The following is a 144,179-nucleotide window of genomic DNA, read 5'->3' on the forward strand; positions in this document are numbered from 1 at the left end:
CTAACGAGCACTTGAATGCACGAACGAGCATTCCAAAATACGAAGGAAATATGAACCTATGCAAAATAGGAAGAAAAATAATAATAAAAAAATATTATCTAAGGCGCTAGGGGACTGGGCCCACCGGTCGGCCAGTCACGTCGTGGCCAGTCCCACGCCTAATTCCTATTTTATTATATTTTTATTATTTTTCCTTGATCTCATGAGAATCCCTTCATTTGAACAAATATCCTTCATTTTAAGGAAACTCCTCAGTTTCATGGTGTTTCCTCCGTATCAAGGAAATAATAAAAAATTAGGAAAGGTGTCGCGGGACCAAGCTCACTAGCAGGCCGATCATGCCCTAGTTGTGGCCGGTCCCACACCTTGCATTCCTTATTATTTTATTATTATTATTTCCTTCATCCCATGAAATTCATTGGTTTCATGATATTTCCTTCACATCAAGGAAAAGATATAAAATTAGGGAAGACTCACGGGACCGGGCCCTAGCCGGCCGACCATGCCCTAGTCGTGGCCGATCCCACAAGCCCCTTATTTTATTATTATTAATTATCATTGTTTCCTTCATCTCATGGAAACTTCTTCACTTTAAGGTGTAGATGGGGAAAAACGATTTGCTGGTTTTTAAGGAATTAAGGAGACGACCGTACGGAGGAGACTCCTCGAACCAAGCGAAATGTTAAACCTCACACAGATGCACCGCTGCAAAGGGGGTGCTTTAGATTCGAGATATCAATATGTAGTACTCCGGCCTAAATCAAGACAATGACCGTTCCAGTATAAGTTCGGTCACAAGAGAGGATGGGTTGATCTGTAGGAGGGAAGCTGATAAATGTGTGAGATCAATGGTGATCGAGATTGTGGGTGTGTGAATTCTGAATATGATAAGCTCTGAATGATTGAAATTTCTCAATTGAGAGTAGTTGCTCAATTGATGAGTTGATGATCTCGTGTTGTCGATGAGACGTGAGATTGATGATACTGTTGATGATGATTCAATCATGATTCAGAGACTTATTTATATTGCTGGAATTTTAGACACCATGATTCCATGAAGTGTGACAGTTGATGGAATAAAGGAGTGGGGAAGTGGAGATCGTGTTTGAAACCAGTTGCTCAACGTGTGGAGACTTGGTCGATTTTCCACCCACTACCTCGTGAATTCCTTCAACTGATTGCACGACTTGCTCACATTCCATCGTGTGTTTGAACACACGTGCCATAGACCGCCAGACCAAAACCCTAAGTGATATCCCCCCAAGTGACACGATTGAATTCTCGTGGTTTGTTAGTCAATTGATGACTTCGTGGTTTGATGGGACGATGAGTCCATGTAGTTGCTGAGTTGAACATGATGTTCTGAAACTCATGAATTGAACATGTCATGAGACAGAGGTATAGTTCTTACGATGAAGTGAGCAAGTATTGCTCATTCGATGGATCGTTGAATATTGATTGTTGAACCAATATTCCTTGGTTTGAGAAAATATTTATCATCTGAGCAAGTGTTGCTCATGTGATGAATTGTTGAATATTTGATCGTCTAAGCATGTGTTGCTCATCTGATGGGTTATTGGCAGCGTACCAAAAATATTAATTAGAATATTGGTCGTTGAACCGAGCATAATTAATAAAATTAATGACCATGATGTCGTCGTAAAATTATTAAGGTTGGAATCTGGAATGATGATCCTTGGATTCAGAAACCCTAATTTGATCAATTGATGATCAATTCATGGTTCGTCAGAAGTTTAACCATGGGACGAAGGAGGGAGCGACTACATGGGACCGTGGATCAACCATGTAGTGTCCATATTCTCACGTGAGCAAATACAAATAACTCCTGAAGAGTTGATGATTTGTTGATGAAAGAACGATTAAATGCTGGTTTAATCATTTATTCGAAAATGCTCGTCTGAGCCTTAGGTGAGAAAACCTAATTAATTATGATGAGGCGAGGGACCGACCATGGAGTCATGAAACCGGCCCTGGGTTGTCACATGACCGCCTAATGATCACTTCATGAAAATCCAAAGTGTTTGGAAGAGTTTTGACCTAATACGAGCAATTGTGCAAATTAGGTCAAAACTGTGAAAATTGATGGGACCGGCTTCCGTGAGCCAAAGAGCCAATCTTGGTCGGTCTAGATAGAATGCTCGTGTCCCCAAGGCGTCCGCGTCTCAGTCCTGACAATTTTGATATTTTCTGGCGTGCAATTGAGCATCCATTCGAGAAAATATGCCAAAATTAGGGTTTCGACGAAACTAAGGAAAACCCATGAGATGATGAAAAATAATTATAAAATAAGGAATGAGGAGGCGTGGGACCGCCGTGGTCAAGGCATGGTCGGCTGGTCATGACCACGGTCCCGTGGTGCCTTTTCCTTAACTTTATAATATTTTGATGATTTTATGAAAAATTCATGAATTTTGAGAAATTTGATGAATTTAGGGAGTTTCCATGAATTGAAGGAGTTTTCATGAGTTCAGGGAAGCAAAAATAAATATTAAAATAATAAAAACAAGGGCGTGTGGGACCGTGGAGGCATGGATGACCGGTTATGGACCGGTCCCACGAGTTTTTCATAATTTTTTAATATTTTTTAGGTATTTTTGATGATTTTAGGGAATTTTTCCTAATTTGAGAGAAATACCATAAAATCAAGGAATTTGATGAATTCAAGGAAAAATAATAATAAAATAATAAAGCAAAGGGCGTGTGGGTCCTGCTAGGGCATGGTCGTCCAGCTAGTGGCTCGGTCCCACAAGTTTTTCTTAATTTTATTTTATTTATTATTATATGATGATTTGTGCAAAAAATACCATGAAATCAAGGAGTTTTTTCATGAAATTAGAGAAATAATAATAAAATAATAAAATAATAAGGAACCGTGGGGTGTGGGACAGGTTGGTCACGCCCCACACTCCTTTCCTTTATTTTTTATGGATTTATGGAAGTACCATGAAACCGAGGAGTTTCCTCGAGACGAAGGAGATTTGATAAAATGAGAGATTTTTCATCAAATCATGGAAAATAATAAAAATGCATTAAAAATATAACACTGGCGTGGGATTGACCACGACACGGTCGGTCGGTCGTGTGTCCGTGCTCCCAGCACCCTGGTCAATATTTTTAATTATTTATTATTTTCTTCTCTATTTTGCATAGGTTCATCGTTTCATTGTATTTTTGAATTACTCGTTCGTGCGGTGACTGTTAGTGTATCGTCATTGAATACACCTTCACCATTTGAATCGGGCCTTACTTAGAGGTATCTCAGACGCCCGATTGTTGATTATTTATTACTAATTATGGAATTCGGTGGAGAATAATTTACAAAACTGAGCAATAAGATGTTTATTATTAATTCATAAGATCAGCTGAGGATTCGACTATAAATTCAGAATAATAAAGTGAGCATTACCATTCCATGGGATCGTAGATTCGACCATATAATCAGAGTAATTAAGATTTATCTATTACCATTTATGAGACCAGCTGTGGATTCGATCATGAAATCGGAGTAATGAGATAATACAGTTATTGCTATTCTATGAGATCAAGCTGTGGATTCGATCATAGAATCAGAACAATTGTTATTGCCATTCCATGGGACCAGTCGTGGACTCGACCATGGAATAGGAGCAATAATAGATTATTCTGGGAATTCAGTAGTGAATGTCACGACAAAATTAATCTTAATTAGGAATAATTAATTTTGTGGCTCTATACTAGCAGAGCAAGCTGTCTAGGAGCATTAATTATCCTGATACGAGCTTGCCGGTAAGTCATATCCTTTATATAGTCAGGGTAAACTTTTTGTTTGTTCCTGAACACGTTATCGCTCTATACTAGCAGAGCAAGCTGTCTAGGAGCCGTCCATCTCGTGATGCCATATAGAAATAATCACTGAAAGTATTCAGTATTCATGAGATATGTCGTTGTCCAGTCGTGAGACTACATATCTACATGTACTCTGAGAGAAAGTACTCTCCGTTGAGTATTCGATGAGAGAGTCGTGTCTCAATACTCGCGTCCGATTGCTGAATCAGAGCTTCGTATAATTATGAGTTTACAATTTTAGGCTTTGTCGAAAATCCACCATCTACATTAAGTCCCCTGCTTACTGAGGAAGGTTGTGTTCCTCAGTCAACATTAAATGGTGATTTTCCGGCCATAAATAATAATACTAGTAAATGAACTTAGTCGTAAGTTGAGATGTTACCGGATTTAGAGAGCATGAGCAAACCACGACTTGATGAAGGCTTCAATGTCATGATTGGAGCATCGTTTTATGAGCATAAATTGGTGTTGAGCCGCTGGTTTGGATGACGAGTCCGTGGTCGGTTAGGATTCACGGGTCGGGCCCAATAAGGAAATCCTTAGAAAATCATGTTTTGGAAATAAAATTGATATAAAAGGGATTAATCCTTTTTTTTTTTTACCACGAACAGCTCTCCATCATCTCTGCACCTTCACGCCAGCAGGAGAAAATTCCCGCTCCGCTATCGGACCACCACCTGCCCCCGCCGTTGCCGCCTGCCGATTTCCGGCCAAACCGACCAGGTGCGTTTTTTTTTTTTGATGTTTGCTGATGTTGTGACCTTCATGAGTTGTTCATGTTTTGATCATGATGAATTTATATACATGTGTATATATTAGTGTGAGTTTTATGAAAAACCCTCTTTTTTTTGAAAACGTATGTTCGTTCGATCGTTAGTTTTGCAAACTAACTATAATCCCTGATTTAGGAGAGATTTTTTTTTAGTATATGAACCTAGGTTCAGTGATAAAACTTAGTTTATGAGCTTTCATGTGTACCAAGGTTCTATCATAAAAGAAGTGAATTTTCATGAAATCGGAATAGTCCTTCGTTTTAAAGACAAATAACGATGACACGAAGGAAAATATGTATGATGAACTTGTGTCCAGTGATAAAATTTTGCTTATGAGCTTTCATGTAAATACAAAACTTTATCATATGTATGAGATGTGAGCTTTCACAATATTTTTTGAAATAAACCTTCGAAGGAAAAATAGTTATATATATATATATATATATATATGCAGCCGTGACATATTTTGTGCAAAATATGATGATATATTTTATTTGCATGAGTTTGTTTTCGTTAGATAAAATCCTTGAGAATTTATGTATGCAAGTTGCATTAATTGCTGTTTTTTCGAAAAATCAAAACGTGGGTTTTGAGGATTCTTCAAAGATAGACAATATATTTATGATAGAGTATTGTATTGTTATGAACTTCATAGTTTATTTGTGTGAATTCTCACATTATGAAAATTGTGTCCGTGATTTCATGAAAATCAGTTTCGGAAACTAAATAAAGTTTCGTTCGTTTTTTGCAGTTTTCGAAGAGACGAACGATTTTGAGGTGTTAACTCTAGCATTACTATCACTATTGTTAGTGGAAGTATAAAAGGTAAGAGTTAAGAGTTACCACTTTTGCTTGTATTTCCTTGATTTATATCTGGACGGCATACTGAAGTAGAATTTTCAGCTACTTAGCAAAGATGACCAATTCCCAAGCTGACGACGCCTCGAGGGAAGAGATGTGCATTGATGATGGTATCTCCAGATATGAGACATGCATGGATGAAACTTCCGTTGGGGGAGACGAAGACGAAATCCCTGGGATTAAGAATGTCCCGAACATAGATGATGCATTCTTTGAAAAAGATATTCCAGGAGCTGAGCAACATTTGAAATCCCCAGTGTATCGTCTTTTGATAAATCCCAGAACTTTTACTCAGAAGAAATTGGTGACTCCTAAGACAATGATTCAATTTTGTCTTGAACGAGGGATCTTCACCTCATCAATCATAGAGTTTAAGCTTTCTCGACGACCTTTGGAGAAATTTGCTGGCTGGGCGAGGCATATGTTGGGGTTTTCCTCATGTGAGGACTATGCTCGACCAGGCGCAGGTGACGAGAGCTATTCAAGCTTATGGAGAGTTGTTCATTTATCATGACACAATTGGTATTGTGGCTCTGTTTGCTCGCTGGTGCATTCCCACTCACACTTTCATTTGTAGATGGGGAGAGTTTACCATTACCTTGGAAGACGTGGCGGCTCTGATGCATCTCCCGATCACGGGAATATTCCTGGGGATATTTCAGACGAGGAGACCGCCGTTTCTCATGTCTTGACAGCTGCAATGGAGAAAGCGAATAAGGCTGGTAGTAAAGGATGCTATGCTTCCTGGTTGACACACTGGTGGCCTAAAGACGAGGTTTCTGATAAACCCATCGACAATATGTTACCCATTGCTGCTTTCTTATGTTTATAGTTGTCCAAAGATGTTTTTGAAGACAGTGGAAACTTGTTGAAGCCTTTTGTGAATCCCTTTGCTATTAAGATGGCTCAAGGTGAGCAACTTCCGATAGGTAGTTTATTCTTAGGCTCCTTGTATTACAACCTGGACTCCTTGATCATAGACTCCAGTGTGTCGAACGGCTCTATGAAGATTGAGTGTTATGCCAACACGATGTTTCTTCAAGCTTTGATATGGGATCACTTTAAGAATTATGCACCTACTCCACGTAATGTTCAGCAAGGACCGAATACTGATGCGCACCATACTTTCCCTGAGAAAGATAACGCTAGGATCATGCGTTGGTCCACAAAACAACCTCGTTCTAAAATACGCTTCATTGATGTGTTAGATGAAGAATCTGAGTTCAATTTACGCCCTTGGGTGTCAGTCCCTGATTATGTTTCTCAGCCGATGACTTTCAATACTGGAGAAAGTACGAGTTTGACGTCTGGTGCGCATCTGAGTGATGGCGAAAGATCTTTCATGTTGAGTTGCACCCATGGTCATTTGCTATTAGCCACGTTTGGAGAGTTTTCAGTGGAGGAGTATAATATTGATAGAGCAGATCGACAAATGGGTATGGATCAGTGTGTTCCAACCATACGGAGAAGGAAGCCATCAGTTGAGCAACTCAGGACTCACTTGGATCATACTCACGTGGAAGGGAGTAGCTACTGGTTTCCTGGTTCTGATAGATTCGCCTATGTAACTCCAGGTTATGTAGAATTTTTGGGATCAGCAACTTGGGCGTTTGCGTGGCTTTGTAAGATTTCCCAGACCTCCATTCAAGGATCTTGCTTCGGCTGAGATGATTTCCAGTCGACCAAGATTGAAGTATCTTTCTGGTGATAAACGAAAGTTGTCTCCAGGATGCTCTCAGGTATGTTTCTTCATATAATCTTCACGAAATTATAAGAACTGTATTCTGATTATATTACTGGATTTCACCACAGGACGGTCGTAATATACGACCTCGAATCGGTGTAGATTTCTCAGAGACTGAGGCGGTTATTCATGGCGGAGAAGCCAGACATAAAGGTTATAAGCTGTTACCTAATACCGCAAAGTCCCCAGTTGGTGCTTTGGTGAGTTCCCAATATTTCTCACCGTGAATTTCATTGTTATTAGCATTAGAATCATGAAGCCAACGTTGTTAATTTTGTTGCAGAATTTTATTCCATCAAGTCTTGAAGGTCTTCAATTTTCTGCTACTGAACAAGCAATCGCTGATTTGAGTGATGAAGAAACTGTAAGTATTTCTTCACATGTTCAAATGGGGTGCTTCATAGATGAAAATATTGATTGTAAAGGACGTGTACGGTAGGATGTCGTCATGGAGATGGAGAATTCTGGAACTCAATCATCCTCTGGGAATAAGAATGGAGGTAATTCCCATGATTCGGAGCCGGATGGAAGTGATGTTCCTCTTGTCGTTGATGTGGACAATTCCAACCCCTTGGACACTCCTCAAGTAAGTATATATCCTGTACATTCTTCATAGAAGTATAAATGTGCTGACTTGTAAATTAATGAATGAGAACCCATGTGAATATGTAAAAACTTAGTCGAATTTTGTCGTCAGAAAATTCAGAACCCAGCTTTTTAATAGAAACGCTGTAAAATCTTCGTCCGGAGTCGGATTTTGATGATCTTCATGTGAAAATTCAAGACCGGAAAATTTCCAAGCTTCAGTGCAGAAGATTTTTAAGTTTTTAGCACGTTCAGAGCCTGAAAAAGGCGAAATAGTAAACTTCCAGGAGACTTCCAGAACCTTTTCAGATTGAGCGTCACTTGATATTTTGGACACATCTACTCGCTCGTTCATCGGATTGTCATGAAATTTTGACATGTCATAGAGGACATCCATGCGAAGAGAATGGAATATGACCCATCCTCAGATTCCTTGCAGATTTCTCCCAGTTCGTCTCTTAGTACAGGGAAGAGTTCAGTTTCTTCAGACGGACTCATCGTAAAATGTGTTTTCATGACTTTCATGTTATTTGCTCGTGCCTTGAATGTAGTATGATGAACTTTGATGATATTGCCTTGCGGGTATACTATGTTTCATAATCTCCTTTGGCTTCGTGACTCTAACCTCATGTAATCTTCGTATTAGGTGCTAAATACCGAAGTTGAGGATACTGGAGCCAATGATGACAACTCTAACCCTTCCGAAGTTATTGATGAAGATACAACCATCCCTGCACTTAGAGGCCATGAGATGGTCGCTGCTGATGTTATGGAAAACCAGATGGTTGTTGCCTTAGTGATAGAATAAACCGAGATAGCAACGGAGAATACCGAAGGAATTATTGCTTTGGTCGTGGAAGCCGCCCCAACGGCTGAGAACCGTATAATAGTGTATGAATATCCAACTGTAGGGGTTTCTTTCGATCCTCCCTTTAACACTTCACTCCCGTATCATGAACTGGTCGGTGGATTCATCGTTCCCATTGGATATGTACGCTTATACGAGACGATATGGAAGAAGTTTGGCCACATGATCGTTGACAGGAACTCTGGGCGTGCTTATGCTTTAACCATGCAAGTAGGAGTTATCTTGCTTGTCGTGAGTGATATGCATACGAGACCCAGGAATACCGTGACTCCAGATATACTCTTTGATTGGGAGTTTAACTTGGAGAATTCAGAAAGACTTGGCCTCAACGTGAAATGGATTCGTAAGCAAATAAACGTTATCAAGGATTCATGTGAGAAGAACATACCCTTTCCCAATGATGCTATGAAGGAGAAGGAGGACAAGATTTCCAAGCTGACCAAGGAGTTGAACAAGGAGACGGCGGCTTTGCAAATCTTGAAGGATGCTGATGAGCAAAAACCTTTTCTTGCTGATCTCTTGAACTTCTGAACTTCTAAGAGATGTGAGGTTTATACTTGGGTTTTGATATTTAGATGGTTTTGGATTGACTGATGGTTAAGGATTTTCTTGTAGATTTGATAGAGATTTTCTTTTACGAAATATGAACTGAATTTTGATAAGTTGCTGAATTCAAATACTGATTGCAAGTATTGCAAATGTTTTGGAGGAATTGAAATACAAATGAAAGAAAATCCTAAATGTTAAATCCCAACGCCATGAATGCTTCAAACGCCCAATACCTTAAATGTCCAATAATTTCAGATAAACGCCTTGAGCCAATTTTCGTGAATTATTGGTAGGGTTCTGCAATCTGTGTTGATCAATTTGTAGTATCCTCCGGCCACGGACTCAGCGACCATGAATGGTCCTTCCCAATTGGAGTTCCTTGTAGAATGAAGACCGCGCTGAACTGCTTTGAGAACCAGGTCCCCTTCAAGAAACTTTTTAGGCTTGGTCGATCGTGCCTTGAATATCTTCCGCTGACTCGGAATTCCCTGTTTGATGGAATTCCACGATTGTGGCACATATGGACACTCGCGCAGAAGAGAGTATCCAGCATAGTGTTGATCATGCTTAGCCAAGTCTTCAGCAATAAACCTCTCGATGGAGCGACCGATTTGAAGAAGTTCTGAACCCAAACATTGAGTGTAATATTGCTGAGGTGAAGTTACCCACTCGTAGCTTTTGATGACTGCTAAATTGTACATGGGGAGAAGTCCCTGGACCATAGTAGCGTATTTGAACATTGGTAATATTGGAACAAGAGGAGGAATAAGACTTGCCTGAGATCGAAACCTTCTGACAAAGGTGTGCAGATCTTCTCCAAGTTCATGCGTAAGCCCCATCAGAGTTTTTACTTCTTCCAGATGTTCAAACAGTGGTGTGTCCTCTGCTTCGTCTTCCGACTTGGAATCCTTGTCGATGACAGGATGTGTTGAAGGCATCGTTATCCTTCCGGCATGAATCCAAGTTTTTCCAAGGACCATGTCGTTCCCAGGGTCTTCCCGGATTATGAAAAACTTGACCTCAGTGCAGATCAATCTTTCCGTAACTTTGAGAGTGATGAAGCCGTATGCGTCTCTGGAGATTCCTTCGTGGTCCCTAATTGCTATGGGAACGTGGGTGGCTTCCTGTCGAGTAATACCGGAAGCTCTGAGAGTTTTCAAAAGGATGATGTTGACAGCGGTACCAACATCGACGAACACCCTTTTGAACTCATTTCCTTTAAATGTGCACTGTGGTGAGCAATCCCCAATCATACATTTCTTTGTCGGTGGCTGAAGATTCGGTGGTGGTTTCTTGGATCAGCAGACGTTTTCCGTACACGGTGTGGTTCAGTGCAGCAAACATGTCTTTCCATTGAGCTTTCGAAAGATATAACAACTCGCAGACATGTTCGATCAGAGATTGAACCGCTTCCTTGACAGGAGGCTCAGAGATGGTAAAAGTTCTGACTGGGAGGGGGTTTTTGTGCACTCTCTCATTCCCCAGGTTGATCTCTTCTGATTCGACCTTTTCCTTGAATATGCGCTTCAAAATTTTGGAATCACTTGTGGGATGGCTGACGTATCTATGGAAACGGAAATACCTAGGATTTTCCATGGCCTCTTCAGTTGGTTCCTTCTTAACATAAGGTAATTTGATTACACCATCTTGAATCCAGGCATCGAGTAGTTCATTTACTTCTTCCATTGAACAGGGAAAATCAGGTGCATCTGGATCTTCCGTATGCTGATGAGGGATTTTCGAATTCTCCTTCTTGTGTGCCTTTGAAGGGGTCGAGGAAGTCTGCTTGTGCTGTGGTTTTGATTTTCGCTTACTCCCTTCCGCAACAACATTTGTTGAAGGTTGGAGGTTGTACTGCTTGTTGATCAAACACATGCTTCCTCGAGTGTCTTTTGAATCTTCAGTCTTTGTAGACTTTGCTCTTTCCAAAAGAGCGGGTGCAGTGGTTGCCGACCTCTTTGCAGCTTCGTGAAACTCTGAGAAAGTCTGGAATCGAAGGTTCTCTAGCAAGTCCCTATAGACCGGGAGCATGCCATTGATGCACAAGTCCACCAGTTGTTGCTCCGTGACGTTTGGGTCATGACAATCCAGAGCCTGGACTCTGAATATTTTCACATAATCATTGGGATTTTCATTGACCCTCTGAAACATCCTTCCAAGGTCGGAGAGGGTGACTTGTTCTGACACGAAGAAGTATTTCCTGTAGAATGCGTTAACCATTTCTCCTCAATTGTTGATAGTCCCTGGTGCGATGTTGTTATACCAGGTGTATGCTCCGCCTTTCAGAGATTTTGAGAATTCCTTGAGACGGACGACATGATTGTGTTCATGTTCTCCCAGGGATTCGAGAAAACGAGTGACATGTTCCCTAGCATTGCTAGTTCCATCATATAAGGTGAAGGTTGGAGAAACGTAACCTTTGGGGAGTGGAATCCTCTGCGTAGCGGCAGGATAAGGAGGTTGATGACGATGGACATGCGATGTTTTGTCTTTTCCAAGATTCTCCAAAAGGTTCTCCATATCCTCGCGAGTGATGAAATTCGACGATCCCTTCTCTGATGAGTTGTCTGTAGCAGTTTTGTGGACTTCGTCGTCTTCTACTGTATGGATTGGAATTACTTCAGGATCGTCGTCTGAGGATTTCTCCTTCTCCTTTCCCTTATCTTGAGTCTTCTCTGACATCTTGTCAGTAAGAGTTTTGAGATAATTACACAGCTCCTTCTGTGTAGCATCCATGTCAGTCTTATTATTTGCAAGAGTCTCCTGCGCTTTGATAAGATCAACAATGGTAGGTGGTGGATTTCCCCTGACTTCTTCAGGGTGTCGTCCGGACAGTGGATGACCTTCGGTTTGAGGAGGAGTAATGTCACCACCATCAGTGTTGGAGGTCGGAATTGTCTCCGGGATATTCTGATTGTTGTTGTTGCTAGTGCTAGCACGGTTTGTGTTAGTATTCGTAACTGAACCCGACCTGAGATCAACCATCTTATGAAATTGTAAGATTGCAACCGAGAGAATGATCTCCCACTGTGGTCGCCAATCTGTAGATGGGGAAAAACGATTTGCTGGTTTTTAAGGAATTGAGGAGACGACCGTACGGAGGAGACTCCTCGAACCGAGCGAAATGTTAAACCTCACACAGATGCACCACTGCAAAGGGGGTGCTTTAGATTCGAGAGATCAATCTGTAGTATACCGGCCTAAATCAAGACAATGACTGTTCCAGAGTAAATTCGGTCACAAGAGAGGATGGGTTGATCTGTAGGAGGGAAGCTGATAAATGTGTGAGATCAATGGTGATCGAGATTGTGGGTGTGTGAATTCTGAATATGATAAGCTCTGGATGATTGAAATTGCTCAATTGAGAGTAGTTTCTCAATTGATGAGTTGATGATCTCGTGTTGTCGATGAGACGTGAGATTGATGATAATGTTGATGATGATTGAATCATGATTCAGAGACTTATTTATATTGCTGGAATTTTAGACACCATGATTCCATGAAGTGTGACAGTTGATGGAATCAAGGAGTGGGGAAGTGGAGACCGTGTTTGAAACCAGTTGCTCAACGTGTGGAGACTTGGTCGATTTTCCACCCACTACCTCGTGAATTCCTTCAACTGATTGCACGACTTGCTCACATTCCATCGTGTGTTTGAACACACGTGCCGTAGACCACCATACCAAAACCCTAAGTGATATCCCCCAAAGTGACACGATTGACGTCTCGTGGTTTGTTAGTCAATTGATGACTTCGTGGTTTGATGGGACGATGAGTCCATGTAGTTGCTGAGTTGAACATGATGTTCTGAAACTCATGAATTGAACATGTTATGAGACAGAGACATAGTTCTTACGATGAAGTGAGCAAGTATTGCTCATTCGATGGATCGTTGAATATTGATTGTTGAACCAATATTCCTTGGTTTGAGAAAATATTTATCATCTGAGCAAGTGTTGCTCATGTGATGAATTGTTGAATATTTGATCGTCTGAGCATGTATTGCTCATCTGATGGGTTATTGGCAGTGTACCAAAAATATTAATTAGAATACTGGTCGTTGAACCGAGCATAATTAATAAAATTATTGACCATGAGGTCGTCGTAAAATTATTAAGGTTGGAATCTGGAATGATGATCCTTGGATTCGGAAAACCTAATTTGATCAATTGATGATCAATTCATGGTTCGTCAGAAGTTTAACCATGGGACGAAGGAGGGAGCGACTACATGGGACCGTGGATCAACCATGTAGTATCCATATGCTCACGTGAGAAAATACAAAGAACTCCTGAAGAGTTGACGATTTGTTGATGAAAGAATGATTAAATGCTGGTTTAATCATTTATTCGAAAATGCTCGTCTGAGCCTTAGGTGAGAAAACCTAATTAATTATGACGAGGCGAGGGACCGTCTATGGAGTCATGAAACCGGCCTTGGGTTGTCACGTGACCGCCTGACGATCACTTCATGAAAATCCAAAGTGTTTGGAAGAGTTTTGGACCTAATACGAGCAATTGTGCAAATTAAGTCAAAACTGTGAAAATTGATGGGACCGACTTCCGTGAGACAAAGAGCCAATCTTGGTCGGTCAAGATAGCGTGCTCGTGTCCCCAAGGCGTCCGCATCTCAGTCCTGGGAATTTTGATATTTTCTGGCGTGCAATTGAGCATCCATTCGAGAAAATATGTCAAAATTAGGGTTTCGACGAAACTGAGGAAACACCATGAGATTAGGGGTGTCAACGGGTCAGGGTCCTCCCGGGTATCACTTGATCCGGACCCGGACACTACTTATAAAGGTCGGGTCCGGTTTCTAACGGTTCCGGTTCCGGGTCTTAAATTTGTGGATCCAGAACCGGACCCGTTTAAATATCCGGGTACCCGTCAGTTCCGGGTACCCATTGGGTCTAAAGAAAACTATTTAAAAAATCTCAAAAACTTAATATATTTCTCTTTTTAGCTTGGATTTAAGTAATTTTTATAAAAAAATATTATTATTTCTTATAATTGTACTAAATAAAGATTAAATGTAAGCGAAAAAATTTAAATAAGTAAAATATCAAAGCTAAAACTAGAAAAAATACCTATAATTTTGCTAAAAACATGAATAAAAGAATGAATAAACGGGTACCCGATACCCGCGGGTACCCAATGGGTATTACCCGTTTGGACCCGTTTAAATTCGGGTCCAATCGGGTAATTACCCGCCGGGTCCTAAGTAGCTAATGGGTCCAACTTTAGGACCCGGAACCGGACCCTAATATACCGGGTCCGGTTCCGGATCCGGGTAATGGGTACCCATTGACAGCCCTACATGAGATGATGAAAAATAATTATAAAATAAGGAATGAGGAGGCGTGGGACCGCCGTGGTCAAGGCACGGTCGGCCGGTCGTGACCACGGTCTTGTGGTGCCTTTTCCTTAATTTTATAATATTTTGATGATTTTATGAAAAATTCATGAATTTTGAGAAATTTGATGAATTTTGGGAGTTTTCATGAATTGAAGGAGTTTTCATGAGTTCAGGGAAGCAAAAAAAAAATATTAAAATAATAAAAACAAGGGAGTGTGGGACCGTTGAGGCATGGCCGGCCGGCTATGGACCGGTCCCACGAGTTTTTCATAATTTTTTAATATTTTTTAGGTATTTTTGATGATTTGAGGGAATTTTTCCTAATTTGAGAGAAATACCATAAAATCAAGGAATTTGATGAATTCAAGGAAAAATAGGATAAATAATAATAAAATAATAAAGCAAAGGGCGTGTGGGACCGGCTAGGGCATGGCCGGACGGCTAGTGGCCCGGTCCCACAAGTTTTTCTTAATTTTATTTTATTTATTATTATATGATGATTTGTGCAAAAAATACCATGAAATCAAGGAGTTTTTTCATGAAATTAGAGAAATAATAATAATAATAATAATAATAATAATAATAATAACGGGCCCCTAGCTCAGCTGGTCATCCCCGTTCTCCAAAGTTTAATGCGCTCCAGGAGGTCACAGGTTCGAGTCCCCAATGGCGTAATATTGCAGGAATTAACATGGAAGGTAGTGTTAGTTTGCCCCCCTTGTGACACAATCTCAGCCCCCCCTCGCCGTTTCGGCTCTCTTGGCTAGGTTACCCATGAGGTTCGCTGGTAGATTAGCACAACAACCTGTTCAATTAATGTAATAGTATGTCGTTGGAGCTTAGCTTGTTAGGCTTCCAAGTAGTTTCATGTAATAATATCCATCCAATAATATAATAAAATTTTATAATAATAATAATAATAATAATAAGGAACCGTGGGGTGCGGGGCCGGTTGGGACCAAGGCATGGCCGGTTGGTCGATGGTCACGGCCCACACTCCTTTCCTTAATTTTATATTATTTTTATGGATTTATGGAAGTACCATGAAACCGAGGAGTTTCCTCGAGACGAAGGAGATTTGATAAAATGAGAGAATTTTCATCAAATCATGGAAAATAATAAAAATGCATTAAAAACATAAAACTGGCGTGGGATTGACCACGACACGGTCGGTCGGTCGTGTGACCGTGCTCCCAGTTTCGACTATGTGAAACCATCGAAACAAAGTTGATATGTTCTCTTTTAGTCATGAAGTATCTTTTTGAAAAATTTCATTATGATCCCCTATTTTTCGTACCTTTTCCAATTTATATTGACAAAAAGGGGGAGAATTATTTGGTAGTTCACAATGCATACATATGGTTTACGGATCATTTTGTAAGGGGGAGTGGTTTTCATTATAAGATGAAGTATTGACTAAGGTGGAATGATACATATCACCATAGTATTATTTCAAAGTTGTGATACAATTGAACTTTGATTATCTATAGTAACACTGTGATACTGTATAAAAACGATCGAGAACATCTGTTTTCTTATTGTTATGGCTACAGATCTTCAACAACAAGGATGCTGAGTTGAACACGTTCAGAATCACTGAAGTACTTGGAGTAGCGAAGAATTCAAGGAATGTTAAAGAGCCAAGGAAATCAAGCATGATGGATGAGAAGATACAAAGTTTATTTATTTTGTAATCCATATGTATTGATAGTTTTTTCACTAAAATCAACAAAGGGGGAGATTGTTAAAGCACTGCTCGGTCGAACTCGCAAGCGTTGTTATCTCAAGTTTGTTTATCAAGTTTAGTTGATCAAAACTATATACTTGATTTTTAGTCTACTTATATCTATATCTCAGATTAGGATAGAACGTGTAATTGAATTTTAGACTTCACGACGTTCACCAATTGAAGACGAAGATCTACTGAGGAGCTTGGAGGAACTTCATCAACAAAAGGTATGTGGAGACTAAAACTTATATATCACTCAGAAGTCTATTCTATTCTATTTTCTAATGAGACTAAGTCGTATAGTTATATATACTTTCACATTATACACATTTGATATTTCGAGCCGAATTTATCTCGCTTATCTATTTCTCGAAATATTTGTTGGAAGCTTTTTGCTTTAGCTATGTTCATCGTATTCTTGGCGAGTTTAGTTGGAAAAATATATTGTTGGAAACTAAATGTAAGTCAAAAGATGATCATGTGAAAATTAGCTTAAACATCTTATATGATTTGTGTGAGACGGTCATTTGATGTTAACTTGGGAAGTTTCGTATTGATCATTCGATCACTTGAAAATTCCTTGAAGCTAATGGTTTGTGTGAGACAACCATTGTCGCCTTCCAAGGATGTTTCAATGATTGAAATGAGAGTTTGGAACGTTTACCTATATCTGGATACAACACCGTAATCATACCTAGTATACGAACTGTTTTGTAATGATTCAGGTCCGGGAACCTTTTTTGTGTACCTAGTATGGAAACGGTTCTACCTTAGTTGGGTACGGGACGGATGTTTGCGAACGGTTTGACAGGCCAAGGTCCGGAGCTGTTGTTTATGTACCTAGTTGGCGAACACAGCGGTAAAGTTCTAGAATCGGTCATGTATGATTCTCATACTCATGAAATAATACATTTATAATCCAAGGAATGCAATCTTTGCAAACCGTGGCTTAATGTTCATGAATTGGTTCTTGTATAAGTACTTAGTACAATTACGAATCAAACCGATTTCGATTCAATTTGTTCATATATATTTCTATGAGATAGTGAACAATTGAAAAACTCTATTTGAAACACAATTAGATTCATTTATTTATCTTTCATGATTGATTTATCTTCATATTTGATCTAGAAGTGTTAAATGAATAGGGCTAAGACAAAAGTGTTCATATGGCTAACTTCGGTTAACTATTATTGAGCCAACTCAATATACACGTTTGGGTACGGTAATCCATATCTAAATAAAGGTATATTTCATTTTGTGTAACAATCTAAGACTATCTAACGGTGGAGATTGATTGCTTTATTTTAAAGCAGACTTAGCTTGAATCTTAAATCAGGTTTTCATCTAACGGTGAATATTGAATGCTTTGTTACTAAGCTATCTTAGATTTGATTGAAAGCAACCATGATTTGAAATACTATATAAGGGAGAACTATATCAATGGGAAAACCTAATCCCACACTTCTGTGTGTTCATATTTGCGTACTAGAGTCGATTCTCTTTTAACCTAGGTTTTTCCTAAAACCATTATAGGTTAACGACTTGAAGACTTCATTGGGATTCGTGAAGCCAGATCCATCTATTTTCTTTGTAGTTATGTATTCTGATCTTAATTGTTCTATCGCATTGAGTTTTATCGTCTCTAAGATTTACTCGAGATTTATCTCCGATGGGTAAGATATAAAAAGTAATCACAACAGTTCTTCGTCTCAAACTCTTGTGATTCCGCAATAACTTTTCCTGTTAATCAGTTAAGTTATTGTGAAGTGATTGATTATTTTTAGGTTGCTCTTCGGGAGTATAAGACAGGATTATCAATTGGTCCCTGTTCACCTTGATTTATCAAAAGACGGAACAAAAACCGAATAAAGAATAGACATATCTGTGGGAGACAGATTTGTTTATAAGTCTTCTACTGTGGGTCGTAGCAACTCTTAGTTGTGGGTGAGATCAGCTAAAGGAATCAAGTGCGCAGAATCCGACGTGGTTCTAGAGGCGTAAGGAACACGACTGTACCTTAATCGGCGTGAGACTTGGTTAGGGCTCAACTACATTCCAGTCCGAAGTTAACTTGTAGTAGGCTAGTGTCTGTAGCGGCTTAATACAGTGTGGTGTTCAATCTGGACTAGGTCCCGGGGTTTTTCTGCATTTGTGGTTTCCTCGTTAACAAAACTTCTGGTGTCTATGTTATTTATTTTCCGCATTATATTTTTATATAATTGAAATATCACAGGTTGTGCGTAGTTCAATCAGTTGATAAATCCAACCTTGTTTGTTGGATAGAACTTGATTGACACATGGGCATTGGTCTTTGGTACCTTCCAAGTTATTTCACACATTAATCAGTCTTGCAGATTTCTATCTGTTTGATTTGTTGATTGTAGGGCTGTTAATGGGTACCCATTACCCGGAACCGGTAGATTTGGGTCCGGTTCCTAAATTTGGACCAGTTAATAACTTACACCTCGGCGGGTAATTACCCGATTGGACCCGAATCTATGCGGGTCCAAACGGGTAATATCCGACGGGTACCCGGTTATTCACTCTTTTATTCATGTTTTTCGCAAAATTACAAGTATTTTGCTAGTTTTTGCTTTGATTTTTTTTTTCATTTTTCATTTTTCTTACATTTGATCTTTAGTTAGTACATTAATAAGGAAATAATAATAAATCTTTATAAAAATAATTTAGACCCAAGCCAAAAAGAGAAAGATATCAAATTTTTGAGATTTTTTTTTATAGTTTTCTTAATACCCAATGGGTACCCGGAATTCTAAACGGGTCCGGTTCTGGGTTCACAAATTTAGAAACTAGACCCGAACTTTATAAGTAGGGTCCGGGTCCGGGCTTAGTGATACATGGGAGGACCCAGACCCATTGACAGCCCTAGCTGATTGTATTGAGAAAGAGATAAAACTCTTTGATATATCTCTTGATTGAACTCTCTTTTAAGTTGGTGTTCTCGGAATTATATTAGAGTTTTGTCCATATAAATTTTCGAACGAATTATTGGGTGTGGTTGTTATACCCACGCTTTTTCAGGCAGTATCCATGATGTTGGAAGTTCAAAAGTTATTTGGAAAGATACATTTGAATATGAAAGGTTCTAAAAGCGATCTCCTTCATGATAATCCAAAAGTGAAACACAAGAATTTGTAGAAGAAGAAACTGAATAAGCCAATAACTATAGTGAAAAATCCATAGTTGTAGAAAAGTCTGTTGCAGTCACTTGTGGTGAGCAAGACATTGTTCACCTCAACACAACTTGAGTGTGTTTTAAGTGCATCCTCACCAAGGAATGCCTTGTTATGTATACGGTGAGGGAAGCACAAGAATTAGGGCGCACATTTTGAATGCCCTCACCAATCCAGGTTTCGATGGAAAAAAATTTTGAATCTGAAAAACTGGGATCTCGTTTTGAATCTAGTAGTAAGTTTTGTGATGAGATTAAAGGTAATGAACCTGAGATATGTATATCTGATGAAGATATTGATGATTGTATTGATGAATGACGATTTAGCTTAATTGGTAGATTAGATTTCCAAAAAAATTCATTGGAAATTGCGAAAAAATCTCTAAAATCTCAATGGAAATTTAAGGGAGCTTGTCAATTGATTCCTCTGGGTAAGGGTTTTTTTGTGATTAAACTTGAGAATGCTGAAAATAAAACTCATGTGTAGTCTGGATACTGGGAAGTTGAATCTCAAAGTGTTAAGCTGCGCAATTGGGAACCTAATTTCAAGCCTGCGAATCAAAAAACTTCAACAGCTTTTGTTTGGTTTCACTTACCAGGTTTAATAATTATTGAATACTGGAAAGAAAAAGTTTTGCTGGAAATTGGTAGAGCTTTAGGAAGACCTGTTAAAGTGGATGATGTTATTCTGCAAAGGAAGATTGGATATTATGCAGGTGTATTGGTTGAAGTTGATCTCAATAACGCCATTCCTGATAGGGTTTGTTTTAAAACCAAATATGGAGGTTTCTCTCAAAGAATGCAAATGCCTAAAGTCCCAAAGTTCTGCAATCATTGTAAAGTCATTGGCCATTATGTAGCAGAGTGTAGAATTAAAAAGAAGGAAACAACTCAAAAAGAAAAAGAAAAGTTGCAGGAAACTGAGAATAAAGATGGTACAAGGAGTAGAAGAAGAAATAAGAACAAGGAAGATACTTCTATTCCCATTGGTTTTGATATTTGCTTCCCAGATAAACCAAATGCTTATGTTGAGGTCCAAATTCCAGCACCATCAATTGAACAAGTCTTAGAAGAAGGTGAAATACCATCAGGAAGGTTTGGGGTGTTAAAGGAATTACAAAACTCTTTAGACTCACTCAAAAATATCTCAATTCTGGATGTGAGTAAGATGATTGAAGTAGTCTCTTCTTCTTCAAATTCTGTTTTGAAAATCATTCCAGCTGTGAAGGAGGTTATATTGAAAGTTCCAAAGAAATATGAACCTCCAAAAGTCATCACTAGAAAACAGGCAGCAAAAAAAGTTGATAATGGAAGGAAGAGTCCTACTCTTCAAAAACATCTTTCTAAATGAGAGTCTTCTACTGGAATGTCAGAGGCATAAGGAGACTTAATGCCAAAGACAAACTCCAAAGTTTAGTTAAATTTCTTAGTCCTTCTTTGGTTTGGTTAGTGGAACCAAAAGTTAAAGTTTCTTCAAAATACAAAAAAATTCTTAGAGCAGCTGGAATGAAATGTAGTATTATTCATAATAGTTCAGATGAGAGAAAAGGCAACATATGGCTGATATGGAATGCTTCCATTGCTGATCCACAAGTAGTTTCTTCTACAAGACAAGCAATAACAGTCAATGTGGGAGGGGCTTTGATTACTGGTGTTCATGGAGCAAGTCTTACCCTGGATAGAAAATCACTATGGCAAGAATTGTAGGTAATTAGTTCTTATAATCTTCCATGGCTAATACTTGGTGATTTTAATGCAGTTCTATCAATGGATGATAAGAAAGGTGGTAGAACACCATTAAGACAAGCAATGATTGATTTCAACAATTGCATTAATTCTCGTGGTTTAATAAATGCCCCAAAAAGTGGAATAGAATTCTCATGGTGCAATAACAGAGCAGGAGTTAGGAGAATTCTTTGCAACTTATATAGAGATTTTTATAATAATAATTAGCTAGATTTATATCCAAACTGGGAGTATAAAGTTGGTGCTAGAGGTGTATCAAATCATGGCTATTTATGTGGTGCTAATAAGAGTTTTCCTAAACCCTTCAACATTCCATTCAGAGCATTTAAAGCTTGGGCTACTCATTCTTCCTTCAGACAAGTAATTGAAACAGCTTGGAGTCAAGAAGTAGTAGGTACACCTATCTTTGTTTTTATGAAAAACTTAAAAATCCGAAGACAATTCTACAGAAATGGAACTGGGAAGTGTTTGGAGATGTGAATACAAAATTAGTTCAAGCTGATAAAGCTGTAATCGAAGCTACTATTCAATCAGATAGACATCCTGAGGATACTGTTTTGCTTAATAAATTAGTCACAGTAAGAGGGGTTCAAGAATTATTATCAAAACAACAAAGGGAAATTCTTCATCAAAAATCTAGAGTAAAGTGGCTGAAGGAAGGAGCTTCTAATACAAGATTCTTTCACACTAACATGAAGATAAGAAATGCTCAAAACTCAATTACTGAAATTGAAAATGCAAGTGTTACCCTGGTTTATACACAAGAAGAAATATCTGAGGTACTTGTTCAATTCTTCAAAGATAAATTTACTTTCCAAGATACTCAAATGTCTGAAGAACTAATGAATGTGATTCCTGAAAATCTGAGCAATGGAGACAAGTATTTTATAGAATCAATTCCTTGTGCATCAGAGATTCAAGCAGCAGTGCAAGACTTAGATCCTGATAGCTCTCCTGGTCCAGATGGATTTGGAGGCTGGTTCTATAGAAAATTTTGGGATATATTAGGTAATGATGTAGTTCAGGCCATACAATATTGCTGGAGAAGAAATTATATAGACTTAATTCAAGTTTCTTGGTCTTAATCTCTAAGGTGAAGAATGCAAAGCAGCTAAATCAATTCAGACCAATTGGGTTGTTAAACTTCTTTTTTAAGATCTTCACCAAGAGTCTAACAATGAGAATTAGCAGCATCTTTAGTAAAATCATATCTTCACAACAAGGTGCATTTATCAAAGGCAAAACTATTCAAAAGCAAATAGTTCTTGCATCTGAGATGATAAATGAAATGAAATGAAAACAACAAGAATATGAGGTAATGTTTCCATGAAGATAGATATATCTCAAGCTTTTGATTCCTTGAGTTGGGAATTTCTCTTTAAAGTTATGAAAAGAATTGGTTTTTCAGATAAAACTTTGTGCTGGTTGAAGACATTGTTATCATCTTCAAGAATCTCAGTATTGGTCAATGGTGGACCAGAAGGATACTTCCCAGTGAGTAGAGGACTCATACAAGGAGATCCTCTATCACAAATATTGTTTATTATTGCAGAAGATGTTCTAAGAAGAGCAATCTCTAAAATGATGGTGGAAAAGAAGCTAATTCCAATGATAAATAGAAATGGTATATGCCCTACTCATATCTTTTTTTGCAGATGATATGTTCCTATTCTGCAATGGTGATTTGAGGAATATAAGAAGATTGAAGAAGACCTTGGATGCTTATCAACAATCCTCGGGAGAAATAATTAGCTCGGCCAAGAGTAAAGTTTTTGTAAATGGTACTTCACAGAATATAAAAGATCCCATTGCAAGTGAATGTGATATGAGACTTTCTTCTTTCCCTGACAGATATCTAGGAGTAACGCTATTCACAGGCAGAGTCAAAACTTGTCATGTTTGGAGTGTAGTGAAGCAAATCCAAAATTATCTTGCAGGTTGGAAAGGAAAAATGCTAGCTTTTCAAGAAAGAATTGTGTTGATCAAGACAGTATTGTGCAACATTCCAGTTTACAATATGTCAATATATAGATGGCCAAGAAGTGTGTTAAATGCATGTGAAAGAATCATAAGAAACTTTCTTTGGACAGGTGACCCAAATGCAAGGAAATATGTTACTTTAAAATGGGACAAAGTTTGCTCTCCACAAGAAGAGGGAGGATTGAGTATAAGAAGACTTGAAACCATTAACATATCCTTACTAATGAAGCTGCTTTGGAAAGTACAACAAGGTGATGAGGAATGGTCTCTTTCCTTTCAAGCAAAATATAAAAAGAGGAATGGTGAGCGGATATCATATTACAAACAATCATCTATATGGCCTGGTCTGAGGAGTGTACTGTCTGATGTGCAGAACAACACAAGATGGATTGTGGGGAATGGTCAAGACATTGATCTATGGAATGATGTATGGATTAAGGAAAAATCTCTAAGCAGCATTTTCCCTGATAATGCATACATAAATCATCATCAGCATCAAAAAGTCAGTTCAATCTTAATTAATGGAGAGTGGAAAATTCCTGCTGAAATGCTACAATTCTTTGATGTTCAAGATCTGCCTGTAGTGGATGGTAAAGCTGATAGAAGAATTTGGAGATGTACAATAACAAGAAACTTTAGTGTGGCCTCAGCTGCTCATTGCATAAGAAGAAAATTTCCCATCTGTAATGACTTAAAACAGATTTGGCAGGCTTGTATTCACCCCACAATTGCAGGAGCAGTGTGGAAAATAGCAAGAGAAATATGTGCCACTGATGATAAGATGAAGAAGAAGGGAAGAAATATAACTTCTATATGCTACATTTGCCAAAAATGTGAAGAAACTTTAAATCATGTTCTATGGGAATGTAACTTCAGTACCTCACTCTGATCTTGGATTGGTAGTATCTTCAGATTCAGAAATCCCAGTTCAATACATGACATCTTGGGACTTGCAAGACATAAGAGTTCAGTGATAAAGGAATTGTGGTTAGCTGCAGCTTTAATCACATTAAAGGAAATTTGGTTTCATAGAAACAACTTGGTGTGTGAGGAAGAGGTGGAATGTATAGAAGCAATAAAAAGGAAAATTGTCTTTCTCACTGGGGAATGTGAATTTAGGCTGAAGGGGTATATGAAAAATGAAGAATATGATCTCCAAATTTTATGCTTTTTTGGGATCAAGTACATGCAGACATACACTGTAAGGGTGAAAGAGATTTTCTTCACTTTGCCTTCAGCTCCTAACATTCTAATTTGTTGTGATGGAGCATCCAAGGGCAACCCAGGAGCTGTAGGTTATGGATTCATTGCAAGAACTCACTTGGGTGCATTCTTAACAGCTGTATCAGGTGGCATTGGAGTGGCTACAAATTTAATGGCAGAAGTTTTGGCTGTGGTGTGTGCAGGGGAGTGGGCCATACAAAATAATCACTTGCAGGTATGCTTCAAGACTGACTCACATGTTGCAGTCCTAGCAATACAGAGTAATAAATTGCCATGGCATGTTGTCACAAGGTGGAACAGAGTATGTGATAAGCTACAAGGATATGAGATTGTGCACAATTACAGGGAGGTCAACTTTAATGCTGACAAATCGGCAACGAAGGGGAGTGGGCTTGATAAAAAACACTGTCAAAATTTACAATGAAAGTAATACTTTCATTATAGAATCCCCTTTTCAGTCATACTATAGATTCTATTTAGTTAAAATTACATTGATGTAATGCCTATGGGCTCTTGTAATCATCTCAGTTCTGATAATTGATTAATAAAATCATTTTTTATTGAGCAAAAAAAATAATTAGGGCGTACATATTGAGTTAGGTAAAATATTGAATGTTTGGTAAAGTCATAGGATTAACGATTGGATTCTTCTAAAATGTGTGTGTATAAACTTGAGCAAGATTTATGTTTTTATTATTTGCTTAAAGTAATTATAATGATCCATGTACCTTGTGCATCGTTCTTGTCTACCTAACTTGATTTGTGTTTAAGGTTCTTAAATGTTTAGGTTTGAAAATAGTAGTTCGGGATGTCTGGCCTTCATGGTACACATACCAGGTATGCATACTATCATTTAAAATTAAAATCCATGGACTGCAGTTCGCGAACACCGTTTGTGAACAACTTCAGTTCACGAAATTTAGTTACACCCGTTTGTGAATTGGCTTGTAAACGTCAATATTTGACAACTTGTTTTGGCCGTAACTACTTCGTCCGAAATCGGAATAACCTCATACTTTTTGAACTATCTCCCTCTTTGAATTATCCTCAATATTGTGATGAGAAATCCTGAATTTGGATGGGTTAAGATTGGTATTTTCCCTCTCTTGTTTTGAGTGTTTTGCTCCATTTTGTCGCACTTGTTCCACTTCTCTTGGACTTGGGCACTTGGATTCTTGTAGTACTTCTCACAAAGAAGAAAGTTCAAGAATGGGCAGTAGTACGCGTTACTCTGGGATTCTTGAATGTTCACAATCCTCTTATGTGAAATACGGTGCATGGTCGTTAATGACTTTGTATTTTCTTCTTTGTTAAGAAAATATTTTATACGCCTTTGGTAACCATTCTTGGTGTAAATCCGTGCCAAAAAGATTGATTCTACCTTCTAAGGGAAAATCTTCTTGTATGTTCTTTACGAGTTTGTCTCTTCATTTTGTTGTCTAGAAAATTTCTTATGAGAATTTATTATTATTTTTAAGAAGGAAATCTAGGGTTTGGAATATCAATTATTGTGATTACACATAGCTATTTCAACGATTTTCATCTTGCAATGTTGTTAGATTTATTTATTTAAATTCTAATGTTATTTGGAAGATGGTTTTTGTAGCATTTAATCTTTTTGATTTTATATATTGCAATTTGTTATGAGATATATATGTGTTTACATTTGTGAACTGTGCTTATCTCATATATGCTCAAAAGTTAAGTTTATTATGTCTTTATGCAAATATTGATAAAAGATAGAATGAACTTTTGAAAAATTCCGCAGTATTGATCTTTCCCTGATCCATTTTTATGTGAAATTACTGTATGGCTCCGTAAGTTTTCTTATGTTGAGTGTTTCTGATTAAATTAATCAATAAGGCCTCCTTGTGGTTAATTTATTCGAGTTTACTGGATACAAATCCATGTGATTTGTTAAAGTCGAAAGAAATCCTTCTTTTCTTGTAAAAGTAAGATCGCTCATGTTGTTCTCTTGGGAATGACATCAAATGGGGGAGAATTCTTAATTGAACTTGTGCTTAATTGCCATATCTTTGTGGGAAGTACGGCTGTGGAATATTATAGGAGTTATCTTGTATCTTTATAAACTCCTTGATGAATACACTAAGGTTTGACTATTGAAATCATCGAAACAACATTGATATGTTCTCTTTTAATCATGAAGTATCTTTTTGAAAAATTTCATTATGATCCTGTAGTTTTCGTACCTTTACCAATTCATATTGGCAAAAAGGGGGGGGGGAATTATTTGGTAGTTCACACTACATACATATGGTTTACGAATCATTATGTAAAGGGGAGTGTTTTCCATTGTAATATGGAATATTGACTAAGAGAGAGTGATATATATCACCATAGTATTATTTCAAAGTTGTGATACAATTGGACTTTGATTATCTATAATAATACTATGACACCATATAACAATGATTGAGAACATTTGTTTTCTTACTGTTATGACTACAGATCTTCAACAAAAATGATGTTGAGTTGAACATGTTCAGAATCGCTGGAGTACTTGGAGTAACGAAGAATTCAAAGAATGTCGAGGACCAAGGAAATCAAGCATGATGGATGAGAAGTTACAAATTTTATTTATTTTGTAATTCATATTTATTGATAGTTTTATCACTAAAATTGAGAAAGGGGGAGATTGTTAGAGCACTGCTCGGTCGAACTCGCAAGCGTTGCTATCTCAAGCCTGTTTGTCAAGTTTAGTTGATCAAAACAACATACTTGATTTCTAGTCTACTTATATATATGTCTCGGATTAGGATAGAATGTGTAGTTGAGCTTTAAACTTCACGACGTTCACCAATTGAAGACGAAGATCTACTGAGGAGCTTGGAGGAACTTCATCAACAAAAGGTATGTGGAGATATACCTTATATATCACTAAGAAGTCTATTCTATTCTATTTTCTAATGATACTAAGTCGTATAGTTATATAGACTTTTACATTATACACATTTGATATTTCGAGCCGATTATCTCGCTTATCTATTTCTCGAAATATGTGTTGGAAGCTTTTTTCTTTAGCTATGTTCATCATATTCTTGGAGAGTTTAGTTGGAAATAATTTATTGTTGGAAACCAAATTTAAGTTAAAATATGATCATGTGAAAATTACCTTGAAAATCTTATATGATTTGTGTGAGACATTCATTTGATGTTAACTTGGGAAGTTTCGTATTGATCATTCGATCACTTGAAAATTCCTTGAAGCTAATGGTTTGTCTGAGACAACCATTATCGTCTTCCAAGGATGTTTCAACAATTGAAATGAGAGTTTGGAACGTTTACCTATATCTGGATACAACACGGTATGCATACCTAGTATGCGAACTGTTTTGTAAGGATTCAGGTCTGAGAACCTTGATCGCGTACCTAGTATGCAAACGGTTTTACCTGAGAAGGTCCGACACTCTTGTTTGCGTACCTAGTATGTGAACAGGTTTGCCTGAGTTTGGCTCGGAACGATTGTTCGCAAACGGGGTATATGAACGGCTTGACTAGGCCAAGGTCCGGAGCTGTTGTTCGCGTACCTAGTATGCGAATACAGTGGTGAAGTTCTAAAATCGATAATGTATGATTCCCATACTCATGAACTAAAAAATTTATGATTTAAGGATTGCGAATTAACTTTGCAAACCGTGGTATAATGTTCATGAATTGATTCTTGTATGAGTAATTTGTACGATTACGAATCAAACTGATTTCGTTTCAATTTGTTCATATATATTTCTATGAGATAGTGAACAATTGAACAACTCTATTTGAAACACAATTAAATTCATTTGTATCTATCATGATTGATTGATCTTCATATTTGATCTATAAGTGTTAGATGAACACGGTTAAGACAAAAGTGTTTATATGGCTAACTTCGGTTAACTGCTATTGAACCAACTCAAGATACACGTTTAGGTACGGTAACCCATATATCTAAATATAAGTTTATTTCATTTGTGTGTAACAAGCTATGACCATCTAACGGTGAAGATTAATTACCTAGTTTCTAAGCAGACTTAGCTTGAATCTTTAATCAGGAGTTCATCTGACGGTGAATATTGAATGCTTTCTTACTAAGCTATCTTAGCTTTGATTATAAGCAATCCCGATTTGAAGGACTATATAACGGAGAACTCTATCAACTAGAAAACCTAATCCCGACACTTTATGTGTCCTAGTTGCAAAGTAGAGTCGATTCTCCTTCAACCTAGGTTTTCCAAAACCATTATTAGGTTAACCACTTGAAGTCTTCGTTTGGGATTCGTGAAGCCAGATCCAACTATTTTCTCTGTAATTGCGTATTCTGATCTTACTTTTCTATAGTATTGAGTTTTATCTTCTCTAAGATTTATTCGAGATTTATCTCCGGTAGGTAAGATATAAAAACTAATCACAACAGTTCTTCGTCTCAGACTCTTGTGATTCCGCAATAACTTCTTATGTTAATCAGCTAGGTTGTTGTGAGGTGACTAATATTTCTAGGCTGCTCTTCAGGAGTATAAGACTGGATTATTAGTTGGTTCTTGTTCACCTTGATCATTGTATCAAAAGACGGAACAAATAGAATATATAATAGACATATTTGTGGAGACAGATTTGTTTATAAGTCTTCGAATTTGGGTCGTCGCAACTCCTAGTTGTGGGTAAGATCATCTAAGGGAATCAAGTGTGCAGAATTCGGCGTGGTTCTAGAGGCGTAAGTAACGCGACTGTACCTCAATCGGTGTGAGACTTGGTTAGGGTTCAACCACATTCCAGTCCGAAGTTAACTTGTAGTAGGCTAGAGTCTGTAGCGGCTTTATATAGTGTGATGTTCAAATCTGGACTAGGTCCTGGGGGTTTTCTGCATTTGCGGTTTCCTCGTTAACAAAATTTCTGGTGTATGTGTTATTTCTTTTCCGCATTATATTTGTTTATATAATTGAAATATCACAGGTTGTGCGTAGTTCAATCAGTTGATAAATCCGACCTTGTTTGTTGGATAGAACTTGATTGACACTTGCGAATTGGTCTTTGGTACCGTCCAAGTTATTTCTCATATCAATCAGGCTCACAGATTTCTATCTGTTTAGTTTGCTGATTATATTAAGAAAGAGATAAATACTCTTTGATATAATTCTTGATTGAGTCTCGCTTTTAAGTTGGTGCTCTCGGAATTAAATTGGAGTTTACTCCATACAGATTTCCGAACGAATTATTGGGTATGGTTGTTATACCCACGCTTTTTTAGTTGGTGTGACGTCATCTAAGGGAACCAATTGCGCAGCGTCCGCTGGGATTCAAGAGGCGTAAGGAGCGCGACTGTAACTGAATTGTTGGGAGGGTTTAATTCAGTCTCAACTTCATTCCAGTCCGAAGTTAATTGGTAGTAGGCTAGTGTTTGTAGCTGCTAAATACAGTTTGGTGTTCAATCTGGACTAGGTCCCGAGGTTTTTCTACATTTTGTAGTTTCCTCGTTAACAAAACTTCTGGTGTTTGTGTTATTTCTTTTTCCATATTATATTGTTTATCTTTACAATTGAAATATCACAGGTTGTGCATTAATTAATCAAAGTAGATACATCCATTCTTGTTTGTTGGATACGGCTTGATTGATGCTTGGAAATTGATCTTTGAAATCACCAAGTACTCTCACCCTGAAATCAGGTTCACGGACTTGCTTCTGTGAACATTCTGATTGTGAGAGAAAGAGATATAACTCTGAATATTCTTATTGATTGATATTCATTAAGTTGAACTCTCGGAATTATGTTTGAGTTTGTCCATACAGGTTGCGTAAGAAAAAGTTGGTGGTGTATTTTTGTACCCTCACGTTTTTAGGAAATATTGATTAAAGTTAGATCAAAATTTAGTTCGAAACCCTAGAAAAATTTTTGACAAAATTTTTCGAAAATTTCAACCTCAAAAGAGAGATCAAGATGAAATAGCTACATGATCTATATTCTGATTATGTTTTGGATAAGGATTTCTAGATGAAATCAGATCGATTAAGTTTTCAACAATAAACCAAAAATATTTTTTCCTAATATCGATTTGGAAATCAACAAATCAGAAGTTTAAATCGCATGAAAAGAAAAATATATATTAACTTATCTTCCACATTATGATTTGGTGATTAAATCTTCATTTGTTGCTGACGATTTTTATTAAGCTTTTTTCATCGATATGCACTGAAACCTCAAGAACAAGAATTATTGACGATGTTGTTAGGTTGAGAATTTGATTTCAAGAGAGAAATCTTGTTTGAGTTCTGAAAATGAAAAATCCGAAGAGAAACCATTTCTGCAGAAATAAAATCTCGCACAGAGGAGAGACAAATAAAATGTGAAAATGAAAACAATAATAAGCGCCGGCGAAATTCGAACCTAAGCAGGAGCAGAGGGATGCGGGGACAAATGGGGTCCACCAACCTCACTTGATTCTGAAATCACACTAATATAGACTTCGTTCAGAGTCGACAACAGAAAATTTTTGCCATCGCTTTGATGTAATAATAGGTATTTGTACTCGTTGTGACTATGCTCTAGCTTACGATGGCGAGGATGTCACCTCCCCTAAAAAAGATTAGGAACAAGCAGGACAAGGGCGGGCCTTCCCATTGGACCAACCCTAGGGAAGACGGAGGAGAGGCAACAGCCCCAGTGCCTTCTCAAAAGTGGATAATCGTTTAAAGGAGAAATAAATGGACTTAAAGGTAGGTGGCATTTCAGCCTCTATTCCTTTACTTACTATACACTCCGAGCTACTTTCTTCTTCATGGATTGCATGTCTGGATACAAATGTAGTAGACAAAGTGGACCTTTTCTTTTTTTCCATATTCCGAAGGAATGAAGGAACCGGTAGGACGATGCTCTGTTCTGGGAAAGAGGTAGGCGCCCCATTAGGTAGCTGTTGAAGACAAGGGTCAAAGCGAAGCCCACGGGAGCTGTTGCTCCGTCGATCCGAACCATCATGCTGCTAAGGCATTTGTATATAATATTATGTCCGTCCCTACCTACAATGATTTCATAATCCGCGAGCTAAGGCATATGTTTTTCGGAGGAAGCCTTGGGAAGAGGGGAAGCAGCTTCGCCGCACCAAGTGGTTATTCACCCATGGCTTGAACCAGTGGCGGAACCGAACGAAGAGGTTTGCCTGGTTTTATCAACAATGGGTGCGTCCACATCCAACTTGAGTGCTAGCTAATGCAGAAGGATCCATAAAATACGCCTTTCAAACGTTTATTTTATTGGACTAAATGAGAGTTATTAATGCGTTGAAGGGGTCTGTTATACCCCCATGGCACTTGAGAGTTCGATGGAATAACTCTATGAGATTCATTTCGTCCATACAATTCGTCTTTTCTCATGTTTACAGAGAAGGAAATGGTTGTCCTGCTACTCTATCGAAGTTTGGAGACAACTCGAACACAGCTGTTTGGTGTCCTCCTCCTTTTCTGCGTGGTAATATGGGGCTAGACCGTGATGGTCTAACTCAGTTTCGATTCAAGTAGTTATTTTGTACCTAGTTGGAGGTCTAGGTTTATGTCCCCCTCCATTTATTTTTCTGCTTTCTTTTCTTTTGCTTTTAATAAATCGCTCCATTAGTGGGCAAAAGAAAATCAGTTTAGTAAGTTGCAGGAAGTGATGGTCTGTCAAATCGGATATGTAGAAGAACATCTAAGTCAGGGATATGAGTAGTTCGTCTTGGTATGAAGTTTTTCAGAGAAGAGAGCCTAATGAAAGACCAACCAAGCTAAAGACAGAACCGAAGTACTTGATCTTAGGCGCATGCACTGAACCTTACCTTCTCTGGGAAGTCAGAGCATTGGGAAAGAGAGGTATAGAGAAGGAGTCTAAGTAAAGCCAAGATAGGGTTCGTGGGTCTAACATCATACCTTTCTCTTTACCGCATCTTCCACCTAACTGCTTGTGAAAGAACCGGTGTACGAGAAGTGGAAGAGGCGATCCCGATATGAACAACCAAGACCAGGAACATGAAGGAGACCAGAGGAAGTCTTGGGAAGAACATACTTGAATGATGCGCCAGATGCATTTCTTAAGACCAGATAACTTCATCCTCCATTTCCATTAGGCCCTCTATGTCGATCTAGCAAAGAATGGAAGATCCCGGCCATAGACCACCAGTAGATAGCCCAAGAAAGAAAGATCAGTCAAGGCATAAAGGAACAGCACGGCAATCTTCCAATTCACTTAACATAAGATGAAACATAAGCTTAAGAATGAAGAGTCTGCACCTCTTCTCTCCTCTACCAGGAAGAGGCTAATATGATCTTGTAAGAAGGATGTATAGCTAAGGCATAAAGAGAACCAAAGGAAGTAACAAGGCGGACATCAACTTAATCCTCTATACCATGTCTTTAGCTTCTTAGCTAGGTTGGATCATATGAATATGGGAAGTGGTCATCCAAGGCTAAGCTTAGGGGTTCGACTCCATTCTTCTTCCTTTCATTACCGTTATGTTACCTAGCCTTAGTCTTTCTTTGTTAGAGCAGAGGAAGAGAGAAGAACTATGTATGCTCTTTCTTAGGCCTTGGTAAGAGCAAAGGGATAGGAAGATCTCCCAAACGTGAAGAGGAATGCGCCTAATAACTAAGCTTCCTATGTGAGTAGCCAAGCGGGTAGTTCAGAATGTCACAGCGCTATAAAACATTCTCCTAGTCTTACTATCTCTATTCTAAGTAGCGCCCGACACACGGTAAACAGATCTTTACCAAAGCCATATCTCCATAAGCCTCCAAAGATTCCTATTCATTGGTAGTGAAAAAAGCAACAACATATCTATGTTTTTTACGAAGAAAGTATCCAAGAGCTTCTCGCCACAAGACATTCTCACTTTTCAGCATATTGAGAGAAAGAAAGATAGGAGTGGTTTATGCCCTAAAGTAGGGAGAGCAAGCTCAACATGATAGATCAATGTGTTCAACTCTTGCTAGAAAGACTATGATCAATAGTTCGCTTTTTCCCAATTTCCTAACGAAGTGACTGCACCAAAAGAGCACACAAAGCAAAGGAAGGGACTCACCAATGGATTTAGGATTCAATCTTGCGACATATAAGAACCGAGGTTTTTGTTTCCCGTAACGGAAAATGGATGATAAGAATGACTATTATTATTAGGGGCAATCAAATGCCTTAACCAGAGTCCTCCTTCCATTACTACGACTTATCCATCGACGTTATACAGCGGCAACTACAGAATATGAAACTGCAGCGTGCATAGGTCTATCGCAAGAAATCCTATTATAATCCCTCATCTATGATGAAATTTAGTGGCTTCGCTCCTATCCTTGAAGTCGAGCTGCGTCGCTCCTACACGAAGGGCATCTGTTAGCGGAATCAGAGCTCTTGGGTAAGAAGGAAGGAAAAAGTTAACACTGGGCTCAGCGAAAGACGATGAAAAAGGCTACTTGTAGGCGTGTAGGATTGCCATAACGTAATATGAATGGTTGAATGCTTCCAAAATGGATTTTAATAATGTTCTTTCTTTTATCCTTATTCGACGCTTGTTTTTGAGTTGGTGTAAAAGAGGGCTAAGCCTAAGAATTCCAAGAGTTCGCTTTTTCGTTTTAGCTTGGATACTTCAAGCCAAGATCAGGACGATGGGTGAGAGATAGGGGATTGCGCGTCGTTATCAGTACCTGTTTTAGAGCGATATAACCTCGTTGTCCGCCTCTTAATGTCCAGGTCTTTCCCCGTCCCTCTCTCTCGATGTGGTGCCTTTCATTCGGCTTTGTCAACACTTTCTCGCAATGCCGGAAGGTAGGATTTCAGGTCTTTTCCCCAGCTATGAATCTTCATCAATGGCATAGTATTAAGAGATACAAACATTTTTTATTTGATCTTCGATATGATTATAATCCACTATTTTAGGTATCATACGTCCATCATTATAGAACAACGGAGTTACCGTTCGATCCCACCTCTTTCTGTTCAAGATTCCTGACTTAATGCCCTTTTTTCACAAGACATTTGGTTGAGAAGGATTTGGTAAACCTAGAGATCATATTCTTATAAAGGGTAAATCTGTTCTTTCTGCTTCTGTGTATGCTTATCTTTTAGCATTCGCCTATGCGGAAATGATGCTTTGAATTACATATTTATATATAGCTAGGCGAAAGAGAAAAAAAGGGAGTGGTTTCAATAGAAGTTGCAATAAAAACTACTAGAATTCACTACATGAAATTATGCCCGCTTTGGTTATCTTATCTTAGCATTGCTAACTTTCTCGACATGACCGATCTTTAAACGTGAAATCGCTTTTTCATCTCCCCGAAAAGTTTATAGTTGTAGAAAGCCTTTCTCGAGGAAGTCCACCCTTTTAGGGTTCCATCGACTCATCAAGGTTAAGTAATCTTGCTACGATCCTCCTCAACTGAGAGTCCCGAACTTGCAGGATAAACCAATAACCCTGACTTTTGCCTGTCAATGCTCGCTCAAAGCTCTTTGATCACTTCAACGGGGACGTTAAATCAATTAGAAGAGTAAGGCCAGTGGATAGATCATCTAGGTAAGTTAGCTCTTAAAAATAATTTATATCCCCTCAAAGGTCGGCTAGGCAGGAAGTTTACAAGTCAAATCATTTCAATGGAATATCCTCTTTCACTGCTCATCGGCCTACATCTAGAGAAAAGGACTATTGAAAGCAAGACAGATTAGTGGGGGCTTTTAGTGCCAAATGCTTCTAGGAAAAGAATGTGACTGGCATATGCCATCATAAAGGGTACCCGGGTACATCAAGATTACTTAGCACCTAGCCCAAAGTTGCTTTCCCAGATCACTGCACTACGTATCATCCTAAAGTTTTAAAGCATGGGATGGCTCAATCAGCACTTAGACCTCCCTGACTTGACTAGTATACTTTCAAGCATCCCCGCTTTGAGGGAGAGGCCGAAATTAGGATAGCCTTCAGGGACATGATTTGGCTAGGACGTCTGTGTTAGAGCACTAGCATGTACTCCTTTGAGATAGTACTTGGTCTTAGGATTGGTACTGACCAAGTGATCAGAGGAAGAAAGGGTGCAAGCATGACGAGAGGAGGTCTAAGTGCTGATTGTCCTTTCACACTTAAAGGGGTGGGAGGTTCCTGGTAGTTTATTAAAGGGATTAAGAGCATAGTCACAACGGGTACAATTTACCATATTAAGTAACGGTAGCAATGGATCTCTGCTAGTGCTTATAATTGGTATTCCAGAGGTCCAAGCACTCAAAGGAAGTCAAGAGAACTCTCAGTGATGGAGGAATTGTCTTTGCTAATGGGAAAGGTTACTGCTTTTTAAAATAGTCATTAGGCCTCAAAGGTTCAAGTCAGAGGTCATTCCAAGGGAAGGATGAATTCGAAAGCACAGATTTAGTCCACTCAAATTAAGATAAATGAGACGGAACCCTAGGAAGAATCCTCAAGTAAGGGAACCTCACACCGAATTCCTTGACTTTACTCTCAATATGTGTGGGAACGGAACGAAGGCTCTCAACGGAACTTCACTCAATTAGGATGACACAAGGCGAACTAGAATAACTAGAACTAGAATGAAAAAAACGGGAACGTCAACGCATCTGAGAATAAATGATTAATCTCTATCAATAGCCCTGATTGATCCAGGTAGCGACAGGCTCCAATCGAAAGGAACAACGCATAAGCTAGAAAGACGTATAGGCAAGCCTTCCTTCATTACCTTAGCTCGGCTTGGCTTCACTTGAATACAATAAACGAATAAGAGCTCATACCCAGGTTCTCTTTATTGCCATTATTTGTGTACTTTAATTCCATTCATGATCCTCTTAGCTCGGGGTATTGAAACCGGCATTATCTCTTTAATCCCCAATCATTCGCATAAACTACCAGTATGCAATATCGGGACGAGTGTGAGACAAGTAAATCATCTTTCCAACTAACCTTTGATACCTCTCTTTATCAACCGGGATGCCATCAATATCTTTCCCCCAACTTCTGATTTTGGTCAATTGGTGTGTCAATGGGCCTACGACCTATCATTTATGTATCGATATGATTTGCCTTACTTTGATGATATCCATATCTCAACTCTGGGAAAACCTACCAAACCAGATGAATAAGACTGAACAAAGGTCAATTTTACAGTTAGCAAATATATATAAGGATGCTTTAGTCTGTGATTAGTCCCTACCTTGCTTAGAAAGAGGAAAGAGAGGTTGCTAACGCTTGGAGACTCACTCTTTCTATCTCATAGATTGTAAAGTTAACATTTGGATTGACAAAAGGCACGTCCTCATCAATACCCAGCCCATCTTTCCCTATTGAACTCGCTTCTACGTTAACAGTAACAAGGATTCACTGTAGGAGCTCTTAACAAAAGGTTTTAGCTCTTGAAGATGGGCTAAACCTTTCAATGACTTAATCAGAGAAGTGTAAACAACTTTGGGCTATAAACTTACTATAAGTGTCAGGGCTTAAGACTCAAACTTGATCTGACATTGCTATCAGGTGGGTTCCCTGGTTACCAAGATTATGGTATTCCCGCCTATAGAGTAAAGAGAAGATAAGGATGATATACCAACCTATTCAATTGGGATAGGTAATCTAAATATACTAAGAGCTCACCTATTACTTTAACTCAATCGAAGGGATCACCAATCAATCAATTATTTACAATCTCATTTGCTAACTGTAAAATACTGCTTTTTTTTTCTATTATCCCGAGACAGGGAACCTACTTCCACGATCACTCGATCTAGTTTCACTTTCTTAACTAACTGACCCATTTGACATAGTTGCTTCACTAGTAACCGATACAATTTCACGTTCTCTATGGGAATTCCCGTACCCAGTAACTAGCTAAGCCGAGGCTCTTTAGAGACTCGACTGAAAGGAGAGGAACATGAGAACCTAACACCCCAAAGATTCACGCTTTATCCAGCTCCTGCTGTTAGCAAATGAGATTGTAAAAAAACTATCTACTTGCAAGTTAAAATATGGGATAGGTCAAATAAATTTACATCAATGATCTATCCAACTCAGAACTATGAAAGCTACTGAGAGAATTACAAGAGCTACAACAAGAGGAAGTTACTTGCATTTCCTCACTCAAGGTTCGGGGTGATACCTGATTGTAATCTATTCTTGCATGAACGTTGTCACGTTGATCATTCATCATCTTTTATCGTAGAATAAGAATCAGTCTTCTTTCAACAAGTTGCATGAAACTCTCGACTTTGATCACTAACTAACTAAACTCATAAGATAAGATTTCTTCTTTTGTACGCTCGGTTCACTAGGTTCTATACCACTTCAACCTACATAAAAAGCACTTCGGTGCGCCCCGGTTCGGATTGTTCTCTGCCACTCGGTAACATTCAGTCCCCCACCCGTTCAAGTTGCCGAAAGGGATAATAACAAAAATTAATATGAAGGATCAAAAGATTTTATTTGCCGTCATTCTCTTTCTTTATGCATCAAGTTCAAAGAATATCTCAATCTATAATGAAGAAATGATAGTAGTTGGTTGTTTTATAGGTTTCATTCTATTCAGTCGAAAGAGTTTAGGTCAGACTTTTAAAGCGACCTTCGACGCAAGAATGGTGGCTATTCAAGAAGAATTTCAGCAAGTTCTGAATCCTAACGAAGTCGCTCTTCTGGAATCAAAAGAGCAAGAGCGATTACTTAGGATCAGCTTGCAAATTTGTGGCACCGTAGTGGAATCATTACCAACGGCACGCTGCGCGCCTCAGTGTGAAAAGACGGTGCAAGCCTTGTTATGCCGAAACATAACTGTTAAGTCAGCAACGCTTCTCAATGCCATTTTTTCCCATCGCATCAGTATTCAGGATAAAATAGTAACAGGTTTTCATATCTCCGTGAGTGAAAGATTTGTCCCAGGGTCTACGTCGAAAGCTTCTATCGTAGAACTCATTCGAGAGGGCTTGGTAGTCTTAAGAAAGGTTCGAGTGTAATTATCATATCACACTAAGAAGTGACTCCTATAGAAAGCTTCCGAACTAGATGAGAACAAACCTACTTAGATATTGTAAGGGCGAGGTTTTATCCGCCAACGCTTTGTTCCCGTCCCAGACGCCTACTTCCTTGACGGTCCATATCCGACGCCAAACGCCTTAAAATTCTCTCTGCAAGCTTTGTGGCACCGATCCCCGCAAACATTTTTCATCTCTTGATTTCCAGTGAATCATTTTCCCATTCTTTCTTGGTTGGAAAATCCAACCGGTGATTTCCTGATTTTGAGAAGGCAAGTCTCTCTCCCAGAGCAGTAAAAGAATGAAGTTAAACCAATGATTTTGATAGAAAGGATCTTCCTCACATCACTCTTTCTGATGCTGCAGAACTATGGCAATTAGGATCTCAAGATGCAGCTACACCTATGATGCAAGGAATCATGGACTTACATCACGATATCTTTTTCTTTCTTATTCTGATTTTGGTGTTCGTATCATGGATGTTGATTCGCGCTTTATGGAATTTCCACTATCAAACTAATCCAATCCCGCAAAGGATTATGCACGGACAACAATCGAGATTCTTTGGACCATCTTTCTGTCTATCATCCTCATGTTCATTGCTATACCATCGTTTGCTATCCTATACTCAATGGACGAGGTCGTGGTAGATCCAACCATTACTATCAAAGCTATTGGACATTAATGGTATCAGACTTATGAGTATTCGGACTATAACAGTTCGGATGAGCAGTCACTCACTTTTGACAGCTATATGATTCCAGAAGATGATTCAGAATTGGGTTAATCACGTTTATTAGAAGTGGACAATAGATTGGTAGTGCCAGTCAAAATCTATATACGTATTATTATCACATATGCTGATGTACTTCATAGTTGGGATGTTCCTTTGTTAGGTGTGAAATGTGATGTTGTACCTGGTCGTTCAAATCAGACCTCTATTTTAGTCCAACGAGAAGGAGTTTACTACGGTCAGTGCATTGAGATTCGTGGTACTAATCATGCCTTTATGCCTATTATTGTATAATCAGTTCCTAGAAAAGAGTATGGTTCTTGGGTATCCAATCTCGGCGAGGAGAGGGCCCTATGCCTTTCATTCACAGGCTTTTACGGCATTTCGTTACTGTTGCTTATGCCAATGACCATTCAACTGGGTCATCCGGCGTAACAACAGAAAATACGATTTGGCTCGAACCAGCGACCTAAAGGGCTAGACCCGAGATGATAGTTGAGATTCTCCAGCAGGCGTACTGGCTATTTAACGTGGGTCGCCGGAGAGCCGTTAACGAAGACGTTTTTGCTGACCACATATCGCACCTGGGGTTGGAGAATGCTAGCGAGGAAGGTGCGACTAAGATACTAGGTCGCATCAATGCCCTTCTCGCAAAGCATTGGGGTGACAGACATCATATAAAGTGGGAGTTTGATAAACCCGAAGTCAGAGAGCAGTTGTATTCTATGCTATGGGAAGATTAAATTCCTACTTCGTATGATGACGTCATTAGCAAAACAACTCTTTGGATATGCAATCTTGGGTTTTGCTCTGACAGAAACGATTGCGTTATTTGCCTTAATGATGGCATTCCTAAACTTGTTTGTGTTCTGAAGAGGTAGTCTGAGTCTTACACCCCGCATTGACAAGTGTAGAAGCAGTTCCTAGAAAAGAGTATGGTTCTTGGGTATCCAATCACTTAATCGCTTAAGAAGTGAAAATCAGAGTGAGAAGGTAGGACCTTCACTCCCTAGGTTTCCTCGTCTTGCTTGTTTCTGGCGGAACTTCTTGCACTATTTAATGCCAAATGCCTGGATCTTACATAGGAGCGAGAGCGAAGCCAAAAGCCTATTAAAAGTGAACAGTCCTTCTAGCAGTAGCATACTTATAGCCCCTCGATTCAGGAATCAATTTGCGGTAAGAAGTATCCTCTCATTTGACCTTGTGACAATCTTTATACTCCAGGCATAATTCTTAATACTCATTGAATTTAATAGACCCGGTACCAGCTAGCAGTAGCAATAGTTGAACTGCGAGCATCAAAAGAATGATAGGTATGATAGGGACGACCTAACACAAAGTCATACCTACTCAAATTGAGTTTCTAGTATGAGACTCTGGTAAATCGGGATTCATATCAGATACATTCTTCGCTTCGATACAATATAGGTCAAACAGTTGCTTCTTTTAGAATAGATACAAGACATGGGAAGACTCTCAACGATTGAGAGAAGGAATTCAATTGTCCTTGTAAAGTAGAGGGATGTATCTGATGATATGTTTCGTTTGAAGTCCTTCATATCTAAGGTAGACTGTATGAACCGTTGTGCTGTCCTGAGTGACTGAATGGAAGAAGTAGAACTCCGTTGGTGTTGCACAATCGAAAGTAAGAAAGGTGACCGATCATCTCTTTCTCTTTCTCATACTTTATAAAGAACTTCCCCTTTATCGGTTATGTGAGGTGTCGAATATGTTGGAGATGTAAGATAATGTAGTGGAAGAAGTTCAGAAGAATGACATTTGTTAGAGTTCCCGATGGTGGGGGTGTAACTAAAATGGTTATATTGGTGAAACCTTCCCCTTCTCTTTTAGTTACAGTAGGTGTTGAGTCTTCTGTTCTAGGGTTCTTTAAGTGAGTAGGGCAGTTAAAGTGTAAGCATATGATGTCATTAGACGAGTTGTTATTTCTCCTGTAGAGAATCGAGCGATGCCTGATATAGTGATTAGTGTATCTTCTCTCTATTGAAGAAGGTCTCTCTTCCTCTAGTGTAGTCTACGGGCAAGCCTACTAATGCTCATTTTTTTCTAGTTAAGTCTTTGTAGCACTCGTTTCACATGCAGAAACTGCTTTACGCGTTCCAACGTTTCTTAGATTCCATGTTAGGGACTAGACCTAAGATTGGAAGTAACAGATACATAAGCAGACTTCTCAAGCTGACTAAACCCTATTAGTATACCAAGTAATCCCGTACTTTACGACCTAAGAACATCCCACCTTGATTCAGTATCAACACTAAACTTCGGCATTTCACGTTCACTAGCTTTTGCTTCACCACCAAGCCCTGCTGATGCACCTAGCGCTGAACCCATTCCACTAATATAGTCCAAATCCAGTTATCCTTGACCTATGACCACTTCCACCAGATGCTCATGAACCTGACCGATCTGACGTTGTTGCTCCACTAGCACCCGATAAAGTACCATATACACCTGACGTAACTGACTGACCAGATGTTGTCCACTTTTCCCTAGCATAAGCAGATCCTCTAGCTGGCCCAATAATGGTAGTCGCTTCACTAACACCCGACCCACCTGATTGACCATAGGTTACCCCAGTAGCACCTGCCATTTCAGTACCACCACCAGTTGATCCAGACGCACAAACAGAAACTAGCCCAACTGAAACATCACTTTCCTCACTAACTGATTCACTTGATTTAAGCCACTTTTATCTTTCGATATCTCCTGCTGACGAAGCGGCGAACCCATCATATGAAGGATTTCCGCTTTCTTCATTGACAAGCCATGAATTTATTGACTTTGCTTATTGCATTTCTTCTCTTTTTCTTTCGTTTAGTACGAGATGGATGAACACCTCGCGATGCTTACACTCTCGCCTATCGAAGTTCTATTCTAAAACCTTGTACGAGAAATTGTATTGAAAAGGATTTCCCGCAAGCTGCAGTTCTTCCATACCAACTTAGCTTCCCGACGATGTTATTGACATAACAACCGGTACAACATAGGTTGGCCCAACCCAGTCCTCTCGTACTAGGGATGGATAATCTCAGTTCTCCCTTTAACACCAATGGTAGATAGGAACCGAACTATCTCACGACGTTCTAAACCCAACTCACGTACCACTTGAATCGACGAACAACCGAACCCTTGGGACCTTCTTCAACCCCAGGATGTGATGAGTCGAGATCGAGGTGCCAAATGACTCCGTCGACAAGAGCTCTTGGGAGTCATAATCCTGTTATCCCCGGCGTACCTTTGATCCGTTGAGCGAGATCCCTTCCACATGGGACTCCCGGATCACTATGGTCGACTTTCGTCTCTGTTCGACTAGTAGGTCTCACAGTCAGGCAGGCTTATACCATTACGCTCATGAGCAGAATCAAAACTTGAGCCTACCTTCGCACACCTCCGTTACTCTTTAGGAGGTATCCTCCCCAGATAAACTACCCACCTCACAGTGTCCCACCCATCTCCGAATTCTCGGTGCGGCGGTTAGGGACCCTTAGACAAAAGAGTGGTCTTTCAGGATTGGTTGAACCTCCCACCTATTCTACACATTCGATCAAGGTTGTCACTGCGAAGCTATAGTCAAGGTGCACAGGGTATTACCGTCTAGCCGTTCGTACTCCGCATCTTCACGGAGAATTCAATTTCACCGAGTCCATGTTGGAGACAGCGGGACAGTCGTTACACCATTCGCGCAGGTCACTACTTATGCGACAAGGAATTTCGCTACCTTAGGACAATTAGATTTACTTCCGCCGTTTACTGGGGCTTCCATTCAAAGATAATCACACTTCTCCTTCCAACCTTCCAGCACCGGTCAGGTGTCAGACTCTATACATTGTGTTACCACTTAGCAGAGTCCTGTGTTTTTAATAAACAGTCGCTACCCCCTGGTATGTGTCGCTTTCCTAAATCACAGGAGAGCACCCCTTCTCCCGAAGTTACGGGGCCATTTTGCAGAGTTCCTTCGACATGGTTCTCTCAAACGCCCTAGTATACTCTACTTGTTCACCTGTGTCGGTTTGGGGTACGGTCACAGTTCAGCAGGAAGATATCCCTCCCAATTCGAAGTTTTTTCCCGGAAGTTTCAAACTTGTTGACTATGGAAGGCACCTGAAGCCAGGCCGAGTCAGAAAAGTTTTGATGACGTATTGTTTTCATTGCTTAGAAGGCAAGGCTCGTTAGCGGGCTGAGCCCCTCACATGTAAAACATATGAGTCTCCAAGAGACAGGCACGGTTCAGTAGTCAAAGGAACTTCGTCACTTTCGTGTACCCATCGGACTAAGCCCTTTCGGGTTTTCCTTAGGGACCGATTCACTCTGCGTAGATTCACTGAATGCATAAAACCTTCAACTAGCAGGCGATCTTGTTTTTCACAGGATTTCTCGTTACTCATGTCAGCATTCTCACTTCTGATATCTCCAGGTCTTGTCACCAAAAACCTTCACCGATTGACAGAACGTCCCGCTAATGACACTTGATTCAATGTCTCGTCGCTTCGGTGAATCACTTGAGCCCCGGTACATTTTCGGTGCCATGGAGCTAGACCAGTGAGCTATTACGCTTTCTTCAAAGGATGGCTGCTTCCAAGCCCACCTCCTGATTGTCATAGCTCGATCACTTCCTTTTCCACTAAGTGATTGCTTGGGGACCTTAGCGTACAATTAGGGCTGTTTCCCTCTCGACTTTGGATCTTAGCACCCAAAGTCTGTCTGTACAAACGATCTAGGCCCGTATTCGGAGTTTCCCCGGGGTTGGTAAGGCAAATTGTGGCCACCCTAGCCCAATGAGTGCTCTACCTCGGGCCATCGACTTCATACGATCTATTAAAATAGATTTCGCGGAAAACCAGCTATATCTGATCTTGATTGGCCTTTCACCCCTATCCACAAGTCATCCCCGTATTTTGCCACATACGTGGGTTCTGTCCTCCAAGGCCTGTTAGGGCTCTCTTCAACCTGCTCATGGCTAGATCGATCGGTTTCGGATCAAATAGGAATAACTAGAAAATTAACCTCTGGAAAGCGCCTACACCTAATAGCTTAAGAAGCTCTCCCCATTTTCTCGCTGACCCATCATGCAAAAGGTACGCTATTAGAGCCATCTGCTCCTTCGACTGATTGTTCGCATCGGATTTCAAGTTCTCTATTACACTCCCTAAATAGGGTTCTTTTCACCTTTCCCTCACGGTACTTGTACACTATCGGTCATTGAGGAATACTTAGGCTTAGAGGGTGGTCCCCCTTTCTCGTGTAAAAGCGATCATCATTCGAACACGCTGCATTTTACTGGGAAGGATCAAACCTTGGAACGAATCTACAGAGCTATCACCTTCTTTGGCCAGATCTTCCAAACTTTTTACAATACAGTTCCCTACACGCATAGAACCTTGGTCATCGATTGCTAGTTTTTCCATCATCCAATCTTGAATGAAAGCTAGCATTCTTTTCAAGCTCTAACCCGCTTTCGCTAGCCGCGACTAACGCGGTCTCGGTTGATTTCCTTTCCTTTAGCTACTCATATGTTTCAGTTTGCTAAGTTTGAAAGTCCAAAGAGCTCATACTCGCTACGGAACTTGGATATGGTTTCCCGATCGGAGATCCATGGATCACAGACGGTATCTCCCCATGGCCTTTTGCCTCTGAAAGCGTCCTTCCTTCTCAATGCCAGGGCATCTATCCAATGCATTTTCTTCGCTACAGTACTCAGAACTGAAGACCAAGGCCTACAAGCAACGACTCCTACCTATAAAGCCGTTGCGGGTTAGCACGCGCATCCGTTTTCTTGGTGCCTTTCGAGTGCATTTTTCTTTGACTCCGAGTTCGATAGCTTCATGGAACTCTAGTGATTGAAGTTTTTCTTCTCTTATAATGAAAGTGGTTCTTTCTGTACTTTCGCCAAGTTCTTTAAGGTTGTGTCTTTCTTCTCTTATGAGTTTACTGAATTCACTTCATTAGTTCTTATATGACGATGAAAGTGAGCGAGATCTTATTGCAATACGGAAAGATGTGATCATCTACAGCTAAATTTCCCATGGGAAAAGAAAGCGATGAAAGAAAGACATCCTTTCTGCTACTAAACTCCGGTTACCCGCATTGTCCGGGGCAGAGCCTTTCGCATCGAAGTTGCTTGTCTTTCTTGAACTTCTTCTCTTATGAGTTTAGTTAGTGTGATTGGAGTTTTTCTTCTTATTTTATGATGACATCGGATTTTTCTTGCAAGTCCGAAAAAAGAGACCAAATTCATGTCTTCCTAAAGTTTCATCTTTTCTTATGTCCAGTCGAGTTGACTAGATAATTCATTACTGAAAAGGAAAACTTTCTTACCTATGATTTTAGTTGGGATTTGAGTGAGAAAATAGAGGCGATTAAGCCACCTTAAAGAGGCTCGAGGTCATCTACACTGGGCATCAGATGAAGTAATGACAAGTAAGGGTCGACACCCGAATGACATGTCCGCGAATCAGACCCAGTATCCAGGTGCGGAGATAATACATAAAATACAGTCCTTCTCATGGGGCACTACTCACCGCGATCGACTAACATTCCTGAATCGGATACTTCAATCGGTGTTCTTCTTGCTCTCGTTTTCAGGTTGTCTTCTTTTCGAGTCCAGTTAAAACAGGAGGGTAGGGCCTCTCCTCAAGAGTCCAGTGTGTAAAGACCTTTAGGTCGATACTTAACACGCCTATACCTAACATCTGACCTCTACTTTTTTGGATTTGTCCACTTCTTTGAATTTTCTTTCCTTCTACGATTTTCTTCAAATCTTCAATCAGATGCTTTCATTTCTTAGCCGCCTGAATCAACTGAATGTTCTCGATCAAACAAAATGACTCGCAGTATGGCTGCTTCACGGCTAACTTTTTTTCGTTCCCTAGTTTTGTTTCCTATTTTTAAAAGGCAGCTAGTACCCAAAATAGAAGGATCTTTCACTTATGATAAAAAGTGTTTCCTTTTTCTTTCCAATTAAAGCCTCAAAAACTTCTAGAAGGGACAGGACCACTATGATTTGTGGGTCTTTGCTAACTTCCACGAGCCGCAGCCGGAAGACGACGCCATGTTTCCACCTATAGAAGAAGAGAAGGACTTTGAAAAGAGACTCCTGCGAATCCTGGATAGAGAGAATGTCTCCTTGAGTCAAAACACGCCACCCACCTTTCAATTCAAACTAACCCCCAGGAGTTAAAAGAGGAGTGTGTTCTAGCAGCTTTCAGGGACGCCGTTTCTCCAGGAACAATGTACTCGATATGAACAACATGCCCGGTTCCATTTCTGAAGAATAAAATATAAGAAGACATTCATGAGTAGGGTGATAGAGTTCTTCCAATCGAGAAAAGCAAAGAGGACTTCGAAAACAAGGAGCCGGTCCAAGCGCTCAAAGGAAGTCAAGCGAACTCTCAGTGATGGAGGAATTGTCTTTGCTAATGGTCAAGGTTACTGCTTTTTACATGAGTCAGTAGGCCTCAAAGGTTCAAGTCGGGGTCATTCCAAGGGAAGGATGAATTCGAAAGCACAGATTCAGTCCACTCAAATTAAGATAAATGAGACGTAACCCTAGGAAGAATCCTCAAAAAAGGAAACCTCACCCCGAAGTCCTTGCCTTTACTCTCAATTCGTGTGGGAACATAACGAAGGCTCTCAACGGAACTTCACTCAATTAGGATGACACAAGGCGAACTAGAATAGGCTGATTGATCCAGGTAGCGACAGGCTCCAATTGAAAGGAACATTGCATACGCTAGAAAGATGTATATGCAAGCCTTCTTTCATTCCCTTAGCTCGGCTTGGCTTCGCTTGAATACCATAAACGAATAAGAGCTCATACACGGCTTCTCTTTATTGCCAGTATTTGTATACTTTAATTCCACGTCTCCCAAATATTCTCAGTACATATGGCGTGAGGCGATTCCACCTATAGAAGTCAGAATGGGATCGGGTCTTTTCACGTCTCACCAAAGTGCCCGGTTTTTCTTTAAAAATTGATGAACAAAAGGTAAAGTTGGTCAAGGTGTCACAAAAGGACGTGCCAACAAGCAACGACTCCTACCTATAAAGCTGTTGCGCGTTAGCACGCGCATCCGTTTTCTTGACCCTCTCTGATTCGATTCATCCAAAGGTTCCCATACGGCTACCTTGTTACGACTTCACCCCAGTCGAAGAACCCACTGTGGTATGCGGCAATAAGACTACCAAGAGCCTTTGTGTATTGGTACACAGGTAAGGAGGTTTACCCCCACTTTCCTTTCAAGGTAAGGAATGGATGATCATTGATCTGATGCTTCGGGTGAAACCAATTCCCAAGATGTGACGGGCGGTGTGTATAGGGCCCGGGTACAGATTCATCGCGGCATGCTGATCCGCGATTACTAGCGATTCCAACTTCATGTTCCCGAGTTGCAGAGAACAATCCGAACTGGGGAAATCTTTCTGGATTCGCTCCGCCTTACGACCTTGCTTCCCACTGTAATTGCCATTGTATCACGTGTGTGGCCCATCCCATGAGGTCCATGCGGACTTGACGTCATCCCCACCTTCCTCCAGTATATCACTGGCAGTCCCTAGTGAGAGCAGCATGCACCTTTATTCTTTCGAAGCCATTTGGTGGCAGTAGTACTATCACCACTACGTACCACTATAATGTGCCAACTATCGGGCAGCTCTCGCTTGAATTAGATATATATAGAGTCTTCCTAGTCTGTAGGTCTTTCCCTCTCTTGCTATCTATGAGTCTGAGCCATAAAGGGCATAGAAGGTGCTGGCACTTAGTAGCACTGACTCGCGTTACGTCACTCGGCTCCTAATCTCACTTCGGTTTACAAAGGTGACTTGAAAATCAGGCGCATGTCTCAGCAACACAAAACGAGGGTTTCACTCGTTATAAGACTTAAACAAACATCTCATGACACGAGCTGACGAAAGCCATGCAACACCTGTATGAAAGTCAGTACCATTCCATTAAGGACGATCTAGTTCACATGTCAAGGGTTGGTAAGTTTTTGCGCGTTGTATCGAATTAAACCACATGCTCCACCGCTTGTGCAGGCCCCCGTCAATTCCTTTGAGTTTCGATCTTGCGACCGTACTCCCCAGGCGGAGTGTTTCACGCGTTAGCTGGGCCCCTGATTTGCACCAAGGGCGAACACTCATCGTTTACGACATGGACTACCAGGGTATTTAATCCTGTTTTCTCCTCATTCTTTCGCACATCAGCGTCGGTAGAGACCCAGAAAGCTGCCTTCGCTTTTGGCCTTCCTTCGTAGATATCCGGATTTCACCCCTACACACGAAATTCCACTCTCCTCTATCTTACCCAATTTTATTGGTTTCAAAAGCAATCTGCCACTTTTTGGCGACTTTCACTTTCAACCCGATGAACGGCCTACGTTCCCTTTACGCCCAGTCATTCTGAAGAACACTCCCCCCCCCCGTATTACCGCGGCTGCTGGCACGAAGTTAGCTGGGGCTTCTTCCTCGAGTAATGTCATGACCGCGCACTCGACGAAAGAGCTTGACAAGTGAAATTGCCCTTCTGCACTCACACCATATTGCTGGATCAGGCTTGCGCCCATTGTCCAAGATTCCCCACTGCTGCCCCCCGTGGGAGTCCGGGCCGTGTCTCAGTCCCGGTGTGGATGATCATCCGAAAAGACCAGCTAAGCATCATCGGATTGGTCAGCCTTTACTCGACCAACTACCTAATACTACGTGGGCTCATCAAAGAGCGCTTTCTAGCTTGATTCAGGATTTAAACCGATTTCTTTGGAAGATTCCCACGCGTTACGCACCCGTTCTCCACTTTTTTCTCAACTCATCAGCTAAAGAGATAGCTAGGAGATGATCTTCCTTCTTTTTCCAACTCCCCGAAAACAACGTTCAACTTGCATGTGTTAAGCATATAACTAGCGTTCGTTCTGAGCCAGGATCAAACTATATTTTTGACTATGATTGTAGGTTGAAGTGGTATAGAACCTAGTGAACCAAGCGTACAAAAGAAGACTTCTTCTCTTATGAGTTTACTGAATTCACTTCGTTAGATCAAACTTTCTTCTCTTATGAGTTTACTTGACTTATTTAGTGATCAAAGGAGAGGGAAAAGCATTCTCGGGTTCTGTGTTTCGGAGATTGATATGCTTCGCAGAAATTGGATCGTATAGGATACTTTTTTATAAAAGCAGATTCCCTAAAAATCTATGCCCTTAGTCCGGTATTGCCGCCAATCTGAGATGCCTTTTAGGACTGACTTGTTAACTGCGTCAGCCTTTGATCTCGAAGAGCCAGACCGGCTGAAGCCAACAGCAGTTTCCAAATGAATCGAAAATCTAACAAGGCCCTAAAAAGCCCTCTTACTTAGTAATGGCCACTTAATTTTGAAAATCACCGCACTAAAACAAAAGTGATTCTTCTTTCTTAGTTAGGTCTTGGAAATGGGACGACCTAGGGTGGGTTTAGAATGATAACTCGGATCTGCATTAGAGATGAGATTTGACTTAATGTTTTCTTACTTTAACCTCGTTTCGGACTCAATGGGGATAGCTGACAGCTTGGTACATCGAGGAGAAGAAAGAGGATGAATGCCACCCTCAGCCATCAGTCTTGAGATTCCACGACTAAGCACATCCTCAGCTAAACAAAAAAGTATAGGAGAGAGCGGTTCTCCCTGCCTAACCCCTCTAGTATAGCCGAAGTACCCCATTGCTTTTCTATTCACTACAATAGACAATCTAGCAGAATGCAGAATGACCCGAATCCAATCCACAAACTGCTGACAGAAACCAAAGGCAGTAAGAGTTGATAATAAAAAATCCCAGTCAATAGTGTCAAAGGCTTTCTTGATGTCAAACGACCTGGCTGAATTCTTAGTCCCCACTCCCGTTATATAGCTGTCTTGTATTCGATTAAGAAAGCTTGTGTGAGTCAGAGAATAATTAATGAAAGTCTACTTTCTAAGGCCACTGCTAAGTCAAGTAGTAACTCTATATTTATCAACATTCAATTTTTATGGTATCCAGTGGAGCAGGGTGGTCGCTTCACCATTGTTTTTCCTAAAAGCACTTTAGTATATTCTCTGAAGGAACCTAATTCAAGTCTAAGTAAGAAACATGTAGCAACCGTAGGTTTGGCAAATCAAAGAAAGGGACTTACTATCTTGATAAGTAAGAAATAGGATTTCTCCACGAAGGTCTGGAGATAAAAAAACAATTGATATAGAATTGGTAAGGCTAGTATTCTTAGTTATGAGCCGTCATTTCACTTCTATACCCGCGAGTATCCCGTGTCCCCCACGGAAGGGGCGCTATGCCAAACCGGTTCTGGAGGAGATTTCTCTTGCTTCTTCCCTCGCTTAAAAAGGGATGTCACATACACACGATCCATACAACCTGGTAGGTGATGTAATAAGACATGGTAAGGGTGCAAAAGGCAGGTGTGCGCTCCATTGCTGAACTAAGGAAAATTACTATACAAAGGGTCCAGTATATGCAAATTTCCACAACGGTCAGAAGTTTCATTGTCTCATATGTTACTGGGAAAAAAAGAAGCCCTGTCCCAAAGCAGAACTCTGACCGCGTGCTATTTAAGAACGAACTATCAAAAACTCATAGTTTAGTTTTTTTACCTACGAAATAGGACTTAAAAAGGATGATATCTCCCGCGCGGTTGTACGGTCTACCCCTTATGTATACGCCTTTAGGAATGAATCTTTGATACAAAATTCATTTAACTCATGTCTTTTGGTGTGGAATGGAAAACACACAAAAACTCTTGCAAGTATACAAGGCCAAGTTTATAATATAGGGATAAGAAAGGGATCAGTCCACAGGGAGTAGGAGTGCTTAAAAGAAGTTTTCCTAAGCTATCAATGGGTGCAAAGCACTATGGCAGTGAGCAATGATGGATGAAGGCAGATACAAAGAACTAAAACAGTTAACACAAGATGGCAGCACAGCAAGGATTAGATGGCAGATGATATAAAATAACAACAACAAGGAACCAAGGTTGTAAGCCAAGGGCAGGGGTGAGATTGTGCACTGATTTCAGTGCACAACAGCTACAAATTGCAAGGAAAACAGGCAAGAAAAACAGTAAATTTAGCAGGGAACAAAATAGAACTGAAATTAAGTGACTGCAAAGGGATTTGTGGTTAAGCCAAGGCTTAGGATCCACCTTGTGTCCTAATCAAACAACATGTTTCTAGGTTGAGTTAAAAATCCTATGCATACATCTAGAATGGGAGGAAGACTAATTTGCTCACTAGGTTGCCCCTAGCATTGACTGTCTTTTGACAGAACAATCAATCACAGGCACTATGAGCATTAACCTCTTCCCATTTCTCAATCAAAACACACATCAGGATAACTATCCTAGAAACTTGTCAATTGACAGTGCACAAGGCTTCAACTGAGCCTTAGCTTAGTGCTACTTAGCTCATGCTCAACATAAGTATAACAACATCATTCATCAAACAAAATAGTTCAAACACAACACACATAGCATTCAACTGTCAACTGTGATAAAGAGAACTGGAATTGAAATTGCATAAAATTTGTTCTAATTCTCTACTGGCTAGTCCAGAGATCATCCCCCCTCTTCTCTCACACAAAACATTACAAATATATACTCCCCCTATCAGAATTAGGGTTCCAACCCCTTTTCCCCAAAAACAGAAAATTAGGTAAAATTGATTTACCTAATGTGTTGAGATACTCACTCCATCTCGTCGACCCACTCTCCAATTACTTCTTCTCGTTCATCTCATCCTCCAATTGTTGCTTTAACATCACTTATATCCCCAATTTCTCACCTAGGGTTTCAGTGAGAAGAGAGATGAGAAATTGGAGAAATTAGTGGTTGATAAAGAGATAGCACGTGATGGTGATGATGGGCTTAGGTTTAGGGTTGGTTTGGTGGCGTAGGGAGTGGTGGTGGCGAGGTCAGAGCAGGTGGAGAAGGTGGTAGTGGTTCTGCACAGGGTATGGAGGAGGAGAGGTCGATGGAAGAAGGGGAAGGGGATGTTTGGTAGGGGTATATGGCTCGGATTTTATGGTGTTGAGCGGTTTCAGCGAGGGAAGATGTTATGCTATCTGCGCCGTAGGATGAGAAGATGGTAGGTAGATCTGACGGCGATTCGGAGGCAGGCGAGGAGCGACCGTCGGATGAAGAATACAACGAAGTCTACGGTGCGAGATTAGGTTAGGTGTTGTAGTGTTTAGCGGAATCATCAGGATTTGATGCACAGGCATAGGAGCGACCGTAGGATGCTGAAATGCTTCGATCTGACGGCTGAAATCCGAGACGGGCTTGGATATAGAAAATGGGTTTGGGTGAGGGTTTTGGGCCTTGGGTATGCCAGGCCCATGTCTTCTTTAAGAACAATTCTTCCTCTTCAAGCCCACTTCTAGCCTTTTGGTCTTGTGCACGACATTCTTCGCGGCTTCCTTGTGTAATTCCTCCCGGCTTTTCACTACTTTTCTGCTCTTTTCGCTCCGCAATTCATCCAAACTTTATTTATTACCTAAAAAATGCAAAATTAAGTAAGAAAAATATTTATTCTTGAAAACAATGAAAATACAGAATATGGGATAAAATGTAGAATTAATGCGCAAAAGATGAGTTAAATGCCAACAAAAAGGGATAAATATATACATTATTTGGCACCCATCAAATACCCCCAAACCTGAATTTTACTTGTCCTCAAGTAAAACAAAACTAAGGAAATCCTACCTATACCACTGTCGCTGGTCTCTCGAATGCATTTAGCGTATGCACTAAGCCTTTTAAACCACTAAGTGTCCCTAGTGGACGAGTTGAAGTCTCGTGAAGGTTTGCTTAGAACGTACCTACAAAGTTCTAGGTCAAAATATAAGCTCAGATTCCATCAAATGTGACATGTGCAAGACAGTTTAAGCTCACAGCAAAATGGAGATGTCAATCTAGCTATCAAAGGCACGATCCTAACACTGATAACAAAAAAAAGACATGTGATAAGAGTGTAAAGTGTATCTACACATGTGTAAAGAAAGATCTGAAGTTATGACTACTAATCACCAAGAGATAGTTTCTCAGGCTAAGAACCAAGGTCGAAATCTAGCTAGTTGTCCGGACTTTACGAGAATTGTGAATGAGTTGGAGGTATTTCACAATTACTCGCGTTGTACATCAATGGCATACACCCTCCTTGCTTATTACAATGAAACAACAAAATGACTCTTTACATGACTCTTATTTACATTGACTACTCTCTTTTATTTTTGGAACAAGAGAGGATGGAATTGATAAATACTTGATTTTTTTGTATTTTTCTGATTTTTTTTTCTGAATATACTCGTTTTTTTTTTTTTTTTTTTTTTTTTTTTTTTTAGAATTTTGATACATAAAAAAGAAACAAATTACATGACACTTTGCAAGAGGTAGCCCTTTTTGATGCACCCAGTTAAATTCGATGGTTGTCTTTCTTAATGTAACCTCCACCTTCTATCCCAACCAACCAAAGAACAAGCTAGTCAAGTTTCGTTCAGTATTCTAAAGTGATTGGCAATCGTAACTTCCTATCAAACACCTTGAAGATCGAGGCCATACATGTATTGGTAGATCGTGCGCGTGCAAATTTCTTATCACTATGTGAATTGTGCTAGAATCAGGGTGCCTAAATATCTAGACTAAGACTCCTAATAATTACATATTTGCACAAGAGTCAACATTTCAAGGTAAATGAGCTCCATTTTTATGATTTTTATTTTTTTAATTTTTTAATTTTTTTTTTTTTTTTTTTTTCATTTTTTCAAAAGAAGGTTCGTTTTCAATTATGCATATTATCATGGTATCTACTCTATACCCCCAAACCTAAACTAAACATTGTCCTCAATGTTTCAAAATATGGAAAGAATTATAAAACAATATATGAAGAGGAACATGCTGAGTAGAGTAAAAGGAGAGAGAAACCCGATTGTACGGCGAAAGCTCGATTAAAACTCCGTTATTCAAGGCAAAAATCCATCATATTAGGAGTCACAATGGATGAGCACAAATATATACAAAAGGAAATTTAACTAACACATTATCTACAAGAAAATTTTGGTTTTTAATGGGATTGGACTTTTTGGGAAAAATTTGGTTTTGTTGGGAGACATTTGGTTTTGATGGGAAAAAGACAAATTTTGGTTTTTAGGGAAACATTTGGAAAACTTTTTGGTTATTTAGGGAAAGAGTGGACCAGTTTAGTCCACATAGACTGGGTCCTCCAGGTTGGTTGTTTCAATGTCGGGTGGAAATGGCTCAAGGAATGGCTTTAATCTCTGCCCGTTGACTTTGAAAACGTTCTTGTTGGAAACATCCTCCAGCTCTACAGCTCCATGAGGAAAAACTGTGCGTACTAGGTACGGACCCTTCCATCTGGAACGCAGTTTTCCTGGAAAAAGATGTAATCGGGAGTCATACAGCAAGACTTTCTGACCAGGAGTGAAGGATTTGCGTAGAATACGCTTGTCATGAAACATCTTCATCTTCTGCTTATATAACTTGGCACTGTCATAAGCCTCATTTCTCAATTCTTCCAACTCGTTGAGTTGAAGTTTCCTTTGAATTCCAGCTTCGTCCAGAGAGAAGTTCAGCTCTTTGATTGCCCAGTAGGCACGATGTTCTAATTCCACAGGTAGATGGCACGGCTTTCCATACACTAGACGATAGGGGGACATGCCAATTGGTGTCTTATAAGCTGTTCTATAGGCCCACAAAGCATCATTCAATCTTAATGACCAATCTTTCCTAGACGGGTTAACCGTCTTTCTAGAATGTGCTTAATTTCCCTATTAGAACTTCCACTTGTCCACTGTCTGAGGGTGGTACGGAGTAGCAACCTTGTGAGTTATGCCATACTTGCGTACTAAAGACTCAAAGTGTTTGCGAAAATGTGAACCCCGTCACTGATGATAGCTCTAGGGGTACCAAAACGTGAAATATGTTTTCCTTTAGAAATGAAAGTACCACCTTGTGGTCATTTGTTCTGGTTGCTATGGCTTCTACCCACTTAGAAACGTAATCAACTGCGACTAGGATGTACAACTTGCTGTCAGACATGGGAAATGGACCCATGAAGTCTATCCCCCAAACATCAAAAATCTCACAATCAAAATGGGGTTCAATGGCATCATGTTTCTCCTCGAAATGCTTCCTAGCTTTTGACAGCGTTCACAAGCAACACAATAATCATGGCAATCCTTGAACAATGATGGCCAATAGAATCCACACTGCAAGATCTTTGCAGCGGTTTTCTTGGCACTGAAATGGCCTCCACATGCTTGGTCATGACAGAAAGATATCACATCTTTCTGTTCAGTGTTGGGGACACATCTCCTAATGATTTGGTCGGGCAGTACTTAAACAAATATGGGTCATCCCAAAGGAAATGTTTAACTTCAGCCAAAACTTTAGCGGTCTTGTCTCGACCAACGTGAGGGCATCCTACCTGTAGCGAGGTAGTTAACAATATCAGCAAACCAAGGAAGGTCTGAGATAGACATCAGCTGTTCATCTGGGAATGATTCTCTAATCAGCTCAAATTCATCAATAGACTCTAAAGTTAATCTAGACAAATGATCAGCAACCACATTCTCACAACCTTTCTTATCACGGATTTCGAGATCGAATTCCTGTAATAAGTATCCATCGAATAAGGCGAGCTTTAGCATCCTTCTTGGAAAGAAGATACTTCAAAGCCGCATGGTCTGTGTATATGATGATCTTAGACCCTATCAGATAAGATCTAAACTTGTCTAATGCGAAAACGACGGCAAGCAATTCCTTCTCGGTAGTTGAATAATTGAGTTGGGCATCATTAAGGGTTTTGCTAGCATAGTATATCACATATGGTAGTCTATCAACTCGCTGTCCTAAAACAGCACCAACAGCATAATCAGAGGCATCACACATAAGTTCGAACGGAAGCTTCCAATCGGGTGGTCGGACTATAGGAGCGGTGGTGAGAAGGGTTTTTAATTCCTCCCATGCCTTCACACAAGCAGCATCGAAATTGAAGGCAACATCTTTGGAGAGAAGACTGCACAGAGGTCTGGAGATTTTGCTGAAATCTTTGATGAATCGCCGGTAAAAACCAGCATGACCTAGAAATGATCTGATCTCCTTCACAGAGCGAGGTTGTGGTAGATGTTGAATGAGGTCAACTTTAGCTTTATCCACTTCAATTCCTTTTTCTGAGATGATGTGTCCTAGAACTATTCCTGAATTCACCATAAAATGGCATTTTTCCCAATTTAGAACAAGGTTCTTTTCTTTACATCTGGATATCACGAGGGCAAGATGCTTCAAACATTCGTCAAACGAGGAACCAAAAACAGAGAAATCATCCATAAAGATCTCGAGAAAACTATCTATCATGTCAGAAAAAATGCTCATCATGCAACGCTGAAAAGTAGCAGGTGCATTACACAACCCGAAGGGCATACGTCTATAAGCAAACGTCCCAAATGGACACGTGAATGTAGTTTTTTCCTGATCTTCCGGAGCAATGTGAATTTGGTTATAACCGGAAAAGCCATCTAGAAAACAGTAGTGACTGTGTCCAGACACACGTTCTAGCATTTGGTCAATGAAAGGGAGCGGGAAGTGATCTTCCTTGTTACTGTGTTCAACTTCCTGTAGTCGATGCATACTCGCCATCCTGTGGTTGTACGAGTAGGGACTAATTCATTCTTGTCGTTCTGAACTACAGTAATGCCTGACTTCTTAGGCACAACTTGAATGGGACTAACCCATTTGCTATCGGTATTGGGTATATGATACCCGCATCAAGTAGTTTCAGGATCTCTCCTTTGACTACATCTCTCATGTTAGGATTAAGTCTCCTTTGCATTTCCCTAGATGGTTTGGCATTCTCTTCAAGGTTAATGTGGTGCATGCAAATGGTGGGACTAATTCCTTTGAGATCTGAGATGGTCCATCCTAAGGCCTCTTTGTGTTCCTTAAGTACTTCTAAAAGCTTACTTTCCTGTTCCGTGTCTAAACATGATGAAATAATGACGGGTAAAGTATCAGAAGAACCTAGGAATGCGTACTTCAACGTACTAGGCAATGTTTTCAATTCAAGCTTGGGTGGCTCAACAATGGATGGAATAAGCTTGGAATCAGAGAGTAAGGGTGGTTCCACTTCATATTTCCTTTCAGTGATGTCCATTTGAGGTACAGATTCGAGCAGAGATAGGACGTCACTACAGTATGCATCATCATAGGAATCTGGGTTAAAGTTCTCCATACATGCTTGAAAGGGGTCGACGGATAGAATGTTAGTCAACGAATCTTGCATTAATCCTTCAATCATATTAACTTCATGCACACATCATCATCAAGATTCACAGGTTGTTGACTAATATCGAACACATTCAATTCTACCGTCATGTTACCAAAAGACAGTTTCAACACTCCATTACGACAATTAATGATCGCGTTGGACGTAGCCAAGAAAGGACGTCCTAAGATGACAGGAATGTGACAGTCTGGGTTTTGTACAGGTTGAGTGTCTAAGACAATGAAGTCTACGGGAAAATAGAATTTGTCAACCTTGATCAAAACGTCTTCGACCACTCCACGAGGAATCTTGACAGATCGGTCTGCCAGTTGTAGAGTGATAGATGTTGGTTTCAACTCCCCAAGACCTAACTGCTCATAAACAGAATATGGCAGTAGGTTAACACTTGCACCTAGGTCTAATAACGCTTTATTGACCGTGTGTTCTCCTATAGTGCAAGAAATTGTTGGACATCCTGGATCCCTAAACTTGGGTGGAGTTTTGTTCAGAATGATGGAACTCACCTGCTCAGCTAAGAAAGCACGTTTGTGCACATTGAGCTTGCGCTTTTGAGTACACAAGTCTTTGAGGAATTTGGCATAAGCAGGGATTTGCTTGATTGCTTCAAGAAAAGGAATGTTGATGTTGACTCTCTTGAACAGATCTAACATCTCATTATAATGGGTACTTTTCTGTTGATAGATCAATCTTTGAGGAAATGGGGCAACAGGAGAATGAGTTGGCAAAGGGACATTCACAGCAGTAGAATTGTCAGATTTCCAACTTGCTCAGATTCTTTGGTTTTCTGGGGTTGTGGAGACAGCGTGGAATTTGTATCAGATTCATTAGGTTCGCCCACGTTGTTCTCGATGACTTTACCACTTCGGAGGGTGGTAATGGCATGGACTTGATCGGGTGAGGTTTCAGTGCAGGATGTTGTGCCTGTTTGAAATATCCTCTTTGGATTTTGTTGGGGTTGGCTCGGAAGTTTACCCTTTTCTCTCTCACACATTTGATCCATCTTTTGATCTAGATTTTTCTGACTTTGCATCAAACTCTGGAACATTTCCTCTAGGGTGGATAATCTCTTGTCGGTATTGTGTTGAGGATATGATTGTTGTTGAGGGTTTCTCGGGTGTTGATAACCTTGATTGTTCTGATATCCCTGATTGTTTTGATAGCTCTGATTGGGTTGAGATGGTCCTCCCTGAGTGGGTCCTTTTGACCATGAAAAGTTAGGGTGGTTTCTCCATCCTGGATTGTAGGTCTGCGAATAGGGGTTATGTTCTTGTTTTTGAAACATGGCATGTGCCTGTTCAAGCCTAGATTCCTGGACTGCAAGCAAATCGGGACAATTTTGGAATTGATGGTTGGGATCGTTACAAGCGGCACATACAGCCGAAGCGACATGTTCTCGGAGAGTAGTGGTGGAAGGTTTTGAATTTTTATGTAGTTCTAACTCTTCTAATCTCCTAACTATTGATGCCATGTTTGCTTTTCCCTCGAAATCCGCTTCAATCCTAAAAGCCTTTGCTTCGGATGTAGTCTTTCTGGTTTCACGGATGGATTCCCACTGTTGCGTCTTTTCAGCTACTTCAATCAAGAAGTCCCAAGACGCATCAGCAGTTTTGTCTACGAATAGACCATTACACATCGACTCAACCGTTGTTCGGGTGGACACATCTAGACCTTCATACAAAATTTGCACAAGTCTCCATTTTTCAAAACCATGATGGGGACATTGGAGCAATAATTCATTGAATCTCTCCAAGTATCTAGCTAAGGTCTCACCTTCTAATTGCACAAAGCTATTCAGACTTTGACGAATTGTCGCAGTCTTGTGATTCGGGAAAAACTTTTTGAAAAATTCCTTTATGAGGTCATCCCATGTCATGATGGATTGAGGCTGTAAAGCATAGAGCCAGGCCTTTGCCTTATCTTTCAGGGAGAAAGGAAAAAGCCTTAACTTTAGGGTTTCGTCGGACATTTGAGTGAAACGCAGAGTTCCACAAATTTCCTCGAATTCTCTCACGTGGTGGTACGGGTTTTCATTCTCAACACCTCTAAAAATAGGAAGCATCTGTATTGTGCTTGATTTCAGCTCATAATGGCCATTAGCCTCGGGTAGCACAATACAAGAAGGTTGACTGGCTCTAGTTGGGTACATATAATCCTTGAGGGTACGGGGTTCTCCCATTGTTTCTGGTTGATCTGGACTGTCTCCCTCAGAACTTAGAATTTTGATAGGTTCGTCTGGGTTAATTCTAACAAGTCTGTTTGTTTGGTCTCTGTAGGTCACAATCATGTCCTAGTAGGTACCTTAACTAACATGTTGGTCAGACAGAGCAATCGGAAACAATTTGTCCCACAAGGGTTACGAAGATTTGGTTTTGAATGGATTTTGGTTTAACAAGGGATTTTGGTTTTTGGTTTAAAGTTGGGCTTTGGAAAAATTTTTGAACTAAACCTAGCATAAATTAGCACAACCCATAAAAGAAAATAAAAACAATAATAATAATTACAAGCCCATAAAAGAAAAATAAAAGAAAATAAAAGAAAAATAAAAATAAAAATAATTATTACAAGCCCAAATTAAAAATAAATTAATTATTACATACCCAAATTGAATATTTAATGGGGCCCAAGTGGGTTACTCATGGTTTAGGCTTACTTGGTTAAGGAGGGAAGCCCAGTTAGGCTTTTGTTCCCTTTAGTTGCATAGCCCAGTTGGGCTTTAGGATCGTCCTAAGCAGCTCACGCTCAAGCCCAGCAACAGCAGTTGGGTTTAGCAGCCCAGCAGAAGCAACAGCAACGAAGCCCACCTCAGTTGGACGAGCCCAGTAACACTTGGCAAGCCCAGTTCAGTTGAAGTTGGTGAAGCCCAGTTCAGAGAAGTACAAGCCCACCAGTAGAAGGCAGAGCCCAGCAGCAGCAGGTAGCAGCCCAGTTGCTTTGGCTTGGCAGCAGGCTTGGCAGCAGCAGGCTTTGGCTTAGCAGCAGCAACAACAGCAACAACAGCAGCAACTCAGTGGCACCTGCAAGTGAACAAGAGTGCAATGATATCAGGAGACAGCTTCAAGCACAGCAAGGTAAGATGCACTTTCAGCAGATTATGCAGTGGTAGATGAAAGACAGCAAAGGAAATCAGCAGATGGCAGCACCACTCCCCGGCAGCGGCGCCAAAAACTTGGTGTGGAATGGAAAACACACAAAAACTCTTGCAAGTATACAAGGCCAAGTTTATAATATAGGGATAAGAAAGGGATCAGTCCACAGGGAGTAGGAGTGCTTAAAAGAAGTTTTCCTAAGCTATCAATGGGTGCAAAGCACTATGGCAGTGAGCAATGATGGATGAAGGCAGATACAAAGAACTAAAACAGTTAACACAAGATGGCAGCACAGCAAGGATTAGATGGCAGATGATATAAAATAACAACAGCAAGGAACCAAGGCTGTAAGCCAAGGGCAGGGGTGAGATTGTGCACTGATTTAAGTGCACAACAGCTACAAATTGCAAGGAAAACAGGCAAGAAAAACAGTAAATTTAGCAGGGAACAAAATAGAACTGAAATTAAGTGACTGCAAAGGGATTTGTGGTTAAGCCAAGGCTTAGGATCCACCTTGTGTCCTAATCAAACAACATGTTTCTAGGTTGAGTTAAAAATCCTATGCATACATCTAGAATGGGAGGAAGACTAATTTGCTCACTAGGTTGCCCCTAGCATTGACTGTCTTTTGACAGAACAATCAATCACAGGCACTATGAGCATTAACCTCTTCCCATTTCTCAATCAAAACACACATCAGGATAACTATCCTAGCAACTTGTCAATTGACAGTGCACAAGGCTTCAACTGAGCCTTAGCTTAGTGCTACTTAGCTCATGCTCAACATAAGTATAACAACATCATTCATCAAACAAAATAGTTCAAACACAACACACATAGCATTCAACTGTCAACTGTGATAAAGAGAACTGGAATTGAAATTGCATAAAATTTGTTCTAATTCTCTACTGGCTAGTCCAGAGATCATCCCCCCTCTTCTCTCACACAAAACATTACAAATATATACTCCCCCTATCAGAATTAGGGTTCCAACCCCTTTCCCCCAAAAACAGAAAATTAGGTAAAATTGATTTACCTAATGTGTTGAGATACTCACTCCATCTCGTCGACCCACTCTCCAATTACTTCTTCTCGTTCATCTCATCCTCCAATTGTTGCTTTAACATCACTTATATCCCCAATTTCTCACCTAGGGTTTCAGTGAGAAGAGAGATGAGAAATTGGAGAAATTAGTGGTTGATAAAGAGATAGCACGTGATGGTGATGATGGGCTTAGGTTTAGGGTTGGTTTGGTGGCGTAGGGAGTGGTGGTGGCGAGGTCAGAGCAGGTGGAGAAGGTGGTAGTGGTTCTGCACATGGTATGGAGGAGAAGAGGTCGATGGAAGAAGGGGAAGGGGATGTTTGGTAGGGGTATATGGCTCGGATTTTATGGTGTTGAGCGGTTTCAGCAAGGGAAGATGTTATGCTATCTGCGCCGTAGGATGAGAAGATGGTAGGTAGATCTGACGGCGATTCGGAGGCAGGCGAGGAGCGACCGTCGGATGAAGAATACAACGAAGTCTACGGTGCGAGATTAGGTTAGGTGTTGTAGTGTTTAGCGGAATCATCGGGATTTGATGCACAGGCATAGGAGCGACCGTAGGATGCTGAAATGCTTCGATCTGACGGCTGAAATCCGAGACGGGCTTGGATATTGAAAATGGGTTTGGGTGAGGGTTTTGGGCCTTGGGTATGCCAGGCCCATGTCTTCTTTAAGAACAATTCTTCCTCTTCAAGCCCACTTCTAGCCTTTTGGTCTTGTGCACGACATTCTTCGCGGCTTCCTTGTGTAATTCCTCCCGGCTTTTCACTACTTTTCTGCTCTTTTCGCTCCGCAATTCATCCAAACTTTATTTATTACCTAAAAAATGCAAAATTAAGTAAGAAAAATATTTATTCTTGAAAACAATGAAAATACAGAATATGGGATAAAATGTAGAATTAATGCGCAAAAGATGAGTTAAATGCCAACAAAAAGGGATAAATATATACATTATTTGGCACCCATCACTCATCTAAACAAAAAAGTATAGGAGAGAGCGGTTCTCCCTGCCTAACCCCTCTAGTATAGACGAAGTACCCCATTGCTTTTCCATTCACTACAATAGACAATCTAGCAGAATGCAGAATGACCCGAATCCAATCCACAAACTGCTGACAGAAACCAAAGGCAGTAAGAGTTGATAATAAAAAATCCCAGTCAATAGTGTCAAAGGCTTTCTTGATGTCAAACGACCTGGCTGAATTCTTAGTCCCCACTCTCGTTATATAGCTGTCTTGTATTCGATTAAGAAAGCTTGTGTGAGTCAGAGAATAATTAATGAAAGTCTACTTTCTAAGGCCACTGCTAAGTCAAGTAGTAACTCTATATTTATCAACATTCAATTTTTATGGTATCCAGTGGAGCAGGGTGGTCGCTTCACCATTGTTTTTCCTAAAAGCACTTTAGTATATTCTCTGAAGGAACCTAATTCGAGTCTAAGTAAGAAACATGTAGCAACCGTAGGTTTGGCAAATCAAAGAAATGGACTTACTATCTTGATAAGTAAGAAATAGGATTTCTCCACGAAGGTCTGGAGATAAAAAAACAATTGATATAGAATTGGTAAGGCTAGTATTCTTAGTTATGAGCCGTCATTTCACTTCTATACCCGCGAGTATCCCGTGTCCCCCACGGAAGGGGCGCTATGCCAAACCGGTTCTGGAGGAGATTTCTCTTGCTTCTTCCCTCGCTTAAAAAGGGATGTCACATACACACGATCCATACAACCTGGTAGGTGATGTAATAAGACATGGTAAGGGTGCAAAAGGCAGGTGTGCGCTCCATTGCTGAAGTAAGGAAAATTACTATACAAAGGGTCCAGTATATGCAAATTTCCACAACGGTCAGAAGTTTCATTGTCTCATATGTTACTGGGAAAAAAAGAAGCCCTGTCCCAAAGCAGAACTCTGACCGCGTGTTATTTAAGAACGAACTATCAAAAACTCATAGTTTAGTAGCTGTGATTGGTACAAATTTTTTTTTTTTACCTACGAAATAGGACTTAAAAAGGATGATATCTCCCGCGCGGTTGTACGGTCTACCCCTTATGTATACGCCTTTAGGAATGAATCTTTGATACAAAATTCATTTAACTCATGTCTTTCACGGTGAATTAATTGCGCTTGCAGGAACTCTTAGAATCCGGTCCAGATTCGAGCAGGAGAGATTCTCTTTTTGCGCATAGGAAAGGGCGTCTAACCAGATCGATGCCGACAACTAATAATTGTGAAACTGCAGTTTGAGCCTAGCTCGAAGTCGAATCCTTTCATTTTTTTGGAAGCAACAACTGTTGAATCTATGACAAATGGGAAGGGGAATCTCTGATACAAACTCTGGTCTGTAACCAGATCCAGCCATAGGAAGGTATGGGCCACAATCTTAATCTATGGTGGATTGCTTTCTGTAATCAGATTTTGACTTTCGGATGGGATATGATAAAGTAGGTTGCAACGAAAGCTATGAACCTCCAAAAAAGAAAAAGACTGAAAGGTGGGACGAGCTGCTGCACAAAAACAGAATAGTCAATGGAAGGATAACAAGCGAGAGTTCGTATTTATAAAGAGATGTATTGGCTCACTCCTGGCCCAATGAATGTAGGAAAATTTGTTCCATTGGTTGTAAATTTTTCTCTAGATACAAGTAACGCCTACAACATCAATAGAGTTCATGGAAGTTTTTGGTACTATGTATAGGAATGAATCTAACTATTACGTGTTAATAAAAGGTTAATCCCAGTGCCAGTCCTTTCTGTGAAAACCCTGTCTTAACTCTATGGTGGAAGAGTTGGTTTGTGAAACCTACAGTTCAATGCTCCTGGAATCCACCTTTTCCGCATTCTTGTTTAGTATTAAGTACCCGCCAAGCCTTCCTCCCCCTTTCCAGTTGAATACTGGAAATTCCTCCCGAATCTCGTAAAGCATTTGCACTTGTTCTGACCGACTAGCTTATCTAACTGCCTTTAGCAGCCTCCTAATTCCTCGAAAAGATCTCGGTGATCGCTATTGCTTATTCATTAGTTTCCTAGCCGGCTTAGCTGACTTAGTTCAGAAAGAAATGGCTATAAATCGCATCTCTCTTTACGGTTAGGAGTTGCGGGACTGGAAGAAAGACAACCTATAGATTTAGGGGCACGGAACTTTTCTCCGTATCGTGTGGGGACAAAGTAGGTTGATAAAAAAAGGAGTATCTAAAGGAGAAGTATGCCTCAGGGCTCTCCCGCGGAGAAGAACTTTTCTTTTTTACTAAAACTGACTCAAAAAAAAAGAGGAAATCTTGATCGTGGATCCAGGCCGCCACTAGTCGATCACACTGCGCATCTATTTGAGAAAGTGTGTATTTGGTGTGCTGGCAAGGTCTTTTAAAGGCCCCTATCTTGAAAAAGGAGTCCTACCAACAACTTATCTTGAGAGCCCTGCCATAAGATCTTCCTACTTAGGAAGAGCGGAGCAGACTTTGTGGAAAGATCCCTGGTAACAGCTTTTTTTGTAAACCCATCAACTGAAGCCACCGCCTCACCTTGTTGGAAGAACAACTCTGCTCCTCTTATCTAGACATAAACCAAGAAGTACTATCTCGCGCGATCAGACCAATGGGTGGCTAACTATCACATGGAGCGCACTTTATAGGCTTACAGTTCATTTATAGCTGGCGGTCGGTGAATCCTTTTTGCTAGTTTGGAATGCGCATATCCAGCCGTTGTAGATGCTCGAAGAATAAGTTCTTGAAAGCACTGATCTGACTAATAATTTTCATTCGAAGAGCACAAACTATGCTTCAATCTTGACCTGGGAACTCGGCTGTATATTCTACAAATGAAGGGGAAGGGGATAGAGTTACCGAAGCCGAGAGCATGAAGCAGCTAAACGTAATAAAGATTGACTGGATAGAGCAAACAAAAGCGGGGTTGCTTCTCGCTAGCTTGAATCACTGGACTAGTTATCGGTCGGCTAGAACACGAAAGAGGGGCTTACAAACTATCCCTAAGTTCCATAGTCATATAATATCATTCCGCGCGCAACCGATCAAAGGCTTTCTCGTTTGACTGTTCACGTGATTCCGTTAGTCAGTTCTCGGAGCATCGGTTGCCCCACGCATAAAAGGAGAGATCTACAAAGGGGGAAGCGCTCGTTCTTCGCCACTACCTTCTCTTGTTCCGTGCATACCATACATTCGTTACAATCGGCCGGTCAATACAGATGGATTTCTTCGCCGCTCTTTGAATTTCTTCTTGCAAGAGACGTCTACCGCTGGTTGACCTTCCACTCCGTCCCGAGGGAAACGAAAACCCATATTTGCTTTATCAGGTATCAAACGGGAACTGCGAACAAATAGAACACCTTTTAGTAGTATCAATACCGTTACATGGATCGTAAATGCATGAATGTGATGTACCAAAAAAATATGCGGTTCCTAATGGAAGCGACTTTGCCGCCTACTGCTACTAAACCACCACCACCCAAGTATATGCTTCAACAGTAATCACACAGGGGTAAATTGATACAATAGAAACCTCTGAGAAAATGCCCGCCCGTAACCCAGCAGATAAGGTACATTACATAGTCCTTTTTAGGGATTGGCGACTTACCCATTCAGTGATTTTGGCACTGGACGTTCAAAAAATGGGTACTCTCAGGTCGGGTGAATTCGATAATAGACGTCTGTTGGCATCCATCCTTCCTTCCCCTTTCAGGGAAAGAAAATCCAGTACCTCTTGGTCTTTGGATGCTTCTGTATGAATAGCCTCGAATCCAATCCTTTCAATCTCTCCAGCTGTAACACCTTCAGGTTCTGACTTAAGGTACAAGGAACTACTGAGTGTTATAGCCCCAAATCTCGAACAAGTTGCCAGTACTAATGAAACTCAACCATGGGAGCAATTCTCTTCACAAATGAGGAGTTTACTTATTGCTAGTTATAGGCTTGTTTCTCTCTTTTATCAAGGAGGGATATATTTGATGCATTACTAATTAGGATAATGCCCTTTGCTAAATACTTTATAAAGAGATTAGAGATATTACCTCCACAGAACGTGGCGTCTTATGTCCAATCACTTGCTGCGTATCCTTTTTGTCTCTCTAGAAAGGGTGCGTGTAATCCACACTCAAACATAAATTTGATTTATAACTTGTATAGGCTAAAACGCACGCAATCGAACTAAATGAAATCTATACCGTGAAGCCCCTGTTTATGGAGGGAAATGCCTTTGAGATGGAGCAATCGGTAAATTCGTAAGTTATTTGACTTATAGCTTTATGGGTTAGGGTCCCCTGCAGCTTTAGCTAGTTTCTCCTTTAGGAATCCGCGGGCATTAGGGTGGTTCCGCAAACTAAGTAGCTCTAAGGTCTCCTATATAATGAGGATAAAGTAAATAGTCTCCTCGAGAGCGTCCAATACAGGAGTGCAAGACCCAACTTAGTAATCATCCAAAGGAAAATATCATGCCATATAAGTGTTAGATGTTCTAAACGTGTTGAGGTAGCTCATGTGGCCAAGAACCAAGGAACGAATCAGCTGATATGATCCCACTTTCTTCATATCATGCCTAATCAACAAGCACAAAACCTTTTCTCTTTGGACTTAGACTACTTGCACTTGCGATAACGAGTCTCGAATCTACTGACCCAGTTTTGTTTGATGAAACGGATTCCCAACTATCAACTGAGCCAATTTATCCTACTGAGGATCTAGGCCCAGTTACATTTGTTGGAACTTCAAGAAGAGTATCCCTTGAAACATAGCTTGCTATCTTTGGAACGGTTCTAGACCTGAGAAGCCTCAGAACTGCAGTACTAGGGCCTGGTCTAACTGAACTTTAGGTTGATTATGTTGGAACTACTAGGTTTGGGCCAGCTAGTGGAAGTGGAGAAGATGGAGATACTTGAAGTTAGCAGGCTCTTTGACATAACTTGGTTATACAGGTCTTTCATTCATAGGAAATACTATGTTAACTGGGTTTAGGCTTGGTGGTATAGTAGGAACTGGTCATAGTGTAGAAGAAATTCTTTCGTCAGGTGGATCAGATCTATCTAGTCCATTCGGTAGGTCAGTTACGCTAGGTGATAAAGGGAAGACTTTGGAAGGTGGGTCAATAAATTCAGGAGAAACTGGGTCCGGGTTCGGTTAGTCGGTATGAACTGGTGATCGTGAAATGACTGGTGATTCTGGGGAAATTACTGGACTTGGAATTACTGGGTTTAGTGAAGAAAGTGGTACTTAGGAATTATCTTCAAGGTTCTAGGTACATCTGCCAGTCGATATACGAGTGCTTCAGCTGGACCTGGATAAACTGATAGGAATCGTTCGGATACTAGGTTAGTTGCTTCCTCAATAGCAATAAGTAATCTTTAAACTGCAGGTTAAACTGTGTCTAGTTGGTTTGGATGCTTAATTAGTGAAACTCTAGTGGATGATCGTGAAACTTCGTTGGCTGGGCTAGTAACTAGTTATCGTCTAGAAAAAAGAGTTTGGTCTAGTTACTTAATATGGATGGTCCTTTCTTGGCCTTGTTAGTGGACCTGGATTACCTGGTAAAGAAAGTAATCCTTCAGATGGGTCAGGTCTGTCATAGCTATCAGATCGGCTACTTGGCCTTTTTAGTTGGGCATGAATTGGTGAAAGTGGAGAAACTACTATGTTGGGTGGCCTCGAATTTAGCAATTTTGAGCCCGCAGATAATGAGTTCCTTGATTCGTGAGCAAGAGCTGCTGAGCTTGTAAAGAAAGTGCAGATCTAGAGAAGACTAGGTTAGCAAGTTCCTCAATACGAGGTAGTAATCTTGAAAGGACTGGTAAAACCTAGGGTAAAGTGGGCAGAATCCGCTTAGTCAGGTGATAAGATCACGTTTTATGGAACATGTCAACGGTGTTGACCCGATGTGTCACTCAAGCATATTTGGCATATATGATCCTTTATACGGGTCAAGTATCTCAAGATTGTGGAAGCCACCCTGGCTAGCAAATGAAGGGCGCAACGAGCACACAAGTCCAATGGAGGCACAAGGCGTTGGATAAGCATAAATTATTTATTATTAGAGATAATATATTTATTTAGGTATTTTATTATATATTAAGTATTTAATTATTTTATTTAGAGTTTATATTGGTTTGGAATAGTATTTTAGGAGTAGTATTGTTTTCTTATTTTCCAAGTAATGTAGCCTATAAATAGGCCTTATCAATTGATTAATCATAACAAGAGAATTATTAAGCAAAAATGCTACCCCTTTGGTTTATTGGTTCCTAGAATCATGACCTTTTGAGCTTGAGCTGCTGGCCGTTGAATAAGAAACAAATCGTTTCTTATCAATTGGTATCAGAGCAAGTTCGCTCCTATTCCACTTCCGCGACTACCAATCATCACCATTACCACCTCCTCTGTCACTTAAATCCACCTTCATTACTCATCAACAGTATCATCGTTGTTAAAAAAAAAATCGTCGTCAGCTTATTCTCCATCAAGGGCGACATATCAGGACAATTACAAGGCTTCGTCTTTATTCAGGTTAGGTGAATTGTTTGGTTGGTTTAGTAATTGATCATTAATTTAATTGCATCTTTCTTCTCAAAGTCCTACAGTAACCCTAGCACTTCGGCCACCTGATCCATTGCATGCTTTCATAAAAAAAAAAAAAATCGAGTCTGTTAGGTTAGTTAGTTAGTTTGCATATTTCTCTGTTTGGTTCGTATGAGTTTTGTTCCCATCATCCATTAATTAATCAATTGTATTACCGCGTAAATACCATCACTTGCATGCCATCATATCATCACCATAATTTAGAGAACCATAAACCCTAGATAATAGATAACCATAGCTCAACCTTTTCCGAACCCCACTGTTACGTATTATTCCATTATTTGTTTTAACCCAAAGTGGAGCCCAATAATAGCCCAGTTCGATCCAATATCTTCTCCGGTATGTGTGAACAATCCAAGAAAAAGCTTTTATGTCAGCAATTCGATGGTAGAGATCCCGAAGGTTGGTTATTTCAAGCACAATTGATTTTTGAGTTCCGTAAAATTTCTTCGGAACACTTTGTAAAAGTAGCTAGTGATCATCTTACCAGTAGCCCGCTAAAATGGCATAAGTGGTGCAAGATTATATTTCTGGGTCTTGGGAGAATTTTCGCTTTGGTTTATTGAAGCGTTTTGGAAGCGAGGATCCCACTCTTGTGTTAGAAAATTTGCAACAAGATTTGGACAAAAGTCGTGCTTATTGGGAATCTGCATTCGAAGAGTTCGGTGAGCATCAAGGAGCTAAAGTCGTGAATCCATAACTTGTTGCAACTACATCAGATTGTTCTAATATTGAAATTCTGAAATCCAGTGAAATTAATTTTCATGATATCGTCAATGTTCCTTCGGAAGTTGTCGACGATGAAAACCAAATTATAGGTGCGTCAAAATCAGACGTTGGAGGTAAGGTCTTACTTAAGGAGGGTGGAATAGTAAGATCATATGTGGAGCCAGTATTGGTATGCGTAGAGGACTTTGTGGGCAAAGTCCAATTTAAGGAGGGTGGAATGATAAGATCACGTTTTATGGAACATGTCAACGGTGTTGACCTGATGTGTCACTCAAGCATATTTGGCATATATGATCCTTTATACGGGTCAAGTCTCTCAAGATTGTGGAAGCCACCCTGGCTAGCAAATGAAGGGCGCAACGAGCACACAAGTCCAATGGAGGCACAAGGCATTGGATAAGCATAAATTATTTATTATTAGAGATAATATATTTATTTAGGTATTTTATGATATTTTAAGTATTTGATTATTTTATTTAGAGTTTATATTGGTTTGGAATAGTATTTTAGGAGTAGTATTGTTTTCTTATTTTCCAAGTAATGTAGCCTATAAATAGGCCTTATCAATTGATTAATCATAACAAGAGAATTATTAAGCAAATTGCTACCCCTTTGGTTTATTGGTTCCTAGAATCATGACCTTTTGAACTTGAGCTGCTGGCCGTTGAATAAGAAACAAATCGTTTCTTATCATCAGGTCTACCCGTTAGTCATCGCCAAGTTATACTAAAGCAAAGTTGGATCTTACTGGATCATAAAGTGCTATATTTCATGGTATCGTAACCAGTTCATCACTTGCTGAGTATGCTTCTTTGTCTGTTATTGGCTTAGCTCGAGATTCTTCGTTGTTAAGTGCTAGGTCTGGGCTAGCTGGTAGATGTCGAAAAGATCTAGATTCAAGTCATCTGGTGAAGGAACTGCTATTGGACGTGGATCAAGTTGGGTTATATCGGCTGGGATTAGATCAACAGATGAGGAAAGTGGGGATTCGGCTAGGCTAGTTACTCGGTCTAGTTTAGAATGTAAAATGTCAGAATTGGATAGGTATAATGAAGAAAGCACTATGTCAGATTGGTCAGTATATGTTGAATTGAATGATCATAGTTCATAAAACTTCGTTACTAGATTAGCTCCAATACCAGATTCTGAAGTCAAAAGTGTAGGAACTCGTTAAAGTGGAGATTCTTATGGTGAGAGGTTCTCAGGTTCCTCTCCTTTCAGTCGAGTCTCTAAAGAGCCTCTCCCGCTGGTCGAGTGACTTCATCCCTCGAGTTTCATTGGTAATCCGGAATTTCCTGGCGAAACTGGCCTAGATCATGGAATAGCGAAATTGGGTTCAAGGTTGGGTAGATCAGCAGGGCTTGATGGGTTGACATCAGCTGGTGACCTTGTTCATGCTATTATATTCTCTTGTGGATTTCCTAGTTCAATAGATGGAACTTTTGTTAGGATTTAGCATACTCTACATACATCCATTCAAGATCACCAGATTCTTTTACAGGGAGTATTGGACCACGCCTACCTTACTTCGGGAGTAAACCCGATGAACAGAGCTATAATCGAAGAAACAAAAACTAGGATTCGACAATACTAACAGAGAGAAGGTCTACCCGCCATCTAAGTTTAGGCGCAACTATCGACCGCCAAGAAAGCACCAATCAACATATGCTTTGTAAAACATCACGAAGGGAGCTAGGACTCTGACCCGAAGAATCCGTCTCTTGGTTTGACTTCCCTTCTGTGTTTTTCTTGTTTGGCCATATCGATGATGGAAATAGGGAGACCCTTTATGCTAGTAGCGTATTTGCGAGTGTGGACATCCGATTAGATGCACATTTTCTTGTTTAGTATGTGGGTAAAGAGGATCTATAGGTTAAATGGTATGTAGTGCCCTCCTAAATGGAGTATGTGCTTCTACTGTCTGCTTGTTTCAGCTGCGTCAATACGCTCTGGGTGGTACTAGATATAGACTCTAAAAGTTAAAGTCAACAATATGGGAATCCGCATTGGTGTCAATCTATCTCTGTTAGTCGTCTTTTAAGCTTTGGCATATAACAGGGAATTTTTCTCTATCTTAATAGCCTCGAAAGCTGCCCCTAAAGAGAGTAGAGGTGTAGGCGCATGCTCAAGCGTATGATTTAAGGGCGTCCCTTTTAGAGTTCTTTGTGGTGCGTAGTAAAAGTACCAGTAGATATATTGACCTACTTTTGTAATTGACTCCCTAATTGAGGCTTAGCTATGATAGAATCCATTTAAAACTAAAATGCAACCTGTGAAAGATCGGATACGGTTAGAAACGAAGAAAGGAAGGAGGGTCCTAGTAGGAGTAATTTCATGGACTGATTAAAAGGGCCTCACTTTTATTATATGTAAGTACAATTTCAAATCCAAGAGTCGATGAAAGTTGCAAGAGAACTTCTAGAGCAAGTAACTTCACTATTTATTTAGATAGTTTTTTTTGGGTATCCGCTTTGTTCGAAGAATTTTTGTCTTCATTGTCTTCGTCTGGGCAATGCCTCTAGCTCTTGATCTATTGCAGGACCGGGTAAAAAAGAGGATAATGAAGAATAGATCGGGGGAAAGTGCGCAAAGTAACGAGAGAGTCAAAGACAAGCAGACACCAGATAAGAAGTGAGTAAAGTATAAAAAAGTTGCCTTTACGGAGAACTTTTGATCATCCCATTGCTGATCTAGGAGCTAGCTCGTCTAAATAGATGAAGGAAGCGTACTGGGTGGACAGCTTGTAAGAACTGAAAGCATAGTCTCAATCGATCATACAAGAACAAAGCGCTTTCAGAACGCTTTCTACACTATTGCTCGGCTTGAATCGGTTTGGGTCCACTTCTCTTTCTTCTCTCGTCACGACAGCACTGACTCTTTAGCTGACTTGCACTGATAGAGGCCTATTTGGAATTAGGCGCCCATCTTCAACTAATCTCTGAAATCTTCGACTCTGATGTGAATGTTATTCCGATCTAAGAGGAATTCGTTTCTGGAAGTAGCGAGAGCATTTTAAGAGATAGCGTCTGTGATCAGCGAGGTCATTCACTAGCTAAATTGAGGGTTTCCTTTGACTTGGTTGTCGATTGAAATGACATCGTCACCTTGGATTGTCTCCAGAGAGTTATGGCTCGATTCGATACCGGAGTCCCATTCTTCATATTTTATTTGTTTATATAGTTTGAAATCTCTTCGTGCCTGAACGCGAGAAGCCTTGCATTTAAAAAAATGGAGGTGGGAGAATCTACTTTTTCGGTATGCCGCTCCGCGAGTAAGGAACACCGCGAGCATAGCGAGAGAAGTGAGTGGGTTGTGGTCATGTCAGAATTTGCACCTATTTGTATCTATTTAGTGATCAGTCCGCTAGTTTCTTTGATCTCACCAGGTCTTCCTTTTCTATTTGCTTCCAATAGTTCGACCTATCCAGAAAAATTGTCGGCCTACCAATGTGGTTCCGATCCTTCCGGTGATGCCAAAAGTCGTTTCAATTGATCGATGTCGTAGGCGTCAAAAATAATTAAACTTTCTTACCACTCAAAATATATTATGAAGCAAGGGCAAGAAAGGATCATTCCCACAGAGAGGTCTTAGGTTGCCAATATGTTTCGGTTTCTTATGTAAAGCCAGGGGGATTTTCCGATTTTTATATACTAAAATAAAATAATACCAAAACAAATAAATAAACCAAAATCAATAAGATTATAATATTGGTCAAGGATTGGTTTTCATTCACAAACATGTATTTGAAACAATAACTAGAATTGATATTTAATCCCAATTTATTAAAAGTCCTAAGATACCTTGATCGCAAGAATATCCCGCTAATTTCCTCTTGTCATCAACAAACACATTAAAAGATGTGAATGTGAATTCTACCTAGAAAGCAACCTAAAGTGTAAAAGCACAATTAAGTTTAACTCCCTAAGAGCACTAAGTTCTATGAAATAAGACTAATCAATGCAAACGGATGTGTAAAAGCACTAATCCGTTTTAACAAAGGTTATGATCCACCTGTGACTACTAGGATGTATCACTACAAGCAATACTCACAATTATGCTACTTGCAATCAGGAATTATCACTTTTGCGTATAATAACCCTAATCTAGCAATAGAGATGAAAACTAATTCAATCGATTCGCTCCTCGACTAAACATACATTCAAATCATATAAAAATATTAAAAGTGAATCATAAGCAACAAAATATGGAGACAAAACTAATTCATTGCATAAATATCATGGTTTGAACTCCAACTTATTCCTTAACCAAAAAAGAATTATCTAAACATGTGAGTGGAATTCATAACAAGAAGGAAAAGAGAACCTATCATGTTTCTAAACCCTAGGCAAAAGTAGTAGATAAAGATAATAGATCTTCATGGAGATATCCCCCAAGTTGGAGAAAAACTCTCTCCTTTTTATATGTCGTCTCTGCCATTACGTCCAAAAGTATGTTGCTCCCTTCTGCCAAAATCAGTCCCTGCAACAGCCCAACAGGTCCAAGTCCATCTGACTTGGATCTGTAATCACTGAGTCGACTCAGTTGCAAGAAAATCCACCAGAGTCCCAGCTGTTTTTGATTGCTTTCCTAGCCAAATTTCGGCTCTTCCCTGCACAACTCAATCCTAGGATTCATCTATTCTCATTCACATCACCACTTCCCTGTATAACAACACCGGACTTCTATGGCCTAGCCATCTGAAACAACCATTCAAACGCCTGTAGCTTCAGCTCCTCAACTGCACTACTGCCTCCAGAAATTGCAGTTGCGACTACTTTTCCATATGCATCAGCAGCATACATTTCTTAGATTGCCATCGAACTCAGCTGTACTTGGACTCCTAACAGCTGCATCTTCGGTTCTTCCTGCAGCACAATTAAGTAGTACTGCAATGCACATCACCATACTCGAGCCATCTCTTCCCTGGCAGCAAGCACCAATACTAACCATCTCAGCTATATCGAACCAACAGCTCACAACTTTGCAGCACACTTCAATGCCTTTTCCATCATTGCCAACATTCTCGTGAACTCCTCCTCAGTTCCTTGCTTTCTTCTCATTCTTTAACTTATTGGCAACAAACAATCAAACCACAAACTCAGCCAGGTAATTCACTCCTTCATCGTTTCCATCAGCTTCTTGTCATCATATCTTATTTACTGCCATTTACTGCCAAAAACTATCGAGCTTCCATCACTGAACTCCCTTCATCCCGGGCACCTCCTTATCGATCATGGAAGTAGCACAATTATCAACAAACTTCTTCCAGCAATCACTGCTCCAAGATATTCATTTCACCTTACTTCCATGTTCTCCTTAACAGTCTCAACACTAACCCATAAAATCCCTGGCAGCAACAGTACCTACAGATGTGCACTCAGCATTGCAGCATCTCCCCATTCTTCTCAACCTAAAACCCTTGAATCTCCTCTTCTTTCTCTATTGCCATCTGAGCATCACCTCCATACCTGCAACTGTAATATCACCACTGCACATCCTACTTCAGTTCCTTTCAACACCAACTAAGCCTCAACCCATTATTTGTAGTTCCTGTAGTGACTTGAATCCACTGAAACCATCTTCTTGACAACGACCAACACTTCATCTGCAATTTCTCTGCACGACATCACAAATTCAACAGATTCATCATCTTCTTCCATACTCCAAGTTCACATCCACCATCAGCAGTTCCAGAGCAACAAACCCTAATCGACTAATTTCTTCATTTGGTTGTTTAATTCAACCAACATCACTACTGTTTCTCCCAATTCCTTGAGTACCCATCCATCTATTATCTGAAACTTCGTGGATTCTTCATTTAGTTACCAAACTCAGGTCTTATGAAACCCCGATTTCCAATCTCTGTCTGATTTCTCCCCACCGATCTCAACTCCAACTATTATCCTTCTCAAGATTAGTAACATCTCTTCTCGTTCTGATTCATCAATTTCATCCTAGAATCTTCACCTTAACCCTGCAAATCTTCATCTTCTTTCTGTGATTTTCTCTAACTTTCAGACACTCAGAAAACACAGCCGCACAAAAATGATTGAGAAGACATTTCTCTCACTTTTAGGTTTAGGTAATGATGAGAATTGCTTCAAGCACCCAGAACTCGGATAAGGGCTATGCAACTGTCATTTGGCCTGTCAGTTTCGTAGAACTGACTGTCTATTCGATTTCTGCTCAATTGTCAGTTATGGGGAACTGACAGTTCATTCTTCACCTCCTTGCACAACCTTGCTGGCTCCAAATTTAACTCGCATGTGAATTAATCTTTTTGCCTTTTATGCTCCAAATAGACGATTTTTCCATATTTTGCTCATAATGACTCCATTGCACCTGATAACTCAAAAGTAAATATAAGATACATAATTTACAAGAAAACTCGCAAAGAAAGCATAAACAATTGATATAAATTTAGGTGTTTTAGACACCTATCAAATTCCCCCACACTTAGACTTTGCTAGTCCTCGAGCAAATCAAACAAAATAAATTGTAAAAACATACATACAACTCCGTCTCGCTGAGGATACTGTTACTCTTAGCATGAATAAAAGGCCTTTGAACCCGTAGGTGTCCCTAGTGGACGAGTTATAGTCTCGTGAAGGTTTACAAGAGGTATACCTACAAAACCTATATTTCTAACTCCAGCCACCTATGAAAATTTAAGAATGACACTAAATATTTTTATTAATTGGCATACTATCAATGATTATAAGAGGAAGTACCCACTTTCAAATCCAATTCATTCATAAATTAGTAATAAAGCTTCATTCGGAAAGTTGAACACAACCACAATACTCAGAATCTAATCAACCACAATCACATGAAAATATTAAGAAGATGGATATAGAAATTAGATGGTGGCGAACTGTTGACTAAGATGAACGGTGTTTCCCATATCTGTCTGAAGATCACTGCCAAAACAAACCTAAAAACCCTATTGGATTGAGCTACTGGTCCGAATACTAATATCAACACGACTGGCATATACAAGGGAACCAGCGGTCGACAAACTTAATTCTAGATCAATTCACTGGCATATACAAGGGAACCAGTGATCGATTTTATTCAACACAATAATAGTATTTTTCTTCTTTTTCTTTTCTTTTCTCGATTTTTTTCTTTCTCTTTTTTTTTTTTAATTTTTTTTTTCATTGACATCATGATTGGATCTTGTGGATCCAAGCACATGTTTCTTGTCAGCAGATTACATGATAGTTCCCTTGGATCCTGCACTCCACGCTTGCTTAGGCGATGGAGACAGGGAGAACACACACATATTGCTTTATCCAAGTGTCATATTTATTCCTTTTGGTCAATTGGTCGGTCTTTTTTTTATAGTAACTCAATCACTCTATTTCATCCTAGCAGTGATAACAATTCGATGTTCGTGCCCCACCAATTCACTTAGAGAAACAATAGATAAATGTGGAAAAATAAAAATAGAACGTGATATGGTGACGACTCCGAGATATGGTGACAACTAACATGTTATCTATTCTTATATTTTGTTAGTTTTCATATGAATAGACTCTACTAATGGGTTTCTCAACTCCTACAACCACGATGTTTCCATTAGTGTAAGGTACAAGTTGCTAGACTTAGGAGTTTATCATCTTTTTTTTTTTCTTATCAACACAAGGGAAAACTAACAAGGCTAAAAAAAACTCTATATGAGAACACTCCCCCACACTTAAACTTTACATTTTCCTCAATGTAAATTGAATCGTCCAAAGAAAGTCAAGGTGAGAAATCTTATAACATGATATATATACACAATAAGAAAATAAAATGCATAATAAAAAATGATATTCCAACTCATAGCTATTTCTGAACAATAGAGGATAAACACAAAACAAGCTATTTAGTTGGCATCTAATCTCAACTCAGCCAATATATATACCTCATCGTCAAGAAAAAATTCCATCTACTTAGAAAGGCTAGTGTTTATTCTAAATTGTTCAAAAATCTCTAAAAATTGGAGTTTTGATATGAAAATATCCAAAATAAGAAAATAAAGACAAAAGACTTGAAAAATAAAAAGATAGAGATAGATACACAAATCAGTGGGTTGCCTCCCACTTAGCGCTTGGTTTAAAGTCGTCAGCCCGACTTGCAAGATGAATTCCCCATACACCAACAATCTGAAAAGTTGGGGATCCACCCATAGAACCTGTTTTTCAAACACCAGCTTCGCACAAATATTAGTAATATAAAACAGAAACGGAGCTATTAACCGATAAAAGTTTCCCCCACACTTATTCTTGTCCACACTTGGGAGTGTATAAAGAATATAGAAATCGGGTACTTCCACGGTTTCTTGTTCCAAGACATGCATAATATGAGAATAAAGTATCTCTAATGGCAGAAATCGAGAAACAAAGTCATTCAACAATATTCTCGAAGCACATACATTCAAACCAATAAGAGGTAAAAGAGAAGAAACAATAGGCAAAGGGTTAGACAAACCTTGCACAATCTCTTGTAGCACGGAATCCTCTTCATCCTTGAAAAATTCAAGTGAACTATTCACCTCTTGTATATCATGGTCCTCTATCAAACCTTACAACCATTCTTCGTCCGTTTCTGCCTTAACCAAAATCTCGGCATCAACATCTTCATTACAATCCTTTGCAAGCTCAATTGGGTCTTCCAAAATATTGGTCATAATGGTCACATTCTCAACATACTCTTCATCATTAGGCTCAAACTCTTTTGCGGCTGCAAATTTCACTATAAGGAACTTTTTTAGAAGACTCAAAAATGCATCATCCTTAAGCTCCACCCTTTGAATAGGCTCTTGATCATTATTAAGATCAATGCTTGAGTAATATACACAAGTGTCAACATATTCCTCTTCGTCTTCATTTTGATCCCAAAAGATTCTGTTGTACACCTTTGGGAAATGTCACCATGAGTTGGTTCAAGCGATGTATCTTCATAATCATCATCACTCTCATAGTTAACATAAAATTGGTTCTCGCTGAATTTAGTGTTGCTAATGTCAATCTCATCCTTTTGAATAGGTGAATGATCATTATTAAGATCAAGAGTTGAGGTGGTTACACAATTATCAACTAAAGACCCCAAAGGTTGTCCCTTTTCAACATTAGCATCAATCAAATAATCATCACAAACCATAGGCACATTAGAATAGTTATTGTTTTTAAAGAAAAGTTCTTCCTCATACCTTTCTTCTTTGATTTGATCAATACCTCTTTGTAAGTTAGTAATACCTTCACGAATTTCTTGGAGTTGCTCTTCTGTAGCCTCTTTATCTTTTTGGAACTCTTGTTGTACAAAGTTGGAAACTTTGTCTAGAAAGTCAGAGACTTTTTGTTCACGAGCATAAGAATCCTCCCATCCTTGTGGTTGTTCACACACATACCCGCCATAAGGTTGTTGAGGAAAACCATAAGGATCCATGGAATATTGGTCATAGCCAATGAATTGGTTTTGATTATACCCCTGGAATTGTTGGAAGTTGTCATGTTGTTGAGATTGTTGGAAACCGTATCCATTGTTCCAATATGCTCCATCCATGAGAAATAAGTACCTGAAACACGATTCTCAAAACAAGGTTAAAAACCAGAAAATAAAACAAAACTAAAAACAAGAAAATAAGAAACCAAAAACAAGTGACAACCGCTGCCTCCCCGGCAGCGGCGCCAAAATTTGATCGTTGTCGTAAGCGTCAAAAATAATTACACTTTCTTACTACTCAAAATATATTATGAAGCAAGGGCAAGAAAGCATAGTTCCCACAGAGAGGTCTTAGGTTGCCAATATGTTTCGGTTTCTTATGAAAAGCCAGGGGGATTTTCCGATTTTTATATACTAAAATAAAATAATAGCAAAACAAATAAATAAACCAAAATCAATAAGATTATAATATTGGTCAAGGATTGGTTTTCATTCACAAACATGTATTTGAAACAATAACTAGAATTGATATTTAATCCCAATTTATTAAAAGTCCTAAGGTACCTTGATCGCAAGAATATCCCGCTAATTTCCTCTTGTCATCAACAAACACATTAAAAGATGTGAATGTGAATTCTACCTAGAAAGCAACCTAAAGTGTTTAAGTTTAACTCCCTAAGAGTACTAAGTTCTATGAAATAAGACTAATCAATGCAAACGAATGTGTAAAAGCACTAATCCGTTTTAACAAAGGTTATGATCTACTTGTGACTACTAGGATGTATCGCTACAAGCAATACTCACAATTATGCTACTTGTAATCAGGAATTATCACTTTTGTGTATAATAACCCTAATCTAGCAATAGAGATGAAAACTAATTCAATCGATTAGCGACTCGACTAAACATGCATTCAAATCATATAACAATATTAAAAGTGAATCATAAGCAACAAAATATGGAGACAAAACTAATTCATTGCATATATATCATGGTTGGAACTCCAACTTATTCCTTAACCAAAAGAGAATTATCTAAACATGTGAGTGGAATTCATAACAAGAAGTAAAAGAAAACCTATCATGTTTCTAAACCCTAGGCAAAAGTAGTATATAAAGAAATTAGATCTTCATGGAGATATCCCCCAAGTTGGAGAAAAAACCTCTCCTTTTTATATGTCGTCTCTGCCTTTACGTCCAAAAGAATGTTGCTCCCTTCTGCCAAAATCAGTCCCTGCAACAGCCCATAAGTCAAGCCCAATAGGTCCAAGTCCATCTGAGTTGGATCGATAATCACTGAGTCGACTCAGTTGCAAGAAAATCCACCAGAGTCCCAGCTGTTTTTGATTGCTTTCCTAGCCAAATTTCGGCTCTTACCTGCACAACTCAATCCTAGCATTCATCTATTCTAATTCACATCACCACTTCCCTGTATAACAACACCAGACTTCTATGGCCTAGCCATCTAAAACAACCATTCAAATGCCTGCAGCTTCAGCTCCTCAACTGCACTACTGCCTCCAGAAATTGCAGTTGCGACTACTTTTCCATATGCATCAGCAACATACACTTCTTAGATTTCCATCGAACTCAGCTGCACTTGGACTCCTAACAGCTACATCTTCGGTTCTTCCTGCCGCACAATTAAGTAGTACTGCAATGCACATCACCATACTCGAGCCATCTCTTCCCTGGCAGCAAGCACCAATACCAACCATCTCAGCTGTATCGAACCAACAGCTCACAACTTTGCAGCACACGTCAATGCCTTTTCCATCATTGCAAACATTCTCGTGAACTCCTCCTCAGTTCCTTGCTTTCTTCTCATTCTTTAACTTATTGGCATCAAACAATCAAACCACAAACTCATCCAGGTAATTCACTCCTTCATCGATGCCATCAGCTTCTCGTCATCATATCTTATTTACTTCCATTTACTGCCAAAAACTATCGAGCTTCCATCACTGAACTCCCTTCATCCCGAGCACCTCCTTTTCGATCATGGAAGCAGCACAATTATCAACAAACTCCTTTCAGCAATCACTGCTCCAAGCTATTCATTCCACCTGACTTCCGTGTTTTTCTTAACAGTCTCAACACTAACCCATGAAATTCCTGGCAGCAACAGTACCTACAGATGTGCACTCAGCATTGCAGCATCTCCCCATTCTTCTCAACCTAAACCCCTTGAATCTCCTCTTCTTTCTCTATTGCCATTTGAGCATCACCTCCGTACCTGCAACTGCAATATCACCATTGCACATCCTACTTCAGTTCCATTCAACACCAACTAAGCCTCAACCCATTATCTGTAGTTCCTGTAGTGACTTGAATCCACTGAAACCATCTTCTTGACAACCACCAACACTTCATCTTCAATTTCTCTGCACGACAACACAAATTCAACAGATTCATCATCTTCTTCCATACTCCAAGTTCACATCCACCATCAGCAGTTCCAGAGCAACAAACCCTAATTGACTAATTTCTTCATTTGGTTGTTTAATTCAACCAACATCACTACTGTTTCTCCCAATTCCCTGAGTACATATCCATCTATTATCTGAAACTTCGTGGATTCTTCATTTAGTTACCAAACTCAGGTCTTATGAAACCCCGATTTCCAATCTCTGTCTGATTTCTCCCCACCGATCTCAACTTCAACTATTCTTCTTCTAAAGCTTAGTAACATCTCTTCTCGTTCTGATTCATCAATTTCATCCTAGAATCTTCACCTTAACCCTGCAAATCTTCATCTTCTTTCTGTGATTTTCTCTAACTTTCAGACACTCAGAAAACACAGCCGCACAAAAATGATTGAGAAGACATTTCTCTCACTTTTAGGTTTAGGTAATGTTGAGAATTGCTTCAAGCACCCCAGAACTCGGATAAGGGCTATGCAACTGTCATTTGGCCTGTCAGTTTCGTAGAAATTACTGCCTATTCGATCTCGTGCTCAACTGTCAGTTATGGGGAACTGACAGTTCATTCTTCACCTCCTTGCACAACCTTGCCGGCTCCAAATTTAACTCGCATATGAATTAATCTTTTTGCCTTTTATGCTCCAAATAGACGATTTTTCCATCTTTTGCTCATAATGACTCCATTGCACCTGATAACTCAAAAGTAAACATAAGATACATAATTTACAAGAAAACTCGCAAAGAAAGCATAAACAATAGATATAAATCTAGGTGTTTTAGACACCTATCATTGATATACAATTTTATCTGGTTTCTATTTTATTTATTATCCCTGATCTGGAAGTCACCTTTTTCTTTCCTTGGGCAGTCTCTCCCAACAAGATTGATCCCTTTGGATCTTGGTCCATGATGGCCTTTTTATTGATTTTGACGATTAGATCTCTCTATGATGGAAAAGGGGTGCTTCGGATCGGGAGTAACCACTACACTAGTGAGAGGGCTCAATGGGAAGGACAAAGGAAAGAGCGATGCATACTCATTCGTCATGGTAGAGAAGAAAAACGGCTAAGGGATCCGACAAAGGAGGATGCTTCTTCTTTTGTTCCTTCCTTGTGGGACAAGAAAGCCAGGAAACTTTCTAGATCTTACCATATGCAAAAAGTATTTGCACTTTCATTTTTCACCTATAATTTGGCTTTAGACTACATGCATATACGATAACTAGGTCAGGATCAATTTCGAGTTCTTCTAGCTTGTGAGGTCCTAACCTAACCACGGTTCAACATAAGCGGATGATAATAAAGAAGAAAGTACTACGTCAGGTTAGTCAGGAGCTGGTGATCGTGAAAGGGCTGGTGATAGTAGGTCAGAGTAGGCAGAATCTGCTTCATCGGCTGAGCTAGTAACTAGGTTTGAATTAATTGGTGGAGAATGTGAAGCTAGAGCAGGTTCTTGGTCCCTTTATTCATTAGAAACTGGTTCGGCTAGTTATGATGGCGAAAAATTCGTTAGTTGGTCAGCTACTCGATTAGATTATGCTATGTCATGAAGTGCTTTATTCCTTGGTACAGTAACAGGTTTTAGTCATCTTGAGGAGGAATCTACCTTTGTACAGCTTGGAGTAGATCCTAATGGATATGATTAAATACTGGGTCTTCTTGGTCACCTTGTTGGGCTTTCTAGGCTTGGTATATTAGGTAATCGAGAAAATGGAGATTCCGCTGGACTAGTAACTGGGCAGAGTACTCTCGAGCTTGGTTTAGGTGCTGGATTAACTTCTTCTAGGTAAAAGCATACAGAAGCAGGTCCGTCAGTTACGCTAGTTTCATCAAGTGCTTCAGGTTATAAAATCCAAACCTCAGTTAGTAGATCAGTTCCTAGCTTCGGTCTGGATTAGCAGGTTCCTCAACTGAAGTGGATGCCCTTGAAAGGGATGGTGATACTGGACTAAGCTCTGGTTAATCTGGTCGAAGTCAGTTTGGATCTAGAAGCTTGGCTGGGCTAGAAAAAGGTTCAACGCTTGATAAGTAAGGTCCAGGAGGTTCCGGTTATCATGAAATGGTTGAGTTTCTTGGTGAAACTGAGTCAATTACTGGACTCGGTCTAGGAACTGGCGAAAGTGGAATCATATCACCAGATTTGTTCATAGCTTCTTGGTCCCTAGAGTTGCTGGTAGTGAAGAAAGTCATGGAAGTATAGGAAATTCTTGCTTCTCTAGCTTAGAATTGGCCCTTCCTCATGACTCTATTTATACTACATTTTCTGGTGTACTTAGTGGTTCATTTGATGGAAGAAGTGATGGTACTTCGCTTCCTAGGCCAAAGGAATCAGTTGATGCAGGTGGAAACGGTCTTGGTTTAACGAGATCTGGACTGGTTGGTGGAGCAGGAGCGAGTCTTAGTATATAAAGTGATGATTCCGCTAGGATAGTTACTGATTCTAAAGCTTGCTTTGTTAGGTTAGGTAGTGAAAGTGTTCTTGGTTCAATAATAAATGGCTCTACAAACTTAGCTAGGCTAGAAAAGGGTTCTACACTTAAGAAGTATAGACCGAAAGGTTCAAGTGATCGTGAAATGGGTAGTGATAGTGGTTAAGTTGCTGGACTAAATGGGTTAGCAGGTGGAAAAGGTGAGAGGTCTTGGTGAATATGAAAGACTTGGTCTTCTTAATCACCTTGGTTTCTAGGTTAGGCTGGATCTACAGGTACATCAGATCCTGAGCATTCAGTATGTGCGGTATTCTTTATCACAAGTGGAAGTAGCCTTGAATCAAGAGGTTTTGGATTTAAGCTAGGTGATTGAGAAAGAGCTAGTGAACGTGAACTAGTTAGATACTTTTATTAGTTATCTCTCCTTTCTGAAGACCCTGTTTATGCTACATCTGGTGACCTTGGTTATGTTATATTTTCTCGTGTTGGTTCAAGTGATCGGTTAGCTGGTGCCTCTACATCTTTTGGTTACCTTGAAATGTCTGCTGAAACTTAGTCTAGGTTTCAGCTAGTTGGGAGTACCTTTTCCAATAAAGAAAATCTGGTGAAACGGGCATTTTAAGCCATTTAAACCATCTAAATCATGTGGATCAGTCGAACCATAGCTGGGACATATCCTTCTGGGAGCTGCGTTGGTAGGGTTGGCTATGGTAGCTAATCCAATCAAAGATTATAATAGGGTTCAGCTTCTCCCGGCTAAGCTAACTAAGTGGACCAAGTAACTAGACTAGTTGAAGCACTCAGCGATGAAACTGCTTCTCCAAGAATCCAACATCGAAGACTCCGGGATACGAGTATATGAGATCCACATATGGTTCATGTCGCCTTCATCCCTATATTGGAATTAGTAGACTATTCGAATAAGATCACAACTTTTCAAAGACTCTATGAGCTCGAAACTAGTATAGAGAAGTTATAATATGGATTAGCGCCTAGTACAGGTTACACCCAGGTAGAACGTTCCATTGGAAATTGCTACACACATTGGATTCAAACTATCTGAGACCGGCGAGTGATTGTCATTGGACTCTTTACTTAGTAAACCAATGCCTTAAGCCACTAGACACTGTTTATCCCCTTCCTACCTCTCCTAGACATATGAGTCATTTAAAACCTAAGAACACGGCTCAGGATGGTTTCTAGACATATATTCTGTAAAAGTAAATTGGGAACCCTTGTATATCCTCTGATCTTGAGAGACTACCAAAGTTGCAGCAATCTTCATGCAATTCCAGACAATGCAAGAATCAAAACGGACCGCTTGAGAAATTCAACCACGATTATCCAGGCCTCACACAATCCGACATCCCTGCAGCTCCCGTGTTATGCATACCACTACGCTACATCCTTGATTCACGATCTCGTCCTGGGTCCTGGACCAACAAATGATCTTGAAAACGCCATTATATTTCTAAGACATTCCTCCAGATGAAGAAGGACCGATGGAAGAGGAAAAAAACCACGTTATACGGCTCCATTCCGATATAGATCGTATGTTATTACCTTTGCGGCAGGAAAGACGGACCTCTGGAATACCAATTATAAACACTAGCAGAGAGCCATTGCTACCGTTACTTAATATGGTAAATTGTACCCGTTGTGACTATGCTTTTGTTTGGGAAAATATGTTTTATAAAATTGAAAATTTTAATTTTAATGGGGTCAAAATTATAAAACATGTAAAATCAATAAAATTCTAAAATACCCCTCTCAAAAATACTGTTAGAGGCGCGGTCGAACTCGCAAGCGTTGCTATCTCAAACTTGTTTGTCAATGTTAGTGATCAAAACTTTAAGTCTTGATTTCTAGTCTACTTATAGTGATGTCTCAGACTAGGATAGATTGTGTATTTGAGCATTAGACTTCACGACGTTCATCAATTGAAGACGAAGAACTACTAAGGCGAGCTTGTGGAACTTCATCAACAAAAAGGTATGTGGAGACTAAAACTCATCTATCACTTGGAAATTTTATTTCTACCATATCTCCTATATTGAGACATAAGTCGTATTACTATATGGTTTTCGATTATGCATATTTGAGATTTAGAGCTGAGTTTAACTCGCTTACATATTTCTCGAAATATGTGTTGGTAAGCTTTCGCTTCAACCAAGTTCATCTTATATTCTTGACGAAAGTTAAAATATGATCATATGAAAATCGCCGAGTAACAGCTTTCATGGTTTGAATGATACAATCATATGGTGTAGACTTGGAATGTTTCGCTATGATTATTTCAATAACTTGAAAATTGCTTTGATGCTAATAGTGTGTGAAAACGGCTATTGTAATCCTCTAAAAAAGTTTCAATGATTGAAATAAGAGTTTAGAACACTTAACCAAAACTGGATTATAAGCATGTTTGCACTCTTGCATATATGTGATCCATGTCCGGAACCATAGTATGAATACCCGTGAAAAATCGGGGGTCTAACAACACCACCCAATATTTCGCTTAGCAATCTGTATGGACTAACTCCGAAATACTTTGCTAGAGAATCAACTAGACAGTCAGACTCAATCTAGATAAAAGTATCTCAAAGAGTTAATATCTCTCTCTTCATTTGATTTTTACTCAAGCTAAAATCAATAGCGAGCCTTTATCAAATACAAGGAATAACTTGGACGGTACCAAAGACCAATGTCCAAGGATCAATCAATATCAATCAACATCCAAAGGTTGGATTTCCAATTGATGATCACGAACGCACAACCTGTATTATTTCAATTATATAAAATATAATACGGAAAAGAAATAACACAGACACCAGAAGTTTTGTTAACGAGGAAACCGCAAATGCAGAAAAACCCCGGGACCTAGTCCAGATTGAATACACATTGTATTAAACTACTACACACACTATCCTACTCCAAGCTAACTTCGGACTGGACTATAGTTGAACCCCAATCAGTCTCTCACCGATCCAAGGTACAGTTGTACTCCTACGCCTCTGATCCCAGCAGGATACTGCGCACTTGATTCCCTTAGCTGATCTCACCCACAACCAAGAGTTGCTGCAATCCAAAATCGCAGACTTGATAATAAACAAATCTGTCTCACACAGAAAAGTCTATCAAAGGATAAATCTGTCTCCCACAGATAAACCTTAAGTTTTGTTCCGTCTTAAGATATGAAATCAAGGTGAACATGAACCAATTGATAATACGGTCTTATATTCCCGAAGAACAACCTAGATTAATCAATCACCTCTCTACAATCCTTCCTGACTATACAGGAGGTTTGTCGAGGAATCACAAACAGTGAGACGAAGATGTTTGTGACTTCTTTATCTTGCCTATCGGAGAACTCTCACGGTCTCAAGCCAATCAAAGAGTGTACTCGTACGATAGAAGATGCAAGATCAGATCACACAACTACGATAAAAGTAGTATTGGTATGGCTTCACAATCCCAATGAAGTCTTTAAGTCGTTAACTTGGTTTTAGAGAAGAAAACCAAAGGTTAAAGGAGAATCGACTCTAGCGAGCGCACTAGTATCACACAGACGTGTGGGGATTATTTTTGCACAATGCTAGATGTCTCCTTTATATAGTCTTCAAATCAGGGCTTTGCCTTAGTTACAAAGCAATCCATATTCACCGTTAGATGAAAATCTGATTTAGATTCAGGCTAATATTTCTCAACCGTTAGATCGAAAACTTAGCTTGTCACACACACTTGGGTAGACGTCTACAGGGTTTGTGAAAACCATGCCCAAACTTGTACGTGTATGTTGGTTCAACATAGTAACCCAAAAGGTTAACCATATGAGCATTTCATATTAACCTTGTTCTTCTTCACCATAACTAGTTCAATTGACTCAAATGAACTAGTTAAAGAGTTGTTCAATTGCTATGAGATCTTATGTAACTACACAAGACACAATTGAAACAAAGATGATTTGATTCGATTGAATCGGCTCATGAACTTTATAGCCACGGTTTGCATAAAGCATTACTTAGTAATTTAAGTTTCATGTTCAGAGCACATCTTTAGATCATAACCTCTTAAGCTCACAAACAAGTTCGCGGGCTTAAGACAACCAGTGGAGTTTTCCAAACTCAGCAGAAAATCTCGGCAAAGAGACTTTCGCCAGTTCGCGGACTAGGTTCATGGACTGAGTTCGCGGACTTACACGCAAACGAGTTTTTGGAAAATCCCAGCAGAAATTCTCGGAACAAGAACTTCCGTCAGTTCGCGGACTGGGTTCGCGGACTTGGCAAAGCCAATTCCTCCGGTTTCTCTCAATCAACAAAGTTCGAAAACTTTGGATTAAGGAATACATGGTTATGTAATCTAAACTCTCATTCCAATCATTGAGACATTCTCAGAGGACGTTATATAGCCGTTATTCACAGACCGTTTCACGTCAAGCCATTCTCAAAGTAATTGAACTTTTCATGACTTTCGTCACTAGTTGAAGATAAACTTGATCAAAGCGAAACGCTTTACCAACACATGATTTCGAGATATAGATAGGCGAGATATACTCGGCTCGAAATATCAAATGTGTATGATCCAGTCTATATAGCATACGACTTTTGTCTCATAAGAAGTAGGAGATAGAAGAGATAGACTTTTGAGTGATAGATAAGTTCAAGTCTCCACATACCTTTTTGTTGATGAAGTTCCACGGTTCCTTGAGTAGATCTTCGTCGTTGTATGATGAATCTCCATGAAGTCCTTGAGCTCAACTACACTTTTCTATCCTAGTCCGAGACTTAGCTATGTAGGCTAGAAATCAAGACTCATAGTTTTTATCACTAACATTGACAAACATGCTTGAGATAGCAACGCATGCGAGGTCGACCGAGCTATGCTCTAACAATCTCCCCCTTTGTCAATTTTAGTGACAAAACTATTAATACATATGGAATACAAAAAAGATAAACTTTAGTGACTCCTATTCCATAGTCTAATATTCAACGTTCCCTGAAATCTTCGTCCTTCCAAGTACTCCAATGATCCCAAAGGTTGTAAGTTTAGCATCACCGTTGTTGAAGATCCGTAGCTATAACAATGAGAGAAATCGAGATTCTCGATCATTATTATACAGTGTCATAGTATTATTATGTAACATCAAAGTCCAATTGTATCACGACTTTAACAATAATACTATGGTGATATGTATCACTCCCCTTAGTTAATACTCAATCTCGATCATAGAAACCACTCCCCCTTACACAATGATCAAAAAACCATATGTATTTGTAGTGTGAACTACAATATTTCTCCCCCTTTTTATCAATAAAATTGGCAAAAGTACAAGAACTGGATCATAATGAAACTTCCACAAGAGACATTTCATAGACTAAAAGAAAAATACATACCAACTTAATTTAGATGCAATCATAAAGCCGAAGCTAAATGCATTCATCAAGGAGTTTTAAGATACAATATAACCGCTATAAAATTCCACAACCACGCACCCCGCAAGATATTACCATTAAGCACAAGTTCAAAAGAACTCTCCTCCATTTGATGCCATTCCCGGAAGAACAACAAGAGCGACCTTAATTTCGAAAGAAAAGAAGGATTTTTAAATTGGACACCAAAAACCATAGAAATGATTTTCTATATCCAAAACTCAACCAAATTAATCACAAGAAAATCCATGATTAATTTAATTGGAATACGCAACTAAATCAAACCACAAAAAGTGATCAATTTAATTGATGGTGCTCAACATAAGAAAACTCACGGAGCTACGACTAAGATAATCATACGGAGACGACTAACTTAATCGTTCACATACTCAACATAAGGAAAAACCTTACGGAATATACGACTACATTAACCAATAGAACATGATTTGTATAGCCGTTCATATACTCAACACAAGAACTTGTGGAATATATGAAAACTCAACTAGACTAATTACAACAGAACTTATAATTAATATAATTGGAATACAAACAACCAAACTAATCACAAAAGTAATCAATTTAATTGTCAAAGGATTTTCTCGACAAAAGAAGACTTTCGGAGAAAATAACTAAATAACCAACCAAGATGATTAATTTAGTTCATAATGCTCAACATATAGCATCGTATGGAACAACCAACAAAACCAATAAGAATAATCGACTTAATTGCATCGTGCTCAACATAAGACACATAATGGAGCCTTCACGGTAAAACATAATAAAATGGATCAATGAAGATCAATACCGTGGATAACATACAAGGATCTATTCTATTTTCCATCATAACGACATAATATACTTTATCCTTGTCAAACAAAAGATTTTATCCTATTTTCCATCAAATACATGACTGCATAGGCATAACTTTTGTAATTGTCAAAAGTCCATTCGTCTTTCATTAATATGAATACCAATTCATGAACGACTTTACTTTTGAGAGCATATGGGACCTTCAAGTTCACGGACGCAAACAATACATATCCCATAATCAAATTGCAATATCACAAAATCATAACGATCAATACTGCAATAACATCATCCTCCAAATATTTTTAGAATTTAAAAACCAATAAACCTAAAAAATAACATAAGAAGATGAAAACAAAAATAGCTATGTGTAGTCACAATCATCGCTATTGAAAACACTAGTTATTCTTCCAACTAATCCAAAAAGAAGACATACTAGGCAATAGTGAACTTTTCCAAAGTTTCTTCAGAGAACTCTTTCTCGTTATTGAAGAGTCCATTGACAAAGGGATCATTCAACTCCTCCAAATATTTTGAAAACACTGTTAACTTACTAAGTTATTTTTCTAGTTTTCGTATAGTGTTTGTGGATTGAGACAGCATTCGTTCATAGTGAACAATATCTTCTAAGGATGCAGTAATCCGAGAATTTAAGTTGTTTCTTTTGCTGATGAAATCTTTTACCAGGTTCCTGAAGTTTTCATTACTTTGGTAAGAAGTCAAGAACCAATTCAAGGAAGAATTTTTACCATTAATTGTAGCCTTCACTTTCTTCAATCTTGAGGAGGGAATTCCAGTACACCGACGTACGTTAGCTGCCAGAGTTGCATTCCTGCTTGTGCTGCATCTAGTAACAGGTGTCATGGAATAGAACTTTTGAGACTCCCGTTTGCGAATGACTAAAACCCTAGATAAACAAAAGCTTTTTTATTTTTAGATATTTATATAGATATAAGCAAAAATAACCAAAAATACACTTCTTGAGCCAAAAAGACGCAAATCCCCATTTTCCCAAGAAAAACATGGGGATGCGAACGTCTAGGGTTAGGTAGACATGATGGGACCAAAAAGATCCCCTTGTTTATCCCATAGTGACTTTCTATGAGCAGAGATTCTTCTTCTTTTGTTCCTGGAAGCGCTTGTCACATAGGACTTGCTACAGTTATGAGTGTCCTTGAGGAATGAGCCTAAGATTATCTCTGAAACTGTCTAAATAATCTCCCTTATTCCTGGAAACACAATTAGAATCAATATTATAGACTTTGGACTTGCACGGTACAAGATTCCACACAACTTGTCTGTGAAGTTGATCTAACTCATCATCCATTATCTTTTTCCAAGAGAGATTGTTTAGAGTTGTATCAACATTTTCTTGTTCTAATTGAGAAGAATAACAACCAACCGGAAGTTATCCTTTTGTTCTGATTGTAGAGTCTACTCCTCTTTTAGAAGCGATAGACAACACACAAAGTGGAGAATCGCCTAGCACATGTAGAAAAAGACCACAACGATTGTCACTACACCATTGAAGGGAAGAGGTAGAACACAGGGAAAGGTTACTCATATTACTAGTATTTTTCTGTTTGGAATTTCCTGTCAGAGTTGTATGTCCTTTTTGAGTAACACAAGGTTGCAAAGTATTCTTGCAAGGATTACTTGCATCCTCCAGACTCCTTAAAGAAGACATACAGGCTTGTTGAGGATGATTCGATGAGCATCCATATGACCCAAACCCTTGACATTTGTTTGATTGGTTCCTAGTCACATCAGTTTTCTCAACAAGCGATCGTTGAACATTATCTGAATGGTGACAATTCTTTGGAAAAGAACAACTGGATTCTCTCGGATTCAATGAGAGACTCTAACTGGATATCAAATCCTTAAGAGTTGCAATTTCTGCAACAAGACCAGAATAGATCCGTATTTGTTCTTCCAATCTCTTTTGAAGAGTAACCAGTTTATCAGACCTTTTCTTGCGGTTGTTTTTCAAACCCGGTGAAGCGTTAATTGAGACTTTATGGTCCATATAGTCAGATCGCTACAAACACAGAATTTTGAGGTCTTAAACGTGTTTGCCTGCTCTGATACCAATTGAAAAAGCGGGGGTCTAACAACACCACCCAATATTTCTCTTAGCAATCTGTATGGACTAACTCCGAAATACTTTGCTAGAGAATCAACTAGACAGTCAGACTCAATCTAGATAAAAGTATCTCAAGGAGTTAATATCTCTCTCTTGATTTGATTTTTACTCAAGTTAAAATCAATAGCGAGTATTTATCAAATACAAGGAATAACTTGGACGGTACCAAAGACCAATGTCCAAGGATCAATCAATATCAATCAACAACCAAAGGTTGGATTTCCAGTTGATGATCACGAACGCACAACCTATATTATTTCAATTATATAAAATATAATGCGGAAAAGAAATAACACAGACACCAGAAGTTTTGTTAACGAGGAAACCGCAAATGCAGAAAAATCCTGGGACCTAGTCCAGATTGAATATACACTGTATTAAGCCGCTACAGACACTAGCCTACTCCAAGCTAACTTCGGACTGGACTATAGTTGAACCCCAATCAGTCTCCCACCGATCCAAGGTACAGTTGTACTCCTACGCCTCTGATCCCAGCAGGATACTGCGCACTTGATTCCCTTAGCTGGTCTCACCCACAACCAAGAGTTGCTGTAACCCAAAATCACAGACTTGATAATAAACAAATCTGTCTCACACAGAAAAGTCTGTAAGAGGATAAATTTGTCTCCCACAGATAAACCCTAGGTTTTGTTCCGTCTTTAGATATAAAATCAAGGTAACATGAACCAATTGATAATCCGGTCTTATATTCCCGAAGAACAGCCTAGATTAATCAATCACCTCTCTATAATCCTTCCTGACTACACAGGCGGTTTGTCGAGGAATCACAAACAGTGAGACGAAGATGTTTGTGACTTCTTTATCTTGCCTATCGGAAAACTCTCACGATCTCAAGCCAATCAAAGATTGTACTCGTAAGATAGAAGATGCAATATCATATCACACAACTACGATAAAAGTAGTATCGGTCTGGCTTCACAATCCCAATGAAGTCTTTAAGTCGTTAACTTGGTTTTAGAGAAGAAAACCAAAGGTTAAAGGAGAATCGACTCTAGCGAGCGCACTAGTATCACACAGACGTGTGGGGATTAGTTTTGCACAATGCTAGATGTCTTGTTTATATAGTCTTCAAATCAGGGTTTTTCCTTAGTTACAAAGCAATCCAGATTCACCGTTAGATGAAAATCTGTTTTAGATTCAAGCTAATATTTCTCAACCGTTAGATCGAAAACTTAGCTTGTCACACACACTTGGGTAAACGTTTACTGGGTTTGTGAAAACCATGCCCAAACGTGTACGTGTATGTTGGTTCAACATAGTGTAGATGGTGGATTTTCGACAAAGGCTAAAATTGTAAACTCATAATTATACGAAGCTTTGATTCAGCAATCGGACGCGAGTATTGAGACACGACTCTCTCATCGAATCCTCAACGGAGAGTACTTTCTCTCAGAGTACATGTAGATATGTAGTCTCACGACTGGACAACGACATATCTCATGAATACTGAATACTTTCAGTGATTATTTCTATATAGCATCACGAGATGGACGGCTCCTAGACAGCTTGCTCTGCTAGTATAGAGCGATAACGTGTTCAGGAACAAACAACAAGTTTACCCTGACTATATAAAGGATATGACTTACCGGCAAGCTCGTATCAGGATAATTAATGCTCCTATACAGCTTGCTCTGCTAGTATAGAGCCACAAAATTAATTATTCCTAATTACAATCGCTCCTATTCCATGGTCGAATCCACGACTGGTTCCATGGAATGACAATAACAATTCTTCTGATTCTATGATCGAATCCACAGCTTGATCTCATATAATAGCAATAACTATATTATCTCATTACTCCGATTTCATGATCGAATCCACATCTGGTCTTATAAATGGTAATAGATAAACCTTAATTCCTCCGATTCTATGGTCGAATCTACGACCCTATGGAATGGTAATGCTCACTTTATTATTCTGAATCCGCAGTCGAATTCTCAACTGATCCTATGAATTGATAATAAACATCTTATTACTCAATTTTGTGAATTATTCTCCATTGAATTCCATAATTAATAATAAATAATCAACAACCGGGCGTCTTAGCTACCTCTAAGTAAGCCCCGATTCAAATGGTGAAGGTGCATTCAACGATGATACACTAACAGTCACCGCACGAACGAGTATTTTAAAAATATAACGAAACGATGAACCAATGCAAAATAGAGAAGAAAATAATAAATAATTAAAAATATTGACCAGGGTGCTGCGGAGCACGGACACACGACCGACCGTGTCGTGGTCAATCCCACACCAGTTTTATATTTTTAATGCATTTTTATTATTTTCCATGATTTTATGAAAATCCTCTCATTTTATCAAATCTCCTTCGTCTCGAGGAAACTCCTCGGTTTCATGGTACTTCCATAAATCCATAAAAAATAATATAAAATTAAGGAAAGGAGTGTGGGGCGTGACCATTGGCTAACCGGTCATGCCTTGGTCCCAACCGGCCCCACACCCACGGTTCCTTATTATTTTATTATTATTATTTCTCTAATTTCATGAAAAAACTCCTTTATTTCATGGTATTTTTGCACAAATCATCAAATAATAATAAAATAATATAAATTATGAAAACTTGTGGGACCGGGCCTTGGCCGGCCGGCCATGCCCTAGCCAGTCCCACACGCCCCTTTGTTTTATTATTTTATTATTAGTTTTCCTTGAATTCATCAAATTCCTTGATTTCATGGTATTTCTCTCGAATTAGGAAAAATTCCCTCAAATCATCAAAAATACCTAAAAAATATTAAAAAATTATGAAAACTCGTGGGACCGGGCCCAAGCCGGCCGGCCATGCCTCCACGGTCCCACACGCCCTTGTTTTTATTATTTTAATATTTTTTGCTTCCCTGAACTCATGAAAACTCCTTCAGTTCATGGAAACTCCCTAAATTCATCAAATTTCTCAAAATTCATGAATTTTTCATAAAATCATTATAAGATTAGGGAAACTTGTGGGACCGGGCCCTTGACGGCCAGTCATGCCTTCCACGGTCTCACACGCCCTTGTTTTATTATTTTAATATCTTTTGCTTCCTTGAACTCATGAAAACTCCTTCAATTCATGGAAACACCCAAAATTCATCAAATTTCTCAAAATTCATGAATTTTTCATAAAATCATCAAAATATTATAAAATTAAGGAAAAGGCACCACGGGACAGTGGTCATGACCGGACGACCACGCCTTGACCATGGCGGTCCCACGCCTCCTCATTCCTTATTTTATAATTATTTTTCATCATCTCATGGTGTTTTTCCCCAGTTTCGTCGAAACACTAATTTTGGCATATTTTCTCGAATGGATGCTCAATTGCACGCCAGAAAATATCAAAATTCTCAGGATTGAGACGCGGACGCCTTGGGGACACAAGCATGCTATCTTGACCGACCAAGATTGGCTCTTAGGCTCACGGAAGCCGGTCCCATCAATTTTCACAGTTTTGACCTAATTTGCACAATTGCTCGTATTAGGTCCAAAAACTCTCCCAAACACTTTGGGTTTTCATGAAGTGATCGTCAGGCGGTCACGGGATAACCCAGGGACGGTTTCATGACTCCATTGTCAGTCCCTCGCCTCGTCATAATTAATTAGGTTTTCTCACCTAAGGTTCAGACGAGTATTTTTTGAATAAATGATTAAACCAACATTTAATCATTCTTCCACCAAAAAATCGTCAACTCTTCAGGATTTCTTTGTATTCGCTCCCTCCTTCGGCCAATGGTTGAAATTCTGACAACCATGAATTGATCATCAATTGATCAAATTAGGGTTTCTGAATCCAAAGATCATCATTCCAGATTCCAACCTTAATAATTTTACGACGACCTCATGGTCATTAATTTCATTAATTATGCTCGGTTCAACCACCAGTATTCTAATTAATATTTTTGGTACGCTGCCAATAATCCATCAGATGAGCAACACATGCCCAGATGATCAAATATTCAACAATTCATCACATGAGAAGCACTTGCTCAGATGAGGAATATTTGCTCAATATTGGTTCAACAACCAATATTCAACGATCCATCGAATGAGCAATACTTGCTCACTTCATCGTAAGAACTATACCTCTATCTCATGACATGTTCAATTCATGAGTTTCAGAACATCATGTTCAACTCAACGACTACATGGACTCATCGTCCCATCAAACCACGAAGTCATCAATTGACTAACAAACCACGAGACGTCAATCGTGTCACTTGGGGGGATATCACTTAGGGTTTTTGTTCTGGCGGTCTATGGCATGTGTGTTCAAACACACGATGGAATGCGGGCAAGTCGTGCAATCAGTTGAAGGAATTCACGAGGTAGTGGGTGGAAAATCGACCAAGTCTCCACACGTTGAGCAACTGGTTTCAAACACGATCTCCACTTCCCCACTCCTTGATTCCATCAACTGTCACACTTCATGGAATCATGGTGTCTACAATTCCAGCAATATAAATAAGTCTCTGAATCATGATTGAAGGATCATCAGTATCATCAATCTCATATCACACAACTATGATAAAAGTAGTATCGGTTTGGATTTGCAATCCCAATGAAGTCTTTAAGTCGTTAACTTGGTTTTAGAGAAGAAACCCAAAGGTTAAAGGAGAATCGACTCTAGCGAGCGCACTAGTATCACACAGACGTGTGGGGATTAGTTTTGCACAATGCTAGATGTCTTCTTTATATAGTCTTCAAATCAGGGTTTTGCCTTAGTTACAAAGAAATCCAGATTCACCGTTAGATGAAAATCTGATTTAGATTCAAGCTAATATTTCTCAACCGTTAGATCGAAAACTTAGCTTGTCACACACACTTGGGTAAACGTTTACTGGGTTTGTGAAAACCATGCCCAAACGTGTACGTGTATGTTGGTTCAACATAGTGTAGATGGTGGATTTTCGACAAAGGCTAAAATTGTAAACTCATAATTATACGAAGCTTTGATTCAGCAATCGGACGCGAGTATTGAGACACGACTCTCTCATCGAATCCTCAACGGAGAGTACTTTCTCTCAGAGTACATGTAGATATGTAGTCTCACGACTGGACAACGACATATCTCATGAATACTGAATACTTTCACTTATTATTTCTATATAGCATCACGAGATGGACGGCTCCTAGAAAGCTTGCTCTGCTAGTATAGAGCGATAACGTGTTCAGGAACAAACAACAAGTTTACCCTGACTATATAAAGGATATGACTTACCGGCAAGCTCGTATTAGGATAATTAATGCTCCTATACAGCTTGCTCTGCTAGTATAGAGCCACAAAATTAATTATTCCTAATTACAATCGCTCCTATTCCATGGTCGCATCCACGACTGGTTCCATGGAATGACAATAACAATTCTTCTGATTCTATGATCGAATCCACAACTTGATCTCATAGAATAGCAATAACTATATTATCTCATTACTCCGATTTCATGATCGAATCCACAACTGGTCTTATAAATGGTAATAGATAAACCTTAATTACTCCGATTCTATGGTCGAATCTACGATCCTATGGAATGGTAATGCTCACTTTATTATTCTGAATCCGCAGTCGAATCCTCAGCTGATCCTATGAATTGATAATAAACATCTTATTACTCAATTTTGTGAATTATTCTCCATTGAATTCCATAATTAATAATAAATAATCAACAACCGGGCGTCTTAGCTACCTCTAACTAAGCCCCGATTCAAATGGTGAAGGTGCATTCAACGATGATACACTAACAGTCACCGCACGAACGAGTATTTTAAAAATACAACGAAACGATGAACCTATGCAAAATAGAGAAGAAAATAATAAATAATTAAAAATATTGACCAGGGTGCTGCGGAGCACGGACACACGACCGACCGACCGTGTCGTGGTCAATCCCACACCAGTTTTATATTTTTAATGAATTTTTATTATTTTCCATGATTTGATGAAAATCCTCTCATTTTATCAAATCTCCTTCGTCTCGAGGAAACTCCTCGGTTTCATGGTACTTCCATATCCATAAAAAATAATATAAAATTAAGGAAAGGAGTGTGGGGCGTGACCATTTGCTAACCGGCCATGCCTTGGTCCCAACCGGCCCCACACCCACGGTTCCTTATTATTTTATTATTATTATTTCTCTAATTTCATGAAAAAACTCCTTTATTTCATGGTATTTTTGCACAAATCATCAAATAATAATAAAATAATATAAATTATGAAAACTTGTGGGACCGGGCCTTGGCTGGCCGGCCATGCCCTAGCCGGTCCCACACGCCCCTTTGTTTTATTATTTTATTATTAGTTTTCCTTGAATTCATCAAATTCCTTGATTTCATGGTATTTCTCTCGAATTAGGAAAAATTCCCTCAAATCATCAAAAATACCTAAAAAATATTAAAAAATTATGAAAACTCGTGGGACCGGGCCCAAGCCGGCCGCCCATGCCTCCACGGTCCCACACGCCCTTGTTTTTATTATTTTAATATTTTTTGCTTCCCTGAACTCATGAAAACTCCTTCAGTTCATGGAAACTCCCTAAATTCATCAAATTTCTCAAAATTCATGAATTTTTCATAAAATCATTATAAAATTAGGGAAACTTGTGGGACCGGAACCTGGACGGCCAGTCATGCCTTCCACGGTCCCACACGCCCTTGTTTTATTATTTTAATATCTTTTGCTTCCTTGAACTCATGAAAACTCCTTTAATTCATGGAAACTCCCAAAATTCATCAAATTTCTCAAAATTCATGAATTTTTCATAAAATCATCAAAATATTATAAAATTAAGGAAAAGGCACCACGGGACCGTGGTCACGACCGGCCGACCATGCCTTTACCATGGCGGTCCCATGCCTCCTCATTCCTTATTTTATAATTATTTTTCATCATCTCATGGTGTTTTTCCTCAGTTTCGTCGAAACCCTAATTTTGGCATATTTTCTCGAATGGATGCTCAATTGCACGCCAGAAAATATCAAAATTCTCAGGACTGAGACGCGGACGCCTTGGGGACATGAGCATGCTATCTTGACCGACCAAGATTGGCTCTTTGGCTCCCGGAAGCCGGTCCCATTAATTTTCACAGTTTTGACCTAATTTGCACAATTGCTCGTATTAGGTCCAAAAACTCTCCCAAACACTTTGGTTTTTCATGAAGTGATCGTCAGGCGGTCACGGGATAACCCAGGGCCGGTTTCATGACTCTATTGTCGATCCCTCGCCTCGTCATAATTAATTAGGTTTTCTCACCTAAGGTTCAGACGAGTATTTTTTGAATAAATGATTAAACCAACATTTAATCATTCTTCCACCAAAAAATCGTCAACTCTTCAGGATTTCTTTGTATTCGCTCCCTCCTTCGGCCAATGGTTGAAATTCTGACAACCATGAATTGATCATCAATTGATCAAATTAGGGTTTCTGAATCCAAAGATCATCATTCCAGATTCCAACCTTAATAATTTTACGACGACCTCATGGTCATTAATTTCATTAATTATGCTCGGTTCAACCACCAGTATTCTAATTAATATTTTTGGTACGCTGCCAATAATCCATCAGATGAGCAACACATGCCCAGATGATCAAATATTCAACAATTCATCACATGAGAAGCACTTGCTCAGATGAGGAATATTTGCTCAATATTGGTTCAACAACCAATATTCAACGATCCATCGAATGAGCAATACTTGCTCACTTCATCGTAAGAACTATACCTCTATCTCATGACATGTTCAATTCATGAGTTTCAGAACATCATGTTCAACTCAACGACTACATGGACTCATCGTCCCATCAAACCACGAAGTCATCAATTGACTAACAAACCACGAGACGTCAATCGTGTCACTTGGGGGGATATCACTTAGGGTTTTTGTTCTGGCGGTCTATGGCATGTGTGTTCAAACACACGATGGAATGCGGGCAAGTCGTGCAATCAGTTGAAGGAATTCACGAGGTAGTGGGTGGAAAATCGACCAAGTCTCCACACGTTGAGCAACTGGTTTCAAACACGATCTCCACTTCCCCACTCCTTGATTCCATCAACTGTCACACTTCATGGAATCATGGTGTCTACAATTCCAGCAATATAAATAAGTCTCTGAATCATGATTGAAGGATCATCAGTATCATCAATCTCATATCACACAACTATGATAAAAGTAGTATCGGTTTGGATTTGCAATCCCAATGAAGTCTTTAAGTCGTTAACTTGGTTTTAGAGAAGAAACCCAAAGGTTAAAGGAGAATCGACTCTAGCGAGCGCACTAGTATCACACAGACGTGTGGGGATTAGTTTTGCACAATGCTAGATGTCTTCTTTATATAGTCTTCAAATCAGGGTTTTGCCTTAGTTACAAAGAAATCCAGATTCACCGTTAGATGAAAATCTGATTTAGATTCAAGCTAATATTTCTCAACCGTTAGATCGAAAACTTAGCTTGTCACACACACTTGGGTAAACGTTTACTGGGTTTGTGAAAACCATGCCCAAACGTGTACGTGTATGTTGGTTCAACATAGTGTAGATGGTGGATTTCGACAAAGGCTAAAATTGTAAACTCATAATTATACGAAGCTTGATTCAGCAATCGACGCGAGTATTGAGACACGACTCTCTCATCGAATCCAACGGAGAGTACTTTCTCTCAGAGTACATGTAGATATGTAGTCTCACGACTGGACAACGACATATCTCATGAATACTGAATACTTTCAGTGATTATTTCTATATAGCATCACGAGATGGACGGCTCCTAGACAGCTTGCTCTGCTAGTATAGAGCGATAACGTCTTCAGGAACAAACAACAAGTTTACCCTGACTATATAAAGGATATGACTTACCGGCAAGCTCGTATCAGGATAATTAATGCTCCTAGAGCTTGCTCTGCTAGTATAGAGCCACAAAGTTAATTATTCCTAATTACAATCGCTCATTCCATGGTCGAATCCACGACTGGTCCCATGGAATGACAATAACAATTGTTCTGATTCTATGATCGAATCCACACTTGATCTCATAGAATAGCAATAACTATATTATCTCATTACTCCGATTTCATGATCGAATCCACAACTGGTCTCATAAATGGTAATAGATAAACCTTAATACTACTCCGATTCTATGGTCGAATCTACGATCCCATGGAATGGTAATGCTCACTTTATTATTCTGAATTCGTAGTCGAATCCTCAGCTGATCCTATGAATTAATAATAAACATCTTATTACTCAGTTTTGTGAATTATTCTCCACTGAATTCCACAATTAGTAATAAATAATCAACAACCGGGCGTCTGAGCTACCTCTAAGTAAGCCCCGATTCAAATGGTGAAGGTGTATTCAACGATGATACACTAACAGTCACCGCACGAACGAGTATTTCAAAAATACAACGAAACGATGAACCTATGCAAAATAGAGAAGAAAATAATAAATAATTAAAAATATTGACCAGGGTGCTGGGAGCACGGACACACGACCGACCGACCGTGTCGTGGTCAATCCCACCAGTTTTATATTTTTAATGCATTTTTATTATTTTCCATGATTTGATGAAAATTCCTCATTTTATCAAATCTCCTTCGTCTCGAGGAAACTCCTCGGTTTCATGGTACTTCCATAAATCCATAAAAATAATATAAAATTAAGGAAAGGAGTGTGGGGCGTGACCATTGGCCAACCGGCCATGCCTTGGTCCCAACCGGCCCCACACCCACGGTTCCTTATTATTTTATTATTATTATTTTTTCTCTAATTTCATGAAAAAACTCCTTGATTTCATGGTATTTTTGCACAAATCATCAATAATAATAATAAAATAAATATTATGAAAACTTGTGGGACCGGGCCTTGGCCGGCCGGCCATGCCCTAGCCGGTCCCACACGCCCCTTTGTTTTATTATTTTATTATTAGTTTTCCTTGAATTCATCAAATTCCTTGATTTCATGGTATTTCTCTCAAATTAGGAAAAATTCCCTCAAATCATCAAAACCTAAAAATATTAAAAAATTAGAAAACTCGTGGGACCGGGCCCAGCCGGCCGCCATGCCTCCACGGTCCCACACGCCCTTGTTTTTATTATTTTAATATTTTTTGCTTCCCTGAACTCATGAAAACTCCTTCAGTTCATGGAAACTCCCTAAATTCATCAAATTTCTCAAAATTCATGAATTTTTCATAAAATCATTATAAAATTAGGGAAACTTGGGACCGGCCCTGGCCGGCCATCATGCCTTCCACGGTCCCACACGCCCTTGTTTTATTATTTTAATATTTTGCTTCCTTGAACTCATGAAAACTCCTTCAATTCATGGAAACTCCCAAAATTCATCAAATTTCTCAAAATTCATGAATTTTTCATAAAATCATCAAAATATTATAAAATTAAGGAAAAGGCACCACGGGACCGTGGTCACGACCGGCCGACCATGCCTTGACCACGGCGGTCCCACGCCTCCTCATTCCTTATTTTATAATTATTTTTCATCATCTCATGGTGTTTTCCTCAGTTTCGTCGAAACCCTAATTTTGGCATATTTTCTCGAATGGATGCTCAATTGCACGCCAGAAAATATCAAAATTCTCAGGACTGAGACGCGGACGCCTTGGGGACACGAGCACGCTATCTTGACCGACCAAGATTGGCTCTTTGGCTCACGGAAGCCGGTCCCATCAATTTTCACAGTTTTGACCTAATTTGCACAATTGCTCGTATTAGGTCCAAAACTCTCCCAAACACTTTGGATTTTCATGAAGTGATCGTCAGGCGGTCACGGGACAACCCAGGGCCGGTTTCATGACTCCATGGTCGGTCCCTCGCCTCGTCATAATTAATTAGGTTTTCTCACCTAAGGCTCAGACGAGCATTTTGAATAAATGATTAAACCAATTTAATCATTCTTCACCAACAAATCGTCAACTCTTCAGGAGTTCTTCGTATTTGCTCACGTGAGCATATGGACACTACATGGTTGATCCACGGTCCCATGTAGTCGCTCCCTCCTTCGTCCCATGGTTAAATTCTGACGAACCATGAATTGATCATCAATTGATCAAATTAGGGTTTCTGAATCCAAGGATCATCATTCCAGATTCCAACCTTAATAATTTTACGACGACCTCATGGTCATTAATTTTAATTATGCTCGGTTCAACGACCAGTATTCTAATTAATATTTTTGGTACGCTGCCAATAATCCATCAGATGAGCAACACATGCTCAGACGATCAAATATTCAACAATTCATCACATGAGCAACACTTGCTCAGATGATAAATATTTGCTCAATATTGGTTCAACAATCAATATTCAACGATCCATCGAATGAGCAATACTTGCTCACTTCATCGTAAGAACTATACCTCTGTCTCATGACATGTTCAATTCATGAGTTTCAGAACATCATGTTCAACTCAAACTACATGGACTCATCGTCCCATCAAACCACGAAGTCATCAATTGACTAACAAACCACGAGACGTCAATCGTGTCACTTGGGGGGATATCACTTAGGGTTTTGGTCTGGCGGTCTACGACCACGTGTGTTCAAACACACGATGGAATGTGAGCAAGTCGTGCAATCAGTTGAAGGAATTCACGAGGTAGTGGGTGGAAAATCGACCAAGTCTCCACACGTTGAGCAACTGGTTTCAAACACGATCTCCACTTCCCCACTCCTTGATTCCATCAACTGTCACACTTCATGGAATCATGGTGTCTACAATTCCAGCAATATAAATAAGTCTCTGAATCATGATTGAAATCATCAGTATCATCAATCTCACGTCTCACGACAACACGAGATCATCAACTCATCAATTGAGCAACTACTCTCAATTGAGCAATTTCAATCACTCAGAGCTTATCGTATTCGAATTCACACACCCACAATCTTTGATTACCATTGATTCCACACATTTCTCAGCTTCCCTCCTACAGATCAACCCATCCTCTCTTGTGACCGAATTTACTCTGGAACGGTCATTGTCTTGATTTAGGCCGGAGTACTACAGATTGATCTCTCGAATCTAAAGCACCCCCTTTGCAGCGGTGCATCTGTGTGAGGTTTAACATTTCGCTCGGTTCGAGGAGTCTCCTCCGTACGGTCGTCTCCTCAATTCCTTAAAAACCAGCAAATCGTTTTTCCCCATCTACAGATTGGCGACCACAGTGGGAGATCATTCTCTCGGTTGCAATCTCACAATTTCACAAGATGGTTGATCTCAGGTCAGGTTCAGTTACGAATCCTAACACAAACCGTGCTAGCACTAGCAACAACAACAATCAGAATATCCCGGAGACAATTCCGACCTCCAACACTGATGGTGGTGACACTACTCCTCCTCACGCCGAAGGTCATCCACTGTCCGGACGACACCCTGAAGAAGTCAGAGGAGATCCACCGCCTACCATTGCTGATCTTATCAAAGCGCAGGAGACTCTTGCAAAGAACCAGACTGACATGGCTGCTACACAGAAGGAGCTGTGTAATTATCTCAAAACTCTTACTGACAAGATGTCAGAGAAGACTCAAGAGAAGGGAAAGGAGAAGGAGAAATCCTCGACGACGGTCCTGAAGTAATTCCAATCCATACAGTAGAAGACGACGAAGTCCACAAAACTGCTGCAGACAACTCATCAGCGAAGGGATCACGAATTTCATCACTCGCGAGGATCTGGAGCACCTTTGAGAACCATGGAAAAGGCAAACATCGCATGACCATCGTCATCAACCTCCTTATCCTGCCGCTACGCAGAGGATTCCACTCCCCAAAGGTTACGTTTCTCCAACTTTCACCTTGTATGATGGAACTGGCAATGCTCGGGAACATGTCTCTCGTTTTCTCGAAGCCTTGGGAGAACATGAACATAATCATGTCGTCCGTCTCAAGGAATTCTCAAAATCTCTGAAAGGCAGGGCATACACCTGGTATAACAGCATCACACCAGGGACCATCAACAATTGGGGAGAAATGGTTAACGCATTTTACAGGAAATACTTCTTCGTGTCAGAACAAGTCACCCTCTCCGACCTTGGAAGAATATTTCAAAGGGTCAGTGAAAATTCCAATGATTATGTGAAAAGGTTTAGAGTCCAAGCCCTGGATTGTCATGACCCAAATGTCACGGAACAACAACTGGTGGACTTGTGCATCAATTGCATGCTCCCGGTCTACAGGGCCTTTCTAGAAAACCTTCAATTCCATACTTTCTCAGAGCTTCACGAAGCTTTGAAGAGGTCGGCAACCACTGCACCCGCTCTTTTGGAAAGAGCAAAGTCTACAAAGACCGAAGATTCAAAAGACACTCGAGGAAGCAGGCGTATGATAAACAAGCAGTATAACATGCAACCTTCAATAAATGCTGTCGCGGAAGGGAGTAAGTGAAAATCAGAACCACAACACAAGCAGACTTCCTCCACCCCTTCAAAGACACACAAGAAGGAGAATTCGAAAATCCCTCCTCAGCATACGGAAGATCCAGAAGCACCTGATTTTCCCTGTTCAATAGAAGAAGTTAATGAACTACTCGATGCCTGGATTCAAGACGGCGTAATCAAATTTCCTTATGTCAAGAAGGAACCAACTGAAGAGTCCATGGAAAATCCTCGGTATTGTCTCTTTCATAGATACGTCAGCCATACCACGAGTGATTGCAAAATTTTGAAGCGCATATTCAAAGAAAAGGTCGAATCAGGAGAGCTCAACCTGGGGACTGAGGGGGTGCACAAAAACCCCCTCCCAGTCAGAACTTTTACCATCTCCGAACCTCATGTCAAGGAAACGGTCCAATCTCTGATCGAACATGTCTGCGAGCTGTTGTATCTTTCGAAAGCTCAAAGGAAAGACATGTTTGCTGCACTGAACCACATCGTGTCCGGAAGACGTCCGCTGATCCAAGAGACTACCACCAGACCTTCATCCACCGACACAGAAATGTATGACTGGGGACTGCTCACCACAGTGCACATTAAAGGAAATGAGTTCAAGAGGGCGTTCATCGATGTTGGTACCGCCGTCAACATCATCCATTTGAAAATTCTCAGAGCTGCTGGTATTACTCGACGGGAAACCACCCACGCTCCCATAGCAATCAGGGACCACGAAGGAATCTCCAGAAACGCATACGGCTTCATCACTCTCAAAGTTACGGAAAGATCGATCTGCACTAAGGCCAAGTTTTTCATAATCCGGGAAGACCCTGGATACGATATGGTCCTTGGGAGAACTTGGATTCATGCTGAAAGGACAACGATGCCTTCAACACATCCTGTCATCGACAAGGATTCCGAGTCGGAAGACGAAGCAGAGGACCCACCACCGTTTGAGCATCTAGAAGAAGTAAAAACTCTGATGGGACGTACGCAGGAACTTGGAGATAATCCACACACCTTTTTCAGAAGGTTTCGAGCTCAGGCAAGTCTTATTCCTCCTATTTCTCCAATATTACCAATGTTCAAATACGCTACTATGGTCCATGGACTTCTCCCCATGAATAATTTAGCAGTCATCAAAAGCTACGAGTGGGTAACTTCACCTCAGCAATATTACACTCAATGGTTGGGTTCAGAACTTCTTCAAATCGGTCACTCCATCGAGAGGTTTATTGCTGGAGACTTGGCTAAGCATGATCAACACTATGTTGGATACTCTCTTCCGCGCGAGTGTCCATACGGGCCACAATCGTGTAACTCCATCAAACAGGGAATTCCGAATCAGCAGAAGATATTCAAGGCACGATCGACGAAGCCCAATAAGTTTCATGAAGGGGACCTGGTTCTCAAAGCAGTTCAACGCGGTCTTCATTCTACAAGGAACTCCAATTGGGAAGGACCATTCATGGTCGCTGAGTCCGTGGCCGGAGGATACTACAAATTGACCAACACAGATGGCAGAACCCTACCAGTAATTCACGAAAATTGGCTCAAGGCGTTTAAATGAAATTACTGGATATTTAAGGTATTGGGCGTTTGAAGCACTCATGGCGTTGGTATTTAACATTTAGGATTTTCTTTCATTTGTATTTCAATTCCTCCAAAACATTTGCAATACTTGCAATCAGTATTTGAATTCAACAATTTATTAAAATTCAGTTCAGATTTCGTAAAAGAAAATCTCTATCAAATCTACAAGAAAATCCTTAACCATCAGTCAATCCAAAACCATTTAAATATCAAAACCCAAGTATAAACCTCACATCTTTCAGAAGTTCAGAAATTCAAGAGATCAGTAAGAAAAGGCTTTTGCTCATTAGCATCCTTCAAGATTTGCAAAGCCGCCTTCTCCTTGTTCAACTCCTCGGTCAGCTTGGCAATCTTGTCCTCCTTCTCCCTCACATCATCATTTGGAAAGGTTATGTTCTTCTCACATGAATCCTTGATAACGTTTATTTGCTTACGAATCCATTTCACGTTGAGGCCAAGTCTTTCTGAATTCTCCAAGTTAAACTCCGAATCAAAGAGTATATCTGGAGTCACGGTATTCCTGGATATCTTATGCATATCACTCACGACACGCAAGATAACGCCTACTTGCATGGTTAAAGCTTAAAGCATAAGCACGCCCAGAGTTCCTGTCAACGATCATGTGGCCAAACTTCTTCCATATCGTCTCGTACAAGCGTACATATCCAATGGGAACGCTGAATCCACCGACCAGTTCATGATACGGGAGTGAAGTGTTAAAGGGAGGATCGAAAGCAACCCCTGCAGTTGGATATTCATACACTATTATACGGTTCTCAATCGTTGGGGCGGCTTCCATGACCAAAGCAACAATTCCTTCGGTATTCTCCGCTGCTATCTCGGTTTCTTCCATCACTGAGGCAACAACCATCTAGTTTTCCATAACATCAGCAGCGACCTTCTCATGGCCTCGAAGTGCAGGGATGTCCGTCTCTTCATCAATAACTTCGGAAGGCTTAGAGTTATCATCATTGACTCCAGTATCCTCAACTTCGGTATTTAACACCTAATACGAAGATTACATGAGGTTAGAGTCACGAAGCCAAAAGAGATTATGAAACACAGTATACCCGCAAGGAAAAATCATCAAAGTTCATCATACTACATTCAATACACGAGCAAATAGCATGAAAGTCATGAAAACACGTTTTACGATGAGTCCGTCTGAAGAAACTGAACTCTGCCCTGTACTAAGAGACGGACTGGGAGAAATCTACAAGGAATCTGAGGATGGGTCATATGCTATCCTCTTCGTATGGATGTTCTCTATGACGTCTCAAAATTTCATGACAATCTGATGAACGAGCGGGTAGATGTGGCCAAAATATCAAGTGATGCGCAATCTGAAAAAGTTCTGGAAGTCTCCTGGAAGTTTACTATTTCGCCTTTTTCAAGCTCTGAACGTGCTCAAAACTTAAAAAGCTTCTACGATAAAGCTTGGAAATTTTCCGGGCTTAAATTTGCACATGCAGATCATCAAAATCTGACTCCGGACGAAGATTCTACAGCGTTTTTACTAAAAGATGGGTTCTGAATTTTCTAACGACGAAGTTCGACTAAGTTTTCATATATTCACATGGGTTCTCATTCATTCATTCATTCACAGGTCAGCACTTTTATACTTCTATGAAGAATATACAGGATATATACTTACTTGAGGAGTCTCCAAAGTGTCCAAGGGGTTGGAATTGTCCATATCAACGACAAGAGGAACATCACTTCCATCCGGTTCCGAATCTTGGGAATTACCTCCATTCCCCTTCCCAAAGGATGATTGAGTTCCAGAATTCTCCATCTCCATGAAGACATCCTCCTGTACACGTCCTTTACAATCAATATTTTCATCCATGAAGCACCACATTTGAACATGTGAAAAAATACTTACAGTTTCCTCGTCACTCAAATCAGCAATTGCTTGTTCAGTAGCAGAGAATTGAAGACCTTCAAGACTCGATGGAGTAAAATTCTGCAACAAAATTAACAACATTGGCTTCATGATTCTAATGTTAATAGCAATGAAAGTCACGGTGAGAAATATTGGGAACTCACTAAAGCACCAACTGGGGACTTTACGGTGTTGGGTAACAGCTTATAACCTTTATGTCTGCCTTCTCCGCCATGAATAACCGCCTCAGTCTTTGAGAAATCTACACCGATTCGAGGTCGTATATTACGACCGTCCTGTGGTGAAATCCAGTAATATAATCAGAATACAGTTCTTATAATTTGGGGAAGATTATATGAAGAAAAAAAACATACCTGAGAGCATCCTGGAGACGACTTTCGTTTATCACCAGAAAGATACTTCAATCTTGGTCGACTGGAAATCATCTAAGCCGAAGGAAGATCCTTAAATGGAGATCTAGGAAATCTTAAAAAGCCACGCAAATGCCCAAGTTGTTGATCCCAGAACTCTACATAACCTGGGGTTACATAGGCGAATCTATCAGAACCAGGAAACCAGTAGCTACTCCCATCCACGTGGGTATGATCCAAATGAGTCCTGAGTTGCTCAACTTATGGCTTCCTTCTCCGTATGGTTGGAACACACTGATCCATACCCATTTGTCGAGCTGCTCTATCAATTTTATACTCCTCCACTGAAAGCTCTCCAAACGTGGCTGATAGCAAATGACCAGGGGTGCAACTCAACATGAAAGATCTTTCGCCATCACTCAGATGCACACCAGACGTCAAAATCGTTCTTTCTCCAGTATTGAAAGTCATCGGCTGAGAAACATAATAAGGGACTGACACCCACGGGCGAAAATTGAACTCGGATTCTTCATCTAACACATCAATAAAGCATATTTTAGAACGAGGCTGATTTGTGGACCAACGCATGATCCTAGCATTATCTTTCTCAGGGAAAGTATGGCGTGCATCAGTATTCAGTCCTTGCAGAACATTACGTGGAATAGGTGCATAATTCTTAAAATGCTCCCACATCAAAGCTTGAAGAAACATCGTGTTGGCATAACACTCAATCTTCATAGAGCCGTTCAACACACTGGAGTCTATAATCAAGGAGTCCAGGTTGTAATACAAGGAGACTAAGAATAAACTACCTATCGGAAGTTGCTCACCTTGAGCCATCTTAATAGCAAAGGGAATCACAAAAGGCTTCAACAAGTTTCCACTGTCCTCAAAAACGTCTCTTGACAACCATAAACATAAGAAAGCAGCAATGGGTAACATACCATCAATGGGTTTATCAGAAACCTCGTCTTTAGGCCACCAGTGTGTCAACCAGGAAGCATAGCATCCTTTACTACCAGCCTTATTCTCTTTCTCCATTGCATCTGTCAAGACATGAGAAACGACGGTATCCTCATCTGAAAGATTCCCAGGAAGATTGCCCGTGATCGGGAGATGCATCAGAGCCGCCACGTCTTCCAAGGTAATGGTAAACTCTCCCCATCTACATATGAAAGTGTGAGTGGGAATGCACCAGCGAGCAAACATAGCCACAATACCACTTGCGTCATGATAAATGAACAACTCTCCAGAAGCTTGAATAGCTCTCGTCACCTGCGCCAGGTCGAGCATAGTCCTCACATGGGGAAAACCCAACATATGCCTCTCCCAGCCGGCAAATTTCTCCAAAGGTCGTCGAGAAAGCTTAAACTCTATGATTGATGAGGCGAAGACCCCTCGTTCAAGACAAAATCGAATCACTGTCTTAGGAGTCACCAATTTCTTCTGAGTAACAGTTCTGGGATTTATCAAAAGACGATACACCGGATATTTCAAATGTTGCTCAGCTCCTAAAATATCTTTTTCAAAGAATGCATCATCTATGTTTGGGACATTCTTAATCCCAGGGATTTCGTATTCATCTCCCCCAACGGAAGTTTCATCCATGCATGTCTCATCTCTGGAGATACCATCATCAACGCACATCTCTTCCTCGAGGCGCCGTCAGCTTGGGAATTGGACATCTTTGCTAAGTAGCTGAAAAGGTTCACACTACATTCTACTTCAGTATGCCGTCCAGATATAAATCAAGGAAATACAAGCAAAAATGGTAACTCTTAAATCTTACCTTTTATACTTCCACTAACAATAGTGATAGTAATGCTAGAGTCAACACCTCAAAATCGTTCGTCTCTTAGAAAACTGCAAAAACGAACTAAACATTATTTAATTTCCGAAAATGATTTTTCATGAAATCACGGACACAATTTTCATAATGTGAACATTCACACAACTTACCTATGAAGTTTACAACAATAAAATATTTCATCATAAATATATTGTCCATCTTCGAAGGTTCCTCAAAACACACGCTTTGATTTTTCAAAAAAAAAAGCAGCAATTAATGCAACTTGCATACATAGACTCTCAAGGATTTTATTTAATGAAAACAAACTCATGAAAATAAAATATATCATCATATTTTGCACAATATATGTCACGTCTGCATATACATATATATATAAAAAAAATCCTTCATATCGTCGTTATTTGTCTTTAAAACGAAGGTTTATTTCAAAAAATATTGTGAAAGCTCACATATCATACATATGATAAGGTATTGTATTTACATTAAATCTCATAAGCAAAATTTTATCACTGGACACAAGTTCATCATACGTATTTTTCTTCGTGTCATCGTTATTTGTCTTTAAAACGAAAGATTATTCCGATTTCATGAAAATTCACTTCTTTTATGATAGAACCTTGGTACATATGAAAGATCATAAACTAAGTTTTATCACTGAACCTAGGTTCATATACTAAAAAAAAAAATCTCTCCTAAATCAGGGATTATAGTTAGTTTTCAAAACTAACGATCGAACGAACATACGTTTTAAAAAAACGAGGGTTTTTTCATAAAACTCACACTAATATACACACATGTATATAACTTCATCATGATCAAATCATGAACAACTCATGAGGATCATAAACATCAGAAAAAAAAAAACGTACCTGGTCGGCCGGAATTTGTCTGGCGGAGAGTGGACGGCGACTGGCGGCGGCGGCGCCTGGCGGTCTTCTCCTGCTGCTGGCGTGAAGGTGCTGAGATGGTGGAGAGCTGGTCGTGCGTGAGGGAAAAAAAAAGAGGATTAATCCCTTTTATATCAATTTTATTTCCAAAACCTAATTTTCTAAGGATTTCCTTATTGGGCCCGACCCGCGAATCCTAACCGACCACGGACTCGTCATCCAAACCAGCGGCTCAACACCAATTTATGCTCATAAAACGATGCTCCAATCATGACATTGAAGCCTTCATCAAGTCGTGGTTTGCTCATGCTCTCTAAATCCGGTAACATCTCAACTTACGACTAAGTTCAATTACTGGTATTATTATTTATGGCCGGAAAATCACCATTTAATGCTGACTGAGGAACACAACCTTCCTCAGTAAGCAGGGGACTTAATGTATTGAGACACGACTCTCTCATCGAATACTCAACGGAGAGTACTTTCTCTCAGAGTACATGTAGATATGTAGTCTCACGACTGGACAACGACATATCTCATGAATACTGAATACTTTCAGTGATTATTTCTATATGGCATCACGAGATGGACGGCTCCTAGACAGCTTGCTCTGCTAGTATAGAGCGATAACGTGTTCAGGAACAAACAAAAAGTTTACCCTGACTATATAAAGGATATGACTTACCGGCAAGCTCGTATCAGGATAATTAATGCTCCTAGACAGCTTGCTCTGCTAGTATAGAGCCACAAAATTAATTATTCCTAATTACAATCGCTCTTATTCCATGGTCGAATCCACGACTGGTTCCATGGAATGACAATAAAAATTGTTCTGATTCTATGATCGAATCCACAACTTGATCTCATAGAATAACAATAACTATATTATCTCATTACTCCGATTTCATGATCGAATCCACAACTGGTCTTATAAATGGTAATAGATAAACCTTAATTACTCCGATTCTATGGTCGAATCTACGATCCTACGGAATGGTAATGCTCACTTTATTATTCTGAATCCGCAGTCGAATCCTCAGCTGATCCTATGAATTGATAATAAACATCTTATTACTCAGTTTTGTGAATTATTCTCCATTGAATTCCACAATTAGTAATAAATAATCAACAACCGGGCGTCTGAGCTACCTCTAAGTAAGCCCCGATTCAAATGGTGAAGGTGCATTCAACGATGATACACTAACAGTCACCGCACGAACGAGTATTTTAAAAATACAACGAAACGATGAACCTATGCAAAACAGAGAAGAAAATAATAAATAATTAAAAATATTGACCAGGGTGCTGCGGAGCACGGACACACGACCGACCGACCGTGTCGTGGTCAATCCCACACCAGTTTTATATTTTTAATGCATTTTTATTATTTTCCATGATTTGATGAAAATCCTCTCATTTTATCAAATCTCCTTCGTCTCGAGGAAACTCCTCGGTTTCATGGTACTTCCATAAATCCATAAAAAATAATATAAAATTAAGGAAAGGAGTGTGGGGCGTGACCATTGGCTAACCGGCCATGCCTTGGTCCCAACCGGCCCCACACCCAAGGTTCTTTATTATTTTTTTTTATTATTATTATTTCTCTAATTTCATGAAAAAAATCCTTTATTTCATGGTATTTTTGTACAAATCATCAAATAATAATAAAATAATATAAATTATGAAAACTTGTGGGACCGGGCCTTGGCCGGCCGGCCATGCCCTAGCCGGTCCCACACGCCCCTGTGTTTTATTATTTTATTATTAGTTTTCCTTGAATTCATCAAATTCCTTGATTTCATGGTATTTCTCTCGAATTAGGAAAAATTCCCTCAAATCATCAAAAATACCTAAAAAATATTAAAAAATTATGAAAACTCGTGGGACCAGGCCCAAGCCCGCCGGCCATGCCTCCACGGTCCCACAAGCCCTTGTTTTTATTATTTTAATATTTTTTGCTTCCCTGAACTCATGAAAACTCCTTCAGTTCATGGAAACTCTCTAAATTCATCAAATTTCTCAAAATTCATGAATTTTTCATAAAATCATTATAAAATTAGGGAAACTTGTGGGACCGGGCCCTAGAGGGCCAGTCATGCCTTCCACGGTCCCGCACGCCTTTGTTTTATTATTGTAATATCTTTTGCTTCCTTGAACTCATGAAAACTCCTTCAATTCATGGAAACTCCCAAAATTCATCAAATTTCTCAAAATTCATGAATTTTTCATAAAATCGTCAAAATATTATAAAATTAAGGAAAAGGCACCACGGGATCGTGGTCACGACCGGCCGACCATGCCTTGACCATGGCGGTCCCACGCCTCCTCATTCCTTATTTTATAATTATTTTTCATCATCTCATCGTGTTTTTCCTCAGTTTCGTCGAAACCCTAATTTTGGAATATTTTCTCGAATGGATGCTCAATTGCACGCCAGAAAATATCAAAATTCTCAGGACTGAGACGCGGACTCCTTGGGGACACGAGAACGCTATCTTGACCGACCAAGATTATCTCTTTGGCTCACGGAAGCCGGTCCCATCGATTTTCACAGTTTTGACCTAATTTGCACAATTGCTCGTATTAGGTCCAAAAACTCTCCCAAACACTTTGGATTTTCATGAAGTGATCGTCAGGCGGTCACGGGATAACCCATGGCCGGTTTCATGACTCCATGGTCGGTCCCTCGCCTCATCATAATTAATTAGGTTTTCTCACCTAAGGCTCAGGCGAGCATTTTTTGAATAAATGATTAAACCAACATTTAATCATTCTTCCACCAACAAATCGTCAACTCTTCAGGAGTTCTTTGTATTTGCTCACGTGAGCATATGGACACTACATGGTTGATTCATGGTCCCATGTAGTCGCTCCCTCCTTCGTCCCATGGTTGATATTCTGACAACCATGAATTGATCATCAATTGATCAAATTAGGGTTTTTGAATCCAAAGATCATCATTCCAGATTCCAACCTTAATAATTTTACGACGGCCTCATGGTCATTAATTTCATTAATTATGCTCGGTTCAACGACCAGTATTCTAATTAATATTTTTGGTACGCTGCCAATAATCCATCAGATGAGCAACACATGCTCAGACGATCAAATATTCAACAATTCATCACATGAGCAGCACTTTCTCAGATGAGGAATACTTTCTCAATATTGGTTCAACAATCAATATTCAACGATCCATCGAATGAGAAATACTTGCTCACTTCATCGTAAGAACTATACCTCTGTCTCATGACATGTTCAATTCATGAGTTTCAGAACATCATGTTCAACTCAACGACTACATGGACTCATCGTCCCATCAAACCACGAAGTCATCAATTGACTAACAAACCACGAGACGTCAATCGTGTCACTTGGGGGGATATCACTTAGGGTTTTTGGTCTGGCGGTCTACGGCACGTGTGTTCAAACACACGATGGAATGCGGGCAAGTCGTGCAATCATTTGAAGGAATTCACGAGGTAGTGGGTGGAAAATCAACCAAGTATCCACACGTTGAGCAACTGGTTTCAAACACGATCTCCACTTCCCCACTCCTTGATTCCATCAACTGTCACACTTCATGGAATCATGGTGTCTACAATTCCAGCAATATAAATAAGTCTCTGAATCATGATTGAAGGATCGTCAGTATCATCAATCTCACGTCTCACTGACAACACGAGATCATCAACTCATCAATTGAGCAACTACTCTCAATTGAGCAATTTCAATCACTCAGAGCTTATTGCATTCGGAATTCACACACCCACAATCTTTGATTACCATTGATTCCACATATTTCTCAGCTTCCCTCTTACAGATCAACCCATCCTCTCTTGTGACCGAATTTACTCTGGAACGATCATTGTCTTGATTTAGGCCGGAGTACTACAGATTGATCTCTCGAATCTAAAGCACCCCCTTTGCAGCGGTGCATTTGTGTGAGGTTTAACATTTCGCTCGATCCGAGGAGTCTCCTCCGTACGGTCGTCTCCTCAATTCCTTAAAAACCAGCAAATCGTTTTTCCCCATCTACACATAGTAACCCAAAAGGTTAACCATATGAGCATTTCATATTAACCTTGTTCTTCTTCACGATAACTAGTTCAATTGACTCAAATGAAATAGTTAAAGAGTTGTTCAATTGCTATGAGATCTTATGTAACTACACAAGACACAATTGAAACAAAGATGATTCGATTCGATTGAATCGGCTCATGAACTTTATAGCCACAGTTTGCATAAAGCGTTCCTTAGTAATTTAAGTTTCATGTTCAGAGCACATCTTTAGATCATAACCTCTTAAGCCCACAAACATGTTCGCGGACTTAAGACAACCAGTGGAGTTTTCCAAACTCAGCAGAAAATCTCAGCAAAGAGACTTTCGCCAGTTCGCGGACTTACACGCAAACGAGTTTTTGGAAAATCCCAGCAGAAATTCTCGGTACAAGAACTTCCGTCAGTTCGCGGACTGGGTTCGCGGACTTGGCAAAGCCAATTCCTCCGGTTTCTCTCAATCAACAAAGTTCGAAAACTTTGGATTAAGGAATACATGGTTATGTAATCTAAACTCTCATTCCAATCATTGAGACATTCTCAGAGGACGTTATATAGTCGTTATTCACAGACCGTTTCGCGTCAGAGCAATTCTCAAAGTAATTGAAACTTTTCATGACTTTCGTCACTAGGTGAAGCTAAACTTGATCAAAGCGAAACGCTTTACCAACACATGATTTAGAGATATAGATAGAAGAGATATACTCGGCTCGAAATATCAAATGTGTATGATCGAGTCTATATAGCATACGACTTTTGTCTCAAAAGAAGTAGGAGATAGAAGAGATAGACTTTTGAGTGATAGATAAGTTCAAGTCTCCACATACCTTTTTGTTGATGAAGTTCCACGGTACCTTGAGTAGATCTTCGTCGTTGTATGATGAATCACCATGAAGTCCTTGAGCTCAAATACACTTTTCTATCCTAGTCCGAGACTTAGCTATGTAGGCTAGAAATCAAGACTCATAGTTTTGATCACTAACATTGACAAACATGCTTGAGATAGCAACGCATGCGAGGTCGACCGAGCTAAGTGCGCGTACCCGTACGCAGACTTGCGTAAGGTTCATGTCCGGAAAATTCTGTTGGGTTTGGAGGTATGCGTACACGTTCGCATACTGGCGAAAACCATACTTGGTCCGGTGATTCAAATATGCGTACCCATTTGCGTACTTGAATGGTTAAAGTTCTAAAATCGGTTGTAACATGAACAAATAAATTTATATAATAAGGAATGCATTCTTTGCAAACCGTGGCTATAACGTTCATGAATTGATTCAAGTGAATCAAACCGATTTTGCTTCAATTTTGTTCTTGTATACTTCTATGAGAATATAGCAATTGAACAACTCTTTAACTAGTTTCATTTGAGTCATTTTGAACTAGTTATGGTTAAGATGAATAAGGTTGATATGAGAGTGTTCATATAGCTAACCTCGGTTAACTACTGTTGAGCCAACATGGTGTACATGTTTAGGTACGATTACATAAACCTAAATGAGGGTACATTTCATTTGTGTATAACAAGCTAAGTTCGATCTAACGGTTGAAAGATATTAGCTTGAATCTAACCAGGATTTCATCTAACGGTGAATATTGAATGCTTTTTTACCAAGGTAACTAAGGTTGCAAACCTTGATTTGAAAACTATTATAAAGGAAAACTCTAGCATTTGGGAAACCTAATCCACACACCTCCTGTGTGATACTAGTTGCGACTAGAGTCGATTCTCCTTTAACCTTAGGTTTTTCATGAAACCTTGTAGGTTAACGACTTGAAGACTTCATTGGGATTGTGAAGCCAGGCCCTACTATTTTCTCTGTAGTTGCGTGTTCTGATCTTACTTTTACTATCGTGATTGAGTATTATCTTTGCTAAGATTTGCTTGACATTTACCTCCGATAGTGTTGATGGTGGATTTTAGTTCAGGGCTAAAATTGTAAAGCCAAAATTATGCGCTGACATCCTGCAAAGGATACAGCCACTGATAAGTGATGAATACTTCTTCACTTTACTAATTCATCCAGGTTGGAGCATGTAGCAACAATACCATATACCCTGTGAATTTATAGCATTCTCAATCAATACACGATTAGCCTTGTATTTCCCGCTGAACTTTCATTATTGGTGCGACATGACGACTGAGTGTTGCTCTCAGCAGAGCAACACGAATCTCCAAGCGTTAATACTGAAGCGTATATGAAATACCCGTACAGGCTGCCGCTCTCGGTTTGTTATACTAGCACGATTGAGCATACATATCTCGGTGTGTTATACTAGCCCGATTGAGCATTTGGACTGTCCATATCAGTCTCAGAAACAATCACGACCATCCAACTTCACCAGCATGATTGGATGGCTTGATCGAATCCATAACCCCCAAGCAAGCATTGGAATGTTCAACACCGGACCAATGCGAACCCCGCATGGTCGGCCTCCCCAAAATAGTAGCATGGCTTACCAATTCGTCCAGCCAAAGTAGCGTGGACGAGAAACCCTAAATCAGGGTTTGCAGCACATTACATGTGTCGCAAATCAGTCTCAACCATCCATCTTCGCAGGCATAGATGGAGGGTGTAGATGTAGATTCAAAGGGCCCGGAGCATGTCAACACAAACACCGTGGGCCCGTCTACATACATGACCGATCGTTCAGGACCAAACATGGATGGTCGTCCCAATTCGTGCGCCCAAAAAAGGCATGACGCACGGCTGGCAAAACCCTAATTAGGGTTTTCGATCACGAGCGTCCATTTTCACCTGATCGAACGAAGGGTCTAGGAGTCAATTAAGCAGGTCCAGTGAGTATCAAAACGATCACTGTGGGCCCACCTATCTCCACACCCGATCGGCCAAGGCATATCATGCCTGGTCGTCTCGATTCGCTCGCCCAAACTAGGTGTGGTCACACCTCCCAATTGAAAACTAATCTCGACCACTCAAATTTGCCGGACAAATTGAGTGGCTCATATCACGTTTCTATAGGGTATTAAGGTATGGACGTGTACACCAGCCCACTGTCTGTATACCAGACTAATCGTCCAAGACCGACCAAGCTTTTCTGTCTCGAAACGCTCGCCCGAAATTGGCATGACGCGCGACTTTTGCGGCACCGGATTTCTGTCGCAAATTAATCTCAACCACTCAACTTCGCCGGACAAATTGAGTGGCTTAGATCACACTTTCACGAGACAATGAGGTAAGGGCGCGTACACCGGCATGCCGTCTACACGCATGCACGATCGGCCCGGCCAAAATTGCGTCCCAAGCTTGGTTTCGACCAAGCTGAAGAGTGATGCTTGTGCACCTCTTCATAAACCCTAACTCCACTAACAATCGCAGATGAATGTCTCAAAGATCATCTCGTCCGTTCAACTTCACCTTCTTGATTATACAACCCTGGTCAGAAGTTAACTGGTCAATGAGGTGTTGTGGTGATTACCATCCGCCACTCTACCACACCAAGTGATCGGTCAAGTCGGTACTTACCTGTACAACCCAAACCGATCACTTGAAGATGTCTAGACACGCATCTATTTTAAGACGCTTAACCGTGACTTACTCCATTAAGCCTTAAAACAACGATGCTTCATACATGCTGAATATATTCGATGCATTACATGCATAGAATTCACGTGATATTTTACAAGTATCAAATTCCAAATAACTTAGTTATTTAACCTAGCATTACATGCTACCTTCTGTGGGTCCCACGATCCAAACACTCGAGACATCAATCATGTCACAAACTGGGGGATACATACTGGGGTCTTGGTCTGGCGGTTTACAGCATGCAGCGCACAGCGCGCCATCACAATAACGTGTGAGGAAGTCATGGACGGTTAGTGATGATGGGAGAAGTGGGAAAGACTAATCGTGTAACACTAACACTCGCAACTCCACTACTCCATCACTCCACTTTCTCCACTTCCCACAAGATACGTGAGTAAGGCTCAATGACTTGTATAAATAGGTTCTCCTCCTTATTTCGACAAAAAAAGACAACAGAAACCAAGTGTTGATACAATCGTATTCCAACACCAGAACTGATAGCTTTCATTCTCTAAGCCAGTTCAGCTTTCTGATACAAGTCATACATAGCCAACACCTTCACAATATCAACACCTTCTTCGCCTCCCTCCCTAAGATCAACCCCATCTCCTTCACTTTGTGACCAAAGCAATTCTGGAACGACCATTTCTTGGTTTAGGCCAGAATTGTACAGATTGATTTCTCGAATCACAAAGCACTCTCGTGCAGTGCATTTGTTTAGGGTTTATATTCATTCCTCATCCACACATCCCAAGTTACCAAATTCGGCAGGAATAGTTTTCACCCATAAAAAATTGGTGACCACAGTGGGAGATTAATCTCTCGGTTGTGAAGTCAATTTCTTCAATACCAATTCAATTTTACTGATTTCGAAAATGGTGGATCTTAGGTCTGGATCAGCGGCCAATCCTGACGGGACTAGCGTTGGCAACACTCTCGGTGTTGATATCTCAGGTGTCACCGTGCAGCCAGTCAATACCATCAATGTATCTCGTGGAATTTCTTCCTCTACTACAAGCACTAGCGGAGCAGGAGATGTTCCAGTAAGTGTAACACCTCCCATCACTAGAGCCAGATCAGCCGCAAATCCCGGCATCTCCTCAAAGTGTAATGCCTCCGGCGGTCACCAGAGCAATAATTTTCACCCCTTCATCAGAACGAGGAGCTGGAGAGAAAGAGGAGGACCATCTCCCAGTACCATCGCATGGATAGGCAGGAAGTCCTTGCTAAGACTCAAACGGATATGGCTCCAACTCAGAAAGAGGTACTCACTTTTTTTAAGACATTAACTGATCGATTGCCACAAGAGTCGCGACATCCCCTGAAGCCAACAAGGAACGCATTCAACGCACCCGGAGAAGGTACTTCAGCGGCGCGGACCTACATGGACCTGATCAAAAAAGCGACATCTGATATGCACGATCCTGTCATGGAGATTCCTACACTGGGGACTGATCCTCACAACGATCCTCCTCAAGTCAATAGTCTCACTATGAGCCGGAAGTCGGTGGATCAGGAAGCGGTTTCTCTAGTGGAAAGTTTATGCGAACTTTTACACCTCTCGAAGAATCAACGGGCAGAGACGTTTTGCTGCAATCAACCAGAAGAAGGTCACAACCGGGCCCTACAAGTTACTGCACGCATCAAGGATTCAGAGTTCAAGAGGGCCCTCATCGACACGGGGACGTCTTCGAATGTGATTACTGTCAAGACTCTCAGGACGTCAAAGGTTCGCTCAGGCAAGATTGTATGGCATCCTACCACAATGACAGACTTTGAAGGAAAACAGACCAGCACATACGTGATCATCCCTTTAACGTATCACCAATGCCTGAAGATTATGCTAAATAAAGAAGTCGTTTGTATTCCTGCATCATTGTCTCCTTACGCATGAATATGCGGAGTGGAACTGTTCAAACCGTTGAAAGCTCTGCGAGAAGGACCAGACGAAGTCCATTGCATCCCACTCCCCACGTGGGCGTCAATCCAGGAGGAGGACCGACTTGCATCAGTCTAGGACCCATGATGTATCCTTGATGACAAGGCGTCTCAATTCTTCTCTCCGCCCAACACGATGCTACAACAACGACAAGCCACAAGAAGAAGTGTTAGACGCTCCACGACAGCTGCAAGATGGTACCAACTCCACAACTGATGAGATCGACGATGAGGAATCTCCTAGGCCTATCTCCATCAGCTCAACCTCGTGTAAGCATTCATACAATCTCCGATCCAAACCGGTCAAACAATCTCCAAGGCAATTCAGGCGCGAGATCAGGTGTTGCATGGATTCTAGAGACTTGAACGAATGCTGCCCCAAGGAAGACTTTCCCCTGCCTAACATCGACACGTTCTCCTTCATGGATGGTTACAACGGCTATAATCAGATAAGGATGCATGAGCATGACGCAACAAGTCGAAGACTATGTAGATGATATAGTAGTCAAATCCAAGACTCAAGCTATCCTCACAATGCCGCTGCCGTGAACCGTGAAGGAGCTCCAAAACTTCATGGGCAAGGTGAACTTTTGCTTCATTCACTCCTTGCTGAAGAAAGGAGCAAGTTTCGTCTGGACCGCACTACAACAGGAAGCGTTTCGGAGGATTCAACGAATATTGTCATCTCTGAATCATCACAAAGGGTTCGCCTATTATGTCATCCCAGACAAGAGCGAGCATGGGACATCTTCAGATCCACTGAAGCCGACACCTCAAGGAAGCAGCCTCAATAAGATAACGATGTCCGCGCGTCATGTTTATCAAGATCCGGGCGAATCACTCTATCAGACGATGGTGCATGTCTATCGTGCTATGTTGGAGAATCTGCGCTTTTGGTCATCCTCTGGACTTCGTGAAGCTGTTGAACGCTCATCTACGACAGCATCTGCCCTTCTAGAAAGAACCAGGCCTGCCAGTAATGAAAAGCCTCATGATGTTCGTGGAAGCATACATCCCACCAACAGGCAATATAACCTTCGGCCTTCCGTAAACATCTTCGAAGCAGCAAGAGGAAAGCCACCGAGATACAACATCCTGCGCGTCCAAAATCGCCAACTCCAACTCCAGTACCATATGCACGACTGCCGTAATGGTGAAACAACGTCCAAGATATTCCATATTTGGATCGATGGTAACTACATCAATGAGAGACGATCTCCCGTAGAAGAAGTATTTGCGTTACCACAGGAGTATGACTGGGACTGCTTAGCACTGCCCATCTCAAAGACAGCCTCACGAATCTAGCGTGACAACACCTATCAAGTCTAAAGCTATGGATACTCGTGGGCAGGGGACTGTCTCCCTCTTCTCTATTTCATGAAGAAACGTCAAGTAATCTATTGGTTCCAGTTTATCCCTCTAACAATGAGACGAGCTCTACCACTATGTGAAGACTTCCAAGTTCGTGCCCGTAGCTATCACGCCTCTCCCTGCCAGTCTCTTCTGATCACAACTGCTGCCAAGAACTGTTGTTGCTCGTCGATTGATACCATCCAGAGCTTCACCATATCAACGACCATTACGTACAAAAGACCCATAGGGCATACAAGATAGAGCCACGTATACCACGCTTGGGGACTGAGGCTCAGCATGACATTCCTACGCCGTCAGTCAAGAGCTTCTTCAACGCTCCCTCCACCAGAAGCTGCTTCAACGCTCTCAGTGGGACCCACACCACGTTCGAACATACAAGGTTCACGTTTGGGAAAAGCAAGCACGCCTGGGTCCCACATTCGAGAAAGGGAAGACTGATGTTAATTAGCAAGACCGGTGTTAGTCAGCTAGACCGGTGTTGGTCACAGCAGCAAGGTCGGTGTTGGTAGAAGTAACAAAGTTGGTGTATGGGACAAGGTCGGTGTTCGAACGAAACAAGATAGCAAGGCCGGTGTTTGTCAAGGCAAGGCCGGTGTTAGTCAAGAGACAAGTCTGGTGTTGGGTGAGGCAACAAGTTTGGTGTCTGGTCGAAGCAGGCACGCGGCGGGTCCCACATTGATCAAGCACATAAACCGTACGGGCAAAACAATCAAGGCTGGTATTAGGCCACGTCAGCCAACGAGGTCGGTGTTGCTCAAGTCCGCGAAGCTGGTATTAGTCGAGATCGCAAGGATAATATCCTGTCACGCAAGCAAGACTGATATCACGTCAGCAAACAAGGCTGGTAGTGATCAAGCCACAAGGCTGGTATTGCTCAAGTCACAAGGCTAGTATTGATCAGGACATAAGGCCGGATAATATGCGCACACAGTGGACCCACGTTTAACCGAAGCAGGCACAACAAGCCCACGTTCGATCAAGCAGGCGCATGATGAGTCCCACGGTTGAGCGAAGTAGGCGGGCCCACATGCCTATCAAACAGGTGCAACAGGGTGACGTTTGGTAGAAGCATATACATGGTGGGGTCCACATCCGTTCAGGGTTACATGTCCCACCAAGGTCGTCGTCACACCTGGCGTACTCCCACGAACGAATCAGGCACATCAGTCCGTCGATTAGGCACATCAAGCCCACATTCTATTAAGCAGGCGCAATAGCCCCTCGATCGAAGTAGGCATAGCAAGGTCGATCCAAGCAGGCAAGACCGACATCATACTAGAGGAACGCTCGCCTGGACGCCTCTTGAACGTGACATGCTCCAAGGACAAGACGACCCGTCTCTCCTGGTAACATATAACTTTGTCTCATAAGTTTTATCTTTAATTGTCACCATCTCATGCCTACCCCACAATAGTGCATCCATTATGCGCTAGGAAGGGGACTTAATGTTGATGGTGGATTTTAGTTCAGGGCTAAAATTGTAAAATCCAAAATTATGCGCTGACATCCTGCAAAGGATAGAGCCACTGATAAGTGATTAATACTTCTTCACTTTACTAATTCATCCAGGTTGGAGCATGTAGCAACAATCCCATATACCCTGTGAATTTATAGCATTCTCAATCAGTACACGATTAGCCTTGTATTTCCCACTGAACTCTCATTATTGGTGCGGCATGACGACTGAGTGTTGCTCTCAGCAGAGCAACATGAATCTCCAAGCGTTAATAATGAAGCGTATACGAAATACACGTACAGGCTGCCGCTCTCGGTGTGTTATACTATCCCGATTGAGCATACATCTCTCAGTGTGTTATACTAGCCCGATTGAGCATCTGGACTGTCCATATCAGTCTCAGAAACAATCACGACCATCCAACTTCACCAGCATGATTGGATGGCTTATATCGAATCCATAACCCTCAAGCAGGTATTGAAATGTTCAACACCGGACCAATGCGGACCCCGCATGGTCGGCCTCCCTAAAAGGGTAGCATGGATTTCCAATTCGTCCAGCCAAAGCAGCGTGGACGAGAAACCCTAAATTAGGGTTTGCAGCACATTACATGTGTCGCAAATCAGTCTCAATTATCCATCTTCGCAGGCATAGATGGAGGGTGTAGATGTAGATTCAAAGGGCCCAGAGCATGTCAACACAAACACCGTGGGCCCTCCTACATACATGACCGATCGGTCAGGACCAAACATGGATGGTCGTCCCAATTCGTGCGCCCAAACAAGGCATGACGCACGGCTGGCAAAACCCTAATTAGGGTTTTCGATCACGAGCGTCCATTTTCACCTGATCGAACGATTAAGCAGGTCCAGTGAGTATCAACACGATCGTTGTGGGTCCACCTATATCCACACCTGATCGTCCAAGGAATATCATGCCTGGTCGTATCGATTCGCACGCCCAAACTAGGCGTGGTCACACCTCCCAATTGCAAAATAATATCGACTACTCAATTTTGCAGGACAAATTGAGTTGCTCAGATCACGTTTCTATGGGGTATTAAGGTATGGACGTGTACACCAGCCCGTCGTCTGTATACCAGACTAATCGACCAAAATCGACCAAGCTTGGCCGTCTCGAAACGCGCGCCCGAAGTTGGCATGACGCGCGGCTTTTGCGGCACCAGATTTCTGTCGCAAATTGATCTCAACCACTCAACTTCTCCGGACAAATTGAGTGGCTTAGATCACACTTTCACGAGACAATGAGGTAACGGAGCGTACACCGGCATTCCGTCTACACGCATGCACGATCGGCCCAGCCAAAATTGCGTCCCAATCTTGGTTTCGACCAAGCTGAAGAGTGATGCTTGCGCACCTCTTCATAAACCATAATTCCACTAACGGTCGCAGATGAGTGTCTCAAAGATCATCTCGTCCGTTCAATTTCACCTGCTTGGTTATACAACCATGGTCAGGAGTTAGCTAGTCAATGAGGTGTTGTGGTGATTACCATCTGCCACTCTACCACACCAATTAATCGGTCAAGTCAGGACTTACCTGTACAACCCCAAATGATCACTTGAAGATGGCTAGACACGCATCTATTTTAAGACGCTTAATCGTGACTTACTCCATTAAGCCTTAAAACAGCGATGCTTCATACATGCTGAATATATTCGATGCATTACATGCATAGAATTCACGTGATATATTACAAGTATCAAATTCCAAATAACTTAGTTATTTAACCTAGCATTACATGCTACCTTTTGTGGGTCCCACTATCCACACACTCGAGACATCAATCATGTCACAAACTGGGGGATACATACTGGGGTATTGGTCTGGCGGTTTACAGCGTTCACGCACAACGCGCCATCACAAGAACGTGTCAGGAAGTCATGGACGGTTAGTGATGATGAGAGAAGTGGGCAAGACTGATCGTGCAACACTAACACTCGCAACTCCACTACTCCATCACTCCACTTTCTCCACTTCCCACGAGATACGTGAGTAAGGCTCAATGACTTGTATAATAGGTTCTCCTCCCTATTTCGAAAAAAAAAAGACAACAGAAACCAAGTGTTGATACAATCGTATTCCAACACCAGAACTGATAGCTTTCATTCTGTAAGCCAGTTCAGCTTTCTGATACAAGTCATACATAGCCAACACCTTCACAATCTCAACACCTTTTTCGCTTCCCTCCCTAAGATCAAACCCATTTCCTTCACTTTGTGACCGAAGCAAGTCTGGAACGACCATTTCTTGGTTTAGGCCAGAATTGTACATATTGATTTCTCGAATCACAAAGCACTCCCGTGCAGTGCATTTGTTTAGGGTTTAGATTCATTCCTCATCCACACACCCCAAATTACCAAATTCGGCAGGAATAGTTTTCACCCATAAACAAATAGGTAAGATTAAAAGTAGTCACAAACATTTTCATCTCATCGTTTGTGATTCCACAATATCTTATTTCGTTAATCGATTAAGATAATTGTGAGGTGATTGATATTTCTAGGTTGTTCTTCGGGAATATAAGTCCAGTAAATCAATTGGTTCCTGTTCACCTTGATTTATCAAAAGACGGAACAAAACTCGTAGGTATTTCTGTGGGAGACAGATTTATCTATTCCAATAAACTTTTCTGTGTGAGACAGATTTGTTTATCAAGTCTTCGACTTTGGGTCGTAGCAACTCTTGGTTGTGGGTGAGATCAGCTAAGGGAATCAAATGCGTAGAATCTCGCTGGGGTTCAGAGACGTAAGAATCGCAATTTTACCTTGATCAGTATGAGATTCATTAGGGCTCAACTACATTCCAGTCTGAAGTTCATTGGTAGTAGGCTAGTTAGTGTCTGTAGCGGCTTAATACAATATGGTGTTCAAAGATGGACTAGGTCCCAGGGTTTTTCTGCATTTGCGGATTTCCTCGCTAACAAAATTCTGATGTATGTGTTATTTCTTTTCCACATTATATTTTGTTATATAATTGAAATATCATAGGTTGTGCGTTGAGTCGATCAATTGGGAAATCTAACCTTTGGTTATTGATTGATCCTTGAACATTGGTCTTTGGTATCGTTCAAGTTATTTCTCTTATATTCAATCGGGCTCGCAAAATCCTATTTGCTGATTGCATATTGAATTGAGAGATTGAGATATAAAACTCTTTGATATACTTTTATGTAAATTGAGTCTGATCGTCTAGTTGATTCTCCTGAAAGTATACTGGAGTTTGTCTATTCATATTTCCAAACGAAATATTTGGTGTGGTTATTAGACCCCCCGTTTTTTCAATTGGTATCAGAGCAGGCAAACACATTATGACCTAATAAGTTTGTGTTTGTAGTGATCTGAATATGGACAGAAGTGCTATCTCTGATAAACGCATCACCAGAAACAAAGGTTTTATCTCTATGAAATCTATTAAAGAGAAATATTTTTCAATCTCGAATATAGACGAACCTAGTGTTCCAACGAAACAGACTTCCATTGACAAGTGTTACCCGGATTACCTTATTGACGAGTCTGACTCTGAAGTTGAAAGGGAAGGATCCAAAGAGAGTGCAGTGATTCTAAAACTTGTTAGAATCCAGGATGATGACGTCAACCAGTTGACACACAAAGTCAATGCTCTTGTTGGTATAGTAAATGAGCGTGATTCTCTTCTAAAGGTCCTTCGAGAAGAAAATGCCTCAGTTTGTTCTTCACGAACTCTGCTTAAGAAAAAACTCAAAGAGGATGCTTTGGAAATTGAACTTCTTTTGAGTAAACTCTTCATTCAAGAATGTTCCAAAGAGTCCACTGTACCAATTGCTTTTGATTTAACTGTAAAAAATTCAGTTCCAGAAGTAAAATCGAAATCCCTTCATGTGGAAAAAGATGTGCTTGTGTCTTCCTCTAATCAAGGAATATCCACATCACATGGAAGGAAGTTATCTCCCAATGATGGTATTAAGACTGTTCTGTCTAATCACTCAGGTGATCAGAAAATGTGTCTCTTTTGTGATTCAAAAGGACATGTTAAATAAAAGAGAAAATCGAGGTTGAATCACAATTCTATTGTTCATCTTCAACACACCTTAGATTTAATTCTCAAAGGTGTAACTGACATTCTTATGTCTAAACCAATTGGTTTTAGTACTCACCCTGTGTACCCTACCAGGAAAGTTAGTTCGATGTGTTCCTCAAATGTTCAACTGCGAAACAGTTTCCTAAACCATTTCGTCCAAGAAGAACTCATGGATCTTCTTCTATTAAAAAGGGAGATAATATTGTTCATGATGTGAAAAAGGTACCAGAAGAAGGAAGCAAAAATGGATATGTGGAAGACAACCTAAAAATGATAATTGAAGGTTATAAAAAAAATCATTAACATGCTGTCAATTCCTTCTAGTCAACGTTCTTCAGGTAAGAATACATATTATGCATCGTATTTTGATGATAGTAAGTTTTATGATAACTTTTCGCATCAAAAGGGTTTTCCTTCGAAGATCAGGAGAAATAGGATTAACCGACAACAACGTTCATTTGATGAGCTCAAGGCTCATACTTGAGCTAATTAATCACAAGGTTGAAATCTCACTCACAAAAATTCCTGGTTGGTTGAGATATAATCAGGTATACTTGATGGAAAAGTGTTTTCTGATTTTCTAGCTATTTTCTTATCGTTTCTAGCTAGATTATCTTTCACAAACATTTTTGCACAAGTATGTGTATTTTGTTGTATCAAAGCCTTTTGATATTTATTTTCTTCTTGATATTCTGGTATGTCAAAATGCTACTCTTATGCTCTAAATTTTTCTCTGATGAGAATGTAAAATTTATCGAGCCAAAATTGTGAAATTATTCGTGTAGCAAGACAGTGTTGTTCAAACAACTTTCTTATTTCATGTCTTTCGCGTTGTGGGTACTTTCCGGCTATCGGTCAAGTTTGCGTTTGTACGGGTACCCATGTTACTTGTTACGGCTAACTCTGGAAACCCTAAAATTTATCTCTCTGAGAAACCTTTAAATACCAAAACCTTTTGTTTAAGCACGCATACTTTAGGTTTTGTTTTTTTGCTTAGAGGATGGCTTCTCCTCCTTGTTCTTGGGATTTGCCGGAAAATTTTGTTGATAAAGCTGTTTACTTTGAATTTGAAGTAAAGAAGAAAAGAACCATTTTTAAAGCTGACAATCTTCATTCTGGTGCATCATGCTTTTATGCATATTCTCATCAAGATCGAGAAAATGTCGAGATACTTTCTGCTGAAGTGGTTCATGGTTTTCTCAATTATCTCGGGGGAGCAAAACTGAAGCTTGGAAACTCTATGAAGGATCTTGATATGTTACGAACTGAGTAGAAAAAGGTTAATTATGACCTTGTTCTCGTGAAATCACATGTCAAGGATCTTCTCAAAAAGGATATCTTCTAAGCAGGTGTCAATGCTGTCAGTCACAAGCTTGAAGGTCTTGAAACCCATGAAGTTTTTGAACACGATCTCAGATTTTAAACGTGTGTTCAGGTGCTTTGTTTTTAGAGTTGTTTTTGTTCTATTTGATTATTTTCTAGGAAACTTCTTATGAGAATTTATTCTTGTGTTTTTTAAGAAGGATAACTAGGGTTTGGAATAGCCATTATTGTGAGTACACATAGCTATTGCCAACGTTTTCATATTGCAATGTTTTTCAATTTATTTGTTTAAATACTAAAGTTTATTTGGAAGATGAATTTTTGCAGTATTAATCTTTATGGTTTTATATATTGCAAATTGTTATGGGATATGTTGTTTACGTCTGTGAACCTTGACTGTCCCATATTTGTTCAAAAGTTAACTGTATTATATGTCAATATGGAAGTATTGATAAAAGATAAAATGAACTTTTGACTACAAAAGTTAAGCCTTTTATCTAATTATGCAAATATTGATGAAAGAAAGGATGAACTTTTGTTTACAAAGATTAAGTCTATTATATGTCATTGTGAAAATAGTGATGAAAATATAATTAATCTTTGATTATTCCGCAGTATTGGTCTTTCCCTGATCCACATTTTTGTGTATGTACTGTCTTGCTCCATAAGTTTTCTCATGTTGAGCATGACGAATTGAATTGATCATTTTCCTTGTGGTAAATTCAATTGTGATTTTTGGATACAAATTCATGTTTCATGTGATTTGTTAATGTCGAAAGAAATCCTTCTTTTTTTGTAAAAGTAAGGTCGCTCTTGTTGTTCTTTATGGAATGAGATTTTATGGGGGAGAGTTCTTATTGGAACTTGTGCTTAATTGTCAAATCTTTGTGGGGAGTGCGGCTGTGGAATATTGTAGGAGTTATCTTGTATCTTTATAAACTCCTTGATGAATACACTAAGTTTCGACTATGTGAAATCACCGAAACAAGTTGGTATGTTGTTCTCTTTTGGTCATGAAGTATCTCTATGAAAATTTCATGCGGATCCCACTAGTTTTCGTACCTTTGCCAATTTATATTGACAAAAAGGGGGAGAATTAATGTGTAGTTCACGCTACAAATACATATGGTTTACGGATCATTATGGAAGGGGGAGTAGTTTTCATATTGAGATGAAGTATTGACTGGGGGGGGGGGGGTGATACATATCACAATAGTATTGTCATCAAAGTTGTGATACAATTGGACTTTGATGTTGTATAATGATACTATGACACTGTATAACAATGATTGAGAGCAAATATTTCTCATTGTTATTGCTACGGATCTTCAACAACGATGATGCGGAATTGAACACATTTGGAATCACTGGAGTACGTGGAAGTGACGAAGATTTCGAGTAATGTTGAAGAACCAAGGAGATCAAGCATTTAGATGAGAAGATACAAAGTTTATTTATTTTGTAATCCATATGTATTGATATTTTTGTCACTACAATTGACAAAGGGGGAGATTTTTAGAGCACTGCTCGGTCGAACTCGCAAGTGTTGCTATCTCAAGCTTGTTTATCAATGTTAGTGATCAAAACTATAAGTCTTGATTTTTAGTCTACTTGTAGAACTTCATCAAAAAAAAGATATGTGGAGACTAAAACTCATCTATCACTTGGAAAGTCTATTTCTACTTTATCTCCTATATTGAGACATAAGTCGTATTATTATATGGTTTTCGATTATGCACATTGGAGATTTCGAGCTCAGTTTAATTCGCTTACATATTTCTCGAAATATGTGTTGGTAAGCTTTTACTTCAACCAAGTTCATCTATATTCTTGACGAAAGTCAAAAGATGATCATATAAAGATCGCCGAGTAACATCTTACATGGTTTGTGTGATACAATCATTTGATGTAGACATGAAATGTTTCGTTATGATTATTTCAATAACTTAAAAATTGCTTTGATGCTAATAGTGTGTGAAAACGGCTATTGTCATCCTCTAAGAAAGTTTCAATGATTGAAATAAGAGTTTAGAACACTTAACCAACATTGGATTATAAGCATGTTGTGCACTCTTGCATATATGTGATCCATGTCCGGGAACCATAGTATGCGTACATGTTAGCTTGAGAAGCCAGGGAACCAAAGTGCGTGTACCCGTAAGGTTCATGTCCGGAAAATTCTGCTGGGTTTGGAGGTATGCGTACCCGTTCGCATACTGGCGAAAACCAAACCTGGTCCGGTTATTCAAGTATGCATACCCGTTTGCGTACTTAAATGGTTAAAGTTCTAAAATTGGTTGTAACATGAACAAATGCATTTATATAATAAGGAATGCATTCTTTGCAAACCGTGGCTATAATGTTCATGAATTGATTCGAGTGAATCAAACCGATTTTTCTTCAATTGTGTTCTTGTATACTTTTATGAGAATATAGCAATTGAACAACTCTTTAACTAGTTTCATTTGAGTCATTTTGAACTAGTTATGGTTAAGATGAATAAGGTTGATATGAGAGTGTTCATATAGCTAACCTCGGTTAACTACGGCTGAGCCAACATGGTGTACACATTTAGGTACGATTACATAAACCTAAATGAGGGTACATTATATTTGTGTATCACAAGCTAAGTTAGATCTAACGGTTGAAAGATATTAGCTTGAATCTAATCAGGATTTCATCTAACGGTGAATATTGAATGCTTTGTTACCAAGGTAACTAAGATTGCAAACCCTGATTTGAAAACTATTTAAAGGAGAACTCTAGCAACTGGAAAACCTAATCCTCACACCTCCTGTGTGATACTAGTTGCGACTAGAGTCGATTCTCCATTAACCTTAGGTTTTTCACGAAACCCTGTAGATTAACGACTTGAAGACTTCATTGGGATTGTGAAGCCAGACCCAATTATTTTCTCTGTAGTTTCCTATTCTAATCTTACTTGTACTATCGTGATTGAGTATTATCTTTGCTAAGATTTGCTTGAGATTTATCTCCTATATGTAAGATTAAAAGTAGTCACAAACATCTTCGTCTCATCGTTTGTGATTCCACAATATCTTGTTTCGTTAATCGGTTAAGATTTTTTGTGAGGTAATTGATATTTCTAGGTTGTTCTTCGGGAATATAAGTCTGGTATATCAATTGGTTCATGTCCACCTTGATTTATCAAAAGACGGAACAAAACTCGTAGGTATTTCTGTGGGAGACAAATTTATCTATTCCAATAGATTTTCTGTGTGAGACAGATTTGTTCATCAAGTCTTCGACTTTGCGTCGTAGCAACTCTTGGTTGCAGGTGAGATCGGCTAAGGGAATCAAGTGCGTAGTATCCTGCTGGGATCAGAGACGCAAGGAGAGCGACCGTACCTTGAACAGTGTGAGATTGATTAGGGATCAACTACATTCCAGTCTGAAGTTCATTGGTAGTAGGCTAGTGTTTGTAGCGTCTTAATACAATGTGGTGTTCAAAGTTGGACTAGGTCCCGGGGTTTTTCTGCATTTACAGTTTTCCTCGTTAACAAAATTCTGGTGTCTATGTTATTTCTTTTCCGCATTATATTTTGTTATATAATTGATATATCACAGGTTGTGCGTTGAATCGATCAAGTGGGAAATCCAACCTTAGGGTGTTGATTGAAATTGATTGATCCTTGAACAGTGGTCTTTGGTACCGTTCAAGTTATTTCTCTTATATTCAATCGAGTTCGCAAATTCCTATTTGCTGATTGCGGATTGAATTGAAAGATTGAGATATAAAACTCTGTGATATACTTTTCTCTAGATTGAGTCTGACTGTCTAGTTGATTCTCTTGGAATTATATTGCAGTTCGTCTATTTAGATTGCCAAACGAAATATTAGGCGTGGTTGTTAGACCCCCGCTTTTTCAAATACCTCTCTCAAAAATACCAAAAACGCTAAAATTCTAAATCTCTTCCTGCTTAGATCGGCTCCAAAGAGCAGATCATCCTTTTTAAATCCTTCTCCTTTTGTTTATCTTAATTCATTAGTTGTAGGTTCAATATATTTCATCTGCATTTCTTTGTATTCCAGTATGTGATCTAGGGTTTTCTAGATTTAGGCGTTTCTCTTGCTTCTAATCTTGTCACTTCCTGACAGCTATTGAGTGGTGTTTTGATAGTTGCAGATACAGATTTAGTTTAATTTACCTTTAATTTTCATTGTATTTTAGATTTTATCTTGGGATTTTTTGGATTTGGGAGTATTTTTGGTTTTTGCCGTAATCTTTCACCACTGCTAGTTTTTGTGTGCTGTTTTTTAATTGCAACAAAGGGTTGTAATTGATCTGAAGAACATCTTCTTCGTCTATGATTGAAATAGCAGTAACAAAAACAAAGTATCAAAATCAAAATCTTCGTCAGCAATAGCTTTAACAACCCCATCTTCCACTTCATCATCTGCATCTGAAATGCTTATGAATGGACCTTTAACATCAGCAACAAGATCTTCAATAGAGACACCAACAACAATTAAGACACCAACAACAATTAAGACACCAACAACAACTAAGATACCAAAGACACTACAAATCGGACCATTTAAACCTGTCATGTTACTTAGGAATTGGTACGAATAATTAGATGTCTTCTTCAAATTATGATCTGCATCTCTGTTTATGGGTTTGAAATTGTATGCGGTCTAATGAGTCTGGTCATTGTATGTTGTTATCTTGTTGTAATTTTAACGTCAGATACAAACTCGTAGGCCAGTCATGTAACTCATACGATTTCAAATCAGTTTATTATCAGCAAAGTTGGAGGTTAGCCTCTTTCTTCGAAAAAAAAATATATGTAAAATCAATAAAAATACATCGAATGTCTGACATAAAAACAAAGAAACGATCTAATAATATTCAAATATCCATGTAAAGACAAAATTACATACTTTAGGTTGGTAACCTAGCAACAAGCTGGGCTCAAACTCCTTTTTGAATAGCAATATCTAATCTATGAAAAATAAAACTACCAACTCCACTACTAGCATCATTACTAACTAAACAGTTCTTCAGACGCTTGAAAAAACATAAAGTATCATCCTCCAGTTCCCCTAAGGTAGAGAAATCTAGAACACCGAGACCATATCCAAGTGATGCACACTTATCCAAGTGTATTTTCGCGCAACAACATTAGAAATAGCTTTGCCAAGAACGAAAGAGCGAATGCCGTCACCTGTGAAGGGAGAGACCCTGTGACATCCATGTAAACATCCTTACCATTTCCCCACTTAAGAATAAGGATATCTGCGGGCCGTAGATCTTTGTCATCATCTGACTGAAGCCCAAGAAAAACTTCCTTGCGCGCAGGCACATCAACTTTATAACAAATGTCAGCTACTAAAATATTTTATAATTTGATTTTCACTTAGTTAATACTAAAAAACCAATTAAAATGCCAAAAAGTCGTGTAACCTTCGGCTCACTTGAGAAAAAGTCCGGATCCGTCACTGAACCTGGGATATCAAACAGACTGACACGGTTACAAAAAGTTATAGTGCGCCTGTAATGTTTCGAGCAAGCTTGGGATATCAAGCACCCGAAAGGCCGAAATGTTATACTAGTCGACCAGATGATAGCTAGTTAGGCAGTAGTTTGAAACCCGGCTATCGAAAAAGATTAATGTCATGGGAGAAGATGAGATATACATCTAGCTGTTAACTTGTAGTTACACGGAATCACTGTTTGATACTGTCTGAGCCAAATCAATTTTAATTATTAATCTGGACTTCAAACCCGAGGCTTAAAAGCCAAAACGTACACCGGAATTTAGATATTGCTCTACTCATTTTAGGTAGGTGAACAAAATCCAGCAATTGTATTTTATTATGAACCTGAAGATATCCGACGCTACATCTCAGCGTTTCTTGTTCACTTGCCTTAAGAATAGGTGAACAATATTTAATTACAGAAGCATCATGTACCGCAATAAACCAGTGGTCCCAGAAGAAGAGTCGGAAAGAGATATGATCAAGTAGTTTATACCGTTGGGTCCCATCGAAAAACCCTAAATGGGTGACAAAGAGATTACTTTAGAAATGCTTCAGAATTAAATCTCTTTGTCGGATGGAAACAGTTTGTAAAGGACGAATAAGTAGTAATCAAAGGTGTCAGATTTAAATACACTTCATCTTCTTTCTCTTTGGTTTTCATAACCAAACGAAAAAGAATGGAGCCTTGTTGACTTCATTATTACTTCTTCCTCTTTGGGGACTTCTTTGTTCATGTTATGGGCCCTAATTTTCCCTCTTCTACTTTTATCGATCTCTAATCTCTATGGAATGGTTACTTTATAGTATGCCACCCCGAAAGAAATAGCTACGTCGCTGCATTAAGGAATATCATTGACGTTGCCATATTGGCCCTATCAAGCCATGATGTATTAGCGCTTCATTTATGATGCAAGTGACAAGTCCAATGCCATTATGCCAACACATTGAAATTTTGTGTCCGGCATAATTAAATCATAGAGTACGTTATAAAGCAAGGCGCATGCATGGACTGTCACGCGGTATACATAATCAATGATATATTGATATGTGCGGGCCGGCTTTAGTGTTTCATCTGAAGTTGCCCTTGAAGCCAGAAGAAAACCCGAGCTTTCCTTTTGTCGGTAGAACAACATTTTAGTTGATTCTTGTGAGACTATGCATCTGAAACTCCATCCACAATTCTGAGTTCAGGATTAGTTCAACGCAACACAAGGATTGGGCGAGCCTTAATTTCTGACGGTAAGCTATTTAACTAGTGAAAGAGGGATATATTAAGTAATTGAATTCGCCTCGAGACACAAAGGACGCAGATGCCATGCTTATGATTCCGACAATAAGGATGCCAGATTATCCTCAGTCCCCTTTCCTTGAATGAAAAACTAGAATAAAATCTGCCAATCATATAATACTCACTACTGAAGAAGACACTAAAGTATATCAGAATCAATGATACTGAGTTGTCAAGTAACATACCATCATTTCCTCCACGCATCAGTGTATATCTTTCCCAAACAACAGCCTAGATATTTCCACGTGGCATTTCATGTATTTTGGACCATCTAAACTTTTGGTTTTCAAGTAGACACACAGTATTCGGAAGTACACTCACTACCGAATATATATATATATATATATATTGAAAAAATCTCAAAGTTTCTGATATAGGAAAAATCCCATTTTGGGGCCAGTATTTATTCGGAAGACAATATAATGTTTTATACCTCCGATTGTGTAGGATAAAATTTTAGAGTTTCTGAACTCCAGTTGATGAATATTCGGTTGTAAACATGTTTAGTTATATTCCTATTGTTTTTCATTCGGGAAAAATATGTGTCTTCTTACTTCCGAATTTGTTTATTCGGGTTATAGTTTTGTACTTTTTCTTCCGATTGTGTAGGATGAAAAATTTAGAGCTTCTGAACTCCAATGATGCATATTCGGTTGTAAATATGTTTAGTTAGCTTTCGATTGTTTTGTATTCGGGAACAGTACGTTTCTTTTTACGTCCGAATGTGTACATTCGGGTTATATTTCCATACTTTGTCTTCTGATTGTATAGTTTGTAAATATTGTTCCTTTCTTTGTTGTTTAGACAAAGTCGAGAAAGGAGGAAGAAAGTGACAGCTAGTGCTAGGAGGGAAAGGAGTGCCAAAGATAATTCAAGTGCTCAACAAAGCTTACAAGAACAAAGCAGTCAACAAGGAGTGCAACCAAGTGCTGAACAAAGTGTAGAACAACAAGGCAGTGAACAATGAGTGCAACCAAGTGTTGAACAAGCCGCTCAAAAAAGTGCAGAACCAACTGCTCCACAAGTTACACCCCACCATGAAATTGAACCAGTTGATCCAGTGCCAAGAGTAGAAGAAGAAGGACAACCAAGTGGTACCCAAAAATCCAAAAAAGGAAAATATGGTGTAAAGAAGGATATTGCTAAGAAAGCATCACATCTTGTCCCTCAGCACTTGAAGAAAAAGGGTATTCCAGCAGGCACAATCCTTGGGCTACCGGCGGATGGAGGAAAATTGTTATTTGGATACAAAGACTCATGGGCCAGAGAAATATACGAAACCGAGGTAATAAAATTACTATTTTTTATTAATGTATTGTCTATATGTTATATCATAATATTTGTATTAAGGATTTTTTTTTATGTACTTTAATAGGATCATCAAGATGCGGTCCGTCTACTCAAACCTACCGCCGCACCAACAAAAATGCTTGCGTGGCCTTTATCCGGTGAATGTGAAAGGTTCAAGTCAATTGTTGCCAACTCGGGGTTAGCTAATGCCGCCGAGAATTCATTGTTGGAACATGATCGTGTGGCCATATCGGCGTTCGTGGAGAGAATGTATCCTGAGACCAATACTTTCCATATGCCGTTTGAGGAGATGACGATTACTCCGGATGATGTTGTGCAGATTCCTAACCTTCCCGACCAAGGCACAGCTGTGAAGTTTAACTACACAAAGCAGTTAAGTTGGGCACAACTTTATGCTCTAACTAAAAAGTGCTTAGGTTGGGATGAAGACACAACAACAGCAGAGTTTATGAGGCATGCAAGTTACAGAACAAGACAGATCAACATTACAGCTTTGATGAATATGTTCCTAGGCACCTTGGAGAAGGAAAAGAATGGAACGTTAACTGATGAGCAAGTGAACCACGCTTCCACCGCATATCTTCTTTGTGTATTGGGATGTGTCATATTCCCCAATACTTCTGGCAACCGGATCGACGCCAACCTTATACAACTTTTGGATCCTCTCCATGAAGTCGGTGACTATTCTTGGGGCACGGCATGCCTAGCATTCTTGATGGAAGAGTTGAGAAAGGCTTCGAGGCTAGGAACCTTCCAAGTTGCCGGGAACGTGGCTCTATTTCAGGTTTTTTCTTTAACTCTATAACTCACTCTATAGTTATTCGGTAGACAATACATATGATGCATATTCATAACTCCAAATGACGCATATTCGGTAGGAAATGATCCATCTCTTTTTCCGAATGTTGGTTATTCGGTGGCTAGGTACTTATTTTGTTTTCCGATTATATATAATCGGAAATATTCTTTTGATATTAGAACCGAATATACAGGCCAGAAAAACTATAGGTTACTGAGCTCCAAATGACACATATTCGGTAGGAAATGATCCATCTCTTTTTCCGAATGTTGGTTATTCGGTGGCTAGGTACTTATTTTGTTTTCCGATTATATATAATCGGAAATATTCTTTTGATATTAGAACCGAATATACAGGACAGAAAAACTATAGGTTACTGAACTCCAAATGACGCATATTCGGTAGGAAATGATCCATATCTTTTTCCGAATGTTGGTTATTCGGTGGCTAGGTACTTAGTTTTATTTTCGATTATATATAATCGGAAATATTCTTTTGATATTACTATCGAATATACAGGCCAGAAAAACTATAGGTTACTGAACTCCAAATGACGCATATTCGTTAGGAAATGATCCATATCTATTTCCGAATGTTTGGTATTCGGTGGATAGGTACTCAGTTTTATTTCCGATTATATATAATCGGAAATAATGTTTGGAAATTACTACCGAATATACACAATCTATTTACTAAAACTTGGTTTCTTATGTATATAGGCATGGATCTATGACCACTTCCCTATCCTGAAGTTGGTCGGAGAGAACCCAAGGGGTGGTGCAAAGGTACTCCTAGAGGAACAAAGTATATATTTGAAGACAACCGTTCTAGGACAAAAGAGCAGCAGTTGATTCGCATGAGGGAGATTTTGGAACAATTGAAGGCCTCGGACGTATGCTTTGATCCATACAAGGAAGATCGATCCAGTGGGTATATAAATGTTCGGTCGGACTTGTCCCTTTATTTTGGACCATTGTGGCACCCCACAGGATATGTGATGTATAACCCCTCTAGGGTGATGCGAAAACACGGGTATATACAACATCAACCTGTGGAGAAAATGGGGGATTACTACAAATTGGAGTTGGAGTTGTGCTCTTCTAGTGGTGATAATCTCACGATTGTTCACACAGGCCCACCTACTGTTCTTGATAACTGGGATAAGAGGAATGACTTCATTATCGACACTGGTAGACGAACCACCCGAGGTGATGAAAATTCTCCAGACTATATGAGTTGGTATAACAAGGTATCACATCCTTTGGTTATCCGTGAAATCAAATCCAACATTACTGTGGCGGGTTCAAGTTATAATTGTATCATCAAAGACAAACCAGCTGGTTATGATAGACTGGTGCGTGTTCTTATATATTTTTTTTTCATTTTATATTATTCCTATAAATCTTAGGTAATTACCGTTTGATGTTATGTCATTACGTATAAAAAACGGGTGAATAGGTTCAAGCGTGTTTCCAAAATGTTAACTGCATGCCTGAAGAGCGGAGATCCCATGCCAGCTGAGAAGATCAAAGAGGCTAGAGATCTAGTTGATAATATGGATAACGAAGATTATGCTGCCCAGTTTGGGGAGAAAGTCACGAAGAGGCATCCGCCCAAGGTGGCAGTATCAAAGACGGGTAAAAGAACTCGAGCTTCATCGAGCGCTGAAGGTGCTCCAACTGAAGGTGCTCCAACTGAAGGTCGTGCAGGACTGGGAGGTAGTCACGGTCGTAAAGTAAAGAAGAGCAGATAAATAACAGTGATTTGTGTTGTACATTCGGAAGTTTGGGTAACTAAGTTAGACAAGTTCAAATGACAATGATTTGTGTTGTTAGAAAACCCATATTCGGAAGTTTGGGCAACTAAGTTAACTTCCGATTATTTTGAAAAGTATCAGTTTTTCCCAAATTCTGATTTTTGAGCCATCGTACATTCGGGACTTTACAAAAAAACATTATCCTCAGAATATTACAAGTTCAAAACAAACCATGCCATGGCTCTAGGTGGTTCCAAGGGCCAATATAGAAGGTTAGACAACCCATATTCGGAAGTTTGGGTAACTAAGTTAACTTCCGATTGTTTCAAGTTCAAAATTTGAAAAGTATCAGTTTTTCCCAAATTCTGATTTTTGGGCCATCGTACATTCGGGACTTTACAAAAAAACATTATCCTCCGAATATTACAAGTTCAAAAAAAACCATGCCATGGCTCTAGGTGGTTCCAAGGGCCAATATAGAAGGTTAGACAGCCCATATTCGGAAGTTTGGGTAACTAAGTTAACTTCCGATTATTTCAAGTTCAAAATTTGAAAAGAATCAGTTTTTCCCAAATTCTGATTTTTGGGCCATCGTACATATGGGACTTTACAAAAAAACATTATCCTCCGAATATTACAAGTTCAAAACAAACCATTCCATGACTCTAGGTGGTTCCAAGGGCCAATATAGAAGGTTAGACAACCCATATTCGGAAGTTTGGGTAACTAAGTTAACTTCCGATTATTTCAAGTTCAAAATTTGAAAAGTATCAGTTTTTCCCAAATTCTGATTTTTGGGCCATCGTACATTCGGGACTTTACAAAAAAACATTATCCTTCGAATATTACAAGTTCAAAACAAACCATGCCATGGATCTAGGTGGTTCCAAGGGCCAATATAGAATGTTAGACAACCCATATTCGGAAGTTTGGGTAACTAAGTTAACTTCCGATTATTTCAAGTTCAAAATTTGAAAAGTATCAGTTTTTCTCAAATTCTGATTTTTGGGCCATCGTACATTCGGGACTTTACTAAAAAACATTATCCTCCGAATAATATAGTCGTTTTTAGAAATACCAACCTAATCGGTAGAAAAAAATTTAAGTTCGCTACCGAATGTCTTGTTCGGAGGGAATACGTGTATCGTTAGCAACCGATTGTGGTGCATCATTGATACGAAACCTCAACGGCCATATTTTCAGAAACCTCAACGGCCATATTTTCAAAAATTAGAGCCGTTGGAACTCTAATCTATATAAGGAGGGTAACCCCTCTCAGTTATTATTGAGTAAAAAATCAGAATGAAAAACCTTTTCAATGGAAAGTCCATCATCAATCGACAACATACTTCGAAGATGCAAGCGAACAACTACATCAATTACAGCAATGGAAGAAGAAATACAAAAAAGGAACAAACAACCCAAAAATATTAAACCATCGTTAGTGGCAACGAAGGAGGAGGAAGAGGAAATCAAGGCTAAGAAGCGAAGTGAAGAACAATTCCATCATAGAGAAAGATTAAAACAAGTTGAGGAAGAGACCGAATGGATAAAAAATTATTACATTGTGAAAGATCTACCCAAAGAACAGCAGGACGATCGTATATTTTGGATTAACGTTTCATTGGGTCCTTTTGTTGGTAAGTACAAGAAGCCACGCCACAATTATGAACCATCCCATGTTTATTCAAGGGTGAACCATGTTACAAAATTGTGCACCGAGTACAACGGTATTCTTGCTAGGCACAGAGACGACAGGTTTGCGGCACAAGATGCTTATTCCAAGTGGAGAGGAGAGTCGTTTCTACATTTCGAAGCCGCGTTGATTGTTGCATCTCGGACTGGGAAAAAAGAATAACATGTGATGTTTGAGTGCTGTAAATTTAAATTTTAATATTAATCGGCGGTTTGATAAAATATGTAATTCCCGAATATGATTAATCGGATTGAAGTGTTATAATACTGTTATTCCGATTACATAGTTTTAAAAAAAATTATAGCCGTGCCTCGAAATACCCACCAAATCGGTAGATAGATATTTAAGAGTTCTACCGATTATAATATTCAGAATCAAAACGTGTATCACTACCAACCGATTATAATATTCGGAATCAAAACGTGTATCAAAGAGCCTGATTCCTACATTCGGAATCAAAACGTGTATCATTACCAACCGATTATAATATTGCGACCGATTAAATCATATACCTTCACAAAAAAAATTCCAAAAAACTTGTACAAATTACATGTTCGAAAAAAGAACGATCAAACATCGTCATCATCGGTCATCCGAGGGGATCAATTCGAGTAACTCAGCGGGAAAGTTGTTGTCCATAACGCGATCCCAATCAACCATGTTGGACTCATACTGTTTCACTTAATCCTTGCAATGGTTCATCGGGAAGTAATCGTGCCACTTACTCAACGGAGGTAACGGACAATCTTTCTTTACTCTTAAACCGATAAAATGCATTTCATTCACAAATGCCATTACGATTCTTCTATCTTTAACCGACTCGTTGCAATCCGTTCTTGTGGGTGCAAACGTCATGCTAAGTCCATACATAGGAGGAACAAAGAAATGTACCACGCAATTCAAAACGTCTGCTAGGAGTTATCCAAATTTAGGCATTTTCATCCAATACTTGGATCCGATTTTCTTCAATCCCTTTCGGCACTTCACATGCGCAACTAAGTCTTTGAACTCTTGTTCTTTGTCGTATCTATCTCCTCGCCTCATCATCTCCATATAAAAACCCTTGTCCTTCACTAGTTGTACCGCCATCTTATTTCTTAAATATTGGAATTGGGTGACATCTTCGATATCCGCCTCTCTAAAGTAACCCATTTGTTCCGTAGCAACGTGAAACCCACAATTTCCATCCCCATCAACCTCGTCAGTCGAAAAAACAAATGGAATGATAAGTGGAGGGAGTTGTTCCAAATACTCTTTGTATATTGAATATGTGGATCGATTTGGTCTTCCATTAAGATCTCTAGGGCAACGAAGAGTACCTTTGTCCTCTTTTATAGTAAGAATTTCCATTGGTTGGGTTTGTTGCGAGGCGTTCATTTGCTCAACAACTTCTTCGACAACATTGGGTTGACTTACTTGAGAAGGCTCTGTAGAGATCTTTGGCCTTACTTGTCGGGTGGTTGGTCCACTTTGATCATTTATTGGACGACCTCTTTTCTTAGGTTCCGGCTCATCTTCAAATTCCGCTTCCGAACGCTCGTGCCTA

The sequence above is a fragment of the Papaver somniferum genome, chromosome 1 (genome assembly GCF_003573695.1).
Source record: "Papaver somniferum cultivar HN1 chromosome 1, ASM357369v1, whole genome shotgun sequence".
Classification (NCBI taxonomy): Eukaryota; Viridiplantae; Streptophyta; class Magnoliopsida; order Ranunculales; family Papaveraceae; genus Papaver; species Papaver somniferum.